At 42.7% G+C, this 144,179-nt stretch overlaps 1 protein-coding gene and 1 pseudogene across 2 annotated transcripts; both read left to right on the top strand.

Moving 5' to 3' along the window:
* The first annotated feature begins 32,915 nt into the window (after positions 1-32,915).
* LOC147611020 (guanine nucleotide-binding protein subunit beta-like) lies at positions 32,916-96,653 on the top strand. Its single transcript, XM_086785672.1, has 6 exons — positions 32,916-33,516; positions 33,622-33,716; positions 61,371-61,789; positions 62,183-62,540; positions 95,895-96,008; positions 96,151-96,653. Exons 1-6 carry the CDS (start codon positions 33,411-33,413, stop codon positions 96,187-96,189), a joined length of 1,131 nt encoding a protein of 376 aa, XP_086641798.1. The 5' UTR covers positions 32,916-33,410; the 3' UTR covers positions 96,190-96,653.
* Positions 96,654-125,705: 29,052 nt separating this feature from the next.
* Positions 125,706-128,876, top strand: LOC147611019 (L-type lectin-domain containing receptor kinase IV.2 pseudogene; annotated as a pseudogene). The gene is made up of 2 exons (XR_015263939.1): positions 125,706-128,069; positions 128,101-128,876. The product of XR_015263939.1 is annotated as an L-type lectin-domain containing receptor kinase IV.2 pseudogene (transcript).
* The last annotated feature ends 15,303 nt before the right edge of the window (positions 128,877-144,179 follow it).

The following is a 144,179-nucleotide window of genomic DNA, read 5'->3' as shown; positions in this document are numbered from 1 at the left end:
GGTAGAATTTCCTCTCACATATTATCTACTTATTCCTTTTTTTAATTTTTATAAAAATTAATAGAGGATTAAAGAGAACCTTTATTTAATTATAAAGATTCTATATGCATCTAATTATGCATAAAATCCAATTCTGATGAAAGTCACACTTTTATCATCATAAAAATCATTGATGATGAAAATCACTCTTTTAACATGAAAGAATTTCTTTTATGCATATATTTACGCATACAAATCATTTATGATGAAAATCACTCTTTTAATATAAAAAAATATCTTTTATGTACCCATTTATGCAATAAAAATCATTTATGATGAAAATCACACTTTTAATATAAAAAAATATCTTTTATGCATATGTTCATGCATAAAATCATTTATGATGAAAATCACACTTTTAATATAAAAAATATCTTTTATGCATATGTTCATGCATAAAAATCATTTATGAAAATCACACTTTTAATATAAAAAAATATCTTTTATGCATATGTTCATGCATAAAAATCATTTATGATGAAAATCACACTTTTAATATAAAAAAATATCTTTTATGCATATGTTTATGCATAAAAATCATTTATGATGAAAATCACACTTTCAATATAAAAAATATATCTTTTATGCATATGTTTATGCATAAAAATCAATAATGATAAAAGTAACACTTTTATAATTAAAAAATATTCTCTATACATACTTTTATGCATGAAAATCAATATGAAGAAAGTAACTCTTTTAAAATAAAAATAATAATCTTTTATGCATTATTTTATGCATAAAAATCAATATGATAAAAGTAATACTTTCATAATAATAAAAAATATTCTTTATGCTTACTTTTATGCATGAAAATCAATATGATAAAAGTAACTCTTTTAAAAAAATATTTTATGCATTATTTTATGCATAAAAATCAATATGATAAAAGTAACACTTTTTAAAATAAAAATAAATTTCTTTTATACAAATAATCAAAATACATCTTCTATGCAGGAAAATGACACTTTTAGAATATAGAAATCATAAGGATTACTCTTTTAGAATAATAAAAGATAATAGATGTGATGTGATGTAAATGGATATGGATGTGAATGAAGAGATGAGAAGGAGATGCGAGGATATGTGAAAGGATGTGATGTGATGTAAATGGATGTGGATGTGGATGTGGATGTGGATGTGATAGGATGTGATGTGATGTAAATGGATGTGAAAGGATGTGATGTGATGTAAATGGATGTGGATGTGGATGTGAAAGGATGTGATGTGATGTAAATGAATGTGGATGTGGATGTGATAGGATGTGATGTGATGTAAATGAATGTGGATGTGGATGTGATAGGATGTGATGTGATGTAAATAGAGGTGGATGTGGATGAGATGTGATGTGATGTAAAGGGATGTGGATGTGAATGTGATGAGATGTGGATGAAATGTGATGTGATGTGAATATATGTGGATGTGGATGTGAATGTATGGATGGATGTGGATAGACGTGCATGTGGATGACTAGATGGATGTGGATGAATGAGATGGAATGTGTATGGATGTGATGAGATATGGATGGTTATGGATGCGATGTAATGTGTATGGATGTGGATAGACGTGCATGTGGATAGACGTGCATGTGGATGACTAGATGGATGTGGATGAATGAGATGGAATGTGTATGGATGTGATGAGATATGGATGGATATGGATGCGATGTAATGTGGATAGAATGTATGTGATGGGATGGGAATGCAATGAATGGGATAGATGTACATGGATGAGATGTGATGTGATGTGAATCGGGATAGATGTACATGGATGAGATGTGATGTGAATCAGGATAGATATGAATGGATGAGATGTGATGTGAATCGGGATAGATGTGAATGGATGAGATGTGATGTGGATGTGATGTGAATCGGGATAGATGTGAATGGATGAGATGTGATGAGAATGGATGTGATGAGATGTGATGTAAATCGGGATAGATGTGAATAGATGAGATGTGATGTGAATGGATGTAACGTGATGTGATGTGAGTTGGGATAGATGTGAATAGATGAGATGTGATGTGAATGGATGTAATGTAATGTGAGATGTGATGTGAATGGATGTAATATGATGTGATGTGAATCAGGGTAGATGTGAATGGATGAGATGTGATGAGGATCTGAATAGATGTAATTAGATGTGATGTGGATGAATAGATGAGGATCTAAATAGATGTAATTGGATGTGATGTGGATGAATGTGATGTGATGTGATGTGGATAGATGTGATGAGACATAATTGGATATGATTGGATGAGAATGGATGAAGAGGATGTGAATTGATGTTGAAGAATGTGGAATAACGAGAAATGATGTGGAACAATGTGGAAAGATGAGAGTTCGTTAGAAACTGTATTTATGACCTGTTTTTAAATGACTGTTTTATGTCAAGAATGCTGGGGAAGCATTTTGACTATCTTGTGAATGAGGTCGTGGGAGACCTAAGTGATAAAGTTACAACATCTGACCGAGAGAGTCAAGGGAGGACGTCTTGCATAGAAAGGTTGGCCGAGGTCTTGACCAGCCTCGGTTCGATTTAAATGGTGAGCTTCCGGTACGGTGGATGAGGGACCAAAGAAGCGGCCTATGAGTGAAGCGCTAGGTGACCTGCGAAGGATCCTAGAGGGTGCTAACCAGATGGTGCTCAGGCTCTTGCGTGCATCGAGGAAGAAAATGGAACAAGGTGTTAGAGTTGTTTTCTGAACTTGGGCATGGATCTGGTTGATTGACCTTGCTGGTCCTCAACAGATGAGTCCATGGCTCTTTTATATGGATTTGTTGGTTGATCTTGTTGATCATCAACGGAGAGTCCATCTGGATTTTTATAAGTGAATATATTTCCGGGTACTATGAGCTAGGAACTATTGAAAAGGCCCATGAGTGGACGAGGATTATGATCAATGATACTATGGTTTCATTAAAAGATTGTTTTAAAGATAGCTGAATCTGTGAAACAGGCAATTTCATATTGGGTGTGTAAGGGGTGTGACTATCTTGAAGTTTGCATGAAGCACTGGCTAGGGGGCATGGGAACTCTTTTCCCTGGTACCCGGGACAAAACATAACCAAATTCCTAAATGGATTCTATCACTACAGTGGTTGCCTAACCCATGGGATGGGGTTAGGCTGGACTGATGGATTCCCAAAATGAGACTCGATTTTGTTATGGTACGATAGATGAATTAAATCCCGGATAGTCTTTGTTCTATGGAAAAGAATCAACGGTTGTGCCTCTCGATGAGGAAAAAAGTGTTGGTCTCTATGATCCAAGTGCAAGTCTTTTCTTTGATCTGACCATGTGACTCACCGGTTCGATCGGATCAGTTTAGTTAGTTAAGGCTCTTGACTACGTTAGAATAAAAATATCTTGGAGGAATCGCCCGTGCTTTCTGGGCGAGGGAAGTTTTTTCGGGTTCGGATTCGGAAGAACCGACGAGGGATTAGTCTCTTGTCCGAATATCCGTGGGTGAGGCCTCGAGTGAGAGGCTCTGCCCGGTGCAAGAAGTGCTACTTTTGCTGCTAGCACCCCCAATTTCGTTGCGCGTAGGGAGCAAGGATCTTTTAGGTGGTATCAGGCGAATTGGATAAAGTGGAACAACCGAGAAGCCATAAATGTCAAGAATTTATGTACCAGTAAAAGATTGTAATTGTGTGATGAAATTCATACAAATTGATTTCAAAATGAAGATTCATAAATTGGAAATCGGGTCTTCAGATGGAAGTACTGCAATTGTATGGAATCCTTGACTTGCTTGAGGCCTAGATATGATGGTATTTACCTTATAACTCCAAGGACCGTGACTACCCCGTATATACCGTGGGTATAACTGTGCAGCTCTTTATTGACAATATATACGAGTAAATCTAAGACCTTGAAATTATAAGCAAAAATGCTATCTAGATGATGAATTTGAATGTTGGTTGATATGATTTTAGAATTCTGGTTGAGAATTGATGAGTTGATTTGGATTCTGATTGAAATACGATGATTCCTGAATTCTGGTTGAAAGGAAATAAGTTGAACAAAGCCACAATGAGGATGAATGGGACGAATCCCAGTAATGATGTTAATAACTGGAATGGCGATAATGACTTCAGCAAATCACTACGAGATTAGTGGGTTGTGTTGACAGATTGCTGCTGTTAACCTTGACCCAGTGACTTTAATTAAGGGATGACAAATTGAGAACCTGCATAACTGAAATTCCCGTGGAGGAATGTTTAGATGGAATTTTTGGTCTGATGAACCATTACTTTGTTAAGAATATGAATGAATTATTCTCTGATAATGAGTTCTGTATGTTCTTCTGTTAGAAGGGATCTTTATCCCATGATTCTGTGGGGGGCTGGCCAATCTAAAGAACCCCAGAATCAGTTGGATCTAAAGTCGGATTTGAATTATAAATAAAGGGACTTAAGAAGAATTTTCATATTGATAGGATCATGGATCGAGGTCGTCGTGGTAGGAATGATAACCCCCAACTCGTTGAGGAAGAGCTCGACTTGGATGTTCGTAAAACTCTTCATAGATCATAGCCTGGACCTTTCAAGGGTGAAGGGGAAAACTTGGGCGAGGCTATGGAGAAGTGGATCGAAGCAATGGAAGAACACTTTGATGTCACCGGGTACAACGAGAAAAGTAAAATGGCTCTTGCAAGACTGAAGATAGTAGAAACAGCCAGAGTGGCATGGAGGAACCACTGCGAGACAAACCGTCTGGATCGGAACACCCAGACATGGAATGATCTCAAAATTTACCTAAGGAAGAGATTCTGTCCTCCTGGCTTTTTGGAAACCAAGATGAACGAATTCTTAGAGCTAACCCAAGGGAGCAGAACTATTGAAGTGTATCACTAAGTGTTCGCTCTCCTCCTCAAATACTCGCCGTCGCTGCTGCTGAACAAAGAATAGCTGATAGCCAGGTTCATTCGGGGACTGAACGAACCTTTGAATATCCTAGTGAAGAATGCCAAGCCAGTTTCCATGGCTGAAGCAGTGCGGATGGCGAAGGATTTCGCCAAGGCCTTTGATGTTAAGGTCCCGCCGAAGCCAGCACCATCATCTTTCAAAAGTTTTCTAGCTCCAAAAGGTGATTCCAACCTTCCACCGCCTAAGAGACAACAAAGTCAAGCTCAGGATATGGAAAGTTCCAAAATGGAAGAAAGGTCCTTTTCTCGGAACTCAATCCCCTCGAATTCAACTTTAGAAGTTCCACCCTTGAACAAGGAAGTGAAATGCTATAACTGTCAAGGATTTGAACATCACAGTATGGATTTCCCAAATTCTTTTGGATCAAGGTTTTCAGGGCAGGGAAATCAAGGACCAAGATTCCAGACTCCAACTCCTTCCTTCCAAAGTAATCAGGTTCCTTTCCGTCAAAATCAGGGAAATCCTAGAGGTAGACCCTCTAACCAACCCTTAGTTTCAATCCAACGTAATGCAAGACCTCCGCCTCAGAATCAGGGACCAAGATTCCAGACTCCAACTCCTTCCTTCCAAAGTAATCAGGTTCCTTTCCATCAAAATCAGGGAAATCCTAAAGGTAGACCCTCTAACCAACCCTTAGTTTCAATCCAACGTAATGCAAGACCTCCGCCTCAGAATAAGGGAAGTCAAAGAGAGATGTTCCTGAATCGGCCGTCCACTTCCAAGGCAGTAACCGCTGGAAGTGATTGAAGAAGAAGAAGATGAAAGAGATTATACTCCACCTGCGAGATGAGGACATCTCGCGTTTTTTAAGTGGGGTAGGATGTAAGATTCCTCCCCTTTCGTTCTTGAAGTTATTCTCCTCTCTGAAATAAAAGAAAGATCTTGTTTTACCCTGTTTTTGGCCTAGAGAGAGAAAATATCTAGAGAGAGATAATCCAAAAATTGAGATATCTTTGGATATAAAAATCCTTTTAGTGTCTGAAATGGTTTTCCCTTAAACAGAAGTTCAAAATAAACTCTACAAAGTGCATTAGGAATCAATTAAAAATAATTTAAAAGACCTTAACCTAAGGGTCAAGATTTTCTAAATTTTTTTGATTATAGTCCAATTAAGATTCCTATGGGCCAATAAGATTAATCCAAGTGTTGGGATGAGATAAATCCAATGAATAAAATAAAATACCCAAAAATGAGTAAATTCTCACATAAGATGAAGAGTTGACTGAGTACAAGGTTTATTAGTTAAAAATTATGAGATATTACTAAAAAAATGAGATATTTTGGAGGAATGATGAACTTTTGACACCTTGGTAAGGAAGGGGAGACCTTTAAGGTAGGCGCCTATTTCACACATGTGGATGAGTTTTTAATTCAAAAATATTAAGATATTTTTATCTCTCCTCTCTCCTGAATCAAACTAGATCAAAATGGGAGCTAAACTGGTCCAAATCTTATCCAAATTCAACCAAACTGAAGCTAAAAAATTCTAGAACTTAGTTGACTCAGTTAGTGGCCTCCCTCACCTATAAATAGACCCTTATTCTTTTGTATTCTCATCTTTGAGCTATACCATGCCAGTATTACATTAAAATAATGATATTTTCTATTATCCCTTAAAAATCCTCTACTTTTGGAGAGATTGGAGCTTCTCTCTCTCTTCAACAATCCTTGGAGCTTTCCTCTCAACACACTAAACCAATTGATTGGTTGGGGGCTTCCTTCTAAGATAAAGAAACAAGCAAAATTAAGAGGTAAGATGTAATTTCATGGTTTTCTTTAATATTCTCAATGATATCACTTCTCAACCCCTCTCAAGCTTGAGAAGTTTAAAATGAATTATTTTTCAATGCAAATTAAGCTTTCTATAAGAATTCTAATGATTAATCACAAAAAGTTTATATTTATGCTTAATTAGGATGCTTTTTATGTATATCTCTCCCCCCAAAAGAATGGTCATTCCTATGACTAATTCTTATTCAAATGGATGCTTCTCATTGATAAATTCTTAATTCAAAAATCAAACTCTATGCTAGTTAAGCTAGAGGTTAGAAAATGACTCTTTTATGCTTTTATGCTAATAAAATTATAGTAAACTTATGATTTAATTCCATAAATTACATTTAGGTCAAATTTTAGTTTTCTATCATAATTGTACTACAAAGTTTTATTCTTTCCAAAAATATAAAAAATTATCAGTAATAGCACAACGAAGCTATGGTAAAATTTTTAGAAATTAATATATAGCTCATTTTTATGCATAATGTGAAAAGAGGACTTCCTACCATATTTTAGGATTGGTCATCCTATGCTAAAAGAATGATTTTCATCACATTCATGGAAAGCTATTTTTTTGTGTTCATGCATAAATAATTAATTAAAGAAAAGAGAAATTTTTAGTAATTTTATTTTTATGATAAAAGAGGAATTCCCATGATAATGGAGATCCATGTAATTAAATAGAAAAAGAGAAATTTTGGTATAATGAATATTTAAATTTAAAGAGAAATTTTAGATAAATTTATTTTATGTATGAGAAAATTTAAATGATAAAGAGGAATTCCCATGACATTTGGAATTCAATCATTTAAATGGTAAAAGTGAAAATCTTGGCATATTTGAATTAATGGATATTTTTATTTAAATTTAAAGAGAAATTTTAGATAAATTTATTTTATGCATGAGAAATTTTAAAATAATAAAAGAGGAATTCCCATGACATTTGGAATTCAATCATTTAAATGGTAAAAGTAGAATTCTTGACATATTTGAAATAATGGATAATTTTATTAAAGAAAAGAGAAATTTTAGATAAATTTATTTTATGATAAAAGAGGAATTCCCATGACATTTGGAATTCAATCAATTAAATGCAAAAAAAGGAATTCCCATGATATTTGAGATACAAGAACTTAAATAGAAAAAAGAGAAAATTTTAGCATAATTCAAATTATGAGTATTTATCAAAAGTGGAATTTTTAGCATTATTGGTAGAATTGATTTTTGTAAATCCCACGAATCTTTTACTAAAAAAGAAGAGTATTGAATATATTTCACTTGAGAAAGAATATGAAAATATCCGTTGAGAAAAAGAACCTTTACCTAGGCCAAGCAATTGGCAGAAATATTAGAAAAGTCCCATCGGTATCAAAAATATGATGTGGAACAATGTGGAAAGATGAGAGTTCGTTAGAAACTATATTTATGACCTATTTTTAAATGACTGTTTCATGTCAAGAATGCTGGGGAAGCATTTTGACCATCTTGTGAATGAGATCGTGGAGAGTCAATGGAAGACGTCTCGTGTAGCAAGGTCGACCGAGGTCTTGACCAGCCTCGGTTCGATTTAAATGGTGAGCTTCCGGTATGGCGGATGAGGGACCAAGGAAGCGGCCTATGAGAGTGAAGCACTAGGTGACCTGCGAAGGATCCTAGAGGGTGCTGACCATACGGTGCTCGGGCTCTGGGTCACGAAAGATACCTACGTGTGTGTCGAGGAAGAAAATGGAACAAGGTGTTAGAGTTGTTTTCTGAACTTGGGCATGGATCTGGTTAATTGACCTTGCTGGTCCTCAACGGATGAGTCCATGGCTCTTTTATATGGATCTGTTGGTTGATCTTGCTGATCATCAATGGAGACTCCATCTGAATTTTTATAAGTGAATATATTTACGGGTTCTATGAGCTAGGAACTATTGAAAAGGCCCCTGAGTGGATGGGTGGTGAGAGTTCTGGTTTTGCCAATGATGCCGTAGGCACACCAATGAAAGAATGATTGGAAATTAGAATTCAACCGGATATTTTGGAGGATTATGATCAGTGATACTATGGTTTGTTTTAAAGACACTTGAATCTGTGAAACAGGCAATTTCATATTGGCTGTGTAAGTGTGATCGTAGTTATGGAGACATCACTATGGTATCTGGTACTCTAAGCCATGTGCTTTATAGGTTGGAAAGGTATAAGAGATTGGCATTTATAATGCTTTTTTAGCTACTACTACCACATGTGTTATGAGTGACATGGAGCTAAGCTATGGCATGCCTGCTTGGCACTTATAATGCTTGTTTAACTACTACTACCACATATGCCATGAGTGATACGGAGCTAAGCTATGGCATGCTTACTTTAGTCACTTAAATTTTGGTAATTTGTTGTACCTTAAAAGCTAAGAGATGTGTTAGAGTTGTCAAAGCTTGAGGCCCTCATCAACATGTATGTGAGAGGTTACATTTTGGCAAGATGCACTAGGAATCATTCCCAAAAGATGGATCATTTAGGGATGTCCAAAAATAATAGCTTATACACAATGATATATGTGGTCCCATGAGGAAGATTGGGGGATATCTCAACTTTGTGACTTTTATTAATGACAACTCTAGGCACACTTGGATATGTCTATTTTTGAAGGCAAAGTCACAGGTTTTTACATGCTTTAGACACTTTGTTTGTATGGCTAAAAATGTGTCTACGTGTAAAGTTGGCACCCTTCGTATAGATCGAAAAGAGGGGGGAGTATATGTCAAATGAGTTTTATGTATATATGGCTGAAAGAGGCATAAAACATCAATCCACAGGTGAATTATACATGTTAGCAAAACAGTGTGGCTGAGAGAAAGAATAGATCTCATTGCACATTGTACGGTTAAAGGTAAGGATTTACCTTAGCAAAACGGTGTGGCTGAGAGGAAGAATAGATCTCATTGCACATTTTATGGTTAAAGGTAAGGATTTACCTTAGCAAAATGTTGTGGTTGGCTGAGAGGAAGAAAACATCTCATGGCACATTATATGGTTAAAGGCCAGGATTTACCCCATGTTTTTTAGTTGGAGGTAGTTGTGTGTGCCACTTATGTGTTGAACAAATATCCCACCAAGGCCTTGCAAGACAATTACCCCTTCTGAATCTTGGAATGGAAAGAAGCCCCTTGTGGTTCATTTGCATTTTTTTGGTTGTCTTGCTTATGCTCTTATGCCTAAGGAACAATGTAATAAGTTGGATGATAAGGCGGTAAAATGTATTTTTGTGGGATATAGCTTAGAAAGACTCTACCATCCGGTCATAAAGTGGATTTTGGTGAGTAGATATGTTGTCTTTGTTGAGAACTCAGTTTAGTCCATGCTTTTATGTTAAAAAACAACAAAATGTATACTCACAAGACATCTTTGATACACTCCTACCTTTGGACAATGTCGAGCAGCCATGTGTAGAGAAAATGAATGCTCAAAAAGGTTAGCCCATTATATTGGGTCAAAATCAGCTCAAATTTTAACCTACTCATCAGGAGGTTATTTTGGATGATGTAATGGATAAGGAAGGGGCAGCCATATAGGTATCCAAGAGTATACCAAAATGGATGGTGTAGTTATTGTAGGATTCTTTTATGGATCATGCTCTCATTTTTGCTAATATGTGTAATGAACATGAACCTTATTTCTTTGAGGAAGCATAGAAAAATGATCATTGGATCAGACCATGCAAGACAAATAGTAAAACTTAATCCTTAAAAAATGACACTTGGCATTTTACAGATTTCCCTTCGTAAAAAGGCCATTGGTACAAAGTGGGTTTATAAGCTTAAGCATAAAGTTGATGGTAGCGTTGTGATCTCACTCTTGGGGGGTTCACTCTATGTAAACTCTCTATATCACGTGCGCTCAAGGCATTAAAAAACCCCTTATCTGTAAAATTTTCATGAATATATAACACACCCTTTTTCTATTCAATCTATAAATACCCCCTTTAAATAGTACCCTTTTGTATGTAAAAAATGTGTAAAAAAGGGATTTAAAAAACCCCTTCTGTTGAACCCACGTGCTACACTTACATATTTATGAGTAATGAAACATGTCTTTCGTTACCTTCAAGGCACACTTTGAATTGTTTTACAGCAATGCATCTTCTTTATGCTTGTCCACCTACACGACAATGACTGGGCAACTAGGGTGTCAACCAAACATCTTTGTATAGAAGTGGTCGGATATCCATAACCTCAAGTAGGCACTAGAAGAGGTGAGGCCCGTAGAGGCCAGAGCCTATCGTTGATAGGCAAGGAATATACACGGTGGATGAGTTTGGTCGAGAGCACCAGACTTCCGAGCACCCGGGTAGAGTTTGAAATAATGTTTTAGAAAGAGTTTTTGCTTGTGAATGACTTGCAGAGGTCCTAGCATGATTGGGATAAATGCTCGATGTAGGGCATCTCCCTCACACAGTACATCCCCAAATACCACGAGATTTTGTTGAAATTAAAGGGAATTGATGAGTTTCAGACTTTACATGGATTCATGGGAGGCTTACACCTGGACTATGAGGCTTTTGTAGAGCCTAAGAAACTGGACAGATATCAGTGAGGCCATAAAGTATGCATAGATTTATGATGACATTTCATGTCACTCTTAATCCAATCTTAGCAAGACAACTGAGGGTAAAGAGGGCTCCAACTTTAAAGAGGGCTCCAACTTTAAGAGAACGTTCTTTTGGGGTGACATGGCACAAGGGAGCTAGAGTGAGCAATAGAGAGGATAGATTGGGTGCAATGGGCAAAGAAACCGTGCCATTTTCAAGAGAAAAACCAATTTAAGTCCACTAAGAAGGAATAGTACGAGAAAACTAGAAAGGAAAATCTATGCTTTAACTATTTTTCGAGGCTGGACATAGCAAGACATCATGTCCAAAGTTGGGAGCTAAAGGTAGTTCTAGCTATGACAAGAAGGATAGTAAATCATCTTGGAAGCTACGTACTATCTATCTTAGTTTTGCAGAGTTCAGAGAGGTGACTCTAGGATGCACAGACTGTACCCACGCTTGTTACGTTACCTAGGAAATGTGGTAGCCCATCAGTGGGACCACATGATTTGGTCTACTTGTATATGGCAAGCTAGGTGGCCGTAGAGTCACCATCATGATCGATGATGGACCCACTGACAACTTTCTTAACTACGCGTTAGTTAAGAAGTTCTAATTGCAAGATACCAAGAGCGACCATTCCGGCTTGCGTAAAATCGTTTGCCCTTTTTTTGCCCTTCCCCAATTCATCGCTTTTCTTTTGACAGCCAGGGATTAGAGCTACACAGCCAGGGCCGAGATTCTCCTAGCACTTGCAATTTATTGCAGGATTCTCGCATTCATTGCTTTTTTTTAATGGAAACCGAAATATTTATTTCCCGCCAGGCAAGCAATCATTCCTTATGTACCTGGAAGGGAATGCCGAACCAATCCGAAGGATGCTCGCAATCCAGTGCTTTGCACCGGGGTAGCAAGGTGGGTGGGGCTTTTTTGGCAAATCCTTTCGCTAGCTATGTAGGGCTATGAGGCCTGTTTGGATTTTCAGGTCATGCACTTAGCCAGAGCTGATATTTATCTAGGCAAGGAGTGGTTATATAACCTCGGCCCTACCCTGAGTCGTAGAGCTACTAGGATAACATCCTAGAACTTGTGTATGAGGGGAGAGTAGTGAGGCTATAGGGTGAGCAGGAGGTTTCAACTACACCCATGATTTTGTCCCTAAAATTATGACGTGCCATCAATGTTGATGATATATAATAGGTATATATTTATACTCTCCTGCATCAATTTATTTCGTAGATGAAACAAATGTGATGCATGGGCTCTATTAGAGACTGCTTCTAGGATAGTTAAGAAGGGCTACAAAATGTAAATACCAAGGCTAAACCTAAGAAAATAAAACAAAAGTATATAGTTGCTTTGAGTGATTTATTGTGAGACTTGAGGGATGTGTTTCTCGATGATCTTCCATATGGGGTTCCACCATCTAGGGAGCTTGACCATGGCATTGATGTGCTTCCAGGGTCAAAACCTATAAGTAAACCTTCTTACAGGGTAAGCCACTCTGAGGTAAACGAAGTGGAATGACAATTAGCTGAGTATATGAAGAAAAGGTTTATACACCGGAGTTCTTCACACCATGGGAATTATCCATTCTTTTGGTAAAAAAGAAAGATGTGTCTATGTGAATGTGCATAGACTATCGTGCTATTAATCAGATTAGATTAAGAACAAATACCCAATGCCATGCATTGATGAGTTGTTTAACCAACTTAATGGTGTGAAATACTTTTCTAAGATTGATCTTAGATCGGAGTATCACCAAGTTAAGATAAGGGAGCAATATATATTCCCAAGACCGCATTTAGGACTCGTTTTAAACACATTGTGTTCCTAGTCATGCCGTTCAACTTGACGAATGCTACAACAACATTTATGATACTAATGGACAAGGTTTTACATCTATATTTGGGAAAATTTATAGTAGTTTTCCTTGATGACATACTTATATATAGTAAGTCAAAAGAAGACCACTTACATAGTGTTCAAACTTCTTAAGGAAAATAAGCTATTTGGGAAGGAATCTAAGTGTGATTTTTTTGCTAAAGACATCCACTATTTAGGTCATATTGTCTCTGTGGGATGGTACGCGGATGGATCTTGATAAGGTGGATGCCATTGTCAGATTGCCTGAACCTAGAAATCTCGAGGAACTGTAGATTTTTCTAGGTATGTCGGGGTTCTAACAATAGTATGTAAAGGACTATGTGAAGATCACAGTCCCCTTAACCAATGAGTTGAGGACAAAGGATAAAACCATTCCTTGGGGGGATCCTCAATGAAGAAGTTTTGAGAAGCTCAAGGTGGCCATTGCGACGGCACCAGTATCGAGCATTGTGGATCCCAATGAACCGTTTGTTTTGGAGATAGACGCTAGTGGGGAGGCCATTGGGGTGGTTTTATTATAAAGGGGACACCCTGTTGCATTTGAAATAAAGAAGCTTCACCGTGTCCAATGTTAGCATAGCTTATCATCTTGAGATCGATGGTCAAACTGAAAGGGTAAACCAAGTAATCGAAGATATACTTCGGTCATATTGTGGCAGGGAACCCAAGAAGTGGCTAAGCTATCTGCACCTAGTCAAGTTCGCCTACAATGCTTCTTATCACAGAAGTATTGGGATGAGCCCTTTCAAAGCTTTGTATGGACAAGATTGCTTAACTCCATGTCCAGACAGATGCTTGACGACATGGAGCAGCAGATACAAGCAATTCGTAAAGATACAAAAACTGCCCAGAATAGACAGAAGCAATATGTAGATAAGAAGAGGACAGACAGAGAATTCAAAGAAGCAGATATGGTCTTCATTCGAGTACGGCCCAAAAGAAGTTCTTTATCTCTTGGGAAGTACAAGAAGTTATCCCCCAGATATTGTGGGCCATATTTGATTACAAAGAAAGTAGGTGACTTAGCCTACGAGCTTCTTCTGCCTCCTCATCTCAAAGTTCATAATGTATTTCATGTAAGCCTTCTAAAGAAATATGTGCCAAGCCCAAATCATGTACTTGATGATGAAATCCTAACCTCTTCCAACCCAAGGGCAGATGGAACTCCAACCTGAAGAAATTCTTGATGTTCGAGAAAAGATTCTCATAAACAGAATTCTCAGAGAATTATTGGTAAAATGGAAGTTCTATCCTTTTAAAGATGCCACCTGGGAAAATGAAGCCGATCTGCTGTGGGATTATCCCAGTTTGCGAGATGAGGACATCTCGCGTTTTTCAAGTGGGAGAGAATGTAAGATTCCTCCCCAGCCTCTCAAGATGTCCAGCATCTTCCCCTGTAATCAAATCCCTCTTCAGAAATATAAATGATCTTGTTTCTACCAGTTTTGGCCTAGAGAGAGAAAATCTTCTAGAGAGTGGTAATTCAGTTTTTAAATATTTTTGGATAGAAAAATACCTCATCTTATTAAAATAAGTTTCCCTGAAATAGAAGTTCAAAAAGATTTTCAGAAGGCGCATTAGAAATTAAGTATAATCTGTTCAAGAGGCATTATCCTGGGAGTGAAGATTTTTTCGAAATTTTAAATTAAGGTTCCTATGGACCAATAAGATTCATCCAAATTTAGGGAGGAGATAAATAGAAAAATAAAAGAAGAATCTCCCAAAAATGAGTAAATACTCACATAAGATGAAGAGTTGACTAAGGACAATGACTAAGGACAAGGTTAATAGTTAAAAAAGAGAGATATTTAGGTGAAATGATGCATTTTTGACACCTCAGTATGGGGGAATTCCCCTCATGAAGGAGGCGCCTATTTCACATGCCTGAATGAGTTTTAAACTCCCAAATAATGAGATATTTTTATCTCTCCTCTCTTCTGTTTCAACTAGATCCAAAAAGTGAGCAAAACTGACCTAAAAATGGTCAAAAATTGACCAAACTGATCTGGAAAATTCTAGAATCAGTTGGCTTGGTTAGAAGCTCACTTTTTCCTATCAATAGAAGCCCTCCCCTTTGTTGAAACTCAATAGTGTTTTGCACTGTTACCCTATCTCTCCCAAGTGCCAAAAACAGTGAATTTTACTCATAATTCATTAGTTTTTGACCTTCCCTCTTCCAAAAGATTGGTGGCCACTCTTGTTTCAAACAAGAGTTGAACCCTCAAACCATCAAGCCAAAGGAAAGCTCTCAAATTATCTATGTAAGTTGGAGATCCTTCTCTTTTCCATTCATTTTATGGTTTTTATGGTTTTTTTTAATGATTTTTGTCTTCTCTACATTGCAAATGATGTTATGCCTCATTGCAAAAGGCATTCCCCTCTCTTCTCTAGTAAATCCAACCATTCTTTATCCTAGATGAATGATTAATGAATTAAATCAAGTTTTTCATAATGTTTCTCTTAAATAAGTAGAAAAATGTTACTTTAGAATGATTTAAATACTCTTGGTGCATTTCTAATTAATTTTAGAGACTTAAAAATTGAAAAATGGTCAGTCATACAAAGGAGGTTATGGCATATATCCTCACATCTCATTCTCATCTCTTCATTCACATCCACATCCATTTATATCACATCCTTTCACATATCCTCACATCTCATTCTCATCCACATTCATTTATACCACATCCTTTGACATATCCTCACATCTCATTCACATCCACATCCATTTCACATTTAGTAATATTTTCTATTTTTGATACCGTTGGGACTTTTCTAATTTTTCTGTCAATTGCTTGGCCTAGGGTAAAGGTTCTTTTTCTCAATAGATATTTTCATATTCTTTCTCAAGTGAAATATATTTAATATTCTTCTTTTTAAGTAAAAGATTCATGGGATTTACAAAAATCAATTCTACCCATATTTCCCAATAATGCTAAAAATTTCACTTTTGATAAATACTCATAATTTGAATTATGCTAAAAATTCCTCTTTTTCTCTATTTAATTTCTTGTATCTCAAATATCATGGGAATTCCTTTTTTTGCATTTAATTGATTGAATTCCAAATGTCATGGGAATTCCTCTTTTATCATAAAATAAATTTATCTAAAATTTCTCTTTTCTTTAATAAAATTTTCCATTATTTCAAATATTTCAAGAATTCTACTTTTACCATTTAAATGATTGAATTCCAAATGTCATGGGAATTCCTCTTTTATCATTTTAAAATTTCTCATGCATAAAATAAATTTATCTAAAATTTCTTTTTAAATTTAAATAAAAATATCCATTAATTCAAATATGCCAAGAATTCCACTTTTACCATTTAAATGATTGAATTCCAAATGTCATGGGAATTCCTCTTTTATCATTTAAATTTTCTCATACATAAAATAAATTTATCTAAAATTTCTCTTTAAATAAAAATATTCATTATACCAAAATTTCTCTTTTTCTATTTAATTACATGGATCTCCATTATCATGGAAATTCCTCTTTTATCATAAAAATAAAATTATCAAAAATTTCTCTTTTCTTTAATTAATTATTTATGCATAAACACAAAAAATTAGTTTTCCATGAATGTGATGAAAATCATTCTTTTAGCATAGGATGACCAATCCTAAAATATGGTAGGAAGTCCTCTTTTCACATTATGCATAAAAATGAGCTATGTATTAATTTCTAAAAATTTTGCCATAGCTTCGTTGTGCTATTACTGATAATTTTTTATATTTTTGGAAAGAATAAAACTTTGTAGTACAATTATGATAGAAAACTAAAATTTGACCTAAATATAATTTATGGAATTAAATCATAAGTTTACTATAATTTTATTAGCATAAAAGCATAAAAGAGCCATTTTCTAACCTCTAGTTTAACTAGCATAGAGTTTGATTTTTGAATTAAGAATTTATCAATGAGAAGCATCCATTTGAATAAGAATTAGTCATAGGAATGACCATTCTTTTGGGGAGAGAGATATACATAAAAAGCATCCTAATTAAGCATAAATATAAACTTTTTATGATTAATCATTAGAATTCTTATAGAAAGCTTAATTTGCATTGAAAAATAATTCATTTTAAACTTCTCAAGCTTGAGAGGGGTTGAGAAGTGAAATCATTGAGAATATTAAAGAAAATCATGAAATTACATCTTACCTCTTGATTTTGCTTGTTTCTTTATCTTAGAAGGAAGCCCCCAACCAATCAATTGGTTTAGTGTGTTGAGAGGAAAGCTCCAAGGATTGTTGAAGAGAGAGAGAAGCTCCAATCTCTCCAAAAGTAGAGGATTTTTTAGGGATAATAGAAAATATCATTATTTTAATATAATACTGGCATGGTATAGCTCAAAGATGAGATACAAAAGAATAAGGGTCTATTTATAGGTGAGGGAGGCCACTAACTGAGTCCAACTAAGTTCTAGAATTTTTTAGCTTCAGTTTGGCTGAAGCTGGACAAGATTTGGACCAGTTTAGCTCTCATTATGATCTAGTTTGATTCAGGAGAGAGAGGAGAGATAAAAATATCTTAATATTTTTGAATTAAAAACTCATCCACATGTGTGAAATAGGTGCCTACCTTAAAGGTCTCTCCTTCCTTACCAAGGTGTCAAAATTTCATCATTCCTCCAAAATATCTCATTTTTTTAGTAATATCTCATAATTTTTAGTAATATCTCATAATTTTTAACTAATAAACGTTGTACTACTGAGTCAACTCTTCATCTTATGTGAGCATTTACTCATTTTTGGGTATTTTCTTTTATTCATTGGATTTATCTCATCCCAACACTTGGATTAATCTTATTGGCCCATAGGAACCTTAATTGGACCATAATCTAAAATTTTCAGAAAATCTTAACCCTTAGGCTAAGGTCTTTTAAATCATTTTTAATTGATTCCTAATGCACTTTGGAGAATTTATTTTGAACTTTTGTTTCAAGGGAAACCATTTTAGACACTAGGAGGATTTTTTTATCCAAATATATCTCAATTTTGGATTACCTCTCTGTAGACATTTTCTCTCTCTAGGCCAAAATAGGGTAAAACAAGATCTTTCTTTTATTTCAAAGAGGGGAATAACTTCAAGAACAGAAGGGGAGTTTCTTATACCTTTATACCTCGAAAGATGGAGGGAGGAATCTTACAACTCCTGAACCATTTACAAACATTGCAGCACTCACTTCAGGTATATTTACATTCAATGTAAACATTCTACCCACTCTGTTGCCTTTTGCAACCAACTTGCACTTATCTTTAAAGTCTTCTACATAACATCCATCAGGGTTTAACCAGACCTGTAAACCCTGCTCAATCATCTAGCCAACAAAATCCAGACAAAATCCAGATTCTTTAACATCCATCAGGGTTTAACCAGACCTGTAAACCCTACTCAATCATCTGGCCAACAAAACCCAGATTCTTTGTAATATTTGGAACATAAAGTAAATCTGCACAAGGTACTTCACCTTACCATCCTATATAGACAATTGCACATCTCCAACATGGGCAATCGGATGAGCAGTGTCAACCCTTGTTTCAACAAAACCTAGTCTTTTAAGACTCTTCATTTTCTTGAACCACTCACCATGACTTGTCATGTGGTTCAAAGAACCATAATCAACATACGATACATCATCCTTACATGCTACTACATCATTTCCAAACACAGCATTAATCACATGTTGCATAATAAACAACCTCTCATTATACTCATTATTTCTGCTAAAGGATGCATAGTTGTTTTGCTGCACTTTTCCATTTTCGCATGTCACTCTGCTTCTTATAGCAATCTGTCTGCACATGTCTAGGCTTACCACAGTAAAAACAACCTTGTGTATCATTATGCTGCCTTTGCCAAATACCATGACCTCTTTAACTCCCCCTGTCTCTAAACTAGTCCCTTGCCTGTTCGGCCACCACCTTGGCCATAATTTTGATTACCTGTTCGGCCACCACCTTGGCCATGTCCATAACCTCTACGTCGTCCTCTACTTACACTTGTGTAGAAGGCCTCTGCTGCTCTTAACTGTTTTTGTTTTGTGAAGACTATTCATCTTCACCCAAGTTCTTCTCTTTAATGATCAGTATTGATACTAAATCTGTGAAGTTGGGAATGTTCTCCTAAGTCTAAATAGATGTCTTAAACGCATTTGTATTGTGGCCCGAGACCACGTAGACACACTTCCACCTTATCACATCATCATCAATAGAAATACCATAATTGATGCAAGGGATTCCACAATGCCCTTAATCTTCAAGGCATAATCATTTCTCACTGACATATTTTCCACAGTATGAAGTTCATTCTTCAACTGAATCTTTCATGCCGTGGTGTTGGTTTCATATAGCTTCAACAAGGTATCCCATGCCTCCTTAGTAGGTGACTTGGCATCCTGTATGCCCAATCATAGTGTCATATATGCTGATAGAAAGTCAATACATAACTTTCCTTGCTCCTTGATTCCAATCCTTGGATTCTTTTACATCTGCAAGAGTTGGATTAATCTTTGGTATCTCTGGTGCCTCCTCATGTTCACCTTCAATGTTGTCCCAATAACCTTTTCCCATCAAGAAATTAGTCAATCTAAACCTCCAAGCACGGAAGTTGTTCCTGTCAAGCTTCTCTGCAATAATCAGGTTTATTTCATCATTCGACATCTTGTCTACAACACAAATTTACCAAAAAATAGTACTCTTATTTTACCTGCATAAACTGTTGTATTCTCTGTAGAGCGGTACTATACTACACCCAAACTGTCACAACCAGCAGTGACCTCAATTATTCTTTGTAGACCTCTTTTGTTGTGAGAAGAAGAAGAAGAATTTTCAGCCTCTCACCTTGTGTGTTCTCTTCTAGGGTTTGTGTGAGTGTGTGTGTGCTTTTTGCAAGAGCTCAAGCTCTCTTCTCCCCTGCATATTTTCATGGTATCAGAGCCTGCTTCATGCTAAGGGCTGAGCGGCAAGCAAGAGAAGCATGGGAAGCGGTACGAGGGTAAGAGATTCATCTACTCTTCTCCCTCTGTGTTAGCTACTACACCCTTGTCGGGAGCTCTTCGGGAGGCACCGGCAAATGAACTCCGATTGAGGAGATTTCTTCGTGGGAGTAGAGCTACAAGGAAACTATATTGTTCACTAGACATTATTTTTTGGGCCAAAAATGTGTTTCGGGTGCGTCTAGACCTCCGTTTTTCATTTCACAGGTGTTCACGCGGTGAGCACTGTGGTAAGTTTTGATTCTTTGTAGAACTGCAATAAGTTCACGGTGAGCACTGCGGTAAGTTTTGATTTTTTGCAGAACTCTATTTTTTGACTCACACACATAATAGAGTATATACAAGAGGTCCATAATGTGAACACGCTAAGAGGAGTGGGTAGGTGTGGACTAGTCGGTGTAGAACAGCTATAGAATCTCTGGCGAAGATATGTCGGTGCCAGTACCAAACCCGCTAGTGATGTAAATGTCGAATGGTCATGCAGGCACCTCGTGAGTGTCAGCTCATGTTGAACTTGACATCTCAACAAACATTACCTCATGATTTCACCTTGGCCAAGCTTGTATAGTTTCCCAATAATCAACTGGTAGAGGGCTACCTTTTGATAAGGCATCATGCTTTGTCTTAGTTAAGGAGGGGTCTTTCTTAGGGGAGACTATTAGCCAAATAATGGACTATCACTTCAACCCATTCTAGAACAATGTAGAGTTTAAATTGTGAGGCATCAAGTAGTTCGTCCTCCACTGTGATGAGTGGTTCTCCATTAGGGATGCATGACAAGTGGTTAGCATACACATGCTATGAGCCCTTCCACATGGTTACAAAAATCAAAATTCTTTTCTATTATACCCTTGCACAATGGATTATACTCTAATGTCTATCGCTAACTCTTTACTCAATGCAAGAGAACGCAGATACAAACTTGCTATTAACATAGATCGGGTCTACTCATCTTGGAGAAGTATTCATCACTGAGCATTGTTGGACAAAGATGAGGCAGACTATGACTAGAGGGAAGAAAGCACATTGATTTGTGGGTGGATGGAAGTATTTATCCCAATGATCCTTCAACTCGTAGACCTCCTCCATTTGTAAATGTTCATGACTTGATTAGATTTGTTGTTGGAGATGGTTTTGATGGTCTAATTGGTTACTGTATGAAGTTATATTCTGCATCTTCTGTGTGCTCAGTTCAAATGCATCAACTGAAAGAAACTTTATTAACATCTCAAAAAACTATTTCAGAGCTTTATGATAAGATTAGAGAGCTAGAAGCTTTAAACCACTCCTTGAAAGAGAAACTAGTAAACTTGAAAGAAACCCAAGAGGATTCAGAGAGAGGAAGAGAACTTTAAAGAATATAAGTGAGTTGTTTGAAATTAGTGGGGCTAGAAAGAGGAGACTCAACCTTGCAAAGAAATGTGTCTCTCACATTTCAGGTATTAATATCCGTCGAAATAAGGAGAGAATCAAGCTTCTCATTGAAACCATGGACAAGGTAGACCTGGTCAGAATTCTTCAATCTCCAGAGTACAAATTTGAGAGATCTTACTCTCAAAGAGTTGGTAAGAAACTTAAGGACCATTATGAATCCAGATGTATGAAACCACATGAAATAGTAGAGACTTGTGACACTGTGGGTATTAGTTGCAAAGTTTACCAAGCTCTTTCTAGATTATGGTTCCAAAATCTTAGATGCAAGAGAATAAGGGCTTTTGGTTTGCCAAGATCCCTTTCAGTTTCTACTGCTAGGACTGCTATGAATCGGAAAATTCTGAGTATTTTTGGAGAGTACATACATATTGAAGGGATAATGCCTTATGAGAAGTAGAAGAAAAAGAGTACATTTGTATATAATGCATTCAACAATATATGGGTGGATCTTAGAAAAGTACAAATTGCAATGGGGCATATCTATAAAATTACTGTAGAAGAATGTGGTGGTGTGCTAAAGTTCGTGTTAAAGCTAGATGAGGCACAAATCCAAAAAGGACAAAAGATGGAAAGAGTGAGCATATCCTATCATGAACAAGGCAATTGTACAGCAATGGTAGAGGAGAGGAACCAGAACATAAAATCTAGTCAGAGATGGAGATTTGGTGGGTTGGTGTAGCACAAATACCAACTAAAAATCATCAAACCCTCAAATGGTTGCTCTCCCACATAGTTATCCCTAATATCATTCAATCCCAAAGAACTGGAGATATGTTGATAGTTGATGGAGTTGGCAATTTCAAAGTGGAATGGCATTTGGGTACTAACTTAAAGACTATCAAATGTATGCTTGGAATATGCAATGGGGCTAATGCAAAGTATCCTTGCATTTATTGTATGGAAGGTATGGGATCAAAAGAGTAGAGCAGTTTGCGACCAGCAAGGAGAGTCCCAATGAGAGACTCTATAGATCTGAGTAAGTTCAAGAATAAAGAAGACATTTGGGATCCCATTCTTCCTATCTCTCTTAAGAATGTTCACATATGCACTTTGCATGTGGAGATAAGAATAATTGACAAGCTTCTGAGATTGCATCTTGATTCTATTAAACCAACATCATTGGCAGATTAATGTATTGATAAATGGAAGCATTGTTATCAAAAATGGGCTTTCATGGGGGTCAGGTTCATTTAAGGAAAGATCCAATAGTTTCAGGGAAAACACGAGATGTCTTGGCAGATGTCTCCATGGGAGATGCAAAAGCTTGAAGATTTTTAGGAAACCATAGTCAAAAACAAGTTAATGTTACGTGGGATTGTTGGAAAGAATTGTGTGAGATCACGAACAAACGTTGCCAGTACACCGCAGCTAATAAATCTTAGAATGAGGTTTGGAAGCATCTTGACATCTTTTTAAATGTTCTTAGACAACCGAAGACATCAGCTACATATGCGCAAGAATACAAAAGTTCTATTACAAATCTCATTCAAATAATCAAAGAAGCATGGGGAGAAAAAGATATCACATACTATTTGGTAAGACTCCTTTGTATTCATGATACACTCAGTGGAATTGACATATGCTAAAAATAATAATTTTGTTGTGCAGCACATTCTCCATGTACATGGGCCATATTTTGTTGAGGAGCATGGACCCCTAGCAACATACAATAACCAAGGGATGGAAAAGTCACATTACCATGCACGCACATCATTCTTTCGAAGCATAAGACATGGTGGAGGGTCTACAAGAAGCAATGCTCTTGCAGAGTTATTCAACTAGTTTTTTAGAAGACAACTACAAAGAATGCAGAAAAACGACATTTCGGACACATAACACTGTCAAAAAAGAGAACTGTTGTATTCATAACGTTGTACAAAAAGTTATCTATTGTAATCCGGAGTATGTACAAAAAGTCTATTCCAAAGTTTTCATATCATCATCCTTTGTCAGTGCTCCCCTGGAGCGTACCTGGAGCGTAGAAATTTCCTTCTATTGTAGCCACCTAGTGAGTTATCGGTTTTATTTGCAGCTAGAGCATATGCAAAGTATGTCAAAAAATATCCTGCTCTAGAGGTGAAAAACCCAGGGCCATAACCAAAAATTCTAGTAGTGGCTGTCTTCTCAAGAAACATGATTTTGTTAGCATTGACTTGTATAGTTGAGAAGCCATACAGTCTGCAGAGAGCTTAGTATAAGCCAGTCTGCATCCTCGGAGAACTGGCTATGCAACACATGGAAAATATTCTCATCCATTTTGGACAAATAGTGTCCAAGTGCGGTATCTTTCTTACTAGAGCCTGCTTGCCTTGAGCCTTTACCTCTCCCTAAGAAGTTGTCTTCATCTGCTAGCTCCAACTGTAAACAAGAGGAATACTGTGAAATTATTGTAAGTTAAAATAATATAATGTATGGAATCAAATTAAAATTATTGTAAGTTAAAATAATATAATGTATGGAATCAAATTCATATTCATTTACCTTTTGATTTTCATCTTGTTCAAGTATATGTCCAGAGTGAGATTGAGGTTTCTTTGATGTCTTAAGTTGGACATAATCACTCTATTCCCTACCAACATCGGTAATACTAAGTGAAGCTTGAAGCTGATTAAATTCATCCTCAGAGATCAATGGTTGTGACTCCTGTGCTTTCTTAATACATAATGATAAAGCATGAGTTGAGTCAATGAACATGTTATTTGAAGTAGACACATCTAAAGCAGCAAATTCATCATTATTCTCATTCTCAATATAAATGAGCCCTTCAGCAGCTTCACAACCCTCTGCAATGATGGCAAGACAATAGTCCTCCCTCAATTTAAATAACTTTTGAATATCAGTATAAGGAGTAAATACTCCTTATCCTTGATAGGAAAACTTGGCAGTGAAGGAACATTATATTTATGCAATGTATATCCACCTTCCTTGGGTGACTGAAAAATTGTATGTGCCTTTAATTCTGTGATTTTCTCCTTGGCAAGCCTCTCCTCCTCCTCAGGTCCAAGTTCCTCCTCTATATCATGTGCCTCTAAATCTCTAAGAAAGAAAAAGTTTGAAGAGCCTTCAATCTCCTCAAGTTCCTCCTCTTCACCTCTAAGAGGATGGAGAAAACTATGAATGCAGCAGCTTTGACCATTCTCCTACAACCTTATGGATGAGAGGAGCATTTTGCATTTTCTACTAAAAACCTTTGAAGTTTGTACATACTACATCTCTTTGTAAATGTTTCTCTCTGGACAGAGGAGGTGTACATACTACATCTCTTTGTAAATGTTTGTCTCTGGACAGAGGAGGTTCCCATAGGGACATGGACATACTCCTTGTTATCAATCAAGATAGAAGGCCCTACAGTTTCCTCAAATTCATCAAAGTCCTCCTTGATAAATTGCGTGGCATGATTAATAATCATTGAAACATCAATTTCTGGATTGAAAATATCCTTAGCAACTGGAAAGAAAGAGCCCTCAATTCCACTTTCAATAAGAAAATCCAACATTCTCTCTCTGTAGGAGACACATCTACTATCTCAGAAAGACCAGGAGCCTTGGGTGATGACTTAAATTGTTTTTTGCTCAAGTGGTTGTCAAACCATTTCTTTCTTCAAAGCTTTTTAACATACAACCTGTAGGCTGCACGAAGTCTAGTCTTATATCAAGGTGTTCTAGTTGGAACAACCTTTCGAATATCTCATTGCCCTCAAGTTTTTTTCATATTGCCACTCTTAAAATAGGGCACAATATATTCCATAGACATGATAACCTCAAACCCATACACCAAATGGAAGGGAGTCATTCTAGTAGCAGTCTTATAAGCCGTTCTATAGGCCCAAATAGTAGTTGGAAGCTTTTGTTCCCCAATAATTTCTACGTTCATTTACTATTTTGGTCAATATGGTGCATATAGTTGTGTTTGTACTTTCTACAAGTGCCCATTGGCCTGAGGATAGTATGGTGAAGATTTCCTATGAACAACCATGAATTTAGCCAGGAGAAAGGTGATCACCTCATTGATGAAATGGGTTCCTCTATCACTTACAAGTTCTAGTGGACAATCATATCTTGTTATTATGATATTCTCGTACAAGGACTTGGCAGTACTTTGAGCATCAACTTTTGCAGTGGCTCGGGCCTCTACCCATTTTGAACAATAGCAATAAGTATCTACTATAATGTATCCTGCTTGAGTGGACTTAGCTGCAAGACTAATAGGTATAACAAAATCCATTCCCCACTTTTGGAAGACTTGTAGAGAGTAGACTACAGTTAAGGGCATATGTTCCTTGCCATGAGTAATAAAAAAATATTTGGCATTCTTCACTTTTGGAAGACTTGTAGAGAGTAAACTACAGTTAAGGGCATATGTTCCTTGCCATGAGTAATAAAAAATATTTGGCATTCTTCACATCTCTTGACAAATTTTGAGGCATCACCAAATAGGGTTGGCCACCATCATAGGCCTGATTGAAGTAGTTTTTGTGTAGTGGTTTTAGCAGCAAAATGAGTCCGTTCTGAGCTTCCTCAAGAATAGGTACATAGTTAGACTCTAGCATGCATCTACGAAGAACTCCATCCTTGCCTAACCAACCAATATAATTATCTCGCAATTAGCTAATTTAATGCTACCAACTTAACCAATCATCTTGCTTGTTTTTTAGATAGTTCACGGTTCATTGGTAGTCCATTCATTAAAAAGTTCACAATGCCAAAGCTCCATTCAGGAACTATGTCTATTTGAAATAGACACGCATCAGGCAAGTAATTGTCAATGCCTACAGGAGGTTCACCATTGGTTACTCTCGATAGATGATCTAGAAGCACATGTGATGATCCTTTCCTCACAGTGATAGAGAAGTCAAATTCCATGAGGATCAATAGCCACCTAGTGATCCTTCTAGTGGTGCAAGGTTTGTTAACCAAATAGATAAGGGCTTGATGGTCTACAAAGAACACAAATTTGTTTGCCAAATAGTGTTTAAACTTCTTAACTGCATAAACCATACCTAAGCCTTCCCTTTCTGTGGTCGTATAGTCAACCTCATTTAATTGTCTACTTGCAAAGCTTATAGGGAAATCCATTTTGTGTTCCTAGCTGGGCAAGTATACATCCAATATCATAGGTGGAGGCATTAATGTGGACATGAAAAATTACATCCCAAAATAAGGAGTCCGAAGAATAGGCGCTGACACAAGTTCCTTCTTCAAATTTTCATAGGATTCTTGGCATTCATTGGTCCAGACAAAAACTATCAATAGTTTGTACAATGGTTGGGCTATATTAACATACATGAATATAAATCATCGGTAATAGCCAACATGACCCATAAACCTTTCTACTCCTTTGGAATTTGTAAGAGGAGGTAATTCTAGAATTACTTTGATCATACTGAGGTCAGTGGAGATCCCTCTCTTGGACACAATATGTCCAAGGATTATGCCATGTTTGACCATAAACTGATACTTTTCAGGGTTGAGAGAGATTCGATAAAGTAAACACCTTAGGAAAACTTTGTGTAAACAATTCAAATGCTCCTTCAAATAAGATGAGTGCACCCTAAGGTCATCCATAAAAATTTCAAATAAGATGAGTGCACCCTAAGGTCATCCATAAAAATTTCAAGAAATTTCTCTAGGTAGTCCTTAAAAGCCGTACACATAAGTATCTGGAATGTGTATGGAGCATTGGTTAAACCAAAAGACATGACCCTATAGGCATAAGCTCCCCATGGGGTGATAAATGCTATCTTATGCTGATCACAAGGATCTATTTGTACTTGGTTATAGCCCAAGAAACCATCCAAGAAGCTGTAGAGTTCTTTTCCTGCCAGTCATTCTAATACTTGTTTAGTAAATGGTAAAGGATAATGATCCTTAACCATTGCAGCATTGACCTTTTTCATGTCAACATATTCCATTATTTTTAGGTACAACCACAATAGGAGAAACCCACTCAATGTCTTCTATCTTATAAATATCAATCTTCTCTCTAACCAATTTGGCATAATTTGGATTCATAGGATGAGATCTTTGTCGCACTAGTTGTGCGGCATCCATGATTGGAATAGTATGCTTATAGACTTCAGGAGGAACCACTTTCATGTCTAAGTATTTCCAAGCAAAAACATCTTTGAATTCTTTGAGAATATTAAGAGATCCTTCTCTTGTTTAGTCAAGTCTGTGATGATGTAGACTGGTTTGGGATCTTCACCAAGGTCTCTGATATCCACTTTCTTAACTTCGGCACGGCCTTCAAATGATGGTTTAGAGCCCTCGCCTTTTGCTCATCGAGCTTCCTCACATTGCACAAACTTTCATCCAAAATTATAATTCCTGAAATAATCAGGAATCTTGGAAGCATCTTCTTCCAACTGTTCTTCTTCTTGGGCCTTTCGTTTCGTTTCTATTTCAACTTCCTTGAGAATTTTATTCCTTCTCTTTCTAACATACCTTGATAATTTTTGTGAAGTTTGGTCTTCAAACTCAGAACTAGCTACTATCAAACTAAGAGGCATCGTCTCTTTTTTATGAATTGGAACGAGCTGGTTCAGGTCATCACATAAGGTTTCAGTCAATTCATCAAAGGGTACCATGGCCCCAACATACTGAAGGAAATGCTTTTCATTTTCTAGCTCTGGATGGGAAATAGGATTGATAGTGACTGGCCTTTTTCGTATGTTTGGAAGCTTCTTCTTGGCTTAACGAATACACTTAAAAATTTACTCATTTGAACTTGTCCCAACATGGTAAAAAGCAATAGGATCACCATCTTGCAAAGAAGTATACTCAACATGTAAAGAGATGTCTCCTCATTATTGGCATTCAAGAATTTTGTTCCCATCTTATTAGGAACTACGTCTAATCGTAGCCAATAATTGCATCTAGTTCTGACAGTAAGTGGGGTCCGGAATAGAAGAAATCTCTTTCTGTTGTTTGGAAATTCTTGCTTCAACTTTCCGTAGACCAATGTCTATTCCCTCATCAATGAGCTTTTCCTTTTCAAGAAAGATTCTTTCTATAGACTTTTCAGTATGAGATGTATACGAGTCCAGCTCCAAAGGGGTTCGACTCACTTGATGGGATTTATGACTCACCAAATCTACCCTAATGATTTTCTCATTCTTTCAAAGGTAAATATAGTTCATACCCCAATCATGTATCATTCATAATTGCCTCATAAATGGCCTTCCCAATATTATGCTGTATTTGGTAGGATGCTGGAAATCCATGATTACAAATGTATGAGAAAAGCACATACCATAGGTATCCATAGTCATGTGATTGATCTTACCAAGAGGCTTGTCAATAGAGCCATCAACCATCTTGACTGATACACCTGTAGGTTCTAAAGGAGGTTCACCCCATCTCATCCAATAGGCTTTAGTTGTCATACTAACACCAGCTCCACCACCATCAAGGATGGCAAGGACTTGAATTTCTTTATAGGAAATAGGAAGGGTTGCATTAGTATCCTTCCCTTTGTAGTATTGGTACTGCCCGAGTTTGTTGATGGGTACCTTAGGAATAATCTGGTCATCATGAGAGCCGAAATTATCATACATGTTAGTATTAAATTCTCCCTTAGACTCCATGTCCAAGGACTCAATTGGGAATTTATTCTTTAACCAATGTTGTACATACCCCCATAAGGTAGGATTGCCTTGTAAAAATCCCCCCAATGTCAGGTGTTGATAAGAGGGATTGCAACATGTTAGATGTCCGAGGCTGTTTTGTATTTCTCACCTTTCTAGGAAGCCTTGGAAATCTCATAGATCTGGCCGTTATTGGTGGGAATCCTCTTTCTTTTCCATGCCTATCCTTAGAGTTCACACCACTCTCCAGGTAATTAGGAAGAGTGGTAATAGATCCTTTTACTGACCCTTTGAGAGGTTTAGAGGGAGCTTTAAATCTTAGAGGAGATGTATTTCTAAGATTCAACCAAAAATCATGCGACTCTTGCTAATCTTGATGATCGTGAATAGGGTTTATCAAGTTTTCAACTTGTCCTTGTGTATTTCCCAATGGCATTTCTTCGGTAATGCTGTCATTGGGAAATTAAAAGAGGTTTAACTCCTCAGAGTCTAGAACTATCAATGTTGCATAGTCCTCCCCCTCCTTATGCCAGAATTCACTTCCTAACGAATGATAGATAGTGGAGGTGGAGGAATCAGTTTTGGAGCCCTAATTGGTCCATAAATGCTTTCCAACTCTTGTTAAGTCTTTTGAACCATCTCAATGGCTTTATCAATTTGTTCTTTTTCCTTAACAAGATTCGGGTATTGCTTAAGCTTCTTAGAAAGCTTTTGAGGTGAGCCTCAAAGCTATTCTCCATTGATTTTTTCACAAACCACAAGTACTCATCCTCAAGAATCAAAGGAAGAGACTCACTGGATGATGAACTTGTTCCATCCATAATTTTTACTTTGTCTTTTCCATTGCCAACCATTGTAGATTTCTTTCTCTTCGCCATTCTTCTCTTAGCACTCTTGGAAGTCGAAGCTTCCATATCCCTAGTTTTAGCATTTTGGGCTTAAGCCCTTGTAGTCACAACGTGGACATGACTTAGCATAAATTGTTCAGTGTCTCAATTTTGGAGTACGCACATCATATTCAATCCAGTAGTTTGCCCCGAAGGATTGCTAGCACCAGCAAGGACTGTTGTATTTTGTAGGGGAAATCCTTGAGTAGGTGATCTACTCTGCACCTTAGACACCACCTCTCCAAAGGAGTAGGAGTAACAACTGTAGAAGCATCCGTATATGCTCTATTAGGAAATTTGGCTTTTATATGTGGACCTTCGCAAGCGTAGCAAGAGAGTGGAGCTCTTTGAGTCAAGGAGTTGATGTCCTTGCTTTTGTTGGCTACAATCATATTTAACAAGGTGGTATACTCCTCAGAGTTAGCCATGGTATAGCCAGGAGGTGTGACTAGGTATTCCTTGTTTTCTAAAATTTCAATAGGAGAATTGTAGTAGCTGGGTTCCATGGTAATGTTCTCCATGTCACTTTCAGGCTCTGCCACCATTTGATGCATTGGGGTCACCCTAGGAGGGACTGGTTTATGGTGGCAAGACTAGAGGCAGTAAAGGGTTTATACCTCTCCCTGCCTGCACACTAGACTCTGGGATTGCACTTGTGGTGCAAGTAACATCAACGGTCTTTGTGGAACTGGTAAAGCAGGAGCTCCAGCTACTTGATTCATCCTTAAAGTGGCATTGAGTCGGTAACACCTATTGGTGTCATGGTTACCCATGTGCGAGCACAATATCCACATCACAGGTTAGGTCTTGGTTTGAGATGTGGGCATTCTATAGTCTTATGATTCGCTTTACATTATGCACACCAAAGCATTTCCCTATGCGGATAGATATGGGGATTGCCTGTGTCTTTTCGAACTAGTTTAAACTCATCCTTGAGTTGCTTCATCAGCCGTCCCACCAACTTTGTATCCTCCTTCTTTTCATCAGTTTTATGGCTTTAAGATCCACTTCTAGAAGGAGTCTTGAATGATGCTTTAGAACCATTAATTTCCTTTGGAGGTCCCATTATATTATCATCATAATCAATGGCATCTAAGGCACATTCATTGAACGTCCTATGTCTTTAAGCCGCGTAGAGAGCATCATGAAGCTTTTTGCTCTGTAAACCTTCAAGGAATAAAGAAATCAACTGACTGGGCCTTTCCTTAGGCTCACAACGATTATACAAGTACTTTGCTCGATTGATGTATTCCCTTACAGATTCACCATCCTTTACTTTAGAGTGTTCAATTGATTAACGAAACTCCATTTGGCTCCAGTTTTTGCATAAGCGATAAGGAAGGATTGTTTCAAGTCCTCATAGGTAGCCTTGCTTTCTCGTTCCAAAGTCTAAAACCATTTAGCTGCACCTTGTTCAAGTGTGAAGCCGAATGCTCCGAGCTTTGTAGGATCATGATTTACACTCAATGCTTCACTTACTTGCTCGAAAGTTTCAATATGACCACGGGCATCACCCATGCCACTGAACTCAGTCATTGCTTTTGACACACTCCAAACCAGGGATGTTGTCCTATCTCACTCACGTTCTTGAGGTAAAGAAGCATGTAAGTGAAGTTTGGCAGCAGCTAGTTCCCTATTGCCTACTATTGCCCTAGCAATACCTTCGGCCATTCTTATAGCAACATCAATTGATAGCATCCCTATTAGAGGAGCTGTATTACCCCTAGAAACTGGCGCATCTAGTCCCTCTCATGCATGTACATCCATAGTTTGAAAACCACCCATTCGAGCAGTGTGGACTCTTGGGGTAGCATATAATGGGTCTACATTCCCACTCCCAATAGGTTGAACCTTATGGATTGGTCCAAATGTGGTAGGTAGTCCCATTCTAGATGCAAAGGTAGGGAAAAATGTAAACTCATCATTTGAGAAAGAAGGTACTGTTGTGTAAACATAAGAGTATGGAACATGTCCCTTCTCTCCCTCGATGTGAATTCCCTCTTCTCTCACCATTTTGTTAACTGACAGTGCAGCTACTACATACTCAGGGTTGATGCATCCTGGAGTATATGTAAACTCTGGAAGTCCATTGGTTGCACCAATACCCCAGGTGCCTTTGGATTGTGCCTCTTCCACAACTTCTTTACCTTTACTAGTTCCAAGTAATGATTCACCAAATCCTGATTTCTTTGGTAGCACGGAGTCAGGTACAACCGAGAATTCATGAGCTTTGGCTATAAGCTCAACCGTGACTTGCTCAATTTTAGGTCCTTCACAAGGAAGATACATGTTCTCCCAAACATATATATATATATATAGAGAGAGAGAGAGAGAGAGAGAGAGAGAGAGAGAGAGAGAGAGAGAGAGAGAGAGAGAGAGAGAGAGATTTTTTCTCAAGCAAGATGATCCTGTGCACACCAAAGCTTAAGGAGGCAGTCAATGAGGAAGTCGGGGAAACCATGGTTTGGTTATACTTTAACCAACATTAAGTAAGCGGGCATCGCTCTTTTTTATTTCTCCCTTAACAAAAAAAATATTTTATTTATACTAGTTCTACTCTTTCTCCCTAGAGAGAGAGAGAGAGAGAGAGAGAGAGAGAGAGATTTTCAAGTTTATTAATGAGTCTTTTTTGAGGCTGGAGAAGGAAGAGAGAGAAAAAGAGAGCTCCCTAGAGAGAGAGAGAGAGAGAGAGAGAGATTTTCAAGTTTATTAATGAGTCTTTTTTGAGGCTGGAGAAGGAAGAGAGAGAGTAGAATTAGTATAAATAAAATGTTTTTTTTGTTAAGGGAGAAATAAAAAAGAGCGATGCCGGTTAAAGTATAACCAAACCGTGGTTTCCCCGCATTGACTGTCTCCGTAAGCTTTGGTGTGCGCAGGATCATCTTGCTTGACTTCTTTCTCGCCATAGCCTGAACGCTTCGGTGTTCGCTGCGGGCTCTACGTGGATCCATTGCTGCAATATTCTCCTCCGTGCGCTCATTTTTCCGACCAATTTTGGAACTGTAGGAAGAAAACAGAACATCAGCAGCTTGCTCTAATTCGCTTTTCCTCCCCCCCTCCCCCCTTGCCATGGAAACCATCGAATCAGAGGCTATGCACAGAAGCTTTGTTTCTGTCGACATCATTTGGAGGCAGAGTTTTCTTTGTAAACGAGATTTGTATGAGTTTCTGGTCGAGGAAAGGTAGCAAGAGAAAGGCAGGAACAGGCGCTTGGTGATCCTCTAAGATGGGAACATAAGCTTCGGGTTCGTATTGGTTTAACCTAATCTGCGAAGTTCAACAAAGAAAACACAGAGAAAGATGTCCATGGCAGAGCTGAGAGAGCAGCACTTGCAGGCAAATCTGCAGGTCAATGCTCTCAGAGAGAGAGTGCTACAGAGACGCGCCCAGCTTGTTGATACCGATGGTTAGTGCTAAACCCTTCTACCATGGCCTCATTTCTTTTTTGTTGAATTTCCATCCTTTTTTTTTTCAATATCAAATGTTTATTTTATTTTTATTTCTTTGGCAGTTGCCTCTTATGCTCGGCAGAATGGGCATTCGGCTGCTCGATTGAGTTCGCATGATCTAGTCTGCTGCAGAACCCTTCAGGGCCATACAGGCAAAGTATGCTACCTGTAACAGGATTATTTCTTTTCATTTATAAATTAACACATAACTAAATAAGAGAGAGAGAGTGAGAGAGAGAGAGAGAGATTTATTCATGTGTGCTGAAGGCCAAAATGGCCCATGAGATAAAAATTGTACAATGTGTAGTCTTAGATGAATAGTTGTCTTTTAAACAAACAGTTGTCTCTCTTCGATGAGACATGTCCTTTAATAATAACCCTTGCAACGGGTTGTGTCCTTTCAAGACGCCCTTTCACTAATAATCAACGATTAAGGTGTAGTTTAGAGATATTAAGAGACATTAGTCTCAAATCGTGACAGCCCCGGTCTGGGTTTGGTTGTGTCTGGCCCTTTGCACCCGCATTCGATGCTAGGTGCTTGGACCTGAAAGCCTGAACCATCTTGGGCTTTCCTCGGTTGTACCTCACATCTTAGCACTTCGTGCAAGCAAGAGCATCGACTCAAAGGAAACGGGTTTGAACATCCGCACATTCCACTAGATCTACTTGTCTAGCCCATACTGTAACATGCAGCGGAATTATGCGTAATAAGGGATCTTGTCACACAAGTCTCACATTGCCTTCTTTATCCTAAGTTTCGCGAGTCTTTAGCAATCCACTTTTAGCATTTCAAACTTTTAAGAGATTAGAGAGAGAGAGACAGAGATAGATCTGTACACCTTATTGGGTCCCAAATTACCCACTGAAGGGCCCCCTCCTATTGCTAGCGGTATTTTCTTTATTATCTTTGAAGAGAATGATTGAGGGACTGATTTTGGACTGTAGATAAGCCAAACGCAAGTTCGTCGAAAGACCAAGAGTCGGGCTGAACTGTACACGGCTGTAAAAGCACCAATGATGACCGATCTCAAGTCTATGCACTCTTCCAATGGAATGTAGGAAGGCTGCAAATCTGAAGTTGAGAGATGGGGCTGATTGGGACTGTTCTGGGCTGTGAATGAATGCTGAAAATGATTGAATGCATGCGTTTTACCTTCACCGGAAGGGCTGTAGCAAAACGATGAGTGTATGAATGCTGAAAACTGTGTATATGCTGAAAACGCTGAGCCCTGAAGTGGCTGAATGCTGAATGGTGCTGCGTTTTGCTGATGGAGGGCTGATGGCACAAGTGATGATGCTCCTAGGGCTGTAGGACTGAAACGCTTGCTCCAAACGATGATGAATGATGAGATCTACTTGCTGTAGGCTGAATCGACGATGAGCCAACTGCCGAATGCTGAGATGAATGAAGGAGATGCAAGCAATGGCTATTTATATGAGTAAATCTGGTGGTCGGCTGCCTATAAATGCTGGCCGACTGTAGCATAAGATACTACACGACTTGCTTAATGGAACAAATAGAATAATGATGGTATTAAATGCTGGAAAAATATGGAAAAAATGCCAAACAATTAGGATAAAATACTGGATGATATCTGAGGCTTCTGCAATGGTCTAGATGGTCTAAATGCATATGGGATGAATGCTATGCAAAATGCAAACATGTCGTGATGCAAACTCTAAGCCTTCTATGACTTCTATATGCATGAATGATTCTCTCCAAGTGGGTAAAGGGACTTTAACTGACTGATTGACTCTCTAAGGCTGAGGAATGACCTACGTAGCTCGTCCCTGACATATCCTGGACTCATAGTTGCCGGGCGTTTCATGAATGTTTCAAAAACGTTTCTTTCAAATCCCAATCTACCCTCCTCCTTGTACTGAGAAAGCTCCTCAGCACTCAACTTGCCACTTGTCTTGCCTGCCTCCGCTTTCTGGTCTGGAGTAAGCTTTGACGCATTGTTCGAGTTCTTGGAGCCAGAGGCTCTCGGGCTCTGTCCTGGGGAAGACCCTGTCTGGTTCTGGCTTTTGCCCCCCGAGGCTTTAGCCCTGGGAGAAGCCGGCTGGGAAGTCTTGGGCTTGCCACCATTGTGTTTCAATTCTGCACTTTGCGCAAGCGAGAGTGCGTCCTCAAAGGTGGCTGGCCTAAACATACGCACCTCCCATTGGATTTGCGTGTCCAGGCCATACAAAAACTGCCCTTTCTTGTCCGTATCAGATAAGCCTAATTGCAGACAGTCGAAATTTTACTGGCAAACTGAAGGACAGGTTGCGCGTTCTGACGCGCTCCCCTGAACTCGTCTTCGAGTCGCTCAAGGTAGTGGGGCGGTAGAAACCGCTGCTTAAGGTCGCAGACGAACTCGTCCCACACATAAGCTGCCATACTTGCTCTGGTGTGGGCATGAATCCACTGAGTCCACCAAGGAATGGCCTCACCTTCCAAGTACCAAGTGGCTAAAATCACTCTGTCAGTATCTGTTTTCCTAATTGCGGCAAAGTAAGCTTCAAATTGATTTAACCATGAATAAAGAGTTGTGGGATCGAGTTTACCATTATACTTACTAAAGTTCATTTTCTCGGGAAAATGATTCGAGGGCGTCGCCGGTGTTAATCTGGCATCCAAAGCTCTGAGGTAACGCTCGTGTTCCACGCGTCACATGGCGTCGTCTTCTCGTTGTCGGATCTCCAATGCACGCATCTGCAACTCAAGCAAGGAGCTTGGCTGCGGCTGTGACCTTGCGAGAGGGTCCCTGTGATGAGGATCTAGAATCTGGGATACGGAAGAAGAGGGAGGAGGAGATGGAAAACGCGACGCTGGAGAGCGGGTACGCTCCTCCAGAGCCAAGATCTGTGCCTTCTGCTCATCCAACTTGGCTGTCTGTTCTGTGATTGCTCGCATCATCTATTGGAACATGTTTGTGACACTCAAGCCTGGTGCCCTAGCTGGGCTGCCTGGTGCACTTTGGTCCCATGGTTCTTGGTCTCTCTCGTCGTCAAAGCTCGCCATAGCAGGAAAATGCAATTCCTTTCCGAAACGCAATCTGACCATCCACTATCTGTGTGGGAGACTTCCGGAGGCTAAAAACCAACCGTCCTTCGAGGGACAGGAGACACTCCGAAAGGGGTAGTCCACCGGCGTCTAAAAACCAACCACACGAGCGAGAAAAAATTCTGGTTTCTTTGCTGAATCTTTGTACTTGAAGTAGGCTCTGATACCACTGTAATATGCGGAAGCTTCTGAGAAGAATCGGTAACGTCAATACTCAGAATTCAGCACTCTTTTCGCGACGGAAATTAACGCACAAACTGAAAGGAGATGTGCAGAAAATAGAGAGAGAGAGGGAGAGGTGGAGAGGACACAGTATTGGGTCCCAATTACCCTCTGTAGGGCCCCCCACCACGGATGGTGTATTTGCTTTATTAGAATGATGAGAAATCTGAAAGAAAATACAGCAATCTTGGATCTTTTCTTGGCTGAAAAATCCCTGCCCTTGACCTTCAGTTCTCCACCCCTTTGCTTAGCAATTCCCTTGGCTTGTCTAGCCCTTGATTTGCTTGAGCTCTTGGTGAAAAATGAGATTGTGAATGGGATTGTGGCCTCCACTATTTATACTTCCCATCAGGAGCAGTCGGCTGGTTTACTTTGTTGGGTGTTGGACTCACACACTCACACACACAAACCTGCACATTAGGGTTAGGTGCAGGGTAGAGAAGCTCACACACAGAAATGAGAGAGAGAGAGAGAGAGAGCCAAAAGTGTGGTATCCACAAAATGCAAGTCAACCCTTGCATGTGTGCCACATCCATATAATATAGAAGTACAAAATATATGTCCTTTCACACTTGATGTCCAAGGGGAAAAACCACATGGGAAAAAGTGCCCTTGGTTAAGCCCTGTTCACACATAGCACTACCATAAGTGAGCATATGCCTACAAATCCCCCCTGTAGTGGAAGTGTGAACCTGTACAAGGTAGCAGATCACTCTCTGTATGAGAGTAAGCCCAAAGCTTTGCGGAAAGCTTCAAACTTTTCTCGAGGTAAAGCCTTTGTGAATAGATCTGCAACATTATCCTGTGTAGGGCAATAAGATAAACTGATCTCCCCTGCATGTAGCCTCTCTCTGACATAGTGATAATGAATCTCTATGTGCTTGGTACGTGCATGAAATACTGGATTTCGTGCCACGGCCATAGCACTCTGGCTATCAGTGAGAATGGTGGTGGGTGTCTGCTGACACTCACGAAGATCAGCCAATAGTCTCCTCAACCATACACAATCTACTGTAGCTGTAAAGACTGCCCTGTACTCAGCCTCACAAGTAGATGTAGCAACAGTGGGTTGCTTTTTACTCAACCAAGATATGCATGAACTGCCAAGAAAAAAACAATTCCCACTGGTGGATTGCCTGGTATCATAATCACCAGCCCAATCTGAATCACTGTATGCATAAAGCTGCAAGCTGCCCCCCTGGGATAGAACAAACCAAGATCCAGGGTACCCTTAAGATAACGAAATATGCGTTTGACTGCTTGCCAATGCTTTGTGCTTGGGCTGTGCATGAATTTGCTCGACAAAGACACTCCAAAAGATATGTCTGGCCTCGTGTTACACAAGTAAATGAGGCATCCGACTGCCTGGCTATAAAGGCCGGCCTCAAAAGGCTCTCCAATATCATGCATAGTAAGCCGTACACCTGGTTCTACCGGAGTAGAAATGGGCTTACATTCATCCATGTGAAACCTTTTTAGCAAACTTTTTATGTACTTAGTTTGCTGCATAACAATGCCATCATCTGTATGCATAAACTGTATGCCGAGATAGTAGTGTAAAGGCCCCAAATTTGACATATCAAATTCAGCTTTCAAATCAGATTTGAAATCTGAAATTTGTGCTTTGCTAGTACCTGTAATGAGCATGTCATCTACATACAAGATGACTATGAGAATATCGGCATCGGTTTTCTTCACATACAATGCTTTTTCAGCTGGACTATTCTCATAACCTTGTCTGGTTAGATGAGCATGTATCTTATCATACCAAGCTCTTGGAGCTTGTTTTAACCCATACAATGCTTTGTGCAACCTGCATACTTTATGTTCCTCACCAGGAACTACAAAACCAATGGGCTGATTGACATATACTTCCTCCTGTAAATCCCCATTTAAGAATGCAGTTTTGATATCCAATCGATGCACTTTCCATCCTTTATGGGCAGCCAATGCAATCACAGATCTTATTGTGGTCATTCTCGAAGTAGGAGCAAAAGTCTCTTCATAATCTATTCCCTTTTTCTCGGAGTAGCCTTTAGCCACAAGTCTTGCTTTGTACCTGTCAATAGTACCATCCGACTTTCTTTTGACTTTGTACACCCACTTTGTTCCAATTACATGCTTGCCTTTAGGCAATTCCACAAGATCCCATGTATTGTTCTTCATGATAGAAGAAATTTCAGCTTGCATAGCTTGCAACCAATGCTCATTCTCATGTGCTTCTTCATAAGAAGAAGGCTCTTCTGAATCAAAGAGACCACCCATTGCGAATGCAGACTCCCCACGATGTACATTCAAAGCATGGCTGGAACTAGCCCTTGTTCTACCTGTGAGTGGAGCTGCAAGTTTGCTTTCTTGCAAAGTTTTCAGCAACCATCTTGGCACTGACTTGGCTGTGTCTATGGCTGTTTGCTCTTCCCTGACAAGATCTTCCACTTCTTCTACAGAAGGGGGCTGAATGACTGGCTGGTCCACATGTTCTACATGTGGATTTTCTTGTGTAGGGGCTGGCTGATCTGAATCCCCCCTAATTGCAATGGGTAAAAGTCCATCAAACATGTCCTGTATGCCTGTATCATTGCTTTTATACAAGCTGACCATGGGCTGTTCTGAATTTTCAGCAAATACCACATCTCTACTCACAAAAATCCTTCGTGTAGTTGGATTATAAAGACGGTATCCTTTGCTTTCATTGCTGTAGCCCACAAAAATGCATTTAATTGCTTTGTCATCAAGCTTTGTTCGGAGTTGTTCTGGCACATGTGCATATGCCAAACACCCAAATGTACGCATATAATCCACTGTTGGCTTTCGGCTATACCAAGCCTCAAATGGTGTTATGGTTTTCAAAGCTTTTGTTGGACACCTGTTCAACACATGAGTTGCACACATTATAGCTTCCATCCAGAATTTGTGAGGCAACTTTTGTGCTTTCACCATGCATCTTGCCATCTCCATGAGAGATCTATTTTTCCTCTCAGCTACACCATTCTGCTGCGGTGTATAAGGCACAGTACATTGGTGTTTGATGCCCTTTTGAAGCATATAATCCTTGAATGCATTTGACATGTATTCTCCACCTCTATCTGAGCGGAGTGTTTGGACTTTACATGCACACATATATTCAGCCATTGCTACAAAGTGTCGAAAGCATGTAAACACTTCTTCTTTTGCTTTCAAAGGGTAAGCCCATGCAAACCTGGAGTAGTCATCAATGAATGTGACGAAGTAAAGATGCCCCCCTATGGATGGTGTCCGCATTGGACCACATACATCACTATGTATGAGCTGTAATTTACTTTCAGCTCTAACAGCTCCATCTTTGGGGAATGGTTTCCGTTGCATCTTTCCCAAAATACACCCCTCACATACATGTCTTGGTGGAGACTCAAGAGGCGGCATATTATCAACCATATGATGCTTCTGCAAAAGCATCAAACTCTGAAAATTTACATGCCCAAAACGAGCATGCCATAGCTCTGCATCATGCATAGCAGGAGTGTGGGCAGCCACTGTATTTACATCATAAGTGCACTTGTCATAGCTGTCCAGCTTATACAAGCCTTTGTATCGTGTTCGAGAAGTGACTATTTCATAACCCTTTGATGGGTCTTTTACCAAACACTTCCCATCTTCAAATTCAACCTTTAAACCTTGGTCGTTTATGGCTGAGACGGAGAGCAGATTTTTCTTTATCCCTGGAACATACAATACATTTTTCATACATATATTGGCACCATTGGCTGCAATAAGTATGACATTACCAATTCCCTTTACTGGATATGTGGTATGATCTGCACATGATACAGTGCGGCCATTTGAAGCATAAACCAAGTGCTGAAATACATCTTTGCATGAAGTGATGTGGCTCGAAGCACCACTATCAAAATACCATGATGCATTCTGTCTGTCAGATGCAATGCAAGACATATCAGTGTTCGAAGCACTTGGTGTGTCACTAGTGCATGTGACCAAAAAAGTGTACTCTTCCTGGTTTACATTAGCTGATTGCTTTGCTTTGTCATCCGAAGAGTCTGCTACTGCATTGCCTGCTTCTTTCTTTTTCTCTTTTGCAATCCGCTTCCTACATTCACTGATGTAGTGTCCAGGCTTATGGCAGTAGTGACATTTGCCCTTCTTTTTGGGCTTGTTTGCATCCCCTTTGTCAGACTTTTGACCACAAGAAGAGGGCTGTCCATGACCAGCCTTGCTAGACTGTTGTCCCCCATGCTTAAAGCTCTTTGCTTTACCCTTATCCTTGGTTGTAAATGCCTTTTCTCCACCACGGTTGCTCGATATGTTTGCTCTTGTTTGCTCTTCCTGCAAGAGTAAACCCACGAGCTCTTCAAAAGTGACGGGATCACCACCTCCTCTCATCGAGAGGTTGAGAGAGGTGTGAAAGCCCAAGTAGGAAGGTGGTAAAGAATGAAGAGTGTTGGTGACCATCTGTCTGTATGGGATAACCTCATCAATGTTGAGCAATTGTTCCTGCAAATCTTTCACTTTGGTGAGATGATCTGCCATGGAGTCACCCTCATCCATAGAAAGAAGATCCAATTGTCTCTTCAAGTAGGTAACTCTTGCATCGTTGCGTACCTGATACATTGCTTCCAATGTGTCCCATGCAAGCTTCAATGTCTTGCATGAACGAATGTGCGGAATAATAGTCCTTTTCACTGAAAGGGCTATCAATGACATGGCCTGTGCATCTCTAGAGTCCCATCTTTTCTGCTCTTGTGTGGGAGCAGGATCTACATCAGGAGCTCTTTGAGCACCTCCCCTTTGAGGCGTGGCTGGCTGAATGGTATGTGGGCGTGTGTCATCACCACACACGATGCCCCAAAGCCCTTTGGCTACCAGCAAATTACGGATCATAAAACTCCAGAGGGAGTAGTTAGATCCATCCAGCTTGTCCTCCTGGGTGAGCACACCAAATACATCTGTAGCATTCTGTGCCATGTCAACAAAGTATAACTGCAAGCAAACCAAGCACCAATGTGCACTGCCAGGCAACCAAATGTCCTGTGCAAATGTATGCCTGCAAACCAAAGCAAGTGTAAACCTGCACCAAATTGTCCAATTACACACAATGTGTATACATACGCGACAAATCGCAGCTGTAATGCCCAATTACATGCTCCAATCAGAAAATCCCCAATTTTTATGCACTCCAATCGCTTCAATGTGCATCTAATTTGCCAATTTCCTCAAAAGCCCCAAATTTCTGCAAATGTATGAGCTTCAATTTGCCAATTTTGACCTCAATTTTGAAAACCCCCAAATTTCTGCAAATTAGAGAGGTTCAATTTGCTGATTTTGACCTCAATTTTGAAAACCCCCAAATTTCATCTGCAATTTTCTTTTCAATCTGATTGCACAGTATTTATTGTCTGCAAAATCGGCATATGACCTGCCCTGCAATGGCTGCAGATTTTGTATTTGACCTAGAAATTTGTACAGAAAAATACCTCCAGGCAAGGGCAGCAGGCTTGGAGCAGACAACTTGAAAAAGAACTTGGCGATGGAGGAAGTCGTTGCAGGTGGCGAGCAGGCGGAATGTTGAGTCGAGCGGGCGGAATGTTGAGTAGTCAAGCGAGTGGGACGTGTGCATGTGTCGTGCGGGCAAGAAGCGGACTGCTGAGCGCTGGAGTCGGGTGCTGGAGAGCTGGAGTCGCTTGCAATGGCGGACCAGTAGAGGTAGCAGGTGTGGAAGATGCGCACGCAACTGCCAAGCCAGGCGCAGGCGAGGCGGCGCTGGAGACCCTGCGGCAGCGGAACGGATAGAGCTGACGGGTACGGAACAACGACGGCGGGCTCGTAGCGCTGGGCGAGGCGACGGCGGGCTCGTAGCGCTGGGCGAGTCGATGGCGACGGAGGCCGAACGGGACGGAACGTCGACGGAGCAGAGACGGCCGCCGGGTCCAGACGGCCTGAACGGAGACGTCGGCTGCTGGCGACGGAGCGCAAGGTGCCGACGGAACGAAGATGCCGGACAGACGGCGTCTGCAACGGAGAGGCGTGGCCGGAACTGGTCGGACGACGCTGGCCGGCGGGTGCTGGGCGCTGCTGGGCACGGTTAGTCTTCAGGCGTTGACGGAACGGGACGACGCCGCGTCCGTTGGAGTAGCACCGGCCGGAACGGGGCGGCTGTAGCGCTGACGGAGCTGGTCGGCGCCGGCTGCAGAGGAAGCGCCGCCTGGGAGGCTGGGCGGAGGTGGTGGGCTCCCCACTAGTGCCGCCCGTCTCTGGCGGCTGGACGGCTGAGCTCCGACGGACGGAAACACAGCGGCGACGGAATCCGACGGACGGAAAAATGCAGGCGACGGAGTTTGGCAGCCTGTGGACGGAATTTCACAGAAATTTTTCCAGCAGCAGTTTTCCAAGGCCAGCTCCCAGCTCCCAGCTCTGATACCAAATGTTGGGTGTTGGACTCACACACTCACACACACAAACCTACACATTAGGGTTAGGTGCAGGGTAGAGAAGCTCACACACAGAAATGAGAGAGAGAGAGAGAGAGAGCCAAAAGTGTGGTATCCACAAAATGCAAGTCAACCCTTGCATGTGTGCCACATCCATATAATATAGAAGTACAAAATATATGTCCTTTCACACTTGATGTCCAAGGGGAAAAACCACATGGGAAAAAGTGCCCTTGGTTAAGCCCTGTTCACACATAGCACTACCATAAGTGAGCATATGCCTACATACTTTTCCTCCACGACTTGTTTTAATGACATTTAATGCTGAAAATTCTACGTTTTCACACTGGACTGCCTTGGCTGCCTCTGTGGGCTGCTGTCCAGTCCAGCGCAGGCTGCTGGGCAGCGCCTGGGCACTGGCTGCCTGCAGTCTAGGCTGCCCTATCAGCTAGCCAATTGGCTGGGCTGGCCCAAAAGCCAGTCGGCTGCTCGGCCAAGCCCTCTTGGGCTGGCCGACAGCCTGCCCAGCCCCTCCTTGGGCTGGTGGGCAAGTCTTGGGGCTGCTTGGCCCCCCTTTTTGGGTGGCCCATAGCCTTCCCCGTGTCCAAACCTGGTGTATACCTACATCTACACAGCTGTCTGACATCTGGTGGTAGACCAAACATACAGTACAACTGACATCATTCTAGAGGGAGACTCACAGTGCGGACTGGCACTGTTTCATGTGCAGGATAGTGCACACCTGACCTTGGACTCATGTGCAGGACAATGCACACCTGACCTCGGACGACTGAGATGGATCCCTGGCTGACTCGTCCCGGACTGGGCTCACATGGGACCAGTTCACCATCCTAGGTCCTGCACCTTCTGTACAGAAATGTCTACGTGGCATCCAAGTGCGGGATGCATGTGACAGGAGGGGCATCCTCAGAAGCATCACAAAGAGAGGGAGAGGTAGACTCCTCACAATGAGGAACAGTGGTAACAAAGTCCTCAAAAGCATCACTGAGAGCAGAAGACTGTTCCATAAGTAGAATCAGATACCAAGAATCAACAACAAATAAATGATCCATGTGAGAGGATCACACCTCAAGGGCAAAACACCCTCCTTGTTCTGCAAACACTGCAAAGAACATAGGCTCGGACAAAATAAACTCTGCTCAAGATCTCTGAAAAGATCACTGCTCTCCTCCAAAATCTGTAAACTCCTGTCACAGTAGAAAGTCTCCACAGAAACAAAATAGCTCCCGAAACTGATCCTCAAGTGAAGTAGCTGGAGATGGGCCCCCTCGGAGTGTAGAAAACTCCTTTGGGAAGCAAAACACAGCCAAAACACTGCTGTCCAGCAAAAAACAACACTCCACTGCCAACAGTTGCAAGGAACATGAAGAAACTGGGAAACCGTGTAGGCCAGGAACAAAACACAGGTCCAAAATCAGCAAAAGGCTGACTGAAATCAGAAATTCAGTATCCTCCTCAAGTACCAAACTGCCTCCAAAGCCACAATACAAACAAGAAACCCCCTCTGCAAGTGATCTTTGTCCATTGGAAAAGAAACGCAGCCAAACAAGGGCTACAAACCTGAAAATTCAGGCCAACCAGTGTCCACACCTCTTATGAGGAAAAACGCGAAGATACCTTCGGGTCCAATAGATGAAGCCCAGATGAAGGTAGAGCTACCAGCAGAAATCAGTCCAGAAAAACGCAGCAACCATGGCTGCAAATCTGAAAACGCAGAGGTATTTGGGGCAGTAAAAAGGGCAAATTCTGGAAACGCAGAAGAAATAGGTACACCCAAGCCTCAAATCAGCAAATTGGCATCAGAAACCTATAGGAGAAAAAACGCAGCATGTAGGCTGCTGTTGTCCTGCACAGAATAGGCGGCCAGCACTACAGGGGCGGTAGATGCTGCTGAATACTGAAGACTTGCTGCAATACTGCTGTAGACAACACCTGTAGAAAAACGCAGCACTCCAAGGTGCTGCTGCCCTGAAAACAGAGCAGCCGACAGGTGAAGAAGGGATCTCAGGGGTCAAACCTGTAAAGGATGACCTCGTGTTGCAATGGAGAAGCGCTTGGAAGAGGGCGACCAACAGCAAACCTGAGAAGAAAAAATGCAGATCTGTCCATTTGCAAAGAAACCCAGAAACGCAGGAGGTAGAGGAGGGAGCATCCAACACTGAAGATCACCGGCGCTCTGATTCCATGATAGAATGTGCAGCAGAATAAGGGAAAGTGGAAACACAGGAGAGAGAGTGAGAGAGAGATTGAGAGGAAACATAGGTGAGAACTTGCTCTCAATATCATCAACCAAGAATACATGTCCCGAGCAATAGGGGAGAAAACCTCGTATGTGAGGGACTGCAGCAAATAATGCTAAGCAAGCAGTGAAGAATGAGGGAGGCATGCCAGCTATATATATGCCCATATGAAAATGGGGAATAATATGGGAAAACATATGTGAGGGGTGACCAGCCCCTCTAGCTAACATGGTGAGCCCTAGAGGCTAAAATAGGACACCAAACAGGAAGCCAGCAACAAGGAGATGATGTCGAACAAATGGTAGACTCCTGCATGGCCTGGATGCTAGCCTTTCGACTAAGAGCATCTGCGAGACTGGGTTATGCTTACCAGGGATGTACTTGATCATTCCTCCAAATTGTTGGAAGATGTGACTCCATCTGGCTTGCTGATCACTCCATTGGGCACTTGGCATTGTTTGAAGCCACTTAAGTGCTTGGTGGTCTGTTTTGACTGTGAAAACTTGACCACAAAGGAAAGCCTTCCGATGTTTGAGCGTTGTGATCACACCCGAAATCTCTTTGTCATAAACCAATGATATAGCCCAAGTATTGAACCTCTGTAACGCCGTAGATAGACTTTTTGGCATTTATGTAGAGCCCATTATCTCGCGAAAGCTGCAAGACTTTCTCCACATCTTTCTCATGTTGCTCTGTAGTGGCTGAGAATATAAGTATGTAATCAAGAAACATGAAAATGCACTTACCAATGAGAACTGCGAAAATCCTGGACATCATTTTATTGAAGGTTGCGGGTGCGTTGATAAGCCCAAAGGGCATGACTACGAACTTGTAGTGACCACTCTCTGTCTGGAAAGCTGTTTTTGGAATGTCAGCTTAAAAAATGTAGACCTGATGGTACTCTTGAGGTCGATCTTAGTGAAAAATTTTACACCGTTTAAACGCTCCAAAATGTACTCAATCCTTGGCATAGGAAACTGATTCTTAATGGTGATTTTGTTTAAGGCCCTGTAGTCTACACAAAGGCGTGCAGACTTGTCCAAATAGGATGGGTGCAGCAAATGGTGAGGAAAATGGCTGACCGAATCCGGCTTGGAGGAGCTCCGATAATTGCTTTTCTAGCTTGCCCTCTAATTTCTTGGAAAGACGATAGGGAAACCTGCTAGGAGGTTCTGATCTTGGGACCAAACCGATATGATGGTCTTGAGGATGCGATGGGGGGAGACTGGGCGAGAGATCATCCCTAAGCATAATGTCATGATGTCTAGATAGGAGGTCTGCTAACTGTGGGACTGAAGATGAGATAGCTGCTACTGATGACGTAGAGGCTGTCTGAGCACGAACATTAGTTTTGCAGAAATGTGTGCCCTTCAGCTGCACCTGCTTGTGGCAAAAATCATGGCAAATGGTCAATCGCTCTGAGATAGCGCTCGTCGCTGAAGCTTCCGCTCCCCCCCTGCTCGCGCTGCAGCCTGCACGCACACCCCCCTCCCCGCCTCCTACCTTTGCTCATTCGCGCCAGCCCCCGCCTCTTCTCATTCGCGCTCCCCCCCCCCCCCGCCTCTCCCTTTTCTCCGTGACCCCCCCCCCCCCCCGCCTCTGCTCATTCGCGCTAGCCCCCCCCCCACCCTGCTCTGTCTCCTTCGCGCCCTCTCTCCCCTTTCTCCGTGACCCGCCCCCTCCGCCTGCCTTCGCCCTCTCTCCCCCTTTTCGTGCTTCATCCGCCCCCCCCCCTGCCTTTTCACCGCCTTTGTTTTAATCCCTTCCCCTCATTTTCTTTCTGCCCCCCCTTTGTTATCCCCCTCCTCCTCCGTCTTCCGTCTTCCGCCTTTCCCCCTCCGCCCCTCCCCGCTCCGCCTTTTGTGCAGCTCGGTTCCTGCAGGGCTTTCTGTTTACACTTCGCCTTCGACAAAGCTTCAGACACTGATGGAGGCTCCTCCCGCCCCACCTCAGAGGGACTCTTCCGCAGCCCCCTCGCCTGCCCCTGAGGATACCCCCATCAGGCTTTCTCTTTCGCCAGAAGAGGAAGCGAGCCTCGCCGCAGAGGTGGAACGCCTCCAGGCACATTCCACCATCTGCCGTATAGTCGGCACTCGCCCCAGCAGAGGGGAGATCTTTCAGTTTCGCCACGTATCGCACCTTTCCGACCTATATATATAGATATTTTTTTTGGGGGGGCGGGTCTCCAAAACCCGATGTCGTAGGTTTGGGGTGTTCTGTTTGCACGCAGCTCTTGCGGGATCTTCTCTAGGCCCGCCTTCTTGCAGATGTGGGCAAGATCCTGGACGTTCAGCTACTACTGGGCCGTGGACATTACCAGATTGAGTTCGAGACAGCCCAGAGCGTGGCCCAGGTCTTAGCCATGAGTCCCCTTGACATCAGGGGCGCTCGGGCCTTCTTCAGACCTTGGCAGCATGGCTTTGACCCAGTAGCGGCTGAGCAGGGAGAGCGCCTATTCCATGTCACAGTTTGCTTCCCTGGACTCTGCCGCGAGTACCTTTCGCTCCTTTCTAGGATAGGAGCATTGGTGGGCTCGGTGCTTGAGACTGGCCCCACAGCAGCTTCAGTGGGGGTGGCTAGAGCAGCTGGCTTGCCCTCGGTCAGAGTTTTGGTTCTTGACATCTCCTCTCTTCCGAAGGTCATTCAGCTACCTAGGATAGGGGGGGGATGGATAGATCAGAGAGTGGAGTTCTCGGGGCTCCTGAACCAGTGTTTTGTATGCAGGTAGGTCGGCCACCTGGCCAAGGCCTGCCCTCGCAGGAGACCCCGACCTTCACCGCAGCAGCAGCAGGCCCCCGATGGCCCGCCCACAGATGCGGCTCGGCAGCAGCCTCCGGGACACCTGCTTAGCCCACAGAGACCTCGGATTGGCAGCTTGGATAGGGGCGCCGTAGAGGGAGACAGCCACAGCAGCAGGCCCAGAGGCCGATGCAGCAGCAGTCACAGTCTCAGCATCACTGGGTTTCAGTGAGGAACAGCTTTGCTCCCCTCCAGGAGACCTCAGCGTAGACTTAGGATCTGGAGATGCCAGCACCCCCCCCTCCCTCGTCCCCCCCTCCCGCCTCGTCCCCCCCTCGCCTCCTCTCGTTCCCGCTCCCGTTCTATCAGCGGCTCCTTTCCCACCTTCTTCTCTCCTCCCCCCCCCCCTCCCCCTTTGCTCGCCTCAGCTCCTCGGGTGGCCCTGGCAGTACCCTGGCGATCGCCTGCTATCCGGCGGGCACTGAACACCGACCTTGCTCGAGCACCGCAGAGGAGACCTACCATGCCGATTCGGGCTTCACGGATATCCTCTATCCGCAGTCGGCTGAGTAGGCTCGACACTAGACAGCGCCGCTCGGAGGTTTTTGACTACTCCTTCACACGGCTTTTTGGAGCGGAGGGCCCCCATGAGCTAGCACCCATCAGAGTTCATGTGGTAATACCTCCGGCCCGAGGGGAGGAGGCACTTGATTCAGCGGTGGCCTTCTCCTTCCCACTCTGTAGCACTAGCGACCGGGAGTGGACTTTGGATCTCGCTCTTAGCATACTGAAGACTCAGGCAGTTGAGTTTTCTCACCATGTGAGCGATCTGGAGGTGACAGACGTGATAGGCCGACTCTGGGAGCTGGCTCACTTCTTTGATTCCGGGAGTGCGGATGCCTCCGGGGTTCGCCACTTGGTGGTTCGCATAGTGGCGGATCTAGTACACGAGGTTGCTCTCTCTGAGTGGGAGGCAGTCGCCATGGGACACAGCCACTGGCGCCTGATCCGAGATTCTTGCAGCACACCGGGTGGGCAGATTCGTAACCGCTCGGATGGGGACTATTCTCCATCCAAGCTGCTTGCGAAGGCCCGCTGTATGGCTGAGACAGCCTCCACCTCAGCAGGTCATCCATGAGGATCATCTCATGGAATGTACAGGGCCTTGGCGGCGCACACTATGTACGCTATCGTGGTTGCTTGAGGCAGGAGCTTTAGAGATGCCTGGTTGGGAACGGTATTGATATTTTGATGATGCAGGAGCACCATTTGAGTGAGAGCAGGATTCGGAGATATGGTTCCGTGATGCCTGGTAGATGGGACACATTTTGGTCTGCAGGTAAGTGGGTGTATAAGGTGAAACATAAGAGTGATGGTAGCATAAGCAGGTAGTACAAGGCTAGATTGGTAGCCAAAGGATATGTGCAGACACATGGGATTGATTATGAGGAGACATTTGGCCCAGTTGCAAAGATGGCAACTGTGAGAGTTGTGATTGCGGTGGTTGTAGCTAAAGGCTGGTTTCTACATCAGATGGATGTCAAAAATGCGTTCTTGCATAGTAACTTGAAGAAGAGGTGTATGTGGATCAGCACCAGGGTGGGCAGGGAGGAGTATGTATGGTCATTGCGGATGTATGGCGGCAGGCCATTGTGGATCGCGGGGTCCTTGTGCCTGGTAGAGCACAGTATGTTATTCTGACGATGCACCATGAGCTCTTTGGCGTGCTCAATGTCTATGCGCCCAACCATTCTAGTGCCAGAGCAGAGTTTTGGACCCTTGTTACAGATGCATTTCCCGAGGTCGCACATTGGTGTGTCGGAGGAGACTTCAACATGCTTGAGGACCCGGCCGATAGGGTGGGAGGCAGTCATGTTACAGTGCACGGCACGGAGCTTGCAGCTTGGGAGCGATTTTGCATGACACTGCGGATCACTGATGCATGGCAGCATGAGGCTTTCTCTCGCTCTCAGGACAGTCTTAGTTTTTCTCGGTCGGATCGTCGGCAGGGAGGGACTAATCTATCACGGATCGATCGCTTCTATGTGGGCGACAGGTTCGGGGAGCGTGGGGGCTCCGTTGGCATTCTCGTTGGCACTTCCTTTTCAGACCATGCGCCAGTTATTTTGACACTTGAGGAGGGAACACGGGAGACCAGCTTGCAGTTGAGGATCCCAGAGAGGATACTTACAGATTCCAGTCTTTCTGAGGACATTGAGAGGATATGGCATGATAGCCAGAGCTCTGACCTGGATGCAGCAGGCTAGTGTGCCCAGGGACTCATCGAGCTTAGCTCTTTTTTGCACGCTGTAGCCTTGACATGGCTAGGAGAGACACGAGAGCGGGAGCGCCGCTTGAGACGTAGCCTTGCTTCGCTCCAGCTTCTTCAGGAGCAGCAGCCTACATGTGAGTGGGTGGCGTCCCAGCTGAGCCAGGCACGCCAGGAGGTTAGAGAGGCAGAGGAGCAAAGACATGAGTTCTACTATCATCGCCAGGCCTCACAGTGGACGCAGCTTGGTGATAGAGTGACTTGGGAGTTCTTTGAGATTACCGGACCCCGCCATGCTCGAGGAGGTATTCGCCAGCTCAGGAGACAGGACGGCTCTTTAGCCACTGAGCTCGGGGAGATTAGAACCATTGCCATTGAGTTCTATAGAGACCTGCTCTCAGCGGAGCCAGCCACCACAGAGGCACGTGATGCTTGCAGACAGACTGTGTGGGCCCATGTGCAGAGGAGGGTCACAGATCGTATGCGCACAGTTCTGGGTGAGCCTCTTTCAGAGGATGAGCTTGTTGAGGCTTTGAGGGGCCTTCTGCGCCATAGTTGCCCTGGGGAGGACGGATTGACGCCTGCCTTTTTTATGCGCTATTGGGACATTTTGGGGCCAGGCCTCCGCAGAGGCTTTTAGTATGTTTTGGACACTGGGGTGATGCCACAGAGCTTTTCAAAGGGCTTGATCTTCCTTATCCCCAAGGGGGAGGGAGTGTCTGATGATATTCGGTAGTGGAGACCTATTACGATCCTCAATACTGTCTACAAGGTCTTGGCCAAGGCCTTGAGTTTGAGGATCCAGCCCTTTCTTGGGGAGTTGATTCATGCTACCCAGACAGGATTCGTCAAGGAGTGCAGTATCCTTGACAACATTTTCACCTTTTGGGAGGCGACGGCCCGAGCTAGATTTCTCGGCGAGGACCTGGTCGTTATGCTTCTCGATTTTGAGAAGGCATACGATAGAGTCGATTGGGGTTTCCTAGAGGGCACTATGCTTCGCTTGGGTTTTGAGCCAGTCTGGATTCGAGGGGTGGCGGCTCTATATTCCACAGCTCGTAGCCAGGTGCTGATGGCAGGAGGACGGGGGCCGAGTTTTGAGTTGACCATATCAGTCCGTCAGGGGTGCCCTCTCGCCCCGTTTCTTTTTCTCTTCTTTGCTGAGGCTATGAGCATGTATCTGACAGCAGAGGAGGTTGGTTTGAGAGGACTCCAGCTCCCAGTCCGGGGTGAGGACCTGCTCGATTCTGAGTTTGCTGATGACACCGGATTATTTTTGCATGGCCAGGAGGCCAATCTTCAGAGGGCAGAGCAGTCGCTACAGGTTTTTGGCGCAGCTTCGGGAGCATTGATCAATTGGCGCAAGAGAGTGGCCTTTTGGATCAGTAGCGCTCCCACTCCGGCATGGAGCCTAGACCCGGGTTTTAGATGGATTCCTCCTGGCACAGCAGTGAGGTATTTGGGATGCCAGATTGGACTTGATTTGTCACCTGAGCAGCAGATCACCCCGCTTCTTCTGAGCATTCGGAAGAAGCTTTTGTATTGGAGTACAGCTCGGCTATCCTTGGCTGGGAGGATGTTGGTGACAAATCAGGTGCTTTTAGCGACCATGTGGTATATCACGTCTTGCTGGATCTTCTCGAGCTCTTGCATCAGCCAGGTAGAGAGGCTGATCAGGAACTTTCTTTGGTCTGGGCGGGACGGTCAGCCAGCCCGGGCTAAGGTTGCTTGGGCAGTTATTACTCTTCCGCTGGCCCAGGGGGGCTTGGGCATTATAGATCCAGTTGGTCAGAGTAGAGCCTTATTGGGGAAGCTTATTGTTCGGGGCTGCTTCCAGGCGCTGAGCCTTGGAAGGAGCTTCTTTCTCAGCGACTGCAGGCTAGGGCTCCTCCAGCAGGGGGCACTTGGGCACCAGAGATATGATGGATCTTCATAGAGATGAGGAGGACAGGCCTCAGTAGAGGATGGGAGGACAGATTTGCCTTGATCATCCTGCGAGCTTGGGAGCTGCTGAGACTGGGGCTTTCTCAGAGACCTCCTACTTGTGATGAGGAGCGGGCCAGACAGCCGCTCATTTGGAGCCCTGCGGTACGCACAGAGCAGGGTCATATGCTGGGTTCTCGGTCTCGTCTAGCCTGGGGACCGTTGGCGGCAGGCCCAACACGCAGTTTTGGAGACTGGCAGGCCTTCTGCAGTCTCCCAGAGGAGGTCCAGGTGGAGAGGCTGAGTCACTTCAGAGGGGGGGCTGATTATGAGGGATGACATTCAGGAGGCACTCACTAAGGAGTGGTTCACGCCTTTCGAGCCAGCGGCCCCACGGTGGATGGGAGCCTTTACACAGTTGGAGATCCTGATTGCTGTCAGAGCTTGCACTGAGGATGGTAGATGCCTCTACTATGAGATCCAGGATGAGGGCAGACTTCAGAGTGGAGGCGGAGTCGCCTCTGGTTGTAGAGTGCATCTTTCAGAGGATACGGATAGTGGCCGCCGCCTCTCGGAAGTGGCATATTGATCCAGACCCTGCAGATGTGGACTCTGATTGGCGCATTTGGGCATATGCTGCGCGCCCCTTACCCTGGCGAGTACGAGTGGCATGATCCTTATGCGTCTCCCGAGGCCCCAGAGATTACTTTTTTCCAGTACATTGTTCGGTTGGGGAGGCATATTTTGACTGCGAGGAGGATGGTCTCTCCAGCCGCATCGGAGCATTGGTGGCTACAGGGACTCTCACAGGAGTTCCTGGAGGATTTTTGGGCCAGGCTCTGGGCTAGTCGACAGGCACGCAGGATCTCGACTTTTCAGTGGCTGGTTGCCCATAGGGGCTTTGCAGTTGGCACCTGGCTTGTCTACAGTGGTCTTCCGACGGCCTGTGTCCGATGCGGCCACCCATTGGAGACACAGAGACACTGCCTATGGGATTGTCCACAGGCGCAACAGATTTGGCTGAGGATGCTGCCCATTTTGGTCCCCCTCTCTCCAGAGGGCATGTATACGTGGGGTGCCGTTGCTTGGTCGACATCGTGAGGGCCTGCTTTGGGATACGAGACAGAGCAGGACAGCCAAGCCATTAGATTCATTAGGGGCCAGCCTCGCCTTGTTGCTTCACTGGATTTCTCGTCCGCCGTCTGGACACAGGAGAGGGATTTACGATGGGAGCTCCTTAGCAGCCTCACCATCTGGTTCACCTGAAGAGCCCGGTGTTTCAGGGCCTTTGAGGGGAGACTGGAGCCACCAGCAGAGATTGTTCGGGGGATTTGGCAGGAGTTGATCCACACCTTGCGAGGACAGTATGACCGCATCCGGGGGGCTTGCCCACGGCTGTCATGGTTGGGAGGTGAGTCAGGCCTGCACCCCCTTGTTTGTTTGCAGGTTTCGAGTCTCGTACCAGGAGCGATCACGAGGAGATCCGGTGGGGATGTAACTCTGTCTCTGGCTCCATCTGGCACAACTGACAAATCTTGGCCTCAGTTGGTGCTCCTTTGAATCTGCCAGTCTCAATCTCTAGCTGGTGTGAGGATGTGCGCATCTGACCAATAGCACCGTACCCCATGAGAAAGATGAGTATCCATGTAGCTGGGTTTCATCACAAACCCATCCTTCGTGAGCTGGAGAAGATGATCTCTATAGAAAGCCATCTTCGTACCAAGCTCGTGTGTTGGCTGCCGAGCCGCATCTGTGGGCGGGCCATCAGGGGCCTGCTGCTGCGGTACAGGTTGGGGTCTCCTGCGAGGGTAGGCCTTGGCCAGGTGGTCGACCTGTCTGCAAATAAAGCACTGGTTCGGGAGCCCCGAGAACTCCACTCTCTGATCAATCCATCCCCCCCCCCCCCCCCCCCTATCCGAGGTATCTGAATGACCTTCGGAAGGGAAGAGATGTCAGGCACCAACACTCTGACCGAAGGTAGCCCAGCTGCTCTAGCCACCACTGAAGCGGCAGTGGGGCCAGTCTCGAGCACCGAGCCCACCAGCCGCGAAAGCAGCGGAAGGTACTCGTGGCGGAGTCCAGGGAAGCAAACTGTAACATGGAAGAGGCGCTCTCCCTGCTCGGCCGCTGCTGGGTCAAAGCCATGCTGCCAAGGTCAGAAGAATGCCCGAGCGCCCCTGATGTCAAGGGGACTCATGGCTAGGACCTGGGCCACGCTTTGGGCAGTCTTGAACTCGATCTGGTAGTGTCCACGGCCCAGTTGAACGTCCAGGATCTTGCCCACATCTGCAAGAAGGCGGGCCTGGAGACCAAATGGATCTATGATGCTGAATATGCTGCCTATATGCTGAATATACTGATATGCTGAATGAACTGCTGTCCCACTGTCTTTCCCTTGTCTCCTGGGAAGGAAACGCTGAAGGGATGGCTTTGGGACTGAAGCAATGCTGATGGGATGCTGAAAACGCAGATGCTCTCCTGTTACCTGAGAAGGAAAACGCTGAGGAGACAGATGCGTTGGCTGAATGCTGATGATGATGGATGCGCTGCTGTTCTCAGCCCTTCTGGAGTAGAAACGCTGAGGGACACTTGGCTGAATGCTGGAATGATGAGGCGCTTCTATTTATATGAGGGAACATGTGCTGGTCGGCCAGCTTGGCTGCAGTCGGCCAGATGCAAAAGCCCACGACTGAATATATATAATGCCAAAAAGGCTGGTCGGCTGATGTAACCATGCTGTCGGCTGATGTAAGCATACTGTCGGCTGCCTCCACAAGCCCCAAATGCTGGTCTATATGGCTAATGTGATGCTACCATGCTGAATCCAACTCATACCATGTGGTACATGCTGAAAACATTCATTTAAATGCCTGAATAATGCCTGATAAATCCTGATGATGCTTATGATGCTAAAATGATGCCATGTCACTGTACACCTGAATGGTGTGCACGTGACATATCTGAGGCTTCTGCAATGGTCTAGATGGTCTAAATGCATATGGGATGAATGCTATGCAAAATGCAAACATGTCCTAATGCAAACTCGAAGGCTTCTATGACATCTATATGCATGACTGATTCTCTCCAAGTGGGTTAAGGGACTTTAACTAACTGACTGACTCTTTAAGGCTGAGAAATGACCTACGTAGCTCATGCCTGACATATCTTGGATTGAGGATTATAATGGGGTTACGACGTACGACAAATATCAAATCCTAAAGGGTTCTACTGCTGTACAGTGTTGCACTGATGATGAACCATCTTGTCACCATGCACTACAGTGCAGAGTGCATGTGACACATACATGAATTGTCCTTTCTTGTCCGCATCAGATTTGCCCAATGTAAGGCCAGGTGGGTGACCTTGTTGGCAAATTGGATGGCTTTTGAACTAACGCAAACCCTAGAACTTGTCCTCAAGTTTCTCAAGTTAATGTGGTTGTAACAACCGCCATTTCAAATCCGTGACAAAGTGGTTCCACTCATAGTTCACAACATCGAACTTAGTGTGGGGCGCGGACCAATCTTGCTGCCAAACAATGGCGTCTTTAGTCAATTGACAACACCCCTTTCCTTATTCGTCCTGCTTACTGCAGCAAAATATTCTTCAAATGATGTAACCAAGAATGCAAAACAGGAGGATCGATTTTGGTCATACTGTTCTGAAAAGGGTTCATTAAACTTGAATGTAACCAAGAATGCAAAACAAGAGGATCGATTTTTCTGCTTACTACAGAAAAATATACTTCAAATGATGTAACCAAGAATGCAAAACAGGAGGATCGACTTTGGTCATACTCTTCTGAAAAGGGTTCATTAAACTTGAAGAAGTGATTGTCGTATTGTGGTCGAGGGCGGAGAGGAATTGATCATGCTCCTCCTGTCATCGTGCATCTTATGTGGCTGCCTACTTTGGTCGCAAATCCTTGATTATCTATTGTTGCTGCTCTTGGTCACTATTTTGGGCCTGTGTAGCTCCATTTGGCGCATGGCCATCTTATGAGCATGATGGAGCTTCTGTTGCTCAATAGCAACATCATGCTCCGGGGATAAAGGAGGAGTTGAAGAAAGGGGGTTGGGGTGCGGGTGGCTTTTTTTGGACAACCGGCTCACGGTTTGCAAAAGCATTGTCGATCATAGCTTGCATCATTTGCAAAAGCTGTTGGGGCAGCATGCTAATTGGGACGAATGCCGGATGGGGCACCCCGCTCCTTACCGTCGTGTTAGTTGATGCCACGAATTCTTCTTGTACCTCTTGCTTTCTCTCATCGTCGAAGTTGCCATAGTGGGAGCAGTCAAGGTTCTTCGTGACCGTAGAAAACTTGTGCCTATGTGCTAGGTCCTTGCTGTCGTGTCAGCACAAAGACATGCAAAGAAACCTGCGGATGAAGATCAACTTCCACAGGATCAAACACTTTTCGTTTGTCCAAACGTCCATGAAAAAACATTGCAAACCATTGAGTATTCTTCAGACATCCAAACGACATATGAAAAGCACCCACGAGATCCCGAGGCAGCCCCAAATAATTTCACTAAAAAAATCTTGACGGCCTGAAGGATGCCCTTGGGTGCGTGTGCGATGGACCCCGCCACAACGGGCCCCACCCGAGTGACATACAACACCTACGAACGCCTCCCCCAAACAACCGGGAGCTCATTTCTCGCCAAATTATGCATGTACGCATTCCCACGGGCCACCAACACCCTGGATCCACGGGTGTTGCCCACCAACTCCCGCGGACAATGCCCAACATTCCCTCCTCGAGCACCTCCCTACACGTACCCCCCTTTAGACCCTTCTTGGACGTGTGGTGCATGCACCCCCTAATGCTAGTTAATCAAATGATAATTGAAGAGGTGCCACAGAAGGAGAATATGCACGGGAGCCTCGGCCAACCATGGAGGAGATAGATGACAATTGGGAGGTAACCCCTGGTAGCCCATGAGAAGAACACTCTAGAGAATGGTCGAGCAAAACTCCCCTATCCAAACTCCAGCCACTAATGCATCGGCTTAGATGGACTCCAAGAATTCTGTGCACTGTGAAGATACACCAACTTGCCTATCCTCCCAGGATGAAGACAAACTTGATGAGATGTCCTCCTGTGGTGCCTCCATGACATCAAACACTGAAGATACTCCACCCAATGCAAACGGCAGGTGAGAAGGGTCCTCCTGAATGTTTAGGTGACCACTGAAGCCAAAGATTACTAAGTGCAAACGGCAATAGTGAAGACTCTCCCTCAGAGACTTGGCTGAAAACTTGCTCTGTTCGTACCTGTGGCCTGATGCAATGAAGCACCCATGGTGTGTGCTCGACCCGATAAATGTAAAAAGCTGAGATGCGCACACATGCATCTCCTTCACACTCATCCTCCGGTATTGAAGAAGCCTCCTCCTTGGATTACTCCTCCAAGGTCCTCGGACAATGCTTCGCGATGTGCTCGTTGGAGTCACAATAAAAGGACTGTCCACCAGCCATCTTGGCGTGACGCTCTTTAGGGGTGAGGCGAGTCAGTGAGGCTTCTCCACTTGCCTTGTCCTTATCATCCTTGGCTTTGGCTGGCTACCCTTGTCTTTGCCGTTTGTTGTCCCTGTTGTTGAGTCCTAGACTTGGAACACTCTTGCGTCTCGAGGGTTATAGCAACATGAACTGCATCTAGAAGATCACGGGGCCAATGTGCACGAACATCTGCGTGCAAAGACAGCTTCAAATCGCTTAGCCTGCTTTGTCTGTCAGACGGTCCTTGGGAGCATGAGCAAAAGCTTCCAAAAACGAGCAAGGTTATCGATTCGCCATGTTTCTACATAAAACACTCCCATTGTTTCTTCAATTTACGTTGGTAATCTACGGGAATAAACTGCTTCAAGACCGCCTTGCGGCAGTCATCCTAGCAAGTCATGGAGTGGTGCCTAAGGTGGTCTTCCCACCACAAGAGAGCGGCACTTGTCAAAGCCGTACGCACTGAATGGAGTTGAAAAATATCTAAACCACCTGTTGTTGCCAACGTGGCAGCCATCTCGTGGGTCCAATTGGTGACTTCTTCGTCCATCTTCGTGTTGACCTTGCAAGGTTTCAGAAGCTTCAATAATTGAGCTCGTTCCTCAGAGGCATGGAGGAAGAACTTTGCAAACCGGCATTCCCTTGACATTGAGCCGATGAAGGAAAGTGGGAATTGTCGGGAAGAATCCGGTGGAGAGGGATTTCGCGAAGGAGACCGTTGGTGATGTGAATGGCGTCTCTCTTGCTGACTACGCGTAGGTGTAGAATGATGACTTCTGGATTGGGAGCGAAGCTTATCCAGTACATCCTTGTGTGCATCCAACGGAGTGAAAAATCCTCCTCCAGAATGTTTTGCCACTTCGTCCTTGAAATCATCCAACACTTGCTCCGAAGCACGGGCCCTTGTAGACTCTAGATCCAGAATACTAGGTGCTTGAGGTGTCGACTGCATCCTATCAAGATGGGCAGATATAGCCTCCATTTTAGCCGCGTGTGTGTCACATGCATGCCCATGCCATGGCTAATCCTGAGCATGAACTTTCTTAATCCCTGATTAGGGCAGTAGCATCAGAGTCAACATCATCATTAACATCATCAGTAGCCAAGCATTGGAACCATTCAGCAGCATCTTCATCAGCACTACCATCATCGTCAGTAGGAGAACACATCAGCATCAGAAGCATCATCACCATCATCTTCAGCACAGCATTATCATGAAGGAGTTTGGCACCCTGTCCCTGTCGGCAGCTAGCAGGGCTCTGTTGGCAGCCAGCAGAGTTGTCCAAACTACAGGTAGCAAGGGTCGGACATAAGGTGTGGGCAGCATCAGAGAAAAGCGCAGCATTAAAAGGGGTTTTCAGCATATATTTGTCCACCAAGCAGGCCAGCTGCTGTTGGCACCAGCCGACCTGGTATATATAAGCATAGGTCATAATTCAGTCAGTTCAATTCAGTCATTCAGTCATTCCTCATTCATAGCGTCAATAGAGCATATGCAGAAGGGGCCCAGGTCACCCCTATGGGGCTGACCATAGCCCTACATCATGTACAAGCATCAAGTTACCTTTTTGTACCATAGTAATACAAGAAAACCTTGACACTCAATCTCTCTTCTTCTCTCTCCTCTGTCTTAATCTTGTGTTAATTAGCATCAATGTTCTTAATCATGGTTAGGGCTGTGGATTAGTACAGCAAGGCTTCCGTGTGCTATGGCTAATCTCCAGCACCGATTAATATAGTAGTTAGGACAGCATTTAGAGCATCAACAATAGCAGTATCAGCAGTAGTAGCATCATCATCATCATCATCATCAGCATCAGCATCATCAGCATCATCATCCTCAGCATCCTCAGCATCATCATTAGCATGGAGGGTCTGGATGACCAGCCAGGCTGTCTTACGGCTGTCGGCAGCTAGCCAGGTACCTAGGCAGCCAATCAGCAGCAACCGTGTGAAGACCAGCAGAAGGGGAAAAACAGTGAATGAATCACAGCATTTAAAGCTGTATATCATGATTATTTTGTCCACGAACTGGCCGACAGCAGTCTTGTTGGCCGACCAGCACTTCCAAGCATATATAAAGGCATAAAGTCATCATTGCATTCCACATTCAGTCATTTATCATTCTCAGAAGTAGAAGTCAGCATCTAGCATGTAGAAGGGGCCAGAGGTCACCCCTTTGGGGTTGACCAAGGGCCTATACCATGTACAATCATTCAATCACCTTTTTGTACAATATTAGTACAACAAAACCTTGACACCAACTCTCTCTCTCTTCTTCTCTCTCTTGTCTTAGTCATGTTTAAATCAGCATCTTGTTCTTAATCAGGCTTAGGGCTGTGGATCAGTACAGCAAGGCCTCCGCACATGCACCAAACACACACAATAGTCTTAAACTGTTGCTTTGTATTATGTACAAGAAAGAAGTAATACAACTGAATTTCAAGTACAAGATGTGGCTGAGAATGAAGACGTCAAATCACAGCCATGCGACCTACTTTACACTCCTGGCTAGCACTTCGCCTATAGAGAAATGCTTTGTGAAGTCCAACACTAGAGGAAAGTAGATGAATATGGCGATTTGGCTACCCATGTATATATATGCACCAATGCTCCTAGTCGGCTAGTAGTATTGCTGTCGGCCACTTGTACCCGACTGACATGTCTCATTGCCACGTGGTAGTGCCCCGTGTTAGGTGCATTGATTAACTCTGCGTGTCAGCTGCTATTTGATGTCCGGCCGTGCCCTGCATTCTCGTAGGGGTGTCATAGTAAGTAAACCATCCACTATGGGTGTGGGCTGTTCTTTCAGAATGCCCTGGAGCACTAGTAAACCATCCACACTAGAAGCGCCTACATGGGCTGGGCGCCTAAGCTTGGGCACCGTCCATGGCCTCCTGCCCATCCACTAGGCTTGGGCTATGAGCTGTCCACGGCCCCTGGGCCTATTACCCACCATAATCCCGTAAATGTGTTGCTAGTTTCTATTCCAAGGTCTCTAAGGGGGCCTCCTTTGCCAGGTCTTAGGTCTCTAAAGTGCAATGCTGATTACATCCATGTGGGCACCTAGAGGCAGCAACCTGTCTGGATTGCAATGAGGGTGCCCTAGGTGCTCAAGCCACAATGCGGTTGTGGTATATCCTCATCCTCCTTGTGCATCTCTCTTTTTTTTTGCCGATGGCTTCTTAGTGGGCATTTTCTAGTTTTTCTGGACATTGTAGATTTGGACGAGACTTTTTAGTAGTTTGTAGCTTTCCAATCAAAGCATACATTATGCATCCGTTCATATATCTTCATACTAGTGAATATAGCTTGCTTTAGAGTCTAGCATTATTATACATGGCTTATCAGAAGAATCCAGTCACATAAGTTGGTAAGAAGGGTCAAGGTTAACTGAAGTTTGAATGGATCTTTCTGGTTTCAGATATATTCACTGGATTGGTCACGAGGGAAGGATCAAATTGTGAGCGCTTCACAAGACGGCCATCTTATTGTCTGGAATGCCTTGACAAGCCAGAAGACACATGCAATCAAGCTAGTTTGTTCTTGGGTGATGACGTGTGCATTTTCACCCAGTGGACAGGCAGTAGCTTGTGGAGGGCTAGACAGTGTGTGCTCTGTCTACTTGTTGAATTCTCAGAAAGAGCAGTCTCTGTCTGATCCCAAGATGTTAAATGGACATAAAGGTTACATTTCTTGCTGCAAGTATGTACCTGATCGGGAAACCCAGATTGTTACGAGCTCTGGGGATCGAACTTGCGCATTGTGGGAGACAGAAAGCTGTCGAAAAATCTCTGCGTTTGGTGGGGATTCGTCATCAGGTCACATTGAAGATGTAATGAGGTGATCTCTCATAAGGATTTCTACTTTTTACAATAATCTTTGGGTGCTTTTTCTGTCTGTACATAGTGTGTGCGTCTGGTACAAAACAATTTGCAATTCTTTCAAGCCCTTTGAAACTTGGGGTGTTTACATGTAAATCCTCTGCCTGTTAGAAGGTGGGCGGGGGTTGGATGGGAGAGATCCCCGAACAGGCAGGTGAGATCTCCCCTTTTCATGGGTGGAGTTGTGTCTGTGAAGAGCCTTATATTTTTGGTGGAATTCTAGCTTGTACTGAAGGTGACAGAGTGTGAGGTTTTGTGTGTGTTTGGGTTTTTTATTTTTTTATTTTTTTTTTGGGGGGGGGGGGGGTGGATGGAGTTAAAGTTGACTGGTATTGTTTGTTTTTTCTTTTAGTTTATCTATCAGCACGGCAAATTCCCAGCTGTTTGTGTCGGGTTCATGTGACCAGACAGCACGGTTATGGGACATGCGGATCGCCAGCAGATCAGTACAGACTTATCTGGGCCATGAAGGGGATGTGAATACTGTGCAGTTTCTTCCAGATGGCCTGAGATTTGGGACTGGGTCGGATGATAGCACATGCAGAATTTTTGACACACGGACGGGGCATCAGCTACAACAGTACAAGAAACCTGTTCTGTCCAGTCAAAATGCTAAAGCGAATTCGATAGCATTCTCATATTCAGGTCGCCTTCTCTTTGCGGCATACTCAAATGCAGATTGCTACATATGGGATACTATAACTGCTGAGGTGCGTGTTCTTTTCTTTTATTTGCTTTAGGCAGGGTGATTGATAGGAAAGTTTGTATGTTTTTTGGTTACTTTCTAGTATTATGGTGCCTGGCCTTGACATCAAAAACACTTTACCTTACCCAAGGGCATCTAGTGAGGGCTCCCATGGGAGGGAACCATGCTGGAACCTCTCCTAGCCTACAATTGTGTGTGTTTAAATTTAGGTGTGCTGCTGTCCTGTTTATAGGTTAATGAAGGTGTTGTAGCACATCATCCTTGACATTGTCAATGGTGATCTGGTCACATTTGGATGAAGGCCAATCAGGTGACCAGAAAAGTTTGGGACCGCTTTCCTTATAAGAAGGGCAGCTCATTCTTCCTCCAGCCATCAGTCTGAGCCATCAGTGCACCATAGCCAGCTTTACAGACCTCAGAAGCAGCTGGGACAGCAGGAGAGATCACAGATCATTCTAGGGCTCCATGTGCAGGTGATTGCTGAATTTGGTAGATGAAGATATTAGGATCTTGCTCCGCCTGCCCCAGTCCTCTGAGTGCATGGGGAGGTATCTTTTGTGCTCATTTTTTTATAAAACAAATACCTCCGCCAGGGGGAGCTGGACATTGGGACCCATTGGTGGTGTACTGGGGTATATATATTTTTTGGCAAATAAATTCCTTCCACACAGTTTCTGGGTACTCAAGATGGAATTTGTTGAGAAGCTAGGTTACACAAGTAATTTCTACACTTGTCATTAACCCATCCTAAAAGAATAATGGGGAACAGGAAGTGGAGAAGAGAACAAATTGCATCTAGAGAGGAGGTCAAGTAGGAGTGGACTATCAAAGATACCAAACCCTTGTGAATGCGTGAAACCATTTTTAGTTTCTCCTCTCGTGAGTGCTCCAACTTCCAATAGGGGCCTTGAAGGTGTTCATCCATGTCAAGAAAGCCTTGCGGAAATGTTTTTATAAACACAATGAAATTGAACTATTGATGGTTTAGACAAGTTATCTTCGATAGTGAGAGAGAGAGCGAGCTCCCTGCGCCTGCTGCCCACCCCCCTCTCTCCGCGGCTTCTACCCCTGACCCCCTAGCCTTGTGTGCAAGCTGCTCCAGTGCACCCCCCCCCCCCTTTTTTTTTCCTGTTTCATTCTTTCTTGCGCGGCATGCAGGCAGATTAGAGACCTGCTTCAGGCAGCCTTTGTTGGCAACCAAGGCCAGATCATCGACATTCAGTTCATGGGTAAGGGCTATGTGAGGATAGAGTTAGACTCCTTGACCCTTGCCATGAGTGTCCTTGACCGGAGCCCACTCCTAGTATGGGAGGCACAGCTCTTTGTGGCACCCGGTTCATGGGTAAGGGCTATGTGAGGATAGAGTTGACTCCTTGACCCTTGCCATGAGTGTCCTTGACCGGAGCCCACTCCTAGTATGGGAGGCACAGCTCTTCTTGGCATCCCGGGTGCCACCCTGTCCCCGTCCCCGTCCCCATCCCCTCCCCCCCTCCGCCTTCTTCTCCTCCCCTTGCTTGGCGTGTGAGAGCTGTCACACCCCCCTCCGCCCCTCCTCCTCCCCCTTCCCATTTTTTTTCCTGTTTCCTTCTTTCTTGTTTTTTCCCACTTTTCTCCTTTCGGTCCTCTTGACTCGCTCTTTCCTCTCAAAACCAAACCCCCCCACCATGCAGCAGAGGTTCTGTAGTTCTTCCACTTCATTTGTCACCCTGCGCCTGGCTCCCCCCCCCCCCCCCCCCTTGGAGGACTCGATGGCAGCTGCTCCGTCTACTTACCCTGTATTGTGGTGCTATGTGACACACTGGCTCAGCATTCAATGTAACATTATACAGCATTAATACCCTTTTTAGGAATATTTGTCATATGCCGTGGCCCCATTGTGAGCCCTAGTCCGGGACATGTCAGGCACGAGCTACTGTTACGCTACATAGGTCAGTCTCCCAGCCTTAGGTGTCAGGGTTAGTCCCTTAACCCACTTGGAGAACAAGCATGTAGAATCATCTGAGGTTAGGGCATGCATAAGTCAGTCCATAGTTGCATTGCATAAAGCATATTAGACCATGTAAAATGGGCCAGTCCATGGGACTTGCAAGGCATGATTTCTGCCTTGTGTAGCGTGCCAAATATCATTGGCAAACCCCAAACTTCCAGTCGGCCAGCATTCAGGGCTCTGACGAGAGTCATGCCTAACATCATACAGCAGTCGGCCAGCACCCAACAGCAGTCGGCCAGCAGCCGACTCACATTTGTGAGATGAGCAGCATTAAATGCTGATTTATTCAGGTCGTGGGCACTAAATACTGGCCGACAGCCTCTTTTCATCACCAACCCGTCTACAGCCAACATATGTGCATATCCTCAGCAGTTTGCTTCATAGAGTTTTCTATAGTGCTATTGATTCAGCATATGGTTCAGCCTGTGTTCGGTCTTCCTCGTCCTTGCATTTGGTAGTCCACAGTCATTGTTTCCATCATTGTACAAAGTTCTCCAAAGTAATACAAGCAAATACTCCAGCTCGCCAAGGGGGCTTCATTGGGTAATTGGGACGACCCAATCTAGTGTCGAATCTCATCTTCTCTCTCAACTCTTCTCTCTTAAGTAAAGTGGATTGCATAAACTCACAAGTTTAAAGAAGGCTTTGTCGCGTGTTACACGACAGTTAACCTATTGCATGCTGCATTGGTATTAGAGTTGTAGGTTGTTGTGACCCAACTTAGTTACCCAAAAGTGAGAGCATCGCATGGATGGTAAAACTGCGATCAGGAAAACCACCCAGGCTTCCACAATGTCAGGAGAGACTTCTTGAGAAAGCTACAAAGAAGACATGAAAGGAGAGATCAACCAAGCAGATACCACCAAAAAAACGCTTCCGCACTTTAGTGACGATTTCGGGAAAGCGATTTTGGAGCAAAACAAATTGCTCAAGCTCCAAATTGAGGTGAAAGAAGAAGAAGCAAAAACAATGAAAGAAAGCCAAAGAGGAAGCTGAAAAAGCCAACAAAGCAGTCAAAGAAGATGAAAAGCCTCGAAACGGGCTGAAGAACGAAGGGCCAAAGAAACCTGACGTGATGATGAACGAAGGACTGACGACGCCTGGACATAATCCCTTATAATGTGCACCTTCAGCCGCCTTGTCCTCTGGTCCAGCCGACGTCATCCTCTGATGCAGCCGAGAGTCCCCACTTGCAGCTGACGGCTTCCTCTTCATGTCCTCCATGCCTTGCTCCAAGTCCACACTGGCCTTTGCTACACTCTGTGCTCCATAATCCTGGTTCTATCTGGTTCTTATACTCTTTTCCTGGCTGCCTCTTCTGGATGAGCTTCTGAGAATGTCCACGGCATTTTCATGCACATGACATTGCGCTCTGCTAAACTTGATGACGGGATTCCAACTTTTTCCTTGGATGACTGTCATCATCCCACTCTATTCTCGGAGTCCCTTTGTCATCCATCCAACTTTGGCAACCCTTTTGACTGAAAACCCGGCCCGGTCTCCAAAACCACTCTGACTATGAATAATATTCATGCATCTGTTCCCTCCAGTCCCCAAATCCATTCTTGCCCCGACTCTGAACACTGTCTTGGTCTTCATTCCTGAGAAATGAGTCTGGCACTCTCACATCACCCCTTGGAGGATAATCCTCCCTTGGGACCAACCTATCTGGCTCACAGGACTGCCATCCCCTCTGGCTTTGTGGAACACCACCAACAAACCTCCTAGGAGCTCTTTCCGATTCTGTGTTCCTTGCCTTGGGCTTCATATCCGTGTACTTTCCTGTACCTTGGACCTGTACACCATCATATGGGACTGAATCAGTGCTTTGCTGAGCTTGATGCTCTGATACCAATGTAACACATGGAAGCTCTGGGAGTCTTTTTTCAGTCCTAAACACTACTGGAAACATGCTGATGCAAAATGCAGACATGAAGAGAGAGTAGAGAGAGAGAGATATGCTGGAAATTCAATATATTCATATAGTACAAAAAGGTACTCCTAATCTACATCCATAGGCTGCCTTCATAGAAGGTGGGAAAACACCCAAAATCTATCCTAATGCTAGACCCATTCCCTAGAGGAATGAATGATTACAATGATGAGCATGTGCCTCCTTTTATAGCCCTTTGGACTCCCTGGAGTGCTGGTCGACCAGCAGTCGGCCAGCCGACTGGTTATATACATCATAAAAGCTGTGCCGTGTGGACATAATCCCTTATAATGCTGCACCTTCAGCCGCCTTGTCCTCTGGTCCAGCCGACGTCATCCTCTGATGCAGCCGAGAGTCCCCACTTGCAGCTGACGGCTTCCTCTCCATGTCCTCCATGCCTTGCTCCAAGTCCACACTGGCCTTTGCTACACTCTGTGCTCCATAATCCTGGTTCTATCTGGTTCTTATACTCTTTTCCTGGCTGCCTCTTCTGGATGAGCTTCTGAGAATGTCCACGGCATTTTCATGCACATGACATCGCGCTCTGCTAAACTTGATGACGGGATTCCAACTTTTTCCTTGGATGACTGTCATCATCCCACTCTATTTTCGGAGTCCCTCTGTCATCCATCCAACTCTGGCAACCCTTTTGACTGAAAACCCGGCCCGGTCTCCAAAACCACTCTGACTATGAATAATATTCATGCATTTGTTCCCTCCAGTCCCCAAATCCATTCTTGCCCCGACTCTGAACACTGTCTTGGTCTTCATTCCTGAGAAATGAGTCTGGCACTCTCACATCACCCCTTGGAGGATAATCCTCCCTTGGGACCAACCTATCTGGCTCACAGGACTGCCATCCCCTCTGGCTTTGTGGAACACCACCAACAAACCTCCTAGGAGCTCTTTCCGATTCTGTGTTCCTTGCCTTGGGCTTCATATCCGTGTTCTTTCCTGTACCTTGGACCTGTACACCATCATATGGGACTGAATCAGTGTTTAGCTTTGCGGAGCTTGATGCTCTGATACCAATGTAACACATGGAAGCTCTGGGAGTCTTCTTTCAGCCCTAAACACTACTAGAAACATGCTGATGCAAAACGCAGACATGAAGAGAGAGTAGTGAGAGAGAGAGAGATGCTGGAAATTCAATATATTCATATAGTACAAAAAGGTACTCCTAATCTACAGCCATAGGCTGCCTTCATAGAAGATGGGAAAACACCCAAAATCTGTCCTAATGCTAGACCCATTCCCTAGAGGAATGAATGATTACAATGATGAGCATGTGCCTCCTTTTATAGCCCTTTGGACTCCCTGGAGTGCTGGCCGACAAGCAGTCGGCCAGCCGACTGGTTATATACATCATAAAAGCTGTGCCATTTGGACATAATCCCTTATAATGCTGCGCTTTCAGCCGCCTTGTCCTCTGGTCTAGCCGACGTCATTCTCTGATGCAGCCGACAGTTCCCACTTGCAGCTGACAGCTTCCTCTTCATGTCCTCCATGCCTTGCTCCAAGTCCACACTGGCCTTTGCTACACTCTGTGCTCCATAATCCTGGTTCTATCTGGTTCTTATACTCTTTTCCTGGCTGCCTCTTCTAGATGAGCTTCTGAGAATGTCCATGGCATTTTCATGCACATGACAAAATGCAAGGCTGATGAAGACCAAGGATGGGCAAATGAAGCAGCCCAAGAACACCAACAAAGGCTTGAACGAGACACTATGCAACTCCAGCACCAACAATTGATAGCATGCTATCAATTCTTCCTACAAAGGCCCAACAAGGCCCGTGTTCCTCCACGGTCCCAACCACAATTGTCATACGAGCTCAACCAAATTTTAGTAAGTATTATGGTAAGTGTGATTATGCCGCAGCTATGCAGTTTATTCATCAATTTGTGGCGTATATTCCTTTGGCTAAGCCTTAGATCCTCAAGACAGAGTCCATGTGGCAACACCTCCCCTCTCCGGTGAAACAGTTACCTGGTGGCAACATTGGTCCAGTCTACATTCAGACCCAACCACAGGGGCTTCCGACCTCAAAAAACGGTTTCTTCCTCCCCAATACATGGCCAACCTTGAGGATGAGTTTTACAGACTCCCAAAATGGGTCTCCTATACTGACATACTCTAACAGAGTTATCATGTTAGCGTAGCAGTTGGGGATATTCGAGGAGAATAAATTGAAACAGTTCATTAGGGGCTTGGATACTAACATTAGGTTCACCGTGCGTAATTTTGAGCCACAGTCATATGACAGGGCTCTTACCCTTGCTCAGAATTAGGAAATGATGTTGAACAGAGGTAAGCCCAAGCAGATCCAACCTAGCTCCGAACCCCAATAGTTGTCTTCAACCACCCTGCAATCATCATCCCAGTCAGGGAAGGGAGCTTAGAATAGCAAAGATAAAAAAAAGATTCCCAGAGCACCTTAGGAGGCAAGAAAGATAGGGAATTCAAGCCTAAGAAGACACCTGAGAAAAAGGCCAAGGAGGGTATTACTGGTGGATATCTCCAACCAAACGAGAAAATGCGGTACAAGGGGGAGAATCGATGTTTCTTCTGCCACACCTTGGGGCATGGTAAAAGAAAGATTGTACCAAGTGGCACGTTGCACAAGCCTCCAAGACATCTGTCTCCACAGTAGCTAGCTACAGCTTCATCCACACCTAACATCGGCCACTAATGTCGTCCAACTCTTAACCACTTTAAACTAAGTACCAACAATGATATTTGACGATAAGCAGGCGGGTGAGGTTGAGGGGCAAAAGAAAGCCCTCATTCGTGCTTATGGCACAGCGAAGGGACAACAATTTATTGTCCTCTTCGATATGGGCAGCTCTGAGGATGCCATTTCTCCTCAGTTGGCTAAAAAGATAAGTTGTACCCCATCATTTGGGCGTAGACGGGTTCACACCTGGTCTTCGTGCTCACGTTTCCCACAAGTTTTAACAATTTGAATTCAAGGTTCAAAAGGCCACATTTTAGTGGGATTTCATTGTCTCACCTTTTTTGGGGGGTGATATGATTCTCGACGTTCAATGGTTTAGGGAGTTAATTGGAGGCAAGACACTTTCACAATTGTTGATCGTTTTCCTGCTGAGCCTGTCTTGATTTGCGGGGATAGGAGTATTCCTTGCATTCGAGTCATCTCCCATATCCAAGCCAAAGAGCCATTAGGAAAGGAGCCAGATGTTCAACAAGATGATGTCTAGGGTTTCTGTGGAGCTCATAGGGAAGTGTGTGTTCATCTTTTTAGATGATATACTCATCTTTTCTACCACTGTAGAGTAGCATGAGTGAGGTGTTGAAAAGGTCTTGCAACTATTGCGAGACAATGAGCTCTATATCAATGCAAAGAAGAGCAAATTTGGAGTAATGGAAATCCATTATCTGGGATATGTCATCAATGCAGACGGGATCAGTCTTGACCTTGAAAAGGTAAGGGCAATTCTCCAATGGGACGTTCCCAAGAATGCTCAGGAGATCCGTTCTTTTGTAGGTCTCTGTTAAGCATATAGTTCCCACATGGACAAATTTATTGACCTTGTAGCATCTCTTACAGACTTGCTAAAGGGCGTGAAGATGTGTTGGGAGAAAGTGGCTATTATGGGCAAATTACCTCATCGATCCATAGAGTTAGGAGGAGGAACCACTCCAAGAGCCTCATCCACAGAGGACTCTCATCATGATTCCTCCTCAGAAGGGGGGACAATTCTCGAGATACCAGTTCTTGTGAGACGAACCGTTATGAGCCCTTACTTTCAAAGGCAGCCTATGTCAGCCTCACCTCTGATTGTAGCAAGACCCCAGAGGGAACCCCCCCCCTCCCCCCTTCTCACCCCTAGGTGGACCTCATCTTGCCCTAGCTGCAAGCTGACCCCCGAACCTTGTGGAGATCCCGTTAGAGCCACGACCCTCACCGATAGATGTTCCTCCGCCGCTTCCCCCCGTCCCTGTCCCTGCCCTAGCCAGCCGTGCCACCCTCCCAAGAGTCACCTCCGCCTCCCCTCTTGTCATGTACAAGACATGTGCATGCTCATTTCGAGAGCTAATCTCTGACAGGCATGCTGTTCGCCTACAGCGGATTGGCCAGATCTCTTGTACCAAGAGAGACTATAAAAGGCTATGCCAAGTTGTTAGTTGAGTCATTCACTCCTCTAGGGAGTAGAATGAGTAGATTAGGACTCTATGAGTTAAGAACCTTTTGATGAGGGGCAGCGTATGGCTTGCCATGATCTACACCTTTTCAGGAGCCCCGGACGAAGGGGTGGCTATTTGACACATTAGTCACACCGGCACTGATGTATGGAGCAGCGGTATGGGCGCCAGGACTTGCTACCTATTGGTGGACATAGATAGAGAGACCATAGGCCCTCATGATGGCACGCATGATACGCAGCAAACCGTTAGTACCTCATGACATTATCCGAGCAGAGTTTGTTGCGCCTCCTATGATGGTAGAGGCCATATTCCAGACTATATGCCTGCTAGACAGATTCAAAGAGATGCCACAGGACAGATTGTCATACAGAGCTTTTGAGGCATCTAGACAGCTGGCTGAGGCAGGAGACAGAGGATCATGGTATGCACAGGTCACACATTGGTTCTCATAGCATGGCCTAGACATGGATCATCTACCACCATTCCAGTATGACAGGGATGCACCACATATCCGTCTCTCTCATAGTGAGAGGAACAGAGTATTGACAGGACCTATGGCAGCTCTATACACGAGACATGGATATCACCTACATAGCCTCTTCCACTAAAGATGCTATACTAAAGAGATCACTTCATGAGTATCACTTATGATGGATTTATAGAGAGGCCTAGATACATGGAGGGCTTTTTACCACACGGCTCCCGAGTAGCTATTGGTCAGCTTAGAGTCTCATCACATCGATTGGAGATCGAGACTGGCAGAGCAGCACGGATCCCCCGAGAGGAGAGAGTATGCAGATTGTGCAAAGAGGAGGTGGAGAGTGAGGAGCATTATGTATGCAGATGCAGAGCATATACAGCCATCAGAGAGAGATATCCCATTTTATTCAGAGAGCCACATTCCCTACGCCAGATCTTTGAGGCAGCAGACCAGCGCATACTGGGGAGATTCATTCTAGACATATAGCGTCACAGAGAGACATCATTACAGGCTCAGACAGCTCCAGAGGGGGGACGACAGACACAGATTACATTTTTTCAAAGATCCACCCCACTCCCAGCCCCTACACAGCAGGGAATTACTCTCCAGAGAGCAGAGACACTCAGAGCCCCCAGGAGACAGAGGACACTTGGCTTTCGGACACCACGCCTATACCAGAGAGAGATGACAGAGATCAGAGCTCAGTTTCACAGAGAGGGTGCGGAGCGACTCGCTCGCTTCAAAGCAGACTCGGGCATGTTCTTCAGGGAGGTGTGGACACCCCCTTCGTTGATGTATACCATTCTATACCCCCAGTATGGTACAGGATGGAGCTAGCTAGGTTGCATATCATGATTGTATACTCCATGCATATAGCTTTGCATTCTCCTAGTAGTAGAGCTCCATCACCTCCCCCACTCACTGTACTTATTGCACACCCAGATTCAGCTTTTTTAGTTCAGTACTTTTTCATTTTGTTGGGATGACAGAGGATACCCCCACACAGGTACATTGATTTGTCTCATAGACCGAGTTTGGTCTTTTGGAAGACGTTAATAAAATCTTTCTTTCTCTTTCTTTCTCTTCTCTCCATCTCTCTTGCTTGTGTTCTGCATAAAGTTGTTCAAGCATGGTGTTTAGTGCTGAAAGAAGACTCCCAGAGCTTCCGCATGTGACATTGGTATCAGAGCTTCAGGTTGATTCTGGGATATTGTTACTACCCATGTCTGTTAGAAATTGTGCATCTCAGTGTATTTGGGGAAATGCCTATTTATGGGTTTTATCCTATTTTTCTTCCTTTTTAGTTGGTCATGTGCAGTTTGCCAGCTGTCTTGCATCACTATGAAAGGGGCCCTCCCATATTCACTTGATCATCCATCTAACCTATTCACAGGCACATGTTCTACACCATTTGCTGGCTGATATTGCCATTGTAAAAGACTCTTGCTACATAACATGATGTTCATTGTTTGATGTCTCTCTCTCCTTTGCTCTCCCTCTCTCCTAGGTTTTTCTTCCGCATGTGTGCAACTTTATCATGGTATCAAGGCAGCACTTCAAGGCGGCAGCGGCGAGTTTCCTTACTGCAAGAAGTTCAACGTTTTTGGGAGCAGAAGAAGGCTTGCGTTTTTTGCTACATACGCAGCAAAGGGCTGCGTTTTGTGCAATTTTCCAGGTGGCTACGTTTTCCTCACCACTTTATGACTGCGTTTTCACATTGGTGGCTGCGTTTTCTTCTAGGGTGCTGTGCTTCAGCTTTGGTGGCTGCGTTTTTGTGGTGGCAGCAGCTCTTTCTCTCCTATGCTCTCTTCCATCATCCGTTGGTGGTGGTGGTGCGTGGGCTGCGTTTTCAGTCCTGGGAGGCAGTGGAGGTGTTTCGTTCTGTATGCTTCAGCCTTGCCTTCCCTTGAGAGGGGACTGTCCGTCCTGTGCTTCCGCGGTGTTGGCATTTGGAGCAGAGCCCTGGACAGCAGTTGGTGGTCTTGTTCTTTGCATGTGGAGTGCCACAGACTTGTGGCATCTTCAGCTTGCCTCTTCTTCGATGGGTCTACCTCCTTTGTGGGTGTTTTCCGGAAGTTTTGGTGGACTGTTTGCTACTGTCCAGCTCCTTTCTCTCTCAGTTTTGAGAGGGGGCTGCTTGTTCCTCGTACCTCGTTCCGTTGGAGAAGTGTTGGAGATTGGTTGTGGAGTGTTCAGATCATCAGTGGCACAAAGGCTTGCTTGCAGAGGTGTGCTTGTCAAATCCCCACGGATCTCCTTGTACAACACTTCAGAAACACGACTCGAAACCTGCAAAACAAAGCCAAATAATGTGAAGGGGGTGTAGGGCCGACTCACCACCCAACCTTGACAGCCGAGGGCAAAATCCACAAGTCTTGGCTCTCCCCACTGAGCCACGAGTTGAGCTAACTAGCAAGACGTACTGACCAGTCTCTACCCCATGGCGTCCCATACCGCCAAGGAGCTACCCTCGTGGGCCTCGAGACTGCTGCCGGCCTTGGCTGCATGAAGCAGGTGCACGTCTGCACTAGATCTAGGCTCCTGACCATAGAGTTCCACAAAGACTCGCGAGACTCTATGAATCAACTAACCAACCTTGGCCACCCTTTTATAGGCTCTTGGCCGGTCACCGGGCATCCACACTTGGGCGCCCGCCCGTTCATACTTGGGTGCCCGCTCGTCAGTCTATCCCTAGCCCAGCTCGCCAATCAGCCTGCCTAGCTCCAAGCTTCCCTAAGCCTCGAAGGTAGTCTTGTGTGCGTGTAGCACACGGTAGATACACTCTGTGCACATGACATACTCCCCTTTCTCTTAGAGCTCACTTCTGAGCTCAGTAAAAACCCAGGGTAGTCCCTCTGAAGGGTAGTCAATGTCTCCCATGTAGCGTCCTCCTCAACACGATCCTTCCACTTGATCTTGTATTCCGTGAGTAGCGTATTTCGCAATCGTCTTTCACGAAATCCAAGAATCTTTTCACTCTGTGCACATGACAGTGCTATTGCCGTGGATATGGGTTCCCTCTTGGAGGAGGCATCTATCCTTGTTTCTCAAGAGCAGGTAAGGTTCCCTCCTAGTGGATAGGATCAGGCACTTGCTACAGTGCAACAAATAAGACGGTGTCATTGCTACTCTTGTGGAAAGCAAGTCCATTTGGCCAAGGATTGTAAGACCAAAGGTACAGCCAAGGCTAGGAGCAAGTTTTCAAAGACGGGCAATGATCATATAAAGGATGATGACTCTGATACTTCTAGTGTCCCCAAGGCTCCACAAGCTAGGGAGGACTTGGATGGCCAGCTTATATAGTTATGTAGATAGTTCTCTCCCATGTGCTTCCAGCCAGAGGAGGCTTGTGGGCGGGAGACATGGCTGTTAGTAGCTCCATTTCTGGTGCATGGGATTCGTGAGTCGGAGTTCCAAACATTAAAAATATCTGGCGAGACAAGTTCATTTTGGAGCTATGGATTGGATGTGTTCCATGTCTATTACTTGGTGTAGCAATCTAGCAGAGATTATGGACTGGATGTGTTCTAAGTTCATTGTTCGAGGTTTTTGGGACGTGATGTGTTCACAGTCCAATGTTGGGGATTATGGGCGCGGTGTGTCCAACAGCTCATCATCTTATTCTTGGAGTTCACTACACACTTGTGTGGGAATTCAAAGCCAAGCAAAGTTTCTTGTTGTTCATGGTGGCATTTTGTTTCAAGAAACAGATTGGCGGGTGCTCTTTCTGAGGTGTATCCAATATTGCGCAATGCTAGACTGTCCATGGTTGCATCTTCATCAGCTTATCTTCTTCAGACTTTGCACACACTGAGCTGCAGAGGGGTGTTAGAAATTGTGCATCTAAGTGTATTTGGGGAAATGCCTATTTATGGGTTTTATCCTATTTTTCTTCCTTTTTAGTTGGTCATGGGCAGTTGGCCAGCTCTCTTGCGTTACTATAAAAGGGCCCCTCCCATATTCACTTGATCATCCATCTAATCTATTCAGAGGCACATGTTCTACACCATTTGTTGGCTGATATTGCCATCGTAAAAGCCTCTTGCTACATAACATGTTCATTGTCTGATGTCTCTCTCTCTCCTTTGCTCTCCCTCTCCAAGGAAGAAGGGGAGATCAATGACAACACTCACGGCCATCAAAGAAGAGATCTCCAAGGAGATCACAAAGGACATGGAGGGAAAACTCGAAGCCAAGCAGTCAGGATGGGTTGAAGTGGTGAAGAAGAACATCCGTAAAGAAGTGAGTGAGGAGACTCAAAGGGAAGAACACCAAATCATTCACACCACCATTGAGGAGACTTGCATGAGGACCCCCATGTACAAAGTGTCATAGAAGCCAAGAAAGCTGATGCTATGGTGGACACGACTTTTGAGTCTATGGCTCGAGAAGTGGGTAAGAAGCCAAGGGAGCTGGCACTCTCTTATCTTATCCGCAAGGGTGACCTTAAAGAGGGAGAGGATGGACAGCTTATGTTCAAGAATCCACCCCGTTTGCAGCATGGAGACCCAGCCTCTCAAAGGTTGAGATCATATTTGCATAAAGAAGAAGTATCGGTCACCTCTCGCCATGCATCCACTCCTTGGGGCACAGGAGGAAACAGATTTATGCATGCTGAAGGCCATTTGGATTCTAGGTATGTACATCATGGGGACAGTGGTCGGCATGCAAGCCAAAAGACCTTGCCTATTGAGTTGTCTCGTGGGGCGAGACAAGGCATCTTTCAGCGAGGTCACATGCAGTGGGGCTACAAGAATCAAAGACCCATGTCACTTTGGCGAGTGGAACACCTATCATTGCCCATGAAGCTCATGCAGAGAGAGCTGCTCCGTTGGATAAGGGGAAGAGAAAAAGAGAAGAACATGTACCACATCCCAAGAAGCTCAAGGAGTTCAAGGCAGGGGACAAGTTCGTGAAATTTGATGCCTTTCATGGAGAGTATGATGCCTCTAAGGTGCTAGCTTTTGTGGCACAGTTTGATATTGCTTTAGTGATGAGGACTTCACCACTGAGAAGTCCAAAATTCGTCATGCAAGCATGTTCTTGAAGGGGACAGCTTCCTAATGCGGAGTAAACTCTCACCCAAAAGTGGGATAGACTTGAGCAAAAAGATAATGAAAGTGTGCAGCAGTATGTCAATAAGTTTTGGAAAGTGTTGCTTGAGGTAACTCCCTTTATGCAAATCTTCGAGGATGAAAGAAAGAGGAAGTTTCACTCCGGATTGCAACCAAGGCATTGAATTACATCCAAAACACACTCTGCAACAGCTTATAGCCTCTGCTCTTGCTACGGAGCAATTGGTGCTCAAAATTAAGCAAGATCAAGGGGGTTCTAAGGGCAAAGAGAAGGCTGTCCCAAACCTGCAAAAAGGTGAACAGCCACCTAAAAAGAGCTTTTGGGAGGTTAAGAAGGGAGGTAAAGCTGAAAATACCTCATCCAAGGATTATGGGCCAAAGAAGAACAAATTTGGTTTACCCTTGAACAAAGAGAGTAAAATGCAAAGGAGGGGAAATGCTTTTCTTGTGGCAGCAAAGAGCATATGTCTAGACAATGCCCTAACCGCAAACCAAAGCATGAGGACAAGCAAACCAAGGCAAATGTGTTGGGTGTTGGACTCACACACTCACACACACAAACCTGCACATTAGGGTTAGGTGCAGGGTAGAGAAGCTCACACACAGAAATGAGAGAGAGAGAGCCAAAAGTGTGGTATCCACAAAATGCAAGTCAACCCTTGCATGTGTGCCACATCCATATAATATAGAAGTACAAAATATTATATGTTAGAGTGTCCTTTCACACTTGATGTCCAAGGGGAAAAACCACATGGGAAAAAGTGCCCTTGGTTAAGCCGTGTTCACACATAGCACTACCATAAGTGAGCATATGCCTACAAATCCCCCCTGTAGTGGAAGTGTGAACCTGTACAAGGTAGCAGATCACTCTCTGTATGAGAGTAAGCCCAAAGCTTTGCGGAAAGCTTCAAACTTTTCTCGAGGTAAAGCCTTTGTGAATAGATCTGCAACATTATCCTGTGTAGGGCAATAAGATAAACTGATCTCCCCTGCATGTAGCCTCTCTCTGACATAGTGATAATGAATCTCTATGTGCTTGGTGCATGCATGAAATACTGGATTTCGTGCCACGGCCATAGCACTCTGGCTATCAGTGAGAATGGTGGTGGGTGTCTGCTGACACTCACGAAGATCAGCCAATAGTCTCCTCAACCATACACAATCTACTGTAGCTGTAAAGACTGCCCTGTACTCAGCCTCACAAGTAGATGTAGCAACAGTGGGTTGCTTTTTACTCAACCAAGATATGCATGAGCTGCCAAGAAAAAAACAATTCCCACTGGTGGATTGCCTGGTATCATAATCACCAGCCCAATCTGAATCACTGTATGCATAAAGCTGCAAGCTGCCCCCGTGGGATAGAACAAACCAAGATCCAGGGTACCCTTAAGATATCGAAAAATGCGTTTGACTGCTTGCCAATGCTTTGTGCCTGGGCTGTGCATGAATTTGCTCAACAAAGACACCCCAAAAGATATGTCTGGCCTCGTGTTACACAAGTAAATGAGGCATCCCACTGCCTGGCTATAAAGGCCGGCCTCAAAAGGCTCTCCAATATCATGCATAGTAAGCCGTACACCTGATTCTACTGGAGTAGAAATGGGCTTACATTCATCCATGTGAAACCTTTTTAGCAAACTTTTTATGTACTTAGTTTGCTGCATAACAATGCCATCATCTGTATGCATAAACTGTATGCCGAGATAGTAGTGTAAAGGCCCCAAATCTGACATATCAAATTCAGCTTTCAAATCAGCTTTGAAATCTGAAATTTGTGCTTTGTTTGTACCTGTAATGAGCATGTCATCTACATACAAGATGACTATGAGAATATCGGCATTGGTTTGCATGAACGAATGTGCGGAATAATAGTCCTTTTCACTGAAAGGGCTATCAATGACATGGCCTGTGCATCTCTAGAGTCCCATCTCTTCTGCTCTTGTGTGGGAGCAGGATCTGCATCAGGAGCTCTTTGAGCACCTCCCCTTTGAGGCGTGGCTGGCTGAATGGTATGTGGGCGTGTGTCGTCACCACACACGATGCCCCAAAGCCCTTTGGCTACCAGCAAATTACGGATCATAAAACTCCAGAGGGAGTTGTTAGATCCATCCAGCTTGTCCTCCTGGGTGAGCACACCAAATACATCCGTAGCATTCTGTGCCATGTCAACAAAGTATAACTGCAAGCAAACCAAGCACTAATGTGCACTGCCAGGCAACCAAATGTCCTGCGCAAATGTATGCCTGCAAACCAAAGCAAGTGTAAACCTGCACCAAATTGTCCAATTACACTCAATGTGTATACATACGCGACAAATCGCAGCTGTAATGCCCAATTACATGCTCCAATCAGAAAATTTTCAATTTTTATGCACTCCAATCGCTTCAATGTGCATCTAATTGGCCAATTTTCAGAAAAGCCCCAAATTTCTACAAATGTAAGAGCTTCAATTTGCCAATTTTGACCTCAATTTTGAAAACCCCCAAATTTCTGCAAATAAGAGAGGTTCAATTTGCTGATTTTGACCTCAATTTCAAAAACCCGCAAATTGCAGGCAAAGCAAAATGCCCAATTTTTTCAATTTGTCCTGAAATTGATAAATTCCCCAAATTTCTTGAATCCTGTACCACCTGCAAATTCAAATCTTCCTGGCAAACCCTATTTTGTTTACTGAAACACAGGTACCTGGGCAGCCGGGAAGACCTTGTTGAAGGTAGTCGTTGCAGGTGAAGGCGTTGGAGGGAGTTGTTGTTGTAGAGAGTCGTTGCAGAGCACGGATGGCAAGACGGAGGCGTGCAAAGCTGCAGATAGGTGCACACAGGTCACAAGGTGTGCAGAGGAAAGCAAGGCGGAGCAGACGGATGGCTGTGGGCAGCCAACGGGGAGCTGGGCTGAAGCTTACGGAGCTGATGGGCGTTGGTGTCGGGCGTGCCAGAAGCGGAGGACTGCTGAGCGCTAGAGTCGGGAGTCGCTTGCAAGCAGTCGAATGTTGGGTAGTCGAGCTGGTGGCGGGCAGGCGAGCAGGCGACGAGTTGCTGGCGGCAGGTGTTGAGGTCGCTGGCGGCGAACAGCAGACGGACGCGTAGGAGTCGGGCAGGGTGTGCCGGCGGGCTCGGACCAGTGCGGGCGCCTGGAGTCGACGATGGAGTAGACGGGCGTTGAAACGGAGTCGGCCTAGATGAGACGTCGGACGGAAGCAGACGGCGACTGGAACGGAGTCGGCGTCGGACGGAGACGTCGGACGGAACAGAACGTCAGGTTGGGACGACGTTGGCCGGCGGGTGGAGCGCTGATGGGGAGACGGAGGGCACCGTGGACGGAGCAGCTGTCGGACGTCGCTGTGGACAGTACAGCCGCCGGCTGGGAAGGGCGGTGCCGCCCGTGAGCTGGGCGGTGGTGGTGGGCTCCCCACTAGTGCCGCTCGTGAGCTGGGTGGCGGTGGTGGGCTCCCCACTAGTGCCGCCCGATTCTGGTGGCTGGAGGGAGGAGCGTCGACGGAACCGGCGGACGGAAACCTCTGACGGACGGCGACGGAAATTCGCAGTCGACGGAAAAACACAGCGTCGACGGAATTTTGTAGTTTTTTCTGCAGTTTTTGCACAGCCACCACTCTAGGGCCAGCTCCCAGCTCTGATACCAAATGTTGGGTGTTGGACTCACACACTCACACACACAAACCTGCACATTAGGGTTAGGTGCAGGGTAGAGAAGCTCACACACAGAAATGAGAGAGAGAGAGAGAGAGAGCCAAAAGTGTGGTATCCACAAAATGCAAGTCAACCCTTGCATGTGTGCCACATCCATATAATATAGAAGTACAAAATATTATATGTTAGAGTGTCCTTTCACACTTGATGTCCAAGGGGAAAAACCACATGGGAAAAAGTGCCCTTGGTTAAGCCGTGTTCACACATAGCACTACCATAAGTGAGCATATGCCTACAAAATGTGCATGCAGTTTTCGATGTGCAGGGAAACACAAAGCATGATGGATGTCACGTGCATCCCGCACTTGGATGCCACGTAGACATTTCTGTACAGAAGGTGCAGGACCTGGGATGGTGAACTGGTCCCATGTGAGCCCAGTCCGGGACGAGTCAGCCAGGGATCCATCTCAGTCGTCCGAGGTCAGGTGTGCATTGTCCTGCACACGAGTCCAAGGTCAGGTGTGCACTGTCCTGCACATGAAGCAGTGCCAGTCCGCGCTGTGAGTCTCCCTCTGGAATGATGTCAGATGTGCTGAGTATCTGGTTTGCAACTGGATGCCAGGCCTCTGTAGGCATGTAGTTGGCATGTAGAGATGGGGCCAGCCCATAGGGCTACCCCAGGGCAAGGATTTGCATTTGCATACTTAGTCTGGGCATGGGGGAGGTGTAGAACCACCCCCAAGGGGCCAGGAGGGCCCAAGATATTGCCCACCAAGCCACCAGCCAAGGCAAGGGCTGGAGGGGCAGTCGGCCAGCTCCAGAGCCTCTGGACAGGCAGCCGACAGAGAGTAAAGCCCTAAAACAGCAGGCGGCCAGGTGTGGGGGGCAGTCCCACACCTCTGCGCAGCATGCCCAGCAGCCAGGGGCTGTCCCAGAAGCATGCGCAGGCTGGACAGGGTCTAAACAAGTGTGAAATCAGTTTATTAATTAGACTCAGTCGTGGGTGCTTCCTGAAACCAGCCGACTGCATGAAGGGAGGGGTATAAATACCCAAGTCATAAATCATTTCATCCATCTCACAATTCACCAAGAGCTCCAAGCAACCAAGGGCCAGGACAGCCAAGAACATTGCTAAAGCTAAGGGGTGAAGGACTGAAGGTCAAGGGCAGGTTTTCCAGCCAAGAAAAGGTCAAGTACTTTGTATTTGTTTTCAGATTTACATCATTCTAATAAAGCAAATACACCATCCGTGGTGGGGGCCCTACAGAGGGTAATTGGGACCCAATACTGTGTCCTTCTCCATCTCCCCCTTCTCTCTCTATTTTCTGCACATCGTCTTTCAGTTTTGTGCGTTAATTCCGTCGCGAAAAGAGTGCTGTTTTCTGAGTTTTGAAGTACCGATCCTTCTCCGAAGCTTCCGCATGTTACAGTGGTATCAGAGCCTACTTCAAGGACAAAGATTCAGCAAAGAAAACCAGAAAATTTTTTCGCTCGTGTGGTTGGTTTTTAGACGCCGGTGGACTACCCCTTTCGGAGTGACTCCTGTCCCTCGAAGGACGGTTGGTTTTTAGCCTCCGGAAGCCTCCGGAAGTCTCCCACACAGATAGTGGATGGTCAGATTGCGTTCCGGAAAGGAACTGCATTTTCCCGCTATGGCGAACTTCGGCGACGAGAGAGAACCAGAACCATGGGACCAGAGTGCACCAGGCAGCCCAGCGAGGGCACCCGGCTTGAGTGTACAAGACATGTTCCAGCAGATGATGCGAGCAATCGCAGACCAGACAACCAAGTTGGATGAGCAGAAGGCGCGGATTTTGGCTCTGGAGGAGCGTTCTCGCTCTCCAGCGTCGCGTTTTCCATCTCCTCCTCCCTCTCCTTCCGTACCCCAGATACCAGATCCTCGTCACAGGGACCCTCTCGAGGGGTCACAGCCGCAGCCAAGCTCCTTGCTTGAGATGCAGTTGCGCGCATTGGAGATTCGACAACGCGAAGACGACGCCATGCGACGAGTGGAACACGAGCGTTACCTCAGAGCCTTGGACGCCAGATTGACACCAGCGGCGCCCTCGAATCATTTTCCCGAGAAAATGAATTTCAGTAAGTATAATGGTAAACTCGATCCCACTACTCTGTATTCATGGTTACATCAATTTGAAGCTTACTTTGCCGCAGTTAGGAAATCAGATATTGACAAAGTGATCTTAGCCAGTTGGTACTTGGAAGGTGAGGCCATTCCTTGGTGGACTCAGTGGGCTCATGCCCACACCAGATCAGGTATGGCAGCTTATGGGTGGGACGAGTTCGTCCGTGACCTTAAGCAGCGGTTTTTACCGCCCCACTACCTTGAGCGACTCGAAGACGAGTTCAGGGGTGCGCGTCAGAATGCGCAACCAGTCCTTCAGTTTGCCAATAGAATTTCGACCTTGTGTCTACAATTAGGCTTATCTGATGCGGACAAGAAAGGGCAGTTTTTGTATGGCCTGGACACGCACATCCAATGGGAGGTGCGTATGTTTAGACCAGCCACCTTTGAGGACGCACTCTCGCTTGCGCAGAGTGCAGAAATGAAACACAATGGTGGCAAGCCCAAGACTTCCCAGCCGGCTTCTCCTAAGGCTAACGCCTCGGGGGGCAAAAGCCAGAACCAGACGGGGTCCTCCCCAGGACAGAGCCCGGGAGCCTCTGGCTCCAAGAACTCGAACAATGCGTCTAAGCTTACTCCAGACCAGAAAGTGGAGGCAGGCAAGACAGGTGGCAAGTTGAGTGCTGAGGAGCTTGCTCAGTACAGGAAGGAGGGTAGATGTTACTTTTGTCACACAAAAGGACATACTTCTCGGGATTGTCCGAAGAAGCCTCCAAAGGCCGCCGCCGCCTCCACAGCTTCCGTGGTGAGCACAGCTCCCACACAGACCCCAGCGGCTATCCCTAGTTCTTCAACCCCCGGTGCTTCAGTAGGAGCAATTATTAGCCGGGAGCTCGAAGATAAGTAGAAGGGCGCCCATGACCAGGAGTATGAGCGCAACGAATTGCTCAAGTCCTTTGGCTACATAGGTGGCCAGAGAGTCGTTGTCTTGTTTGACAGCGGCAGCACGGAGGATGTGATCACGGAAGAGGCCGCTAGGCGTGCCCGTTTCGAGCTAACTCCGGTGGACAAACAAGTTGAGGGTTTTAGCACAGGTATGACAACGAGCGTCAAGTATGAAGCTCTAGGTGCTAAATTAGTGATTCAGGGCATAGAGTTTGTGCGTGACTTTATGGTTGCCCCTCTTGTAGGAGCAGACATAATTTTGGGTATCCAGTGGTTTCACAAGTTTCTTCCTGATGTCAAGTGGGACAAGCACACGTTCCAGATTGATCGGAATGTGTCAAACACCCCGGTGACCATTAAGTGTGAGCCAGGTATTCCAAACTTTCCGCTCATAAGCCACTTGCAGGCTAAGCGAGCAGTCAGGAAAGGCGCACAGTGTGCGATGATTTACATCCAGACAGCCCAGACGGTGGCCAGTGCTTCCGAGAAGTACTCAGTTCTCCATGAAAAGTTCCAGAAGATTTTTCTTCGGGACAGTCTCCCTCCCTAGCTTCCCCCGTCCAGACCAGAGGATCACAAGATTGACCTCCTCCCAGGCTCGGAACCCCCGAGCAAGTTTCCGTATCGCCTTTCTAAGGCAATGGAATCGGAGTTGGACCGCCAACTCCAAGAATTGTTGCAAGCTGGCTTCATCCGCCCCAGCGTGTCGCCATTTGCAGCACCGATCTTATTTGTCAAGAAGAAAGATGGGTCTTCTCGGTTGTGTGTCGATTATCGTGCACTCAACAAGCTGACTATCAAGAGCAGATTCCCGATGCCTCGAATTGACTATATTCTCGAGAGGCTGAATGGAGCTAAGGTGTTCTCTAAATTGGATTTAAAGAGTGGGTACCACCAGGTTCGGATTGTTGAGGGGGACATCCCCAAGACAGCTTTCCGTACAGAACGGGCCCACTATGAATTTGTGGTCATGCCATTTGGTTTGACGAACGCCCCAGCTACATTTAACCGCATGATGATGCGTATTTTCCGGGAGTTGATCGGAGTGTGTGTGTTCATATTTCTGGACGACGTACTCGTATTTTCAGCTACAGTTGAGCAGCATGACATTGATGTGGAGAAAGTCCTTAAGTTGCTGGAAAGCAACGAGCTCTATATCAATGAAAAGAAGTCAGAATTTTATCTGTTCCAGGTACATTACTTGGGATATATAATCAGTGCCGAAGGCATTCGACTTGATTCGGCTAAAGTGGCCGAGATTGTTAACTGGGAAGTACCTCAGACTGCTTATGACATTAGATCATTTGTGGGTATATGCCAGGCATATTCCACCTACATTGACAAGTTTTCTGATCTCTCGGCAGACCTCACCGATCTGCTAAAGGGAGTGAAAACAAGGAGGCAAAAGATTCGAATGACTCCACGAGCGTTGGAGGCATTCCAAAACCTCAAGGTGGCTTTGTCTGAAGCGCCTTGTTTAGCCCTTGCCTCGTGGGACGAACCATTTCAGGTGATCACCGATGCGAGTAACATCGCAATTGGAGGTGTATTGCAACAGAATGGTCATCCAGTAGCTTACATGTCTCGTAAGTTACTGCCCGCCGAAAAGAATTACTCAGTCTATGATCGTGAACTCCTAGCAGTCATTCAGGCCTTGAAACATTGGAAACATTTTCTGTATGGCCGTGACTTCGAGGTTCGCACTGACCATCAGGCATTGCGCTGGATTCAGACGATGCCAAGTGCACAGTGGAGTGATCGACAGCACCGCTGGAGTCAGATATTCCAGCAGTTTGGTGGCATGATTGAGTACCTTCCAGGAAAGGCCAATCCAGTGGCCGATGCTTTGAGCAGGAAGGGACAAGTATCTGCGATTCAGACCACTAGACTGGACCTTGTTGGTACAGGACTAGAAGACATGAAGCACACGTACGCGGATTCTGAGGAATTCGGTACTCAGTGGGAACAGGCATTGGATGCCACAGGACCATGCCATTTTCTGATACGTGATGGTTGGCTTTACTACAAAGGCCGACTGTGTGTCATGAAATCATTCCGGGCAGCTCTTCTCCATGATGCCCATGACGCCATTACAGGTGGTCATAGGGGCATGAATTCGACTCTGGAGAAGTTAGAACGGCAATACTATTGGCCAAAGATGAGGCGTGATGTGTTTACATATGTACAACGCTGTGACATTTGTCAAAAGGTGAAAGCTCCTCGTGGAAAGAAGATAGGGTTGTTACAGCCTTTGCCAATTCCTGAGGGTCCTTTCCAAGACATTTCGATGGACTTTGTCACAAATCTCCCTCCCAGTCCGAGTAAGCGTAATACACAGTGTTTGACTATTGTTGACAGGTTCAGCAAATTTGTGATGCTTATTCCTTGCAGGGCCAATGTGACCGCCGAGGATGTTGCCCAGCTATTCATTCGGCATTGGTACCCGATTGGTGGGATTCCTAGGACCATAGTGTCAGACCGAGATGCCAAGTTTACCAGTCATTTTTGGAGGGCATTGTTTGATAATTTTGGTACTAAGTTGAATTTCTCCAGTGCATTCCACCCACAGACAGATGGCCAGACAGAGATATACAACCAGTTGGCCTTTGATGTGCTGAAGTGTTACGTCCACGATCAGCAAGGTAAGTGGGAATCGTTTTTGCCTTTAGTTCAAGCTGTTTTAAATGACTCTTTTTCTTCAGCTATTGGCAGGACTCCATATGAGGCAGCGTTTGGAAGGCCTTTCCAGTCGTTGTTAACCAGGACGTCGTCTTCAGTACCGGAGGCGAACAGAGTGACGGAATCTTACTAGGAGATCCTAGAGTCCGTTAAAGACAGATTGGCTAAAGCGCAAGAGGCCTACACTCGACAGGCCAATAAAGACCGAAGGGACATGAAGTTTTCGGAAGGAGATTGGGTATATCTTCGGATTATGAAGCAAAGATTAAAGCAGGTGGGCAAGCGATGCCCAAAGTTGTCTTTCAGGAGCTTCGGACCATTCCCCATCCGGAAAAAGATTAATGAGGTGTCTATGCAGTTAAAGCTACCTCCGAGTTGGACTATGCACGATGTATTTCATGTCAGTTGGTTAAAGCCATATGCAGGTCCACCCCCTTCAGAGGTCAAAGACGAAGCGGAACCAGACATCATTGATGAAGCAGAAGTAATGGTTCCAGAACAGATCCTTCTGCACCGTTTCAAGCATGGCTCAGGCCGAAGACTACGACAGTTCCTCACGAAGTTTTAGGACCGAGGAACTCATGAAGCGGTATGGCTCGACAAAGAATTTTTCGAAGACTATCCGGCATTATTGACGGATTATTTGGAGGCTATGCAGCTTCCGTCAAGTTAAGCAGAAGGGGATGTCACGTGCATCCCGCACTTGGATGCCACGTAGACATTTCTGTACAGAAGGTGCAGGACCTGGGATGGTGAACTGGTCCCATGTGAGCCCAGTCCAGGATGAGTCAGCCAGGGATCCATCTCAGTCGTCCGAGGTCAGGTGTGCATTGTCCTGCACATGAGTCCAAGGTCAGGTGTGCACTGTCCTGCACATGAAGCAGTGCCAGTCCGCGCTGTGAGTCTCCCTCTGGAATGATGTCAGATGTGCTGAGTATCTGGTTTGCAACTGGATGCCAGGCCTCTGTAGGCATGTAGTTGGCATGTAGAGATGGGGCCAGCCCATAGGGCTACCCCAGGGCAAGGATTTGCATTTGCATACTTAGTCTGGGCATGGGGGAGGTGTAGAACCACCCCCAAGGGGCCAGGAGGGCCCAAGATATTGCCCACCAAGCCACCAGCCAAGGCAAGGGCTGGAGGGGCAGTCGGCCAGCTCCAGAGCCTCTGGATAGGCAGCCGACAGAGAGTAAAGCCCTAAAACAGCAGGCGGCCAGGTGTGGGGGGCAGTCCCACACCTCTGCGCAGCATGCCCAGCAGCCAGGGGCTGTCCCAGAAGCATGCGCAGGCTGGACAGGGTCTAAACAAGTGTGAAATCAGTTTATTAATTAGACTCAGTCGTGGGTGCTTCCTGAAACCAGCCGACTGCATGAAGGGAGGGGTATAAATACCCAAGTCATAAATCATTTCATCCATCTCACAATTCACCAAGAGCTCCAAGCAACCAAGGGCCAGGACAGCCAAGAACATTGCTAAAGCTAAGGGGTGAAGGACTGAAGGTCAAGGGCAGGTTTTCCAGCCAAGAAAAGGTCAAGTACTTTGTATTTGTTTTCAGATTTACATCATTCTAATAAAGCAAATACACCATCCGTGATGGGGGCCCTACAGAGGGTAATTGGGACCCAATACTGTGTCCTTCTCCATCTCCCCCTTCTCTCTCTATTTTCTGCACATCGTCTTTCAGTTTTGTGCGTTAATTCCGTCGCGAAAAGAGTGCTGTTTTCTGAGTTTTGAAGTACCGATCCTTCTCCGAAGCTTCCGCATATTACAATGGAAAAGAGAGGATGGTATGCAAAGCATGGGGTCAAATCAAGAATCAGCCCGCTCTATTTATGTTTGATGATTGTGCAACAGATAACTTTATCTCTATTCAGATGGCAGCTGCCTTGGGTATTAAGGTTGAGGACATGGAGCCTCAAATTGAAGCAGAAGCTGCCTTTGTTGGTAAAGAGGTGCAGGTTACCCCACTTATTGGGAAGTTGCGCATACATATCCAGGGTTACCTTGATCATGAGCATTTCTTGGTTGCACCACTTAATGGATGCGATCTATTGCTTGGCAAGCCGCCATGGCATCATAGGCTTGAGCCTCGCAAAGAGTACAAGACAAACAGGATTTCCTTTATGCATAGAGGCCGCATGCATGTTATTGATGCTGGCAAGGAAGGGGATTCTATCCCACTTGTATCTCACATCCAGATTAATAAAGCAATGAAAAAGAGTCTTTTTGTGTACTTGGTTTTTGTTCGTGATAGCATTGAACCAAGTCATCAAAATGTGGATGTTTTGACTCAGGATAGGCTGAATTTTCTTCATGCATATAAAGATTGTTTTGCTGATGCATTGCCAGGTGAACTACCTCCTCAAAGGCCCGAGGATCATCGCATAGATCTTGTGCCAGGTAGTTCTCCACCTAACAAACCTGCATATCGTGTGAGTGCCGCACAACAAAAAGAGATCATGAAGGAGGTTAATGAGCTTTTGGAGAAAGGTTTGGTTCAACCAAGTTCCTCACCTTATTGCTCTCCAGTGCTTCTTGTTCAAAAGAAAGATGGATCATTCCGCATGTGTGTGGATTATAGAGCTCTAAATAAGCTCACCATCAAGAATAGATTTCCGATCCTGCGTATTGATGACATTCTGGATAAGCTTGATGGCTCGGCTTGTTTCAGCCGTATTGATTTGAAGAGTGGTTATCACTAGATACGAGTGGTGCCATAGGATGTCCACAAAACTGCATTCAGGACAGCTTTTGGATTGTATGAATTTTTGGTGATGCCTTTTGGTCTCACCAATGCCCCAGCCACATTCAATCGTATGATGGATAGGATATTCCGACCCCATCGAAAATTCACAGGTGTATTCTTTGATGACATCTTGGTTTTCTCCAAGAATGAGCAGGAGCATAGAACTCATTTGGCCACAGTGTTTGAAGAGTTGTGGAAGCATAAACTCTTCATTAATGCCAAGAAAAGTGAGTTCTTTCTTTCAGAGATACACTATTTGGGTCACATTGTATCCAAGGATGGTGTAAGAATGGATCCTGCCAAGATTGAAACCATTCGGAATTGGCCAGAGTTGCAAAATGTACATCAAGTACGTAGTTTTCTGGGGTTATGTTCATATTACAGGCGCTTCATAAGGCATTTTGCTATGATTGCCACCCCTCTACATTATCTCACGAAGAAGAAAGCCACTTTTAAATGGACCCCAAAGGAGCAGGATGCCTTCTTGCAACTCAAGAATGCTATCATATGTGGACCCGTATTGATTGTTTCCGACTTTCAAACGTCATTTATAGTGGAATGTGATGCTTGTGGCGGTTGTATAGGGGCTGTTCTAAATCAAGAATGTCATGCAGTTGCATATGAGAGCCGTCGATTGCATGATGCCGAGCTTCATATGGATATCTATGAGAAAGAGCTCTTGGCTGTAATTCATGCCTTAAAGATATGGAAACATTATCTTCTTAGGACTGAATTTGTAGTCAAGACAGGTCATCAAAGCTTGAGATACTTTCTATCTCAAACAAAGCTTTCGGAGAAGTAGATGAGAATAGCAAACTTTCTTTCCATGTTTCATTTTCAGATTGTACATACTCTGGGTAAGAAAAACGTGGTGGCAGATGTATTATCGAGGAGGCCCTATGTGGCTGCAGTTTCAGTGGCCTCTCATGGAGACTTATCTGCCATGTGAGATTTGTATTATTTGGATGTTGATTTTTGCCATATATGGACTAATTTGATGGCTGGTCACTCACATGCCTCTTATGTGATCAAAGAGGGTTATCTTATGAAGGATAACTGCTTATGTGTGGTGAAGGATATGCGTCCAAAGGTTATGGAAGAATGTCACGCTCCACCACCTTATGCTGGTCATAGAGGTATCATGCCTACTACATGCATGATTGAGAGATATTTCTTTTGGCCAAGCATGCATAAAGACATGCCATGGGAAAGTATTACTATCGACTTTATTATGGACTTGCCTAGATCCCAGCATGGGAATGATGCTATTTGGACCATTGTGGACAGGTTTAGCAAGCAAGCTCACTTCTTGCCCGTCAAGAAAACCATTAAAGTTGATCATATGGTGAAGCTTTTTCTTGCTAACATCTTCAAGCATCATGGTACGCCTAAGTCCATTGTTGGGGATAGAGATCCCAGGACTACGAGCCTCTTCTGGAGGGCTTTATTTGATAACATGGGCACTAAACTTGAGTTTTCATCAGCTTATCATCCGCAAACGGATGGCCAAAGTGAAGCTGCAAATTCATCTGTGTTGCATTTGTTGAAGTGTTATGTGGCAGATCAAAAGACTGCATGGGAGAAGTATCTTCCACTTGTAGAGTTTGCCTACAATAACACAGGTCATGCCTCCACGGGAAAGGCCCCGTTTGAGATTATTTATGGCAGAGTGGTCTTGCCACCCATCCTTCGTACAAAGGATGAGATTTTTGTAGCTGATGAGTATGTGCGTGACTTGGATGTAGCCTTTGCTCAGGTGCGGACAGCCATTGCAAGGTCACAAGATAAGCATAAAAGGGCTGCTGACAAGCATAGAAGAGACATGCAAGTCAAGGAAGGTGATTGGGTATTGCTGAAATTTGAGAAAGCTAGGCTTCGGAAGAGGCCAGGATGAGAGGGATCATATCCAAAGCTTTCTACTCGATATTATGGACCCTTCCAAGTGACTGACAAGATCAATGAAGTGTCCTTCAGGCTTGCTTCACCCAGCCATTGGAAGATTCACAATGCTTTTCATGTGAGTCTTTTGCGGAAGTATGTGGGGCCAAATCTAGAGGAGCCTGTCACAGAAGATCCGCCAGAAGTTGATGAACTTGAGAAGATTCTTGAGCCAGAGCAGATTGTATTTCACAGGGAGAGAAAGTTACCACATGGGAAGCTTTCCAGGAGATACCTTGTGAAATTTGAAAATTATTTACCAATTGATGCAAAGGGGGTAGATGAGAATTATTTTGCTGACTACCCTCAGCTTCTACAGGCATATCTTGAGGCTTTTCAGTTGAGGTCAACTGTTTAGAAGCCCGGGGGGATGCCACCATTTGGTCCATCTCCATTTCTGGAGCCACTTCTATGGGACTGTCACTAAATAGAGTGGCCAGATTTGTGCCATGTTCACATGGGGCCAGGCCAGTGTCCCATGTAAAAGGGCCAGTTTTATGGTGTCACATGGACGGGAGCCAGATCAGTGCCACCCGTGTGCGACCAGTGCTGCGTCACATGGACGGGAACTAGTTTCGTGTCACCCGTGTGTGATTTGCTTCGTGCTGTATGGACGGGAGCCTGTTGGTGCCACCCGTGTATAGCCAAGATGGTGTCTTACCTATGGGACTGTCACTCCATAGGAAGACCAGGACATATTTATTTTTATTTGTCACGCTAGTTTTGTGCCCGACAGGAACCTCTTGTACAAGTTTCATGAAAGGGAGATTTTGTCTACTATTTGTGCACATGCATTTATGCCTGCATGCATAAATTTGTTTTTGCATGACTTGTTTGTGTGTGTTTGCCTGTTATGCCGTGCCAGTACATTGGACGGGGACGCCCCGAGTGTACGGTGGAATGCTGTTTGTTGACTTGGTGGTGTGGCGTGTGAACAGGTGGTAAGTATTTTCATTTTCCCTTTTTTAAAAGGTAAAATCCATAAACTAGAGTAAACCTTAATTTTTATAAGCTAATGTGTTCACACATTTAAATTTGGGCTGGACATTTATTGTCTAGTGTGGGTGTCCATAAGTGTTAATTTTGTATTAAGATTTTATAACCTTTAATAAAGGCTTTTGCATGGAACATTATTGAAAACTGCCCACGTGTGAGGTTGGTGGCTTCTTTCTCTCCATCGCCTCCAGTCTCTCCTATCCATCGCTTGGTACCCGCCTGCTGCTGTTGCTGCCCACGCCTGAACCTGAACTTGTAGTTGTATGTGCTGCTGCTGCCCCGCTTGTACCTGGTTGCTGTACACAACTGTACCTGGCTGCTGTACCCGATCGTTGTACCCGCCTGGAGCTGCCCACGCTAACTGTACCTGCTGGCTGCCCTTGTGTACCTGCTGTACCTACAACTGTTGGCTGCCCACGTGTACCTGTTGGCTGTCCATATGTACCTGCTGTAAGTACAAGTACCTGCATAGTACCTGGCTGGTTGTACCTGCACACGTGTGAAGTACCTAATGTGCTTGATTGTACCTGCTACAAATTGTACTGGTTGTATCCGAATTGTACTCACCGTACCAGGTGCTCTTATATTTTTTTTTCTCATTTGTATAAATCTAAAATTTGCTAATTTAAATTCAAAAAATGCTTTAAGTTGTGTAGTGCAAGAGCATGGCATGTATATGCTGACCATGTTGAGGAAATTCTTCCTAGTGTGGCTAGTATATTTCCCTGTGTGGTGTTGTTAACCGCGTTCTCAGAGCTTCTGAGAGCCAGTGAAGGTTAGACTCACCAGGGAATTTGGGAGCAAAGCTCGTTGCGGAGAACCAGGCCACGTTCCCTCCGCGGTGTACTCCTTGGCCTGCGTTAGTATGAGCGTGCCTGTCGGTGCACGGTCCCGGAAGACTAGTGAAATGGCAGGTGTCCACCCAGTGAAGGTGGGAATGAGCCTGTGATTTGGGGCTACTCCGACCAACATCTCTTTGTTAGCTTGAACCAGTTCTTTAAACGTTGATCATGCCACCTCCAAGCATGTCCTCTGTTGCCTCAATCATGTTAAAGTCACCGCCCAAGCACTAGAAGTCAGCATGAGGGAGGGCTTGCCGTACTGAGCTCTAGAAGAAGGCTCTACTTGTAGCAACGTTTGGAGCATAGATGTTGAGGAAGCCAATGCTATTCTCTCCAATAGTAATGGTAATCCACTGTGTCCGCCTCGGGACAGTGATTCCTGAGGCGGTCATTGCCGGCAACAGCCCTCACTGACAGAAATACACACCCCTCCCTGCGTCCCTGAGGGGCCGAAGGATGGGGACCATAAAGTATGAGTCCTGCCTGGAAGAATCTTCCCTCATCTGTGGGTGTGCCCTTGTGAGAGATTATGCTCCTGGAGGAAAAGAATGTCTATGGGTCCCCCAACTATGGCCCTTTGAAGCTCGCCTCGTAGGACGCCTCGTCTTTGAAAGCACTAAGGCCCTCCTAAGCCCTGGATGTTCCATGAAACAATTTGCATATCAATCTCGGTGTGATGCGGCACTAGCGGAACTGCCCTGCACTCGAAGAGTCTCTGACGAGGAGGGTTTAGACGGGGAATAATCAGCCGGGGCGAAGGCGCACCAGGTGGGCACTAATCCTGTCCTCCATGTGGTGCCACTTTGTACGAGCATGCACGTATGCATGCTCCGGACTCCATCGATCATAGTATAGGTGTTTGTAAGAGGGGGCGAGAGGTACCGCCGTAGAGGTACGCATGAACACAAAGAGTAGCACCTCCAGACTGGAGACTACCATCTCTTCGTACTGGCCACGATGGGCTGAACCTCCAAGCTCCATCCTAGCCAGAGGCCAAAAATGGGTGAGAATGTTGGTGATGCGGAGATCGTGGAGATGATGGGAGAGCTCAACTGCCTGACCCTGAATGGCAGTTGCCACTAACTCAAGATCCTACTCTGTCCCCAGGGCTGAACTGAAGGGGAAAGAGAAAACCATCGCACCATTATCTGGCCTAGAGGGCCTGGGGTGGTGAAAAACCACACATACCCAAACAGGGGCTACTCTCTCCTCAAAAATGTCAGTGCCTTCCATCGGCAGAAACACGGAAGAAACTGTAGTCCATAGATTGTCCCTAGATCCTAGGGGCCCCACTTGGGGACCTTGGTGGGAGAGACCTCATCGGGGAGGCAATGATGGTTATCTCTACCGGATCAGAGAATCGGTGAATCAAGCGATGGATTGATCCCACAGATTGTCTCCGCACCGGACCAGGGGTTGTTGGGGGGCGACGAGAGTGCTTTGGAGAGGCAGAAGGAAGGGGGAGGGAGGGCTCAGAGGATAACGGCAGGGCAGAGTGCACTGTGGCAGGTAAAGTCGATGATGAGACCGGGGGAGGAGGACAGGGAGGGAGCGAGGGCGGGGAGGCTGGGGAGGGGTGCTGTTGAGGGGGATCCATCGGAGAGGAAAGCTGGGAGGAGGGGCATGTCGGGGGCTCAGAGAAGCCGGCCGGCCTCTTAGAACACTGGGGGTTGGGGGGGGGGGGTCGATCGCCATACTGATGGGGCCGGAGGGGCCCACTCCGGGACTCGAGAGGGTGCGTCACCAACGGGAAAGTGCTGGGATAAATGCTTGTAACGGTTCTCTAACAGAACTGAATCCTCCTAAGATCTGCCAGCTTGGTGCGCTTGACGGCGGTGCTCGGCTTTGGTGGTCGCTTGGCAGCTTGAGCGCGGTCCAACCATCCACCACTCACCGTCCACTGGGTCACCCGAAGTCGGGGCCTGGTGCAGCGGTGCTCTATTGCCTGAGGGCCTACCCCTCTCTACCGGCGGTCTCCTGGACTATCGCTGAGGGAAAGCTCTAGCTAAGTGGCCCATCTGTTTGCAAATGAAGCATTGGCCTGGGAGGCCAGAATACTGTATGGGATCCCCTTAGAGGCTAGGAAGAGAAATGCAATGCGGTACTGACTCTGACGAGGCCCCACAAATACAGAGGGATGGGATCCCTGCTGCCCTTGCTAGGGTCGAGGCAGCAGTGGGGGAGGGACTCTACTCTCTCGATGGCACCACCAATCACTGGGAGAAGAGGAAGGTACACCTTCCTAAGGTGTGGGAAGCAAACTATCACCGGGAAGCCCGAAACGCCAGCCAATGGGTTAGACGCAAGATCGAAGCCGTGTTGCCACCAAGCAAAGAAGGCCTGGGCCGTACACAGTGCAAGGGGACTCAGCTGCATGACTCGGTCTGACACCGATGGCAAGTCAAACTCCACTTGGTAGTATCCACGCCCCAAAAGGTGAATATCGATGATCTTTGCAGGTTCGCCAACGAGGCTGGCTTGAAAAAGATCCCTGAGCTGTCTGTGCCCTAGGGCGGCTACCAACAATTTTACATACCTCAAGTGAGGCAATAGTCGTTGCAAGAACCTAAAGATCCGCTTCAAAGAAGGAAATGCAAGCAATGGCGGCTTCGGTCAGGGATGACGGACCGGCTGCCATGGAGTCCTCGTGAGGGCATAGTCACCAAAAACGAGAAACGGGAACGGAAACGTTTGAGGAATGGAAACAGGGAAACGAGGTTTTAGGGGTGGAAACGACGTTTCTTGTGACAACATCGCTTGGGAAACAAGAAACATCAATGGAAACGGATGGGGTCTTGAAATGGAGAAACACGATTCTAGGGGTTGAAACAGCCGTTTCTTGTGACTATGCCTGAGGGTGAAGACCAAAATGAACCGAAGGTTTCCGAATAAAACTAGGACCCCTAGAAGCTTGGAAGCAACAACCTGCATGGGAGGGGAGGGAGGAGAGGGGAGAGGCAACAAAAGGAAAAGGAAAAAGAAGCCGTGGGGGGAGGGGGGGGGGGTGGCGTGGGCGGGGCAACAACACTACGGAAGGGGAGGGGCGGGAGAAACTATTGCAACGGGAGAGGATCGGGCGGGGGCGCATAGCGGGCTTGGGGGGGAAACGGGGGATGGGGGCTCAGGCGTGCACACAGCTCTCTGATTTCTTCTTTTCTTTCCAAATAGATGGATGAGTCGATCAAATCTTATGTATCCAAATTTCGGAAGGTTCTCTTGGAAGTCTCACCATTTATGCATATTGGAGAAATGGAAGTACGAGTCCGGTCTCCATCCGGTGTATCAGTCAGGGTTGGAATTGCATCCAAACCACATGGATGCATTGCACATGGATCACACCACTGAAGATGCACTTCTACGGAGAACACGTCCTCATGCTGAGTGAGGATGGATTCATTGAGCCGTCGGGCTACCTGTGTTCAGATGTCCCATGCCATGCGGATTGTGATTGGCCAGGTACGGGTTTCATCCTGCCGCCTCAGAGTGGAGATAGGAAGAGCTGAGTGCATCTTAAGAGCTGGGGAACTCATTCGGAGACCCAAGGAAGAGAGGATCTACCGATTAAGCCACATAGAGGTTGAGGTAGAGGAGCATTACATATGACTATGGCACGACGTTACATGACAGGACTCTTGCAGGACATGTAACTAAGGAGAGCTTTGAGTTCTCCTGTTGAGCTTCATTGGCTTACACCATGACTGCAGTAGAGCCTGCTGAAGCTCTCAAATAGTGAGGTTATGATAGAAACTGTCTCTAAGAACACGAAGAAAATGTACTTATTTTATGTTTCTCAATAATCCAAATTTTTGTTTTGAACTTCAATTTTTCTGTTTGCAGGTGCTTGGTAATCTGAAGAACCTGCCGAGTTCGCACACACAACTTGTAAGCTGCCTAGGTTTATCATCTGATGGGACTGCGTTATGCACAGGAAGCTGGGATAGAAACCTGAAGGTTTGAAATTTTTCAACTATATATACCTGTACTGGCTTAAACATTCCAGGCAAAAGTTTGTGCGCAATCATCTATGTATGATCTCAACTTTCTGCCAAAATTCTCCAGCTCTAAGCTATCACATTGATGCATTGATTTGCAGATTTGGGCCTTCAATGGTGAGCGGGAGAGAAAGGAATGATCCTCTTGACATTCCTGGTTGGGTCAATTTGTTTGCAAGTCATTTATAAGCTGCTCAGCTGTCTTTGTATGCAAGTTACTTGCATGCCTTTTTGACATCATAGCCCTCTAATCAGTATTTCATCATGTCAACTTGGAAGATAGCCTTAAGCTCACTAAACTAGCTTAAACTGAAGCTTTATCCTAATGGGCTTTGAAATCATTTTTAAGGGTGTAGCTCTGCACAGGAGCGCACACGCTAGCCTTGAGCTGCTTCATGTCTACTTGAACCCTTTCAATTTAGTGTTAAAATGATCGTGTAGTGCTCCATCATTGACACATTTTAATGTGCAGTTATATGTGGACATAGAAGACATTAGTCAGAGATGTGGAAGTGTGCATTTTTATGCTTGGATTGCGAAAGTTGAAAATTCTGTCTATTTATTGCTCTGAAAACATTATGATAGAGGCGGATAATCTTGATGGGACTGACTCATGAAGAATACAAGTAGCATTTGGTGAATTTTTTCCCCCGGGTAGATGATGCTTGTGAGTCCATGATAGGTGCCTCTCCAGGCTCGTCCGACAGTTAGCGTAGAGGGTCCAGGATGGCACCGGGTGGAAAGATGTCCCTTGGTTGACAGGCTGGAACTGGGAATTGAACCCGAGCACCCCTACTCTCTTCCCCCCCCCCCCCCCCCCCTGGGGGACCCCCGTGCCCGCTGAAGAGTCTGACTACATTACCAGTTCACCTACATGACCGCCGTGGAGTGCATTTGGTTATTTTTCCTGGAACAAATTTTAACATAATTTTGCATTAAGTATTCGGCATTTTCGCAGAGCTTGGCGGACATCACTCACAGGGGGGGATTGTAACTCCAATGTAGACAGATTGGTAATTGTACGTTCAATCTCAAGTCTTATCACTCTATTTACCATCCGTGAGATCACAGTTAGAGATTTGTTGACATTGCTTAATATTTATTTTCTGGAGGACTGGAGACTGTTCTTGATAAAATAGCTTGGAGGGATTGTAAATCCAAGTTAGGGGGATCAGTAATGATACTTTTAGGTTAATCGTGACTCCCACCATGCATAGCATTCTTTCCATTCCCCATTTCTGGTCTTTCCCATATGCTCTTGGTTCTTCCAATTTCCTCTAGGTCATGAAAAAGAAGTTCCAGGGCATGAATGAAACATATGTTTTGAGTCAAACTTCAATGTGCATGAATCACATCTCCTCATGATACGTGTATGTTTAGCACCACGCTCCAGCGTTCATGTAAATGAGCTGTTATATATATAAAACTGTATTTTAGTTATCAAAGTAACGTTGTGCAACCATTTGGATTGAATTTACCATTCTTCACCAATCCAAGAGCTAGCCAATTGCACTTAGACCTCAATCCTTGCCTTAGGGTCAGACCTGCCATATCTCTATGCTTTCATTTAATTCTTCCTTAAAGAGTATTGCCAATCCGACCTGCATATTACAACATATGGGAATGTACCTTAAATGATACTTTGTTTGGAATAGTTCATATGTACATGACAATCTTAGTAATAGATTTTGTTGCTAAAGAAGGGCACCATTGAGAATTGAATTCTGTCTAATAGTCCTACTGCAGTCTTCCAGAGTCCAAAAAGTGTTGAATTCTTAGAAGCTTAGCTTCATCTATGGGTAATAACAAGCCTAGAGACTCCCCTGAGTGTGCTTATTACTGTGAAAGTAGTCTTTTGGGAGCTTCCTGATTCTCAATTGTCCGATGGCAATTAATGGAGATGATACTGTACTCATCATTCATGATAACTATTTATGTTTCCCTACACCATTTCATAGGGTGAAAACAATAAGAACAATAGCATTTACTATGCTAAAAGTAGGTAGATTTACCATTAAGGACATAATAAGTGCTTTTAATCATGAAAACACAGTTCTCCTTTGAGAGATTAGTTAATACTTGGCCTTAATAGGAGAAAAGCAAGATATTAGAATAAACACATCAAGTTAGACAAAAATCCACTTGTGAATCACAATTTACCATTTTCCAAATTCTTTTAACTCAAAATTTGCTTTTGTTGTATTCTCATTTTTGCTAGAAAAAAGGCAAGTTGGCTTTATGAAACAACATAGGATTGATGCAGACCAAAGCATGCACAACACTAACTTGTTAATGATCTAACATTCTCAATGTTGTTATGAAGAAACATAGACAACTTTATGAGATGACATAAGTGTATAATTAAAAATAAATGGTTAGATTGCTCTTGCACACAAAAATTGGTGCAATAAAAAATACATTTATTATATTTTTGAGAATAATTGCTAGGAACTAGATACATGCTATGATTGTTGAAGAAGCAGCCTCTCATAAAAACCTTGCACGATAACTTGTTAACCATGCATGTCCGAATGAGTGGGGAAGAAAAAAAGAAAAAGAGGTGGCATGAGTCTCCCCTTAAAATTATAATCTTAGGGGAATGTGCTATTTCTCCCATTTAGATGAACAATTTCACTGATAAATGTGGAGGATAGTAAATTGTTATAAAGTTGTATAGAGTCTCATAATTACTTACATGTTGGGGACTCATTTTATAATCAATTTCAAGCATTTTCCTTGCTTGTTTGATAGTAAATTGTTATAAAGTTGTACAGAGTGCAATACTTGCTTGCACAGTGGGCACTCATTTCAAAATCATTTTCCTTGCTTGTTTGATATTTATTGCCGAGTAATGACAATATTTTAATATCTATTATTGTTTGATATCTATTGCCGTTCAAAGATTCTACTTAAAACTGTGAAACCAAATCTTTTACAATCATTTTAAAAGTGACATCGAATAATGTTGGTCATTTGCCACTAGATTTTAACTCCAAAACTACAATGTGAGACAATGGCTAAGAAAATCATAGAAATTTATCCCATGTTTTGTGTGGTACTCCTCATTTTCCTTTAATGAGGAGCTCAATGCTACTACGACCTCAGTAAGCACATTTTAAAAATCAAGGCTTGGATCTACATGTTGACACAATCGGGAAAGGAAGCATAGGAATTATAATTTCATAAAGAACAAATACATGTGAAGAAAGCCTTATGAAGGCATGCCTTTTCCTCCTCTTGCAGAAGATATGGTAATTCTTCAATTTGTTCACAAATTTGTTAAAATATTCTCGTCCATCTTGCGAGGGGAAGAAATTTTAGCCTTGCTACTAACTCATCATCCTTCCTTAGTGCATGTTTAGAGTTGTAAGATGGGATGCTAGTATCCTCTAGCAAGCAAGTTGGGTCAACTTGCCATGTCATGAATAAGATTGCAAGTGCCATCCCATCTTGGAGCTCAAATACACAATTCCTCAAAAAACTTACCTATCACAACAAAATTCTTTGCTTGTAGAATAATTGAGACTCATTGGATCATTGATTGAACAAATCAGTTAAAAATATTTATTCTTAAAAAAAACGAGGAAGAACACACACACACACACATGCTTAAAAAAAACGAGGAAGAACACACACACACACACACACACACACACACATGCTTTATTTCACCCGTTGGTAGAGTGAGCGAGAGGGGTGGGCCATAATCAAACCTACATCTAGGAGAAAGGTCGTTGCCTTATCCACTCAGCGATTCTCCCCACCCCCTTAAATCTTTTGTCTTTTGCATGTTGCAACATGATCGTTTTTCTTCTCACAAGGACGGGGGAAAACCAAGCTTCATATTGAGTGCAAGGTTGCTCACATGGGCAGATCTATTTACTAGGAAGAGAAAAATTAACATAAACAAAAATACATGCACATCAATAAAACCCATTTCTCAAAATATTCAACATAAACTAAAGTAAGGAGATAAGAAAATAACTCAACACACAAGAATGGGGTACATTATTTTCACAAAGGAGTGGCTTGGAGTTCCACTTTTGCATACATAAATTTAAGTAATGATGGCTGTAGGTTTGAGAACTTTTTCTTCTCTGTTGATAGAGGTGGTTCTTCATACAAGATGAGAATGAAGTGAACCTTTAAATGATTTCAAATGATCCAGCATCATGAAAAGAGTTGTGTGTAAACTGGTGGACGGTAATTCCAACCTATAGGCAACATTATTAATTTTTTGGATTACCTTAAAGGGTCCATAAAATCTAGGTGCCAATTTAACCATTCTCAACACTTTTCAACACTTTTCAATCTACAATTCTCATGCAAAGAAGTGCATAATCACATTCTATGGATAAAACATGTTTATGTTTTTAGTTTACTTGTTTTGGACATCTCTCTTATGCTTTTGTGATAGAACTACATGCCTCAAAGAGAATATGGCTAAAGTCTACAATGTGAATTGATCAATAGCTTCAATTTTACGGGAAAGTCTTGTAGCCGAAATTGGCAAGGCTTTACTATAAATAATCTAAAAGGATGCACGAAAAGTAGCCATGTGTGACGTATTGCTAGGCAAAGTGGATAATATGAATGTATTGATCCTACTCAGCAGAAGGTTATTGAGACACATAAACTTTACGTAGATATAATACAATACTATTGTGATTTCAGTCCATCCATTCGATTTTGCATGAAAGGCTATGGAAAAATCTAAGTTGGTGCCTAAGTTAGAGAATAGTATCATCACCAAAAATTACTACAAAACTTGGAATCTCTATTTGAAACAATGAACTTAGATGCACAAAAATATATTGACAAATAGGGCACCGGCTTGATGGGAAGTTATAGTTTTTCTTGCATGTGGCAATAAGTAAGCTTGTTTTCTAGATTGATGAACAATGGTCCAAATCATATCATTATGAAGTACTATATAAAAAGTCAAAGCATCTTTTAGAGCTTGAAAAGATTGATCCTATCTTTGAGCCCAATTGGATATTGGATTGACTGATCTTTTAGAGCTTGAAAAGATTGATCCTTTCTTTTAGTCCAATTCATAAAATGCCTAGTCTTTTTCAAAAGTTCAATTAGAGTGTTTGTAATATATACAAAATTTATAGCAAACTTTGTATAATAATTAAACAATCTAAGGAAGGATTTATTTTCATGTATATTACACTCTTTGACCAACTACCTATACATTAAAGGTTTTTTGGGTCTACATAGATTCCCTCAATAGACATAATATGGCCAAGGTATTTAAGTTTATCAACAAGTAAGTTATCTACTCTAGGGATGGGGTATTTGTTTTTTACTATGATCTTGTTGAGCATGACAGTTAATACACATTCAGAAAGTTTCGTTCTTCTTTTTGACGAGAAGGATTGGAGCTTCAAATGGTGACCTACTAGGTCTAATCAGTCTCTTTCTAACAACTCCTCAACTTGTTTTTGGAATTCCTTTTGTTCCGCAATGTTAATTCTATATGGAGATTTATAAGGTGGAGAGTTTCTAGAGGAATTACCTCAATTTTTTGGTTCGAAGTTCGACTTAGAAGTCTTGGAGGTAGTTTGTCAAGAGTTTAGAAAAAGGGTAAAGGGCACTTGATTGAATTTTGGGTAGAAGCTCATAAGAGAAAAGCTTAATGAACAAAGGTTAAGCATATTACTAGGAAGAGAGAGTTAACATAAACTAAAATACATGCAGATTATCATAATGGGAGAATTTTTTCTCCCATTGGGTCTCATATAACTTCTTTCAACTCCCACCTATGTCTATTAATTCCTCTTTCCACTCACTCCTACCTACTCATAGATGATCTCTCATAGTTCATAAGCTCCACCATTACATCCCATACCCCCACTTTACTCCACTCCACTTTATTCATAGATGATCTCTCATTTTTCATAAGCTCCACCATTACATCCCATATCCCCATTTTACTCCACTTTATAATGTTGATGAACAAGTGCTATTGGCTATGTAGAGTGGCAAGATGAGGTAGTTGGTTGATGTACTTCATGTGTCTAGCATAACAAAGAATTTGGTTTTTGTTGGGTAGATAATTGAGCAGGGTTTGCAGGTACACTTTAACCTTGAGGGTTGCTATAGGACTTCAACAATAAATTTTGTTTGATTGCAAAGAGAAAAAAAAGTGGGAAAAAAATTTACTTTGGATATAAGCATGCATGAGGTGAAAGCTGCTATGTTTGCACAAGGTGCAGGTGTTATGGTCGGTATACATATTTGGCACAAATATATTGGTCATGTAAATTAGCAACGGATTGAAGTCTATGCAGAATTCAAAAATTGTTACAAGTTTGCCAAAGTATAAGGTAGATGGAATGCTTAAAGTATGTGAAGCACGTCACTTTAGAAAGCAAACAAAGAATGTATTTCCACATGACAGGAATGTAAGTAAGAGAGCACTTGATGTGGTGCACTCAGATGTACGGTGGTTGACAAAGACGGTATATTAATGGAAGGATGTCATTACTATGTATCTTTCATTAATAACCACACAAGGAAGGTGTGGGTCTATTTCATGAAAGAGACAAGTGAAGTGTTAACTCACTTTTAGAATTTCATAATGTTAGCTAAAAAGCAAAGAGGTTTATAGGTTAAGTGCCTAAGAAGGCCAAATGGAGGAGGCGAGCACTTCTCCAATGAGTTCAGTGTGAATACCCGAGAAAGCATGGAATTCACAGGCAATTCAATTGTAGGTACACTCTGCAGAGCAACAAAATGGTGTTGTTAGAAGAGGTGCATTGCAGAGGTTGCTTGTGCATTGATAACTGAGAAGAGAATGCCTCACCATTATTGGGTTAAAGTAGTGTGACTGCATTTTACAATATAAACAGGACTCCCACAGAGCGAGGGCAGTGCATTGTGTGACTTCAGAGGAGAATTATATTTGCAGAAAAACCAGATTTTTCACACTTGAAAGTGTTTGGATGCATTGTATATGTACACATTCTTGATGAGATACGCAATAAGTTGGATCCAAAGATTGAACTTAAATGTGTGTTCATTGGTTACTTCCTTAATCAAAAGGGGTATAGATGTTATAACTCTATCACACACGTGAGATGCAGGTCACACACGTGAGATGCAGGTGAGCAAGGAAGTTATCGTTGTTGAGATGAGCAGTTATTGGTATGTTGTTATAAAATACTCAATTAGGGCTGATGCAGCACAGGAGCACGTGGTTGTAAAAAGGCTATTGGATGTAAGTAGGCCTATAAAAAAGTGAAGCACAACTCAGATGGAAGCATTAGCAGGTACAAGGTGAGGTTTGTGTTGCCAAAGGTTATACTCAAACCTATGGCATTGATTATGAGGAGACATTCAATTCCATTGCCAAGATAGCAAACCATGAGAGCTATTATTGTAGTGGCTGCATCAAAAGGTTGGGTTTTACATTAGACGGATGTAAAGAATGTGTTCTTGCATGGTGAGTTGCAAGAAGAAGTATATTTAGATAGCTACTTGGTTATAAGGATTTGAGTCACCCAAATTATATGTGCAAGCTACGTAAAGCCTTATACGGCTTGAAGTAGACACCAAGAGCATGGCATGATAAGGTTGCATAGTATCTTATCAACAGATCATTCACTATGTGTGAAAGAGTGATAAGGGGATTGTGGTCAACACCATCTATGTGGATAACTTGATTGTTGAAATGTGCAATGTAAAATGTGAGTGAAAATATTGGATTTGAGTATGTGAAAGCACCCTAGAGGTGTAAGATATTGTGGTAAGATAAGAATGCCACGTGATATTTTATGGTGTGTGAGTGTTGACCAAAAGAGTGGAAAAGGGAGTGCCACATGTGTAAAGTAGGATAAGGCTAGAAGGCCTATATCATTGTATGGTTCATTGTGATATGCAATATAGATCTTGTGTTGAGTGTGCAATCTCTCTCTCTCTCTCTCTCTCTCTCTCTCTCTCTCTCTCTCTAGTCATGGAGTTTTTAGTGTGGTATAATCGACCTTAATCTTATGCTTAATCTTGTGTCTATTACCACGATCAATTGCATATTAGGATTGTTAACATGGTATTAGAGCTCCGGTTCATGTGAGAGCTAAGGAGGCAAGCAAGATGCAAGAATAAGGAAGCAAGGAAGAAGCAGTACACGGGTAAGAGCATCATCATCTCTTTTCCTTCTTGGTCTAGATACAACACCCCTCAATAGATCCGGGAGCTACACATCTCCAATTGAGGAGTTGTCTTTGCAGGCTTGGAGGTGCATGTGTGGTACATGCTGTTTTGCGGCCAGAATCACGTTTCGGGCGCATCCCGGTATCTGTTCTATCGCGCTGCAAGGTATTTTTGGTAGTTTCAAGAAGTTTTGGTTGAGAACTGTCTTTGGTTGAAATCTTGTTATTGCAGTGCAGCAGTGCATTTTGGGAGTGCAGACAGTGTTTGCACGTGTATTGTTGACATTGGGTGTATGTACATGTACTTTGGTCAGATTTGGTGACCTACAGGTTGTGCTGAAGTATCACTGCAATAGTCACACAAAAGATATTGTTGTGTTACAGGTTGCATACAGAAATTGTCTGTTGTAGTTTTTTGATTGTTGCAGGAAAACATGTTTGGTGACGGCATCAATCAGATTACCACTGAGAAGCTGGACAAGAACAACTTCCATGCCTAGAAGTTTAAAATGACCAATTTCCTTATGGGTAAAGGATTTTGGGACTATATTGAAGGAGACAATGAGGAGCCTCTTGAGTTGTCTGAAGAGAATGCCACTCCAACAGACATAAAGGCATTCAAGGATTGGAACCAAGGTACAAGGAAAGTCATGTATTGGCTTTCAATTAGTGTCAGAGACACTATGATAGGACACGCATAGGATGCCAACACTCTAGCAATTGTGTGGCAGAATCTAGTGTGTGCAGATATTCTAGATCAACACAAAAGCAAGGAAATTGTAGCTAAAGCAAGAGCTACATACTGTGGAAAAGAAAAGCATGTCTATCAATGAGTATGCTTTAAAGATCAAGGGCATTGTTAAATCCCTTGGGTAAATTAATGTATCGGTTGGAAGATGATGATTTGGTGAGGGTGTGTTTGAATGGGCTTGGCAAAGAGTACAAGCCATTCAAGACCTCCATTGTAGTCAAGGAGAATATTCCCAATTTATGTGAAAGATCCTACTTCTTGTGAGTATTCTTTTGTATGTACTATGCATTGTATCCTCTTACATAATTTAAGATATATGCTTCACTAAGAAATTTTTCTTTTACATTTGTTCTACATTACATTTGTTTAATGATTAAATGGAATGGGAAATTTTTTTGGTCTCAAAACTTGAAATGTGTAGATTAGTCTAAAGACCAAGTTTATCAAATTTTGTTAAGAAATGCATAAGTTACGGGTTGATCAAGGAACCCATATCGAAAAACTCTTGTGAACCTCATCAGAAATGGTTACACCCAATCTTTGTTATTGTCATTGTCATTTCCATTATCATTGTCATTGTCATTGTTATTGTTACAGTCATTGTTACTATTATTGTTATTCTCATTGGTGAGGGTCATTGTGGATGACAAAGCTAAGGGTGTTGCTATTGTTTTTTCTCTTTCTAAGAGAGGTTATCAAGAGCTTGGCCTATAAAACAACCAAGAAGGCAATGATAATTCTGAAACATGTAGTGTTGTTATGTGTACAAATAGGGATAGTGGCCATCGTACTTTTTATCAACTATGTGGCAATCACCACACCATTGATTTTTGAAGCATGAAGAAATACAACACCCTCCTTTTTGTTCATTTGTATCATTGTGCCCACTAACATGGTGTACGTTCTTTATAGAAGCATGGTCTTTAGCTGCATCATGGCTAATCAACTTGGTGGCACATGATATTATGGCTCCCACACCTTGACCAATATGCCCACTTTCATTTTTTCAAAGAGAGAACTCTTCAACTTTACAAATGCACTAATTTGCAGAAAGTGTGAGAGAATGCATCTTTTATTTGGAGTTCTTTCTCTACATTTTGAAAGGGAAAACTCTTCATCTTTACAAGCGCACTAATTTGTAGAAAGTTAGAGAATATTTGGAGAAAGGCATGAGTTATTTCTTTACATTTTATACTTGAGGCCCCACAAGAATTTTCTTATAATTTGTAAGGTTGTATTATGGCTATATTGTATATATATGGTGAATGTAAAAGGGGTGAAGAGAAGGATGAAAAAGTATGGTGGTGGGGTGATGTCGTTGATGATGTCTTGAGGTTGATGTTATGGTCACCTAGAGTCACATGGATCTAGCCACATGGATGGTGTAGGTGGCAACATATGTGCCACTACTTAGATTTTCTCTTGAGCTATAAAATGATGTACTTTAGAGACTCACATTTGTGAGATGATTTACAATACAACAAAGATTTGTAGTTAAGGATTATTATTAAGTTAATTATCCATTGGCATGGTGAAACACGAGGAAGCAACCAAATGCTTGAGCATGGGAAGTGCCTTCACAAATATTTACTTGTTATCCAAGAATGCTAGATATATAGGAATGCTTAAAAATCCTCTTGGGAAAACAATAGTGAAGTGCCATACATCTTGAGATCAAGAGTACTTTGGACAGAGAGGGTATGTTTTACATTATCACCTTGATTAGCTCGTTCAAGTGAGCTAGATCCTTTGAACTTTCATTCAAGATGCATGTCTTAAAAAATCTACAATTGTGCAAAGCCTTACACCCTGATTAAGTGAAGATAAAAGAAGGCACTAACATATGCCTTTCCTAAAACAATCAAATATGAGCCCACAATAAAGTCTCCAAGAATAGAAAAAGCTCATATCACTATGTGTGGTGCCATATGCCCCAAAGTATCACCTTTTTCCTTTTTATTTGGTGGAATGATATTGATAGAAGTTTCTAGCTTCCAGTAGTGTATTAGAGACTAGGCTTAAGAGAGTAACATTTGAACATGGACACAAAATTCAATGGCCCTAAAGGTATGATCAAATTTTAATGTGTTGAGAATGTTTTAAAGGTTTAGTAAAATATGAATGAAGATCTTAATTTCAATGGCCTAAAATGTGGTAGCATGTGTGATAATTTTTTAATGTGTTGAGAATGCTTTAAAGGTTTAGTAAAACATCAATGAAGATCTTACCATCATGTGTTATATGCTGTCAATAAGGATGGTGGGTGTAAAAGTATTAATTAGAGAATTGTTTTTTTTCTTAGAGATAAAAGATTCATAAAAGCACCAAAGATTTTTGTAACTTATTTAGGTTTGTGGCATTGTCATGGGTCAAATACTAGTTTATAAAATCAAAACTATATGGTAATAAGTAATAGTCATGGAGATTTATTCTTCTCCTAACTTTTAGAGGATCCCATGCCTTTTTGTGAAGTAATCAAAGCTAGAATACCCAATAATTGATGACCATTTTGTTTTCAAGAAATTCTTATAATTATCTTCAAGCAAAGAAGTAACCAAAGCGAAAATACCCAAAGCTAAAACACCCAACAATTGATGACTAATTTTCCAAGAAATTCTCATAAATATCTTCAAGCAAAGAAGGACGAGATCTTCATAAAGTGTAAAGTGTTGGCTCAACAACAAGGATTAGAAGTGACAAATTAAGTTAAGATTAAAAGGTGATTTAGAGGTAAAGTGGAGATGAAAGGTGGGACCTCATATATAGATTATTTAATTATAACTTGGAAGATCTTTGTATGGATGAGACTCTAAGATCTGATGAAGTATTGTAAGAGAACTTTTTGTAAAGGGCTGTCTTTGTTAATATTAATATATATATTTAATGTTCCCGAAAAAAGAATTAGAGGTAAAGTGGAGAAATGGTCAAGATCTTTGAGTCAAAGAATGTCATTATGGTGTGTACGAGTCAGCTCCTTTCAGACGCACTAGTATAGCAGATTGGTTCATCGATGGAAATGCCCGAGCTCTATAGGAACCTGGGCCCATCGCACCGTAAGCTGTATGGTCGGCAACACCATCTTTGCCGGCTAATGTTTTTCTCTGGAGGCTCATGCATCTCAAGCTCCCTACAAGAGACAAAATTGCCAGTTGGGTGCCTATCTCGCCGATGTGCACATTCTGCCTCACATTCTGGAGAGGCAAAGAAGTGGCTGGACAATAGGGGCACACATCACCAATTTTCTTGGAAGCATGCGTTGTTGGGGGACACCACTTTTCTTAACCTAGCACTTGCCAGTATTTGGCCCTGGATCCGCTATGCAGTGCTGTAACATATTTGGTTCGCACGAAATCAGATGGTCTTTCGACAGTGCCCACATATGCAGCGCCCAGAATGGAAGGAAGAGTGGTTTGTTTCTGAACTGCGAACTCTCACTGCCCCTTTCAAGTCGGAGCTCCTGGACTCAGCTAAACAGTTACTTCTCAATTCTTAGCATGTTCATCACAGGCGACATATCACTCTTCTTTTTTGTAACTAACCTTTCATCACAGGCGACATATCACTCTTCTTTTTTGTAACTAACCTTTCTTAATAATAAAATCACTTTTTCTCTTTTTTAAAAAAAAAGAATGCCATTATGTTTTTATAATGGGGGTACTTGAAACTTTAGAAAAAGGCCTTTGGTGAGAGGAGTGGTAGGCAGAAAGTTGTGTGTTATATAATGGGGTACTCCAAACTTTAGAAAAATGAAGGTGCCACCAACAAGCACAAAAATGGGAAGGGTGACGTGCCAGCAGGCTAGTGGGGGATACTTCCGTCAAATCCAAAAGCTGCAGATCATCCGCTCCCATTTGTATTTTCGTTGCACGTGGATTTCTTCCTCGCACGTGTATTTTCGTTGCTCCGATCATGAGGCGGCCTCGACTTGCATCACGTTTTTAAGGACTTTTAACCTACACCACCCCCACATATTAGTATCATGCCCATGCCATTAATTAGGTAAGGCTTTCTCAGCAAGGCATATGAAAGTTTGCCTTGCTGCTTGCTATTGGTGGTGGTGTGTGTGTGTGTGTGTGTGTGAGAGAGAGAGAGAGAGAGAGAGAGAGAGAGAGAGAGAGAGAGAGAGAGAGAGAGAGAGAGAGAGAGATATGAGAAGCATATAAAAATCTACTGATGTTGTGGGTGTGCACGTGCACGTGCGTGTGCACGCGAGAGAGAGAGAGAGATAGGAAGAGAGAGAGAGAGAGAGAGAGAGAGAGAGAGAGAGAGAGAGAGAGAGAGAGAAATGAGAAGAATATAAAAATCTAATGTTGTGTGTGTCAGTGTGTGTGTGTGTGTGTGTGTGAGAGAGAGAGAGAGAGAGAGAGAGAGAGAGAGAGAGAGAGAGAGAGAGAGAGAGAGAGAGAGAGAGATTTATGAGAGGCATATAAATTTTGTGTTGTGGAGTGTGTGTGTACACACACAGATCATATGCTTGGCCCTTTTTACGTTATTTACAAGGAGGTTTCTTTGATTGTCGTGACATGCATTTAATACCACACATATTTGAATAAGAATTAAGTAATGAATATGTTAAGCCTCCATGTGTTAATCTAAGAAGTAACTTGAACACCATAAAGTAGAAAGTATTCAATTTATGAGGTTTGAAGGGTTGTTTCAATCCTGCTATGTAAATTTAGGTGTGTTTGGAGGATATGTAATTGTTTGAAGGGTTGTTCAATCCTACCATGTAATTTGGGTGTGTTTGGAGGATATATAATTGATAATAATCTTTTAAAAGTATCTTAAGCAAGGAAATCAGGATGATGAACTCAAAATCACTCCAAATCTATCCATAAAAACTCTCCCACATTGAAGGTGAGGCTTTATACATCTTTCATAACTAGAAGGACTCAACTTGGACATCATTGCTTGGATCACACATTTGGCCTCATCCCTTACATCACTCAATTTAATGTTTGCTAGTCACCCATAATCTTACTTATCTAGGCACTCATATATGCCTCACATCAATGTACCTATGCACTTAAACTCACACATGCTTACACGCATGGTACACATAGACACATGTAACTTGATCATGTGCTTTTGTTAGAGCTTATGTTTTAACAATTTGTACACATGAAAGAATCCACAAATGTGTGCACTAAAAAATAGTCCACATTCACACACCCACACAAACACATTGCACATGTACAACCACACACACATGTACACACGTGAATGCACACACTTTCTTTGGTCATAGCTCATTGATGATATGCCTTCTCCCTTTTAGCACTTCATTTACATAGAGAATAATTTTTATAATACGTTTATAGTGTGCTTTAAATTTTATTTAAGGTGTTTCTTGTTAAACAATTGTGATGATGGCATGTGGGTGCCTTTTTTTCTCACCACCATTAAAATTATTATTCATGTTTGTGACTTAAGGAAGAGGTGTGCTAACTCAAAGACGCTAGCCCCTTGTGAACACATGCTTGTTTCAAACTTCTTGTCTATGGTGAAACCGAGCCTAGTAATATAGATACATATTCATGAAATCAAGGCTATAAATAGATAATCCTTGAATAATCCTAAGAAACATTGTTGTGATGACATGTCATTTAAGGGCCCATTTTTTCAAGGGTGGCAAAGGATGGTGGTGGGGCAATATCGAGGAACCAATCCAAAATAATACAGATGGCTCTGTTTTGTATATCAAGTTTGATACATAAAGTAGACTTCAGAAAACAACACTAGTAATTTGAAAGTTAATGGATTATATTTTGAGGTTACATTTTTAACACCTATATGGTTATGTTTTTGACACCTATGTACAAAAGAGGATATATAATTGACCTTATACTCATTTGTGCCAAAGCATGCGTTGTGTAAACAACATCATGGACTAGTTTTAAAAGCTTGTAGCATAAACTGACACATAGCACACATAGCATGTGCAAGTTTTACTTTGTTATTACACTGGATGGCTTACCTATAGTGAAGTTAAAAAATCATATTTCTAGAATGGGATTCCTCTGTTTCATGGGATATGTACCACTTCTATGACCTAGGGAACACTATTTTTGCAGGTTCCTTGATTATTGAGGTCATTCCATGTCAAAAGCATATGAACTTGTGAGGGGGGAATACTGACAGTTTGATAGTTTGCATGTGGTTTTTGAACACGATCTTCTATTTACTTTGCTTAAGTTCTAAAATTTTCACCTAAAGGCTTGATAAGATCCAAGGTCGGTGTGCTATGATAGGCTACACACTTCAATATTGTGCACTGAAGTAGGGAACGTCTTTATCAAAGCTCCTTAGCTGTACAAAGTAGGGAACATCTTTATCAAAGCTCCTTAGCTGTACAAAATTGGATCTCCCCAGCACACACACACGCACGCGCACGCGTGCGTGCATGCACACATATGCACACAACACACATGCACACAACCCCACCATCTAACTAGCCCTCATGCTACAATATCCTTAAAAAGAAAGGGGAAGGGAAGCCACCCTTAGAATTACAATACACTCACTAGCTAGATGACTACTTGAAACAATATGATTTTGCTTATTTCCTATGCATTTATATGGCTTTTCTAAGGGACTCAACAAATTCAACATGTAGGTGGTAGTTGAAACCCTCAAAGTGTGCATCATACAAGATGGTCACTCTTGTATGAAATAATGTCACTATACAAAAGGCCTAGCCTTTTGATGGGGGCCTTTTTATGTATGAAAGAATTGGCCCTCCTAGGTAGGCTCCTTAGTAGAGTTGCTTTTTGTCATAGGTGAGCTTGCCCTTGATAATGACAAACCAACAAATGACAAAAGTCACCTTACATTTGATAATGACACCCTTAGAATTATAATACACTCACTAGTGACTACTTGAAACAATATGATTTTGCTTATTTCTTATGCATTATATGGCTTTTATATAAGGGACTCAAAAAATTCAACATGTAGGTGGTAGTTGTGAAACCTTGAAATTGTGCGCCATATAAGATGGTCACTCTTGTATGAAATAATGTCACTATACTAAAGGCCTAGCCTTTTGATGGCAAATGTCACAATTACATCTGGATGAGTATCACCATCTAAAGTAAATGTACTATCTTGCATTGGTGAGATAGGGCGGCATGCCTACATCCCAAAGCGTTTGGGCAACTAATGTATGATGCATCTTATAAGACCACACTGGGTAGTTGGTCTCATCACAAGCTTATCTCATATTCTATTGTCTAGGTAGCACTGGCTAGCTCATGTTTGTAGCCATGGTTGAGTAGATCAAGCGCTTGCTGCTGCATCCCCGCGGCCTAGAAGGTTAGATGGTTTAGAGATAACATAGATTGAGCACACTGCACGGACACCCTCTTGGCTTGACATTGCAAGGATCAACATGGGTTCAAGGTGACCTGAGATGGCCATGAGAGGTGGGAAAATAACATAGCACTTTCAAGTTCATTTTTATGGGTCGAATCTACACCACAGACAATGGCATTGACTATAACCCTAGAACTACATACCTATAAAAATATAGAGTATCCCCTTCTCCAAACAATTTATCGATCATCACTGTGAGTTTAATCCCTTCTACCAGCATACAATGTCTATTAGTAGTTCCATAATTTATCTGTTACTATGACTTTACTCCCTAACTTCTACTAACATACAACCTCTATTAATAGTTCCACAACATTGGCTATCAAAGCACCTTTTCATAAGAGCATACAAGTGTGGGGATTTTCCATATATTGTATCACTTTAGTAATATAATATTCTTCTCTATGTCTATGATTGTGCAATTTGAGTTCAAAAGTTTTGTGATGTGTGATAGATCCTACTTCTTTGTGAGTGTTCTTTTGTATATACTGCACATTGTATCCTCTTACACAATATAAGATGCATGCTTCACCAGGAAATTTTTCATTTACATTTGTTTAATGATGAAATAGAATGGGAATTTTTTTTGGTCTCAAAACTTGAAATGTGTAGATTAGTCTAGAGACCAAGTTTATCCAATTTCGTTAAGAAATGCATAAGTTATGGGTTGATCAAGTAACCCAATCTTTGTTATTTGTCATTGTCATTTTCATTGTTGTTGTCATTGTCATTGTCATTGTCATTGTCATTGTCATTATTATAGTTATTGTTACTATTAGTGTTATTCTCATTGGTGAGGGTCATTGTAGATGACAAAGATAAGGGTGTTGCTATTCGTTTTTTCTCTTTCTAAGAGAGGTTATGAAGACCTTGGCCTATAAAATAACAAGAAGGCAATGATACTTACGAAACATGTAGTGTTATTGTGTGTACAAATAGGGACAATGGCCATAGTATTATTTATCAACTATATGTGGCAATCACCACCATTGATTTTTGAAGCTTGAAGAAATACGACACCCTCCTTTTTGTTCATTTGTATAATTGTGCCCACCAACATGATGAACGTTTCTAATAGAAGCATGGTCTTTAGCTACATCATGGCTAATCAACTTGGTAACACATGATATATGATGGCTTCCACACCTATGACCAATATGCTCACTTTGGTTTTTGTCAGAGGTAAAACTCATCTTTACAAATGCACTGATTTATAGAAAGTGTTGGAATGCATCTTGTATTTGGAGTTCTTTCTCTACGTTTTGTACTTGAGGCCATGCAAGAATTCTCTTATTTGTAAAGTTGTATTTTATGACTATATATATATATATATATATATATATATATATATATATATAGTGAATGTAAAAGGGATGAAAAAGTATGGCGGTAGGGTGATGTCATTTATGATGTCTTAAGGTTGATGTTATGGTCACATGGATCGAGTTGCATGGATGGTGTAGGTGGCAATATATGTGTCACTACTTAGATTTTCTCTTGAGCTATAAAACGATGTACTTAGAGCCTCACATTTGTGGGATGATTTGCAATACAATAAAAATTTGTATTTAAGGATTATTATTAAGTTAATTTCATATACACCATAGAACATATTTTCTTAAACATTTTAACCCATTATATCTCTCTACAAAGGTCTAAGTCAATAGAGGTCCATTATAGCTCTCTACAAAGGTGGTCTAAGTCGACATAGGTCGATTGGCATGGTGAAACATGAGGAGGCAATCACATGCTTGAGCATAGGAATTACCTTCACAAATATTTATGTGTTATCCACCACAAGAATGCTAAAAATCCTCTTGGGAGAACAATAGTTGAGATCAAGAGTACAATGAACAGAGAGGGTATGTTTTGTATTATCACGTTGATCTAGCTTGTTCAAATGAGCTAGATCCCTTGACCTTTCATTTAAGATGTGTGTCCTAAAAATTTGCAACCATGCAAAGCCTTACACCTTGATCAAATGAAGATAAAAGAAGGCACTAACATATGCCTTTCCTAACATATGCCTTTCCTAAAACAACCAAATATGAGTACAAGTGGAGAAATGGTTAAGATCTTTGAGTCAAAGAAGGTCATTATGTTTTTATAATGGGGCTACTTTAAACTTTAGAAAAGGCCTTTAATAGCAGGCACAAAGTTGTGTGCTATGATGGGGTACTTCAAACTTTAGAAAAACCAAGTTGCCACCAACCTGCACGAAAACCAAAAGGTGCGTGCACTCTCCATATCAAATCCAAAAGCTGTCGATCATTCGAGAGCTGGTACTTGCATCACGCTTTTAAGGACTTTTAACCTACACCACCCCCATGTATTAGTATGATTCGCATGGCACCCTGGTTTATTAAACAAGCAGTGCTTAGTTAGATAAGGCTTTATTAGAAAGGAATATCACGCTTTTAAGGACTTTTAACCTACACCACCCCCATGTATTAGTATGATTCGCATGGCACCCTGGTTTATTAAACAAGCAGTGCTTAGTTAGATAAGGCTTTATTAGAAAGGAATATGATAGTTTGCTGCTCTACTGCTATTGGTGGTGGTGGGTGGGTGTGTGTGTGTGTGTGAGAGAGAGAGAGAGAGAGAGAGAGAGAGAGATGAGAGGCATATAAAGGTAAATACTTTTCCCAATTAGTATGTCCTTCTCTGACACAAGCTCTCAACATATCCTCCAAGCCTTGGTTTACTCTCTTGATTTGACCATCAGTCTATGGGTAATCATTGCTACTTATGCAAATTTTCATGCTAAGTTTACTAAAAACATGGTGCCAAAAATTACCTATAAACCGCGGATGTCTATCTCACACAATGCATTTTGGCAAGCCATGTAATCTAAATACATTGGTAATAAATAATACTTGCGAAGCTTTAACTTTGTTCGTAGTAGGAACAAAAAGTGCCATCTTAGATAATCTATTCACAATGACAAAGATAGCATTATAACCTTTCCTGGTTCTAAGTAAACCTATAATGAAATCCATGGAAATACTCTGCCATTTCCTCTCTCGAATAGGCAATGGATGTAATAATTTGGGTGATTTCACACGCTCGAATTTAGTAATCTGACACTGTAAGCAATGTATCACACAATGATTAATATGTTTCTTTAACTGTGGTGGCCACTAGTAGAAACGTTTAATAGGCTCAATGGTTTTATTAATTCTTGGGTGTCCAACACATGGACTATTGTGACATTCTCGTGTCACTAATACCCTCAAATTATCTAAGTCTGGAATGCATATGTTGTTGTTCCTCTTGAGAATTCCATTCTCAATGGTAAATTGACGTTTACCAAATAATAAATTATATGGGGCTGATTCGTCATGTACTTGGCTAGCCTTATTCCATAATGATTGAACATACAAATCTGTCTTCTGAGCTTCACATATTCTATGTGAATGATCTCATTCTTGCCTATACTTGGCTAGCCTTATTCCATAATGATTGAACATACAAATCTGTCTTCTGAGCTTCACATATTCTATGTGAATGATCTCATTCTTGCCTATACTAAAACTCATCTGATACATTATGTGAGATGATGCATTGGTAACAACATTCTCCTTTTTCTCGTTTATACAAGATTTCCATGTGAAACTCTTGCAATTTGGCCCATCTTGCTTGACGGCCTCTTAAATTTGGCTGGTTATAAAAATACTTCAGTGTATCATGATCCGTGCATACCTTCAACTCAGCTCCATACAAGTAATGCCTCCATACCTTGAGTGCATGCATAACTGTATACAATTCAAGCTCATGTGTGGGCCACTTGCATTGCAAACTGCTGAGTTTCTTACTCTCAAAAGCCACTAGTCGACCTTCTTAGCTCAACATAGCTCCTATGACAATGATACTAGCATCTAACTTAATGACAAAAGGTGATGGATCCACGATCTTCAACACAGGTGCAATTGTTGTGCAACTGCTTTTTAATTTGTCAAAACTTTGCTGTTGAATGTTAGTCCAAATGTAAATAACGGTAATTTGCAACAAGTAAGTCAATGGAATTGCTATTTCAGAAGAGAAAATAATAAACTTTTTATAAAAACTAGATACTATTAGTCCTAAAGAAAGCTTTCAGCACAGTAATGTCATGTGGAATAGGCCAAGCCAAGATTACTGCTACTTTCTTTGGATCCATCTCAACGCCCAATGTCGATATAATGTGTCCCACATATTCAACTTCCTCTTGACATAGGAAAGTCTTTTGTTTATTAGCATATAATACATTTTCCTTGAGCATGCCAAATATTGTAAAAACAAGTGTGGTTCATACTCCAGTAAATATTTACTGTAAACCAAAATATCATTAATAAAATCTACCACCATAATTTTACCCATGAATGGCCTAAAGATATTATTCATTAACATCATAAATGTGGTTGGTGCATTAGTAAGCCCAAATGGCATTACAAGGTACTCATAATGACCAAAACGACTACAGAAAGCAATCTTAAATACATCTTCATCTTTAATACGAATATGATGATATCCACTTTTTAAATCTATCTTACTAAATACTTTAGCTCCACCAAGAGCATCTATCAAATCATCGATCCTTGGCATTGGATATCTATGTTGTATAGTAAGTTTATTTAAGGCTCTGTAATCGATACACATTCGATAAGAACCATCTTTTTGCTTAACTCGCAAAATCGGAGAAGAAAACGGTGAGAAATTGGGGCAAATGAGTCCTTTCACTAGATACTCCTCAATCACCTTCTTTGACACTTCGTTCTCCTCGATCAAAATCATCTGGTATGGAGATCTATTGATCATAATTGCACCGGGGAAAAGCTCTATTGATTCTCTACATTTCTACGTGGAGGCAAAGAAGGGGGCTGGTAGATTTGAAAACATTAAAAAATTTTGCTAGAATTTTCTCTTGCAAAGATTTTGTGGCATTACAAGTTGGAGTTCCACTTTCATACGTGTCTACAACACTTGGAACTTTTTTAACCCAACCTAAAAAGAGAGACTTACAAGATATTTTAAGCATTTGTGTAGTTAATGCATTCTTGGGTAGATCCGGTTCACCTTTAATGTTATGCATCTTGCCCTCATGCATGAATTGATAGACATGCATTGTGAAGTCGATGAGAAGCTTCTTCCGTGCATGCCATTCTTTCCCTACCACAACATCAAAACGTGATAGTCGAATAATATCAAAGTTGAGCTCCTCAAAGTAGGATTGAATGGTGAGATCAAGGTCTACAACCTGTTGCTCCCAAACCTCTGTTCCTTTGCCATCTGCTAGCTCAACTATGTACAGATATGGCGATGGTTGATTCTTCAACTTTAGTTTCTTGACAAGTTGAGAACTAACCACATTATGGCTAGAGCCCATATCGAAGAGTATATTCATTAGTTTCCCTTCGATTGAACCCTTCATTACAGTAAGTTTTATAACAAAAAACTGGTAACTGCCAACTAGCCTCTAAAGATAAGACTGTATCTATAGCCGTGTGGATACTCGTTTCTCAATTGACACTGAGAGTATCCTAATAGAATGCTGGGGTGTCTACTATGGAGTATCATCCAATAAATCTTTCTTGAGATCATCAGTGTGATCTAGATCTACAGGCTCAATGGTCATATTTGCAACTATGTGCCGCTTCTTCAATGGACAATCATGATTTTGATGTTTGCCCATGCTTATGCTATGCTCATTCTTTGCTTTTTCAAATTGTTATGGAGTGAGAGAAGATCTCCGATCATTCTTCATTGACACCTTTCTCTTAACTCCTGTAAGAGTCTTTGTAAAGGAATGTACACTAGACATAGATGCCTTTCCCTTTTGCCCACAAGCGTACTCGAAGCTTCATAAGTAAGTTGCATAAAATGAGACTTGAAAATTTGACCCACTATCTGATCTTCATAAACAAAACCTATTTCTATAGCTTTGGATAGAGTTTGACACCTGTCCAATGGCATACCAATGGTGGTTGAAGTTTATCATTTAACCCCAAGAGGAATTTATGAACTTGTAAGAAATTTGGTAAAATTTATGAAATTTTCACACGCACCTCTTGGTACTTGTCAGCATACTCCTGAAATATATAAGATTCTTTGAGAGATAAAAAACCAAGTATCAAGGGATCTACTCTACTCATCTGGTGGCACAAAATTTTGAATAAACATATCCTTAAGTTCCTCCCAAGTATTTGGGATTGCCTTGTCTTTTTAAAATTTCCTCCACCGATGATGAGCCACATCTTGTAAATTATATGCAATGTGTTGGATTCTAACGTGCTCATTTGTGATATCACATAAAGTAAAACATTGTTCCCACTTAGAAAGCCACCGATCTACGGTGTTAGCCATGCGAGAAGGTAAAGTGCCAGTGTACTTTGGTGGTTTCAAATCTTTTAATGCAAGTTTTGGTTTTTATCCCTTTTTTGGTGTACCGTTCATGACTACCAAAGTGATGGGTGCCTGAAGTCACGGTTGAGGTACTATAGGTGTTATCATAGTGCGGATATCATTCATAAATAAATTCATTTGCTCCCACAAATCATGCATTTGTTGAGGAAGAGGAACAGACTCTGGTGATTGTGGGGCACATTGATCGGATTCCATTTTTAACCAATAATATGCAAGAAGCACCAAATGATGAAAAATAAAAGGTGAAGGGATAAGGGAGCCCCTTGGTTGTAAAGATGTTAAAGCCAATGAAGATAGCATGTAAAGCTACAACTGTGTGAATCGTATTAGGTGCTACAAGAGATGGACCATCGGGAGACAGAGCCGAGATGCACCACGTATGAACCTTCTCTTAAAACCTTAGGGCTTTTTTTTGTGCAATAAGATTTTTTTTGCAATTAAAATTGTGGGCTTTTTTTTCATTGTTGACATGCAACGTCTGTAGCATTATATGGTAGTAATGTGTGTGAACACACTTAGGACTGCCGGGGCACTTTTTCCCTCACTAGGAGGTTTTTCCCCTGTGTGTATGTACACCCTCTTATCTACTCATTTTGGGATGTGTACTTATCTTTTGTATTTGGCACACATTTGATTATTCTAATCTAGTGAGTTTGTGTGCTCTCAAGCTTCTCTATCTTGTGTGTGTGCATTGTTGCAACCCTAACCCTAACTCCAACAGTTGGTATCATAGCTAGCTTCCTTGACACTTGATCTAGTAGTCTACTTTCCTCCACGACCCTGTTTTTGTGTCTCTGATTGAGATACCCTCTTAAGAGAAGAAGGTATATACTGTAGTGTATTGTATACGAAGTATACAACATTTTCGAGGTCCGTGGTACGATTCGGGCACGTGGCGCCATTTTGGATTGGTTCTGCCCGATTTTGGGTGTCCGAGCTGTGCAGCGGCCAAGATTTGGTGTGCAGCAGCATCTACAGTGTCTTCAAAAACATTGACCATCATACTTTTGCCAAGTAACACTCTATTCTCTACTTTGTGTTATTTTTCATACACTTTGCAGGCGATTTAGTTAGTTGGCACCATTCGGGGTTGCATTTAGTGGATACTGAGTACTTGTAGTGTGTTGAAAGAATTTGCATTTGGTAGACAGTCATGGCTGGCAGTAGTGATGTATTCAACATGTTGTCTGCTAGGACAAACTTGATGGGACTAACTACCCATTGTGGTCCTATATGATGAGGCATGTACTGGTTGCTAAAGGCCTTTGGAATGTGGTCAGTGGTAGTGAAACTCATCCTATTTCACAACTACCAATGCAACTAGGTGCTGTCAGTACATCTGAAGTAGAATCTGATACAGATGTGGCTACTCCACATGTACCACCAGTACCTCCCACATTGATGCTCAAACGAGATGGGATGGAAGAGATGCATAGGCACATGCATTGCTTGCACTTTTTGTGAAGTGAAGCATTATTCCTCATATTCAGCCATGTAAGGCTTTAAAACAAGCATGGGATGCACTTGCTGCATTATGCCAGGTGTGAAATGAAGCACGTGTTGCAAATCTGCGCAAACAATTAGAGTCTGAGCACATGAATGAGGGAGATTCAATGGACAACTTCTTGACCAAGATCAAATATTTTAAGGAGTAGCTCGCTAGTGTGGATGAGATATATCCTGATAGTACATTGGTGCCCACAGTTCTCAATGCATTGCCGGATTCTTATGAGAGTTTTGCCTCTACCCTTAGACTCATGATAAAGGAAAATCCAAATGCCCTTACATTTGATGAACTGGTTTCAATACTCTTGAAGAGCAGTCTAGGCAAAACAAATCTGTTATGCGAGTTGGTGACCAAGCTTTTGTTGCCAGTCAGAAAGGCAAAGGTAAAACTTCTTCGCATGGTAGCTATAAGAAAAATCAGAATCCTCAGGTAAGGATACAGAGAAAGAAGGTGATAAGCCTAAAAAGAAGAGCAAGTGTCACTATTGCAGGAAACGAGGCACTACATAAATGAGTGTAAGAAAAAGCTAGAGAAGAAGAAAAAGAAAGAATTGGGCATGGCTGTGGTGGCTGATGCATCTGCACCAAGTGCAAAGAAGAAGGAATTTGTAAGTTTTTCTCAAGATGATTGGGCATGGACTATACATTGCAGTTATGACTCTTCTATTCATGATGTATGCATGTCAGTTTGGCAGAATCAGATGCTTGGTACTTTGATAGTGGTGCTAGTAAGCACATTGCTTTACAAAAAAAAATGTTCTCGTCTCTGGAATCTATCCCAAGTGTAGGAACTGTCACGTGCAAATGGTTTCTCATATCCTGTCAAAGGAGTTGGTAGAGTTGTGCTCACTACTGAAAATGGGGGCGCATTTACTCTTTCTAAAATTTATATGTGCTAGACATTAAGAAGAACTTGCTTCTGTCAGTTTCAGCCTTAGCCTTGTCAGGCTTGATGGTGAAATTTGTGGATGACAGATGTACAGTTCAGGATAGAAATGATGGTTATTCTATCATTGTCTTAAGTACCTTGTTTCATGGCCTATATAAGATGGATGTATTTGAGAAGTTGTAGCATGATGCTTTCTCAGTCTCTACGACTCGTGCTATGAGTGATGCAGAATTATGGCAGTTCGTTATGCCTTCAAAGGTATGATATGGTGTCTGAGTTGCCAACTCTTGAGACCCTTGCTAGACATTTATGTGAGGGGCGTATTCTTGGTAAAATGCATTGGGCATCATTTCCAAAGGATGGATCTATGAGAGCTATTAAGAAACTACAGTTATACATAGTGATGTATGTGGTCCTATGAGGACACCATCTATTGGGGAATATCTCTACTTCGTCACTTTTATTGATGATTACTCCAGATATAACTGGGTGCATCTATTAAAGTAGAAGTCATAGGTTTTTATGTGCTTTAGGCACTTTATATCCATGGTTGAAAATGCATGTGAATGTAAAGTTGGCACCCTTCGTTCAGAGCGAGGGGGGGTATATGTCCTAGGAGTTTCATGCATATATGGTTGAAAAAGGCATAAGGCATCAATGTACAGTGCCATAGACACCTCAGCAAAATGGTGTGGCTGAGAGGAAAAACAAATCTCTCATGGAGATGGCACGATGTATGGTGAAAGCCCAAGATTTACCTCATGGTTTTTGGTTAGAGGCAACTATGTGCAAACTATGTGTTGAACAAATGCCCTACCAAGGCCTTGCAGTCTAAAACTCCTTATGAAGCTTGGCATGGAAGCAAGCCTTCTGTGGCTCATTTGCATATTTTTGGTTATCTTACTTATGCTCTTGTGCCTGAGCAACAATGCAGTAAGTTTGATGGTAAGGCATTTAAATGCATATTTGTGGGATACAGTTTAAAAAGCAAGGGATATAGACTTTAGCATCCGGCCTCAAAGAGGATTTTGGTAAGTAGAGATGTTGTTTTTGTTGAAAACTCAGTTCAACCCATGTTGCACATGTACAAACTACACACACATGTACACATGTGTGCGCTCACACATAGTCACATTCACACACCCACACAAACACATTGCACATGTATAAACCACAGACACATGTACACACGTGAATGCACACACTTTCTTTGGTCATAGTTATTGATATGCATTCTCTCTTGATGATACATGGCTTGTAGAGTTGTGCTATCCCAATGTTGTGGGGTGGTACATGGCTATCTCTATAGGAGATCTGCCAGGGTATGACATAATTGCTCACCTTGTATCCTCAGATACATCAATGTACAACTTTAAGTGATGTCAAAGTATGTGGTTATGTTAGCCATTGTTGTTACTCAGCCTATAGAGACATGACATTGATGATATTAAATGATCTATGTGGTTATGTTGGCTGTTGCTGCTATTCGATCTATAAAAACATAACACCAATGATGAACACTAATGACAAGGGGGGTAGGGTGTTGATACCTGCCTCCCCATCAAGCAATTTTAAAATACTAATTTTTATTATTTGTTGGGGATGGTGGCAAGTAAGAACCCTTCCTCTTCGACTTTATGGAGTGCATGACAGTGGGTGATGGATATAATAACTAATGTACTCGGCATCTATACATATTTCTAATTTGTTAATGATGGTTTTGAATGAGCATGTAGGATAATTGTCAATGCAATGGTTTGTGTTCAATGATTGATTATACTTCTCGTGGTTGTTAAACTATGATTACTACTTGACATTTGAGCATATTGTTAATAATTCATTGATTTATGTCTCATTGAAATGGAATTTATGTGATTTGTTTATGAGGTTGTTTTGGAGGTCGATTGAGTGGTAGCGATGATTCGTAGGACAGAACACACACACACATGTACATGCGCACATGCAAAACTTACATGCTCCTCTTTTGGGCACTTTGGATCCACCTACTAAACACGCGATGCTCCAGAAACCAGTGCGCACGCGCGCGCACACACACACACACAAAAGAGCCAAAAAAGTTGCTTCATTAAAAAAAAAGGGATTTGTAAAATAAAAGAAAGGGGAAACCCAAATGGACTTGACAAAATTAAATATCCTTAGCATACATCTACATATGGTAAGAGTTTTGGGAAAAAAAAGCATGTACCAAGAAAACTTACAATTTTCAAATGACCAAAAGTGGATTAAAAATGTTATAATAGCCTTGCTTTTTTGAAGTAAGAAATAAAGCATGTATTTGATTAATAGAAGGTATATACACTAACGGTTGTTTACATAAAGAAGAAATTTTATATTGTATTTATAGTGTGTTTTAAATTTTATTTAAGGTGTTTCTTGTTAAAAAGGGAAACCCGAATAAACTCAAAGTATTGAATTACTTGAGTGTGCTTAGCTAGCATATATTTACAGATGGTAAGAGTTTTGAAAAAAAGCATGTACAAAGAAAACTTACAATTTTCAAATGGATTAAACATGTTTGTAATAGCCTTGCTTCTGAGAAGTAAGGAAAAAGTATGTACATAATTGATCGAAGGTATATATGCTAGCACTTTATTTACATAGAGAAGTTGCGAACACATGCTCATTTGAAACACCTTGTCTACTTGTGAAACAGAGCCTAGTAATATAGATACATATTCATGAAATCAAGGCTACAAAGAGATCATCCTAAGAAACATTGTTTTGTGACATGTCATTTAAGGGCCCATTCGTTCAAGGTGGCAAAGGAGGGTGGTGGGGCAATATCGTGTAATACATGTGGTTCTATTTTGTATATCAATTTTGATATAAAGTAGAAAACAACACTAGTAATTGCAAGTTAATAGATTATATTTTGAGGTTACATTTTGTACACCTATATTTTGAGGTTATGTTTTTGACACCTATGTAGAAAACTATTACAAAAGATGGGATATAATCCACCTTATACTCATTTGTGTTGCCAAAATGTAGCATCCATTGCTATGAACTTTAGATTGCAAACAACATGGACTAGTTTTAAAAGCTTATAGCATAAACTCACTCATAACATGACATTGTGCAAGTTTTACTTTGATATTGCATTGAATGTCTTACCTTGTGAAGTAAAAAATCATTATTCTAGGATGGACTTCCTCTTTTTGCATGTGATATATGCCACTTTTATGACCTAGGGAACACTATTTTTGCAGGTTCCTTAATTATTGAGGTCATTCCATGTCAAAAGCATATGAAATTTTGAGGGGAATATTGACAGCTTGTTGATAGTTTGCGTGTGGCTTCTGAACACGATCTCGTATTTAGTTCGCTTAAGTTGTACCTTTTCAACTTAAATGTTTGACAAGATCCAAGGATATGATAGGCTACCCACTTTAATATTATGTGTTAAAGTAGGAAACATTTTTATCAAAGCTCCTTATCTATAAACAATTGGATCCCCCCTAATACCACCCACACACAATACACACAATCAAAACTCCTTAGGTGTACAAAATTGGATCCCCCTTAACACACACACACAACCTCGTCCTCTAACTAGCCATCATGCTACACTAAGACCCATATTGTCAAAGGAAAGGAAAAACTTTCCATAGCATTCTTTCTAGCCCCACAGCTAGCCTTCAACAACAGATAAGTCAACCACCATTAAGCAGGCTACACACCAAATCCCATAATATATATATTATTGGTCCCAAAAAAAAAGACCCGTGTTGTCCCACCCTTGAAAAGAAAGGGGAAGGGAAGCCACCCTTAGAATTACAATGACATGGAAACAATGCACTCTCACTAGTTAGATGACTATTGAAACAATATGATTTTGCTTATTTCTGATGCATTTATATGGCTTTTCTAAGGAAGTAAAAAAATTCAACATGTAGGTGGTAGTTGAAACCCTCAAAGTGCGCGCCATACAAGATTGACACTCTTGTATGAAATGATGTCACTATACAAATGGCTTCAGATGGGGGGCGTTTTTGTTGTGTATGAATGAATTGGCCCTCCTAGGTCAGCTCCTTACTAGAGTTGCTTTTTGTCATTGAGCAAGGTTGCCTATGACAATGACACACCAACAAATGACAAATGCACATTATTCTGTCCCTTTTCCTTTTGATGGATTTATTGGTCGGTTAAGGGCTTGACAACCTATTTATCATGTCCGTAAGTTAGTGAGACATCTCGACCATTTCCGTGAGGTCGAAGCGGTAAACTTTGGGATAAATCAAGACTATCAGGCCTAGCTGCCATTCAGTCGGCACCAAACCGAAACCAGATCCCTCTCCTCCATGTCACCACCATCGTGTCTTGATGTACAGGGGTCTAGTTACCTCCGATCATTCGGATCCGGTGAACAAGTTTTAAATTTATGTTAATGTGGCATTTCATCTTAGCTTGTCTAGACAAAGTCCAAGACAAAGTCCAACCTACATAAAGAAAGACATGGGCCATCATCCATGGCGTGAGGGCATGTGCACTTTGTCAAAGATTTCGAAGGGGGCCACAAATGGGCACTACAACGAAGAGTCTTCCTCAGTGTTCCTCATCGCTTGGCTTTACATCTAGCCCTCCACACCACAATTCCGCACGTGTCTCAGCGTTTTGAACCCTTGAGTACAGGCTCCTGTGCCAGAACCCTAAAATTCTTCTGTTATCAACAAGAAAGATGAAGCTTCTACAGAGATCTCTGCTACTGCCCACCTTGCTTGGATTCCTCTGTTTGTTTCTGATTATAACACAGGCTTCTGCAGATGATACTAGCTTCATCTTTAATGGGTTTGATGGGAAAAACATGAGCTTGAGTGGGATTGCAGAGTTTGATGGTAGGCTTATCAAGCTCACAAACACGTCTGTGCGCTTGTTTGGCAGGGCTTTCTACCCATATCCCATATATATCAAGAACAACACCACCAATGTTGTCTCCTCCTTCAGCACAACCTTTGTGTTCTGCATCTCCCCTCTGTATCAGACACTAGGAGGTCATGGCATGGGCTTTGTCATGGCCCCTTCCCTTGACTCCGAAGGTGCCTTTCCAAGCCAATACCTGGGCATGCTCAATGCCACCAACAATGGCGATGCCTCTGACCACCTCTTTGCTGTGGAGTTTGACACTGTCCAAGACCTTGAGTTTGCAGACATTAATGATAACCATGTGGGTATTAACCTTAACAGCATGACATCAAACAACTCCGCTACAGCAGGCTATTGGTCCTCCCCCTTCAATACGTCCTATGATGCTTCCCAAACCAGCTCCATGACAGTAATTAATCTCAAAAGTGGAGAAGTTATCCAAGCCTGGATAGATTATAATGGGCTCAAGCAGCAGCTTAATGTGAGTATTGCTCCCGTTGGGCAGCCACAGCCTGTTATCCCGCTCCTTACTGTGAACCTTAACCTCTCTGAAGTGTTGGAGGAGTATGCATATGTGGGATTTTCTGGCTCTACAGGGGTTATCTCCGGCACACACAGAGTGCTCTCATGGAGCTTCAACAGCAACGGAGTGGCACAGAGCTTGGATCTATCCAGGCTGCCATCCGTCGTACCAGAAGCCTCTCTTCGGGCATCCAAGGGTTTTAAAATAGGCATGGGTATGATGACCTTCGTTTTAGTGCTGGCTATGGGTGCTCTGGTAACACTGATCTTGCACAAGAGGAGACACAGAGAGGTAGTGGAGGGTTGGGAGCTTGAATTTGGGCTGCATAGATTTGGTTACAAAGAGCTGAAGGTGGCTACAGGGAGATTTAGCGACAAGGAGTTGCTTGGGGTGGGCGGGTTTGGTCGTGTTTTCAGAGGCGTGCTACCCAATTCTGGGCTTGAAGTGGCTGTGAAAAGGCTGTCCAGAGAGTCTGATCAAGGGGAGAGAGAGTTCATCGCAGAGATGGCAAGCACGGGGCGGCTGCGGCATCGCAATCTGGTGCAGCTTCTGGGGTGGAGCCGGCGTAGAGGCGAGCTTCTCTTGGTGTATGACTACATGCCCAATGGCAGCCTAGACAAGATGCTCTTTGGGAGGTCAGGCAAGGTTTTGAGGTGGGAGCAAAGGCTCAAGATTGTGAAGGGGGTCGCAGCAGCGATGCTCTATCTGCATGAGGGATGGGAGCAACAGATTCTCCATAGAGACATCAAGGCCAGCAATGTGTTGATAGATGCAGAGATGAATGGAAGATTGGGTGATTTTGGTCTTGCAAGGCTATATGAGCATGGGAAAAACCCACATACAACAAGGGTAGTGGGGACATTGGGGTACTTGGCACCAGAGTTTGCAAGGACAGGCAAGGCGACGACAAGCACAGATGTGTATAGTTTTGGTGTTCTGCTTCTGGAGGTGGTGACGGGGCGGCGGCCAATTGAGCACATGGTATCAGTGGAAGATTTCCTTCTTGTGGAAGGGGTGTGGGGTTTGTACACAGAAGGAAGGCTTCTTGAGGCTGTTGATTCAAGGCTTGATGGGCTATTTGATGCTGAAGAGATAAAGAGGGTGCTTGTCTTGGGGCTTTTGTGTTGTCATCCTAACCCTTCAACCAGGCCTTCAATGAGGCAAGTGGTGCAAATCCTTACTCATGAGGCAGCCCTCCCTTTCCAGAATTTGCTCTCTCAGACTGGGCCCAAAGACGATGCCAAGTATCTCACTTTCACATCCTCTTCAATCAAGTCATGGAGCACCGTTGATGCTAGCACCTACGTAAGTGGCCGGTAAGAACATATGCTACTGCGCAAAACAGGTATGCATGGCATTGCAAAAGACAGCAGAAGATAGGGAATTGGGCTTCCATGGCAACACTTGCAGGCTAAGCAATGTGCTAACCATTGGTAAAGGCAAGTGCATTGGCATCTCCCTTACATATCCTTGAAAAATACAACTGAAATGGATGCATTGGGCTTCTCTTCAACATTGCATGGATGTATTAGGCTTCTCTTCAACATTGCATGGATGTATTAGGCTTCTCTTCAACACTGCATTACATTAAGAAATGGGACGACGTCGGGTTGCAATCTAGCATTTGCTAATTTAGGCTGTATTGCAGTATAGCAAAATATAGGGAATTTTGCTAACTTAAGCTGCCTTGAATATTTCATAAACTCATGTATATAAAGTGTAGCTCTTTACTCTCTTTAGAATTCTTTGGGAAAGCAAAAAGATTGTTCACAGTTAGGTTTTCTCATGAATTGAGGGGTATATTGAGTTTGGATGTCAAAGTACACTACTTTCCTTATCTTTGTAGCACATAGAGCCTCCATCTCAACAATCTCCATTTCATTCAATCGTGGAAGCTCCTTTCACTGGAGAACACATAAGGAGAGCAGAAGCCATGCGTCGTAAATCAGTAAGATTGGTATTGTTCTGTGTCTCCAAGCATTTCAAAATCTTCAGAATAGTTCTTTACATTGGAGGACTTTTGCCAAGCTTCTTGTCAAAAACTGAGAGGACCCTGAAGTGCAAGCAAGGCAGGCTTTCACATGCTTTTTCATACTCACACAAGATGTTATAAAGGTCATTTATCTTGTAATTCAGCTAGCTATGCACAACTGATAATATTTAGAGTAGTGATGTTGTAGATAGTAATGAAAAGTAGTTTATACTCAATAAAATACTTGATTCCTTCTTTAGAAAACCACCTCTTCCAATAAGATTCTTGATTCTTTGCCTTATTGTTAAAATTTCTATGATGTACATTTTTCCTTGGAACATTCAACCCAAATTTAAGTCATTTTCAAGATTGTTGTTGCTCTCAGTCCTCATAAAAAAGTATAGTTTTGGGTCATTTTAAACTCACTTCATGAGTACAGAGTTTTTGAACTTGGCTTTAAAAATGACTCTTTTTAGGGACACTTGTGACGATGCCAAATGTTTCTCCTTAGCAGGTAATATAACCAGTATTATGAGGATTAAGTATTTTTTTTATCACGGTTAATTAGTAGAAAACAACCATCCTCGGTGTCTCTTAAGGAACATGGAAGGGGCTGTCTTGGATAAACAGGGTTTTCAATCTAGCTCCTCTTAATTCCCCTTCATAATCAAGACATGGAAAGGGGTTCTACACTTAATTGAAATAGTGTGACTCCTAGAGGATCAGTAAGTCTGTATGTCTGGTGGTCCTAGATACTCTCTCCTCTTGTAATACCCAACGAAATAAGTTTTTGTCTCATCTTGGTTACTTTTGGGATGGTCCCCTCCTAGGCTGAAGAGATGCTCAACAACTTAAGGATATGTTCATTAGTGTCTCTAGGTGTGACATGAGATTCCTTGGCTAGGTTTTGGAGAAGATTCAAGTCCTCATTCTCAACGCTTTATTTAGAGTGGACTGCTAGTATAATGAATGGCATTGGTCTATAATGGTGGTTCCCCTCTAATCAACCCTAAGACCAAGGAATGTACTCTAATCAACCCTAAGACCAAGTAATGTATATGGAGTGTGTTAAAATGGAAGCTAATATGTCTTACTTGAATAGGGTGTAGAAGCTCAAGTGACGTGAGAAAGTGTGGAGAAGTAGCTTCAAACCCCTTTAGGAAGCTCTTCCTTAGAAGGTCATAACATTTCTTTGAAGGGTGCCCTCCCTTTCTTAGCTGCAAGCTCTTGGAGTGATATGGCTTCTAGCAAGTGTCCTAGATGTAAAAGCAGGAATCAAGATATTTGGAGTCTTTCTGGGGTTAAGTATGAATGAAGGTCTTTGGAATTATTTTTGGGGTTGCCCTTCTCTAAGAAGCATGTGGAATGAGATGAGTAGACTGGCTATGAATGTATTTGGACACAAAATATCTTGGTCCCAATGGCTCTTGTTCGCAATGGCTACTTCACAACTGTGGGGGCTCTACTAAGGAGATCAACACTCGGTTTGGCATGACTAGATTTATATGTCTTTGGGAACTTTGGGGGTCTAGGAGTGCATTGATGTATGGGGATCAAGACACTCAACGAGTGGACAATGTCGGCCCCATCGTCCAAATGATCCAAATAGACTGAACTAACCACTTCACCTAGCTGAAACCATATTAGACTATAACATAGACCTACAATTTTTCGTGTACCTTTTAGATTCATCTGAGGTCGTCATTCGAGTGGTCGAACAAGCAACCAAAGGATAAGGTGTCACAAGAAGATCTCCTTCTATATCTAAGAGTGCGACCAATCGACCTGCACACATCCTACTTAGCATGGTGCAAAGTCTATATAAGTGATCTCCTAACCATCCGGCCACACATGGCCAACATCTAGACTCGGGATTGGTGGATGCTTGGGTGATCAACACAACGGCTACTCCTCATACAGGGAGCCTTACGAATAGAGCAGCTCGTCACCCACACAGTGACATTGGTGGAGCATTAATTTCCAACACTCTAAAGATATAGCTTAGAGGATCGCACTCTATCTAATTTATTAGGGACGAAGTGATGATGTTACAGATACTAATGTTGTACTTATGAAGTATTTTTGTTTGCAAAACTTTTCTCATCAAATTATTATCAATTTTTTTTTAAAAGAGGTCTTATTCCAATGGCAAAATGAAGAGAGGGCGTTATACTAAAGCACAAAAAATGGGGCGGCCGAATACAAGAAGGTCGAGTTCACACTTGTGAAACTTAAAAAAAGCTCGTGTTCACACTTGTGAAACTTAAAAGCTAACGGGCGTTATGACGCTGATGGCCTCGCGCGCACTAACTGCTGCCAGGCGATCCGTTTGAGAAGGACTTCCCTTTCTTTGTAAGGTTAAAGTCAATAATGTCAATAATATATTATGGTAAACAAACAAAACGTGCTACACAAGAGATGAGGAGACATGAGCATTTGTTGTTGTTGTTGTGGTGGTGGTGGTAGACATGTGCATTTGTTGTTGTCGTCGTCGTCGTAGTGGTGGTCTCACTTGTGGACCTCATAGTGGTGGTCTCACTTGTGGACCTCAGGCTTAATTTTTGACGTGCATCCTCGCCCTTCAAAATTGACGGGTTTGGCAATTTTTTTCTTTTAATTTCAAAATTGATGGGTTTGGTGAAATATAGCAATTTTTTTTGGGGGTATTTTAGTGTTAAATGCACCTTTGCTCTCTACGAGTTAATGCACCTTTGCCTTTCATGAGTTATGGGCCTCACATCCTCTGAATAGCCGAATTTGAAAAACTCTCTCTAGTCCTTTCGTTCTTTGAACATTCCCTTTTCATTAGCTTTTATTTGCCATGAAATTATCTCTCTAAAGCCCATGCCACTAGGCCATCTAGGCTCTCTCTCTCCACAATAACTATGGCATGCCTATTGGGAATTTTTTTCCAATTTCTTGAGCTTGTTTTGTGTTTTAGTGTGATTTCTGATGGGGACATTTTAAAGTTTTGCAAGTATTTTATGATCAAAATGCACAAAAAAGGACGTGATGCCCGTCAAAAAATAATTATGCTGGTGGTGGTGTTGGTAAGAGAGAGAGGACCGTTTAGACACAAGGGACATTGATACATTGTGTGTGTGTGTGTGTGAGAGAGAGAGAGAGAGAGAGAGAGAGAGAGAGAGAGAGAGAGAGAGAGGTGTGCACACCCACATTTAATAAGATTTTGATCAATTTGGCCATTTTAGACACAAGGGACATTGATAGACTCAGAAGTTGTTAAGGTATAGCAAAAGAAATACCACCCACAAAAATTTTCTTCCTATAGCCTTTGATGGATAATCTTACATGTTCTTGCCAAATTATTTGACAAATCCTTGCTAAACTATAAACACCTTAAGATTATATTCTAGTCCCTTTCTACCCAATGTTACTTTGGTCATTTTTAAGGAGCTTTCTTTGATTGTGGCATGCATACCTAAAAAAGAATCACATCTATACTACTTACAAGGATATGGAGCACACCCACATGGTGGCGCATGGCATGTGTTTGTTCCTTTATTTTTGGTCCATGAAAGGCAACATGCTAATGTTTCAAAAGATGGGTGATTGATTTTTTGGGTGAAGTCTCAAATCAAAATTTACATGTTCGGCATTTGAATTAGTTCAGAACAAATTTGGAAGATCTTGGAGTAGAGATTGCTAAGAGATGTGGAAACTTATTTTTTAATAGGGCTATGAAGAGTTGTGATTCAAATTTGCATGTATGTTTTTGCATTTGCATATGCAACAACTTCGCTACAAAAAGGAGTAATTGCATACATCTCCAAATAAGAAGTAAATCTGATGATACACCCACATGGTGATGACTAGCATGCCTCCATTCCTTTATTATTTTTCCATGAAAAGCAACATGATAATGTGTTAAAATATAGGTAGTTGTTTTTTAAAGTGAAGTCATAATAAAAAATGGCATGCTTGGTACATTATTTTGAATTGATTTATAGAAAACTATTTTGAATCAATTTAGAGAAAATTTGGAAGAGTTTATGGTGTAGAATGCAAAGAGATGTATGAATCATAATTTTTATAAGGTTATAGAGGGTTGCGATTCAAAGTTTACATGTATGTTTTGCATTTGCATATACAACTATAGAAAGGAGTATATTTATATTGAAGATAGGGTGTAGAAAGTAGTATATTCATAATAGAGAGGATGAAGGGTAGGGTAGGTGGTATAAGTAGGCTATATGATAGTTACTAGACTTTAATATTAGGTAGAAGTTTACATATCACTAGCTTAAATTAAACTAAATATTATATAAACAAGGGAAATTGATTGCCTAGAAGTTCTTAAGGGTACTTACACATTCAAGAAGGCTATAGGAAAAGAAAATCCCAAAAAACGACCTACATAATTTTCTTTCTATAGCCTCAAAAATCTCTTGGATGGATAATCTACCCAACCTTGCCAGCTTGTATAGAAATCCTCACTAAATTTTAAAGGACCCAAAGAGTATATTCTTACCCCTTTCTACTTTTATCCCTTTCTACCCAATATTACTTTTATCATTTGTAAGGACCTTTCTTTGTTTGTGGCACCCTAAGAGTATATTCTTACCCCTTTCTACCCAATGTTACAAAAATAAAATTTGTTTCATGTAATATGAAAGGAACTATTTTATGAATCATTTTTATTTTATTTGCAATTTTGCATGTATAGTTCATTCTTTCTTTTATCCCATCATCATGGGTCCCATTGCTAGTAACAAATATATTGAACCTCACCTTTGAGAAGCTCATTTGGAATACCAAAAAGTAGAAGGTATTTAGTTGCTTTTGACCTTGCCCTTTCATTTAGTGAGTCCTAAAACACCATATATGTTAGACCTAAGATTTGAAAAGTAGGAGGTATTTAGTTGATTTACACCATACATGTTAGACCTAAGATTTGAAAAGTAGGAGGTATTTAGTTGATTTACACCTTGTCCTTTAGTTTAGTGAGTCCTAAGTACCATACGTGCTAGACCTAAGATTTGAAAATTAGTTTGTAACTTCCTTGACAATGCACATTTTTCAATACACCACTCTTGAAAACATACGTTTAGTTGCCTTTTAAAAACCCTTTAAGGAGGGTACATATTTGATTTTTATACAAGCCTCTAACACTTTATTGATAGATGAAATCCTTTTTTAAAATAAATTTTGTGAAGGATTCCCCCCCCTTTGTACACTAGTACAAGATTCAAATTCGAGGCATAATGTGTGTCACAAGGGATAATATACAAGACTAGTACAAGATTCAAATTCTAAGGCATACCCCCCTTTTGAAGTCTAGTACAAGATTTAAATTTGAGGCATAATGTGTGTCACAAGGGATAATATACAAGAAAGATGGTGTGTAGAGCAACATCATTTGTCCTAATGTGTTTTTAAGAGGTTGAAATAATGCAACATGTTAATGTGTTTTTAAGAGGATGAAATATGCCAACACACTAATGTGTTTAGCTAAATCTTCATTTTTGCTAACGTGTCTAAAGAGGCAAAAAATACACCAACACATGCTAATTGTCTCTAAAGAGGCTAAATTTGCATTTGTGCTAACGTGTCTAAAGAGGTTGACATATGCCAATTATAGGTTGAGGAGCTAATGGATGCACGGTTATGCACGAACCTTATGGGACAATGAAAACTCTAGATAAGGGCATAGCCCATCATTTGGTAAGGACTTTTAAGACTTTGAGCAATACAATACTCTCATGTAATGTTGGGATAGCTTTGTAGATCTTGAAAGTAAAATTTTTTACTTACATTCTCATGAATGCAATGGAGTATTTTATCCATACCTTCAAATTTGGTTTATGTTAATATCAATGTGTATGTATAGGATATATTAAATAGTAAAAGTACTAACCAATGAGTAAACTAACTAGTGAATATCTCAAGTAGTCCAGAACTGGCACCACAATTAGGGATCTAGATCTAACTTTCATCTCCATAGCACTAGTTAGTGAAGCAAGTGTTGAGATATCAAGCTCAACTAGACCATTGTATGTTATACTAGGAGAGTACTTTTCCTTTTAGTATGTACTCTTATCTCTTGAGTGTATGTTTGTAGAGAGGAGAAAAAGATAGAAGAAAATTCAACCATCCATGTCTCTCTTGTGTCTTTCCCTCTCTTATGTGTGTGTGTTTTCTTGCAAGAGAGATAAGCTCTCCCTCCCTCCCTCCCTCCCTCCCTCCCTCCCCCGCCCACCCCCCACCCCCCGCGCATTTTCTTTATGGTATTAGAGATCCAGTTTGTGTAGTAAGAGCTAAGGAGGCAAGAACAAGGCAAGCAAGGAAACGGTACACGAGGAAGGGTATTTTTAACTCTTTCCCTCTTTAATTTTGGAGCAACAACTTTGGTAGCTGTGAGAGCTACACACGGAAGTCACTATCTCAGATTGAGGCATCCTCCTGGTGGGTGAAGGAAGAAGACCATATTGTATGCACTTAATAACTATGTTAACTACGTTTTTGCACGTTTAAGTGCGATTTGGGTGTGTTTTGGGCCCTATTTTGGCTATATAAAATTTTCATGGCACTTTATGAAAGTGTCAGTTTTTTATTGTATATGCCTAATTTCTGGTTGAAGCAAAGTTATAATAAAAATTCGGTTACAAGACGATATGTGCAAAGAATCTAAGTGCTATAGGTGTTGGTGGATGTATGTTTATGTGACTGATTCACATACAGTGGCATTGTAACAAATTTATAATAATCTTGTTAAAGGTTAGAGATTTGCTACAAGTGCAGAAGTTTTTGAAGGTTACATATTTGCTATAGTACTACTATTGAAGGTCACAATTTGCTACAGTACTGCTATCGAAGGTTACATATTTGCTACAAGTGTAGAAGTTTTTATAAGCATTGTTTGGTAAGCTATGTAAGTAAAGATGCTTGATAGCTTGTCATAGATTGTGAGAGAGAAGCTAGACAAGAATAACTTCTAAGCATGGAAGTTACGACTAATTTCCTTATAAAAAAATGATATTGGGAGTTCATCTCACATGTGATGAAAAGGAGCTTGAGATTGCTAAAGAAAATCTGACCCCATAGCTAGGTGCAAAATTTGACCCCATAGCTAGGTGTAAGCATATAAAGCATGGCATGAAAGAGCCATAAAGGTGTTGGAGTCTAAGCATGATAGAGTGGACATACTTTTTTGGCAAAAAGAGTACTATACTTTTTCACTTTTATCCATCTTTGATATTGCAACCTTTATCTCTATAAACACTTAAATGACATGCTTTTCGTGGTTAAAGAAATGGTGGGAAAGGCATAAAGTGCCTACTGGCCGTTTATAGAAAATTTTCAAATTTCTTTGGGGACTCATGCACCTATCTGCCGCCAAGGATCATTCGCCCACCAAGGATCAGTGACCTTAGCTCAACTGGAGCTTCACTCACAGGTGTCCTCTGTTGCATGTTTGCTTAGCCTCTCCCCGATGCCTCCCAAGTACGCACAGAGTTACCTCAGGTATGGTGCACCATCACCCCACATAGTGCAATACCCGCTAGATCTTCTTTGTGCTTGTTTATGCCCCTTTGCCGGACCCGACTCCCTCTCTCCAGGTGTAGTTTCCCTTTATATAACCCTGCTAAGTTGTACTTTTGCAGGTTCAATGGCGCCCAAGCAGGGGAAGGAATATGACTCGAGGAGGAAAAGTGGCAAAGGAATTTGCATACTGGTTGAAGGAGAAGCCAGAATCGAATCCAAAACTCAGCAAGTGGATGGTTGAAACCTGGGGCTAGGTCCATAAGCATAGTAGGAGGGGCTATAGTGTAGAGTCTTTGCGGCCTAAGTGGCGAGAAGAGCTTTTGGAAATCTACTTTGGCATCTACCACACACATTCCATCATGAACAAGGAGGTTGGGGGGCCGCCTTGGTGCGTGCATTTGTAGGGAACAAGCACGGGGTTCGAATCGATTGGTCATCCTTTTCTGACCACAGGGAAAGTCGAGCCCATATGTCGTCAAGGAGTGAGGAGGCAAGCATAGTCATGGAGGATGTGAAGTCTCGCATGGTGCAAGGAGCCATGTCTTGGAAGCGCAACATTGAATTCGTCCCTTGTAGTTCAGAAGACATGGCCACGGTTGCAACATGGATAGTTGTTGCATTGGAGGAGGGCATAGCAAGAGCTAAGGGTGAGCTGGTTTCTTCTTTTGAGGAAGAGAAAGAGGCCAAGAAGGTTCTTGGCACACTATAGGGCAGTCAAGCTTACATTCTTGGGAAGATTTCTCAATTGGAAGCAAAGCAACAAGATATTTTGAGAGCTCATGAAGTGTCCAAAAAACCCGACCCCACGGAGGTCTCCATCATCCTTTCACAGGATGATTCTTTGCAGCGAAGCTTGGCCGAAGATTTGCTGGAAATCGAGGGTCGATTTGCTGAGATCTCTGCAAGGCACCACGGATGCATCTACCAAGGAGACACAAGGAGACACAAGGAAGAGGTGTTGTTAAAGCTCAATTCATGCATTGGCCAATCTTCAGCAAGTACAACAATGCATATCTTCATGTGGCATGAGGTGCTTTAACCCCACTCTTGTCAATCATCCTAACATAGTGGAGCTCATCACTTTGACCGTGGAGAGGTATGTGCAGCAACATCCTTATTCTGGAATTACGTTTGATTTTTTTGATATCCAAGTTGTTTATTCCTCTAACACCAGTGTGTTGCCTTTGCCTATGTAGATGCACTTATTGTGGACTAGATATTGAGAAGAATCTGCTAGATTTTGTGACCACTACATGATGTCACACTTACCACATGTTTTACGCATGTATGTGCTTCAGCGAAAGCAAAGCTTGCCACGGTTGCTCGGGTGGAGACAATGAGGTGTTAGAGGCATGGTTGGTAGCCATGGGCTTTCGTAAACCATGCAACCATCCTCCCTTGAAGACAAGTACTCCCTTTACCCTCCACTATATGTTAGTTATGTCCTCAGTACGTTCTGTACTTTATGTTATTTGACTTTGGAACTACTGGTTTGCTTCTATTTTTGTTGGTTTGGCACAAGTAGTAGCATGTCCTCCCCTAAGCTATGTTCAGAACTATGTTGTCGTATATCAGTCTACTTGGAGACTATGGTTCTATTTCCTACTCTAAGTCAATAGCATGTAGTTTTTATACTTTTTTCACTCTTGACTACTACTTTTGCAATATTGGGATGCTTCTTGGTGGATACTATGGTTCTATGTCCTACTCTATGTTAATAGCATGTAGTTTGTGTACTTTGCACTCTTGGTACTTTTACAGTATTGGGATGCTTCTTGGATACTATGGTTCTATGTCCTACTTTATGTCAATAGCATGTAGTTTGTGTACTTTGCACTCTTGGTACTTTTGCAGTATCAGTCAATCATAGGAAGTACTTGGATACTATGGTTATACGTCCTACTCTATGTCACTAGCATGTAGTTTGTGTACATTGAACTCTTAGTACTTTTGCAGTATTGAGTATTATGCATCTTGAAGTCAAGTACAGGAAGTACTTGGACATTATTTGATCTACTGTAGTCTACTTCAGGAAGTACTTGGATACTATGGTTGTATGTCTTGTGCTATGTCACTAACATGTACTTTGTGAAGTAATTCTCTTGTACTTTGGCAGTATTGGTATGTTGTAGTATTGGCATATAGTATGTTCAGTACTATGCGTACTGTCACTACAGGAAATACTTGAAATACTATAGTTCTATGTCCTGTAATATGCCAATACTATGTCCTTTTTGTACTTTAAGCTTTTTGTTCTTTGGTAGTACTAGTATGCCAATGGCACTAGTATGGTGTAGTACTTGCATGTCCTTAGCTCAAGTATGTTCAGTACTATGTGTACTGTGTGAGTATTGTGTACACTGTGTATAGTACTTTGTGAGTACTATACGACTTCTGTGTGAGGACTGTGTGTTGTGTGTGGGGGGGGTCTGCAAGGCAGGGTCTCTAAAGGAAATGGAGTAATGACTATTGTATTAGTATTATTCACAGTACTATGTGAGTACTGTACACAATGGTACTATGTGAGTACTATACACAGTATAGTGTGAGTACTGTCTGACTAATGTGTGGGGGGGGAGGTCTGTAAGCAAGGCCTATGCATCTTGAAGTCAAGTACAGGAAGTACTTGGACATTCTTTGATCTACTATAGTCAACTATAGGAAGTACTTAGATACTATGGTTGCATGTCTTGTGCTATGTCACTAACATGTACTTTGTGAAGTAATTCTCTTGTACTTTGGCAGTACTGGTATGCTGTAGTATTGGCATGTGCTTAGCTCTAGTATGTTCAGTGCTATGTGTATTGTCACACAACTACAGGAAGTACTTGGAATATTATGGTTCTATGTCCCGTGATATGTCAATACTATGTCTTTTCTATACTTTAAACTCTTTGTTCTTTGGCAATACTGGTATGCCAATGGCACTAGTATGGTGTAGTACTTGCATGTCCTCAGCTCAAGTATGTTCAGTACTATGTGTACTGTGTGAGTACTATACGACTATTGTGTGAGTATTGTGTACACTCTGTGTGAGTACTATACGACTATTGTGAGTCACGGCGGGTAAGTACTATGTGTTGTGTGGGGGGGGGGGGTCTGCAAGTAAGGCAGGGTCTCTGAAGGAAATGGAGTAATGACTATTGTATTAGTATTGTTCACAGTACTATGTGAGTACTGTACACAGTACTGTGTGAGTGCTATACACAGTATAATATGAGTATTGTGTGGGGGGTAATGGACTAATGTGGGTTGTGTGGCAGGGTCTACAAGCAAGGTATTGACTGAAAGGAGAGATAGCTATGGAGAAGTAGTGAAGATAGGATGTGTTCGTTGATGGCACGACTGATGTAAGGTAGTCTGTGAAGAAAATATGGGTTTCTCAAGTCAATGACTTTGACAAGGGTGCCCTATTGCAGTAGGTCAAGAAGCAAGCCAAGACTTGCAACAAGAAGAATAAGGTGAATAAGGTTGAAGGCACCCCTTCAAAGGGTGAAGCTACCCTGACCCGGAGGTCTCAAGACAGTTGAGTGGGGAATCGGAGAGGAGTTGCAAAATCTAGGTATGTCACCTTTACTTGAGTGTTTGCTTTACTATGAGTCACCTTTACTTGAGTGTTTCGTCTCTGATTTTCACATGTGTTTTCTTTGATTGTGCTTAGAAGACCTGAGTACTCCGAGGTCTAAGCGCTGGTTGGTAGCACTTAAAGAGACACCTACTGAGAAGGTCTCTTCTGCAGATAATGAGGAGCCTAGAAAAGGTATGGTTGTGTTATTCATATTGGCATGTTTGTATTTGGTAGTCTAGGTTGCAAGGGTGAAACCAGTATGTGCATTCCAGGTCACGTAGAAGGGGAAGGTAAAGTGTCTAACATTGCTAGCAAGCTAGCCTGTTATGGATGAGGATCTTGGCGAGGGCGTTGCGGCTATTGTATGTGACATTATGAAGCTTGGGAGGGGAGATGTTGCTGACAAGGACATGGAGGGCCCTGCATTGCGGATGATGCTGACAAGGACATGGAGTCCCCTGTGCGGATGTTGCTGAAAAGGACACGGAGGGCCCTGTTGTTCAGGGGAGCATGCGGTCGATGGTATGTGTCTCTTGTGTGCAGCGATCCATAGACTTGGGAATGGGTAATAGGGGATAGGAATTGCGAGTTAACTCTATCTTAGTCAATCATAGGAAGTGTGGTCCTCGATACCATACTAGGGTTTAGGGAATGTGCACTATCATTTTGCATGTGTGTGTTATCTTAATGGTCCATGTCATGTGTAGTTTTGGTGGAAGAGAACGACGATGCCTTGCCTGCAAGATTTTTTGGCAGCACTGAAGAGGAGAGGGAAAAGAGCCCAATCCAATAAGGCCCATTAAAAACCAAAGCTTTAATGCTTTTTGTAACTGTTTGCCAACCAACGATGCAATTAATCTAATTTTTTGAATGAATTTTAATTCTTTTCATGCACTTGGGAGCATGACTTCTGTCCAATTTTCTTTTTGTTTATGAGCAGAGCTGTGTGGGTTGTCTCCTGTATTCAGACCTTTTAAAAAAAAAAACTAAGACTTAGTGCCTTTTTTTGCAAACTAAGACTTAGTGCTTTTTATGCAAACTAAGACTTAGTGCATTTTTTAGTAGGTGTTGCAAAGGCTGTCATAACAGTCATTAAATTAGTAGTTTTGGATTTGAACGGCCCGTTGATTAAGCGGTGGCATTTCCATATCAACAAGGTGTCGTTCTTTGGCTATGTTGTGCACGATCTGGGAAAGTATAGAGTTGCATTGAGACCCGAATTGTGCGCATTCCTCAGGGAGCTATTTGGCTTGTTCCGTGTAGCCATATGGTCCTTAGTAAATAGCAGGAAATCTCTATCCCGTGATTCAATTGATATCCAGAGAATATGAACACGAGGGAGATTTAGGTGTCCCTCTGTTTTCTTTTCTTATTCACAGGGGGCATGTGTGCAAAGGAGGCTGCCATGGGGGTCGCAGTCTAAACCAATTTTCCTGAAGCCCTTCAGTAGGATCACTTTTTCACATTTTGATCCTTTTCAAATGCTGCTCATAGATGACTCTCTAGGAAAAGCAGCTTTGAATCCACCAAACACATGTATTTCGCCCACACGCCATGGGAAGATGATCTAGGGGACACTACCTTGTTGCAGCGAACTATCGCCTTATCTAAAAAGGCTTGCAAAGTTTGATGGGATTGTTCCTGACTTTGTGCAGCGTCATCCATGGGAGAAGCAGCCTGAAACCATAAACCCTAGCTGTTATGTGGTAGCTCAACAAGATTGTAATGTATGCAATGCCAGGAAGCTCAGCAAGATTGTAATGTATAGCCTCCTCTGAACATCTATAAATACTAATGGATTTACAAATTAATACAGTAGTATTCTCTCTTAGTTTTTGTGTTTCTCTAGAATTGCATAGTATTTGTTTTCTCTTAGTCTGACTACTGTGTGAGTACTTAAGAACTATGTAATGTGTGGGGGGGGACTGCAAGCAAGGCAAGGTCTGTGAAGGAAATGGAGTATTGTCCACATTACTGATTTAGTACTGTCTCACTACTGTGTGAGTACTTAGAATTATGTGATGTGTGGGGGGGGATTGCAAGCAAGGCAAGGTATGTGATTAATGTGTAATGTGTGAGTAATGTACACAATACTGTGTGAGTATTGTACACAGTCCTGTGTGTGAGTACTGTACACAGTATAGATTTAGTACTGTGTCTGCCTACTGTGTGAGTACTTAGAACTATGTGAGTACTTAGAACTGGGGCGGCAGGGGGACTGCAAGCAAGGCAAGGTCTATGAAGGAAATGGCTTAATGTGTAATGTGTGAGTATTGTACACAATACTATGTGAGTACTGTGCATAGTACTGTGTGAGTACTCTGCACAGTACTGTGTGACTTTTGTGCACAGTCCTATGTGCATAGTACTGTGTGCGTTCTGTACACAAAACTGTGTGAGTACTGTAAGAAGTACTATGATGAGTACTGACTGGGAGTACTGTGTGAGTACTCCCAAAACACATAAAGACAATTTGCATCAACATAAATTTGCATATAAGATAGTTTGCATCAAGATAAATTTGCATCAAGACAAATTTGCATACAATTTTCTAATGAAACTATAGGAGTTCTCCAAGATAAGTGCATGAGTACTATAAGAGTACTGAATGTATTGTATGACTAAGTAATCTACGGGTACTATGCACCTATGGGTACAGTATACATGGATCACCATTACAGTATTATATGAGTACTATAGGATAACTATGTGAGGGCTATTATAGGAGTATTGAATGATTATTCAGTTCTATACGCAAACTGTATGAGTACTATAGGAGTTCTCTAGGATAAGTGCATGCGTACTATAAGAGTACTGAATGTATTATATGACTAAGTATTCTATGGGTTGCACCTATGGATACAGTATACATGGGGCACCATTACAGTACTATATGAGTACTATAGGAGAATTGTGGGAGTACTGAATGATTATTCAGTACTGTAAGCAAAATGTATGAGTACTATAGGAGTTCTTTAGGATAATTGCATGAGTACTATAAGAGTACTAAATGTATTATATGATTAAGTACTCTATGGGTACAATGCACCTATAGATACAATATATATTGAGCACCATTACAGTACTATATGAGTGCTGTAGGAGAACTGTGTGAGTATTGTAGGAGTACTAAAGAGTACTGCATGAGTACTATGGAACTATGGATACATTTTAGGATAAGTGTATGAGTACTATAAAAGTACTGAATGCATTGTATGACTAAATACTCTATGGGTACTGTGCACCTATGGATACAATTTATATGGAGCACCATTAAAGTACTATATGATAACTATAGGAGAATTATGTGGGTACTGTAGGAGTACTGAATGATTATTCAATACTATAAGAGAACTATATGATAAATGTAGTAGTATTGTAAGAGTACTGAATAAGTACTGTAAGAGTAAGTACTATGTGAGAACTATAAGAGTACTGAATAAGTACTGTATGATTAAGTACTATGGGAGTACTATGGATACATAGCTGGGACTATGGATATAGTTTATGTGCAGCAACTTTACAGTACCTTCACCCAATACCTTGAATGTAACAACCTTGCCTTATATTATGGTGAGCACAAATTTGACAAACCTGGCCACAAAGTAGAAAGGTCATGCGGCTTTGAATTGGGACGCGGCACCATTGAACCAAACCCAGTGATGCTTGACATTCAATTCCATCTCTTCGATCCATCTATGATATAGGAGAAAGCAATGCTGTACAAATAGAGTATCATGTTTCTTGTCATGAGATATGTAGAACACTAACTACTTTTTTGTTTCACCTCCTTCGTGCCAATACCAAATGTGCACAAATATTGTACATTGCTCACTATGCCAATGCATGGATTGAATTTCATTCTAGACCTTGAAGGTGTAATTCTTGGCAAAATCTATGACCGAGACCACTATGTCATCCGGGATGTTTGCCATGCATTCTTTGTACTGGTTGTGGTGCCACTGAGCTCTAAAGTTGTGTGCAATAAAGATCTTCAGATGATGTTGAAACTATTGTAGTAGTGCGAATGGACTTGTTTCTTTGTACACCATCTTGATTCTCTTCTTATCACCTCCTTTCTTCTTCAGTGGAAGGGAAGCATACTCATAAGTCCTCCATTTGACAAGTGCTCCATTGGAATCTGATTGCTCACTAGGACAAAGAGGCACTAGGGATGGACCACATTGTTTGCACTTACCCAACAAGCACGACAACCGGTACCATTGACATTCAACTTCCTTTCTTCTTCAATGGAAGGGAAGCATACTCATAAGTCCTCCATTTGACAAGTGCTCCATTGGAATTTGATTGCTCACCTAGGACAAAGAGGCACTAGGGATGGACCACATTGTTTGCACTTACCCAACAAGCACGGCAACCGGTACCATTGACATTCAACTTCCTTTGGACATATTGCAGAAGTCCATAACTCTTTCACCGATTTAAACGTACTGCTCTTTGCAGCACAATATGTTTCTTGATTGGGTCGACAAACCCTGCATGCACAATTGCAATCCTTTGTATGCTCCTTTGTATGCAAAGTTAGATTATCACACTGCATTTGATTTATGCCAGCCACCAACAACAAATCAATGCGTA

This window comes from Cibotium barometz, chromosome 48 (genome assembly GCF_041138505.1).
Source record: "Cibotium barometz isolate CiBa-2024 chromosome 48, ASM4113850v1, whole genome shotgun sequence".
NCBI lineage: Eukaryota > Viridiplantae > Streptophyta > Polypodiopsida > Cyatheales > Cibotiaceae > Cibotium > Cibotium barometz.
This window is presented reverse-complemented; position numbering and strand designations above follow the sequence as displayed.

Bases quoted from the DNA above. Each gene is read 5' to 3' on its own strand.
- LOC147611020 (XM_086785672.1), top strand. From the start codon at position 33,411: ATGTCCATGGCAGAGCTGAGAGAGCAGCACTTGCAGGCAAATCTGCAG. The intron at 61,790-62,182 runs GTGATCTCTCAT...TTTTTCTTTTAG, and splicing joins CACATTGAAGATGTAATGAG to TTTATCTATCAGCACGGCAA. The intron at 96,009-96,150 runs GTTTGAAATTTT...ATTGATTTGCAG, and splicing joins GCTGGGATAGAAACCTGAAG to ATTTGGGCCTTCAATGGTGA.